The sequence below is a fragment of the Mytilus californianus genome, unplaced genomic scaffold (assembly GCF_021869535.1).
Source record: "Mytilus californianus isolate M0D057914Y unplaced genomic scaffold, xbMytCali1.0.p SCAF_12, whole genome shotgun sequence".
NCBI lineage: Eukaryota > Metazoa > Mollusca > Bivalvia > Mytilida > Mytilidae > Mytilus > Mytilus californianus.
Genome location: NW_026262604.1, coordinates 55,054,011 through 55,198,189, shown reverse-complemented (window position 1 = coordinate 55,198,189; position 144,179 = coordinate 55,054,011). Strand labels below are relative to the sequence as shown.

Sequence of the window (144,179 nt, the reverse complement as noted above, 5' to 3'; positions counted from 1 at the left end):
TGTCATCATCATTATACGACGGACGTCTTAAGAGTATTTTCTTTTTATTCCTGTTCTATATAATCTAAGCCTAGTATGCGTTTAGTGTTTTTTGCTGGGCATATACTGATTTTTGTCATGGATGGATACCTAATAATTATGCATTTTTTTTATATTATACAAGCCGATGGAAAAATTTAACTTTGTTGAAAATTTAAATCCGTTGTTAACCTATACCAACGAAATCCATGAAAATTGTTACCCCACAAATAAAAATGTCTCCACAGCACATTGATTGTTATGTGTCATTGGTGGACAGATAGATGTCTTACTGTCATTCATATCCCATCATCTTAATTCTATATTGTTTGGGTGTTTGACAATATACGCAATGATTATAAATAACCGCTTAAGATATAATATGTAACTTTCTGTCAAGACTCAGATTATGTTTTAAGTAATTAGCTGCACCGAGAAATGTCCTACGTTGTATGGTAGCCTATGTCGAAATCGTTATTTGTTGATTAGATGTTGCCTCTGAGAAATACTGATTGAAGCGTAGGTGGTGATATAATCAATAATATTCTTCGTTTTTACTGATATCTCTATAGCTGCTAAAGAAAAAAAAACATTAATGTTATTGCGCGACATGGATAAACTCGAGCTATTCCGTGGGCTTTAAACTATAAATCTAATTGTATTGATTATACTTATGACAAACAAGAAGATGATAATTTCCATTATAGATGAATAACCTCATACCAAATAAGTAGAAGAAATGGTGTAAAATTATAAAGGAGTAGGTCCGGTAAGGGCTGATTTTGGCCTCAAAATTCAGGTTCATCTGATGAAAGATTTTTGACACTTTTTAAACACTTAAGTGTCTACTTCAGTCGATTCAATTAGTTTATGTGAAAGATTTGAACTGATTTAGTCATTAAAGACGCTCAAATTCAAGCTTAAATATGAAAAATCTATCAAATATGCCATAATATGTCACTTTTCAGATGGTTTTTGTCATAAATGAAAGTGGCCGCATCCGTGTTCATTCTCAACCTTTATATATGTTATGTATTATCATCAAATACAAGTTACATTTAAATATTAAGAATGAACACAAATGCGGCCACTTCCATTTCAGACGGAAACCGTCTAAAAATTAACCAAAATGCTAAAATTTCGAAGATTTCAGTAATTTAGCATGACTTAATGATGCAAGTACCCGATACATGTGCATTGTATTGTCAAAAACAGCCCATATTTATGTAACAGAAGTATTCTTCTTTCCAATAAATAGCTAAAAATTTACATTTTAACAATTTTGTAAAACTGCTATATTTTGGGGCCAAAAAGGGGTCTTACTGGGCCTACTCCTTTGGACAACAGTGAATTAAAAAACAAACAATTATAAACTATCTTTTCTTTTCAAACGAACGCTTCACTTTAAGGTTAGCAGTATAGAATGATTTATATCAAAGGAACAAACCGACTTCTATATCAATGCTTAAATATTTATACATGTTATAGTCCAAATTGTTCATGTCGCAAATTAGAAAATGAAACAATTGAAATTATGTTTTAGGACAGTGAGATTGAATTATGTTACTTTAACTGAACCTTGAGTATTTTGAAATGGCATAATATTCCATTCACCATTCACCTTTATTTTATGTTATACTTCATCAGCATTTAATGAATATGTTATTACTGTGATATTTATTCATATCTGATGTTGTGTTTTAAACTGTAAGAACATTCAGTCGTAACTGTATTTGCTTTTATCTGTACACATGTGTAAGGTCAGGTAGTAATTGTGGGGTGAAGAATAAAACAAATTGCAACCTCAGAGGCCTTAGCATAAATCTAAATAACTCTATAATAAATGATAATGAGTTAGTTAATCTACTATCGCAGACTACAATAAACTATTAAAGAAAGTATTTAACAACAAAAAATAGTAGATAGATTATGAAGCTACAAATTAATGGGGGACATATAATTACATACATTTAAAGGAATTAAATATAGGGAACAGTAATGTACCCACTTATTGTCACGTTAACCAATTATGTCTGTTTGGGTTGCTCACGCAATTTTATCAATATGGCGTAACTAAAAACAACTGTCATACAGATGGTAGGTTTAGCTAGCTATTAAACCATGTGTAATCCAACCTTTGTTCGGAACGTGCAACGTAGTCAGGAATATGATAGTTGTTTTCCAGTCGTTGCGTTGGTTGATATAGTCGAGCGTTTGGTTTTGTCATGTTTTGTGGATTTCCTCTTTTTGAATTTACTTTAGAACTCGGTATTTGTGTTAATACATACTTTACCGAGGTTTTGATCTCATAAATGGATTAAAAAAAAATCGAGGTAACAAATAAACACCGATGGAATCGTATGAACTCTTAAAGGAACAAGACAAGGTAAGTGTCTCCTGTTATGTACGCATCACCCATCGTGCGATACAAACGATACAAAACGATTCAAACCATCTTAGGAGACATTCTCACCAAATAAGAGTCACACGATATGTGTTACGATATTTGTCACTTCGGAACGGCCAACTGTTGATAATTGCATACTTTAAATCCTGCTTTAGAACATGTAGAATGGTTCATTCTGCTTACCTCACCGGGTTTTGTCAATTTGTTCGTCTATTTATCATTTAAGTCATTGTATGTTGTCTGACTTTTATTTATTGTGTTTGATTGTCACTTGATATATGTTTTTTTCTCTATTTCTAAAACGCATTAGATGCCTTTTTGAACATACAAATAAATATGCATGTCATCTAGATAATTTCCCGAAGAACATTTATGGATTGCAAAATTAACCAGCAATAAAGTTTTGATTGGCCCCTTTTGTATTTGTTGTTTATTTCGTACAAATATATTTCCCTATGATACTCGGAGACGAATACCGGTACATGTCGTAGATTTGTCATATATCTAGAGATTTAAAATAAAAACAAAGTGCAGTATGTACATAGTAAGTATTATCATCCTTTACGACTGACAAAAACACCTTGTCTACAAGGTATTTCATCTACATGCCAGCATACAGCATATGCAGAGATACAATCCTGGACGAAACAGACGAAGAGAAGAATAACTCGACTACCCTTAAGCTTTATTCTATAAATATAAAAATAATGTAGTATGATTGCCAATGAGACGACTCTCCACCAGAAACATAACAATGTGGAAGTTAACAACTATATCTTACAGTACGGCCTTTAACAATGAGCAAACCTCGTACCGCATTTAGCTATACAATGCCCCAAAATGACAAATGTAAAACAATGTAAACGAGAAGGCTAAGTATATTTCGCCGGTTGGTTGATGGAGCTAGCCACAATACGGTTGGAGCCTCAACCCTCAACGATGTCACAGAAAAACGGGTCAGAATCACGATAGTGATAGGCAAAATTTCAGACCTAACATAGTTGGTCCTAATTTCATAGTAGAAACAATGTATATTTAATCTGTAGGTACCCCATTTCAACATTAAAATCAATGTCATCACAATGTGTTTAAAGTTAAGCATATGTATGCTTATTTTTAAACAAGTAGGATGTCCACATGACTAACAGTGTCAATTACCAATCCATTATGGAAATTAATGTGACACAAGTAAACTATAAACGAACTATTGATATATATTATCAAACTGATGCAAAAGTAGTTATTTATATGCATGTTTTGTGTTCAATTTATTTCGGAAACGTTAACATAGTTATTCCGGTAACGCGTAGGTGTTTCCACTGAAAGGCATTATTCTAATTAAATCATGAAAAGAAATTAATGGTCCATTTCACAGGATCTTGATATGTTTACAAAGAAATCGAAATATCCGGACGGATGTTAATTTTATATTTATCTGCTGAGATTTCAGGTCAAGATATGGAAACCATAGTCTTAATTCGCAGCAGTCACGAAACTAAGCATTGCAGTCTATTATTAGAAAACAGAGGTTAATGCATAATTGTATGTTATTATAGTACATGTAAAACATTTTCCTTTGGAAAAGTTAATTCAATATATATAAGACATAGTTCAGGGTTTTACTTCAATTGATAATATTGTACTTGGTAAAATTTACTTTTGTCCCTTTACTGTAAAAATCGACAGATTTTTAATGTTGTTAAAATATGCATTGTTTTGGAAAAAAATTATTTTACCTTCGAAGCACATTGTAAGCTGTTAAAGCTAATAAAGTTCCCATTTTAGTTATGTATATTGTTTGACAATCGAGCTACGCATCCGCAGTGTACACGGACAAGCCGACTCTAATGAACAAAATGTGATGTAAGGTACAATAATAAAGCAATCCAATCATTCTTTCCCTCTGTAAAAAGAAAAATAACAAAAATACTGAACTCCAAGGAAAATTCAAAACGGAAAGTCCCTTATCAAATGGCAAAAATCAAAAGTTCAAACGACTGGAAAACAACTGTTATAGTCCTGACTTGATTCAGGCATTTCCTTATGTAGAACTGTTTTGTTTTCTAAATCGTACATACTATATATTACTTTTTATTTCTAGATGTTCCATTTTTGTTTTACATTATATAAATATCAATGCATCAATGCTATATCTTACTACAACAATTGTGTTTCTGACCTTGTTAACTCACATTATGTGACACTTTCGTTTGCAATATCAATATCAATATAATGCAAATTTGGTTATTTTTTTTTTCTACAGTTGTTGTTAGAAAAAACAATATCAGCCCTTAAACGGTGCACATGAGATATTGGATATAGTTTGTTTTAAACGTTTGAATATAATGTAATATTGCCTAAACCTTATTATGAATTGATACATAAGAATTAAATAATAATAATATTATTCGTATACACGAGTACGTCAGAGTTAACAGTTGGTAATATAAATATAATTATGAATTGATACATAAGTATTCAATAATAATGATATCTATTCGAATACACGAGTACGTCGGAGTTAACAGTTGATAATATAAATATATTGAGTTAATGCATGTATTTTACGAAATCAATCAGCTAAGAAGATGTGATGTCATCAGTTCTAAAATACCGATCTGAACGCTTTAGAGAAGTAGTTTTTACAAGACGTGTAAACGTAGTTTGTTTGGGCTTTTTTAAGAATTAAAACTACTTCTCAAAATGTTCTTGTTTGGTTAAAGCGTTGATGGTTTTTATATACAAAATGTGCTTCGGACCACGCTTTACGATTTCTATAAAGCCACAACAAAGAAGTATCTAATTCCTATAATCACATTTCTAAATCAAATCTTGAATATAAAAAGTACAAGTTAAATCAAGCTTTTGTTTGTTTTGTTTGACATATCCCTACGCATTGAAATAACGTTGTCATGAACCGCACGTACATTTACGGATGTGCATAGTTCATAGATAAAACATCAAAATGAGATCGGCTCACTTGAAAATGAGTCCTTCGACTAAATTTTCTGCTCCTCAGCAAAATCCCCTTTTTCATTTGGTTGTTTGAATATTTCGCTATTAGCAGTCAGTTTGGTTCATTTTTTTTCAAATCAAAATAAGCTAAAGAAAAAAGACATTGCTTATGTACTACTGGCTTGCAAGTCAAAAATTCAATTCTTTATAACCCGTATTCGTGCAACCTTTAAAACTGACCTTTAGTGGAGATAGTGCGTCTATGTTCATGGAGCTGGTGAATCCACTTGGAATAAAATGCTTATTTTGCTTATTGTTTCATTTGTTATCTTCCTGAATATGCATGCATTCATCTTTTGCATTAGTATATCTGAATTCAATTTTCTCATGTTATTTATATTTGGTTTGGGCGCTTTGTGGATTGATAAAATCTTTTACTTTGTTTGTCTCTTTTGTTCATTTTCTTCTAATTATATAAGATTACGATATGTTGATAAAATATATAAAATTTCTGAAGATTGTGTTCTGAATCGATTTTCGCAGCTTTAATTTACATTTAATAAATTAATCTCGACTTTGTTTCTTACTAATATGAACATTGACATTATTGCGACTTTTTAATTGAAAATAAGATGGAACAAAACACGTTTAGCTTTGCAATGTCGTTTGTCTTCTCTATTTAACAAAATATACTTTTCGTTTTACATGGTATACATTTAACATGTTTTATGTAGTAGATATTGAATAATTACTCAATACGAAGAAGTTCTAAAGGTTAAATCATGAAAAGAACACAATCCGATTAAGAGCAAATATCTGAAAATATCAAGGGAACAGAACATAAATCGCTTTCAAAACGAATTTTTAGCTACAAGATATTGATTTAAAATATAACTCCCCCAGACTTCACCGTGCAAAACATTGTTTTTTCATTGGAAAAAGGTCAACGGGAAATAAAACGAAATATTATGAAAGTGTACTCAATTGGACGGACGCAGAAATTAAAGTTTTGCTATTAACTTCTAGACCCTAGTATATCAAAATAGAATACAGGAATTATTGACATTGTAGATCAAGTTAATTTTTTTTGGATCAATAAACATAGATGTATCAATTTCCCTATCAAATTTTGTTTGTCAAAGAGAAACAAAAATTAAACGATCGTATTAATTAACAGCAGGCACTGTAAGCACTATTTTATAGTGTCGGTTATAAAGTTTTGGCTACAGCTGCATTCCGTTCTGTTATACATTCCATACACCTCTAGCAGCTTAGATCGGTCAGATTTTGACATGTTTAGTACTTGAACTTAATTAAAATCGTTGTTATAGCTATTAGCTGGGCTCTCTATAAAACAATATTTGGCTACTGCAATAACTGATGAAAGTGTTGTAATGAGCTAACATTCCACCTTCCACATTTTAACATTCTACATTCCACATTTTAACATTCCACCTTCCACAGTTAAACATTCCACCTTCTACATTTTAACATTCCACCTTCTACAGTTTAACATTCCAACTTCCACAGTTTAACATTCCACCTTCCATAGTTTAAACCTGGTATTGAAAAAGAGGGGAAGACACAACAGGGAAATCAACAGCTACAAGTCAAATATGAATGGAAAGCAAAATGGTAAAATGGACAAAGGCGAACAAACAAGCAACAGAACTCTACATAGATAATTAAAGAGTGGGAAACACAAAGCCAAATTAAAAACCGGGGGTAATTGATCTGCGGTTCTTCGGAACGGTAAGTAGTTCTTGTTCCTATATCTATGGCACCTGCCATGTTGCCCTTGATAATGATGATAAGTATTAATCACACTTGAGGATACCTTCACCTTCATTTAATATCTGAGTAATTATTCATTTCTGGAGTTCCAATATACTACAGGTATGATTCAGTGTTAAGTTACACCAGTTTTCTATGTTGTGTTTTGTGTACTGTTGTATACTGCCTTTCAAAACGCTTTATAATTCAGTTGCCCTAGGAAAAGGCTTTCATAAATATAGTAAAGTCAACAAGATTAAACAATTAATATCCAGAAACACGGAAAACCATTGGATGGTTGGCCAATGGTAGTCTTGTTAAGATCGTTACACAATTAAGTCCGACATACATATATTATACCTACACCTAATCCTTAGTGAAACATAACATGCAACAAATCACTCAACAAATGATAGATTAATGAAAGTGGTTCGATATGTGTTCCATTTTTTTTTTATAAAATGTTAAAGGTACTTGAAGGCATATTTTATTTCAAACAACATAACTATCAAAAGATGATATTGTATATGTGCGCGATATTAAATACGTAGTAGGTAGCGTCAAAGTCATACAATATTTCATACAAAAAGATGCATATGTTGTAATAACTTGTTATTGGCTCACTTTTATTATAAAACACGTGGGCAAATCTTTGTTATAAACAAAAATCATTTTTTTTTATCCGAATATTCAGGAAAAGTACTGCCTTTGAATTATCGTCTTTCTATTCAGTGACTTTACCTGACACCTATCATTAGAAATTCGGCAATCGCACAACGCAAGTGCGAAGGAAAATACCGTCATCGAAGCAAAATGAAAAAAAATTTGAAGGAAGATCGTTTTAACCGATTCTGAAAAAAAATACATCGGATCATTTAACAACTGTAATGACAAAGTTTAATTAACAAATGAGATCGCATTGGGAAAAAAGACAACAAATACATATCGCATTATTATCTCATGTATCATACATGCATGTGCCCATCTCGAAGTCCAATATGCTGTGTTGTTTTTGGTAAATGTCATATTTATTAGCAGTCAAAGTTTTCATCCAATCACCAAATGAAATATATGTTTGCAAACAAAACGGAGGACTTAGTTCAGTTTAAACCAAGAGCTAAAACTTAAAACACACAAAACTTTTATCGTATTTATCTGAACGATTCCTCAGGATTAGTTGGGATTTTATTGTATAACTTTTTGTAAGAGTACATTCGTCTAAATATATTCTATTTATTTTTGAAAATTTCATTTCTGCTTTTATAGCGTCTCAAAATGATTAATCAAAATCAATCTGAAATCGATAATATAGATTTTTTAAATCACTTTACTACATTTATTTTTTTTATGAAAATTGTCGGTGTGTAGGGGAATAACATCCCTTTGAATCATTAACCTAACTAATATTCTTGTCTATAGACTAAATTCTTATGTAAACGATTGATAATTGCTTCAGTACATGTATCAGTATACATTTGTATATGTAACGTTTGAAACAGAGTTGACGTCAACATATAACGTGCGAGAAGACACCTAAGAGAGAAAAAAATACATCTCCGTTTAAAAGCCTTTTCTGCAAAACACAAAGATATACGAAACACCATTTAATTAATTGTGATATAACCTAAAAGTACACTGTATCCTAGTTTGATTTACGACAATGAAGGTTATTATGATACTCGAAATTTGCTTTCATACAATGATAACACTAAAGTACATACAGATATATAATATATTCATTGCATTTTACTGTATGGTTCCTCAGGAAACAGTATGTGTTGGGTTATTTTTATATTTTACTTACAAATGAGTAATAGTTCATTCTTCTAAATAAAATGTGTATAAATATACTGTAATAATTGAATAGGTTTTGGAAATTTAAAATAGTTTTTATAGCGCCAGTGTAAAAAATACATTCAAACCGCAAAATGATTGGAAGAACAAAATCTGTACTATACTATAGCTTTTTTTAAAGAAGTGGTCGAATCATTTTATCCATTATCTTATACGTTATCTCGGATTACTAATCCATATTGTCGGTTTAATAAATCGTTATTTCGGTCCGTAATATCGGATTACTTATCCATAGTATCGGTTCGGTCATCTGTAATCTTCTTTTAACCATCCATTATCTCGGAATAATGATCCATTAATATGGTTTTCTAATCCGTTATCTCAGAATACTAATTCGTTATCTCCAAAACAGATACAGACAATCCTCCTTTAATCAGAGATATATAATAAGCCGTCATGAAAAGACCTTTCGAATGACCTCTTGTTTATCCCTTGGGAAGTGCACCCCGCTATATCGTAAATTGTACTTGAAAAAAATATATTCATATACGCATATATCTAGGTTATCTATGAAATAAATCAATGAGTCCCATGTTTGTCTAAATATTTGTATTGTTTCAGTATTTTACAATGCGTCTTTTGCACAATTTTTACAGTATTTTTTATATGTCTTGGCCAGATTTGATTTATAATTTGTTATTAAAACATCATAGCAGTTGTTATAAAAATGTGAGTAACCATATGAAAAAAATAAAAGGGCTAGAATGGGTTTTTTTGTTTTCAAACTATTTTGGGACTTTTGTCTAACCTCCGGGCTTCTTAGACCAAATCCTGGCTGATTGGATCAACATTCTGGATTCATTTTGCGTTAAATTGAAGAATTCCGTATGACCCGAATTAGGGTTGGCTCGACATTATCGAGTTGTGCTATAATGAAAATTTCGATAGACATTTTTTCGCCAAAATATGATTTACGAATTCATTCATAAACTTACATGTATGACGTTTTGTTTTTATAAATAAACCTTAACAATTTTCGTATCTAGTTGGCGAAATACTTACATCACCTATGTAGAGTTTTATAAAAAATTGTTTTTTCCTGAAACTATAATTTACGAAGACATGTGAAAGATTAACATTAAATCTCCATTGATAATCCTTTTCGTCTAAATACTAGAAAACAACAGCTTTGAGTTGATTTACTTCAATGAATTGAAATAAACTTAATGCATTTATGGTCCGGTTTAATCTAATGAGCTTTGAAATCACCCAAAAGTACACTGTATCCTAGTTTCATCTGGCGACAAGGAAGTTAATTATAAAGCGCAGGATTTGGTTGCAGACGATAATGGCACTAAAGTACATATTGCAATGATTAAATCCCACGCGCGTTTCTAGAATAAGTATTCATGACAAAATTTGAGATAAAGATCATTTCCTGGATGTAGATAAATACTCGATCATATTTCCTAGCAAAAAGAATTCCCAAGGTCGTAATCTTATCTTTAAGTAAACAATGTGAATACAAATATTAGTCTTCATACTAACATTTTATTGTATAAAGAATAAAGGGCGAAGTTATACAAGGGACATTCAAAACTCATGTCTAAGAGAAACTGACAATGCCATGTCAAAAAAACTAAAAACGACGAAAAGAAAGACAAGCTAGTACATATAAACTTAATAAAAGCAACAGTAGTATACCGCTTTTTAATAGTCACAAATCGATTAAGCAAAAACAAATCCGAGTAACGAACTAAAACCAAGGGAAACAAATCAACTGTAAGAAGAAAACAATGGAACAAATGATACACTGAACTGCAACAAAAACAAATGCCAACATACATAGAAACGGACTAGTTGATAACAAATGCCATATTCCTGACTTGGTACAGGACATTTTAAGAAATAAACGTTTATATAGCAATGTTAAAAAATATCGCTAAGATGACAACACTACGTGACAGGAATACAGTACAAACAAACGTTTGAAGACTCAGCACAGAGACTTGAATCAATACATTATATAATAGTACATTACAACATGTAACCGCAGAATAACAACGGACATCTCCCATCAATTAACGACAGCACAAGATTGAAAAACACAACTTCCATCAAAAACTGGCGCTGATCTTATTTGATCCGGAATGGTAAACAAATACTGCTCCAAACTAATAAGAAACTTGGCTGTCAAAGGAGAAGGTATGATAGGCCTTTTTTTTTAAATAAAAACGTATTACAAAATACCAAATAACATTCTCATAAATATTAAGTCTTATAGATATCAGTATTCATAGTTTTGAATTCTGATTGACATAGTTGCATTACCTAATATATTTAATTTAGTGCAAAACTACAAAACCAAACGATCGAAATAGACTCATTTTGAGATCGGGTTATTAACATGTTTAAATATGAGAAAATACTCATCCCAAATAGATATTTGTGTACAAAATGTATTTCATAAACAACTCAATGTGTGTACATTATCTCTTTGAAGGTGAAGCCTTTGCTCGTATCTTTTTCGTTCGAAAATTATGTGAAGAACTACAATGTCTGTCAAAATATGGCAATTTCAAAACGATTATGTTGTCTTTGTGACATCACACGTGACCTTTCTGCACTAATGTGTCCATTATTAATTAACCAATTAATTTATCAATAAAATGCAAACAATTTTGAAAGTCTTGAATAATATTGATATTATCATACTTTCAGTGGCGAAATCAAGGTTCTTATCGTATCTCCTTCTTTTTTGGTTTGAGTGTTTCTAATGAAGGTAAGTCCAGAAAATCACCCCCAACGAACATGTGTACCCATGAACTGTTAATGTCATTGTCCAAATCTTAATCGGTAGAAGGTTTCTAGCAAGTTGTCAATTATTGCTTAAAGATAAAAACAATCTGTACTTTTGTATCTTTCACATAGCAAAAATACAACAACAGATAACTATTGGATAAAAAAGAGGCTATTGGGATTATAAGATGGGTTGGGAATTCAATTAGATAATTTGGTTTGCAATATAAATCGATCAGTACAATTTTGACATTCAAATTATAGAAATGGATGTCATGGTGGATATAAAAAAAAATGTAAATCCGAACACGAGATGAAACATAAAAAAAAACTGATCGATGCATATGTTGATTGATGATTGCATCAGAATTTTGTTTTGATATAAACAATCGATATTACGTAACTCTACGGTACATACAAACACCAATAAATCATTTTCTTTTATAGTACTACATTGATGAAATCTTGTATGCCATTTTGTTTTTGATTTATATGAGCATTCTCTTTCAGGGTGATATCTTTCGGTTATTTATTACATATTTAATAATGTTTCCTCAAAGAATTTGAACAGGATGAAAAATTGTTAATCAGCCGCTTGATTACTTCCGCCTACAGCTTGGTCCTTATTCGTGAGGCCATACAGGATTATATAAATTTAATTTCATTGTGTAAACATATCCATGCTATGAGCATAACATATTTTTAGTTTTCAACAAGTAATGGAAATTCTTCATTGTATGTAATAAATGAAATTAGTAATTTTAATCGGTTTATGGCTTAACAATAAAATAAACGAAGTGAAGAGGAATGTTAGGCTCACTAACATATACAATTTGCTCTCTAGTAGAAATTATATAAAATTTACTTTCATTCTTACATATAAATGTCCCTCTCGGTGAAGTAGTATGAAGGATCGAGTGATATTTAATTTGCTTGAATAAGATAAATTGATTAATAGTTGTCCGCTTGACGCTTTGTGGGTAATATTTAGTTTAAATTTTGGACAAAACCTAAAAAAAAAAGAAAGCAATCGCCGTGAAGTTTGGAAAGTTGGTCGACATTGATAAAAGACAGTAAATTTGACTGTCACTCAAAAATGAGAGTATGTTAGAATAGAGGAAAACTTTTTGCCTTTAAACAGACCACATTTGGACCCTTCAAAGAGTTTTAAGTACTAGGGTATAAGTGTTGATTTTTCTGTCCTATCTACCACTTTACCACATAATTTCATCAAGAACAAAATCACATACCTTAAAAGGGCATTTCAAAAGTCGGAATATGAATAAATGTGTTCAAACACTTTAAAGTCATTGTTTTAGTAACGACAAACTAAAGAACTATGACAGATTGACCTGCTTTGATATGATAACTGCACTGGAATTTTTACATGCTAATTGTTTTTTTCGCTATGGAGATTCCGTACATTACCAAGTTATCGGAATTTCAATGTGGACTAACTGTGCACCACTTATTGCGGACCTGTTTCTGTATTATTACGAATCACAATGTATGTCTACAATCAAATAAAGACCCATCGAAACAACATCTGATACAAACCATTTGTATATTAGGATGATATTTAGCTCTCAATAATGATGACTTCAGTATGTACACACAAGTATCCTATTGAATGTACTTTAAACAAAGCTAATACTATCAATGAACACTGCCCTTTCCTGTCTCTTAATATCTTTATCTCTAACGAGAAGCTTAATACCAACATTTGCGATAAAAGAGATGATTTTAGATTTCCTAATTTTAGATGGTGATATTCTACACAATGTACAAAATATCGTCATTCACCACAAAAGCTAACCAAACATCTAAACAGACTTATTCAAAAACTTGTCAATCCGTTTACTAAATTTCATCATCGGTACAAGGACATAATTCGAGATTATACATGTTGTAAATCAACGTGTAGACATCTTATACCTTCAGGTATTTCAAATTCATCTTTTATGGTAATATTCTATACAATGCACAAAATATCGCCATTCACCACAAAGGGTAACCAAACATTTAAACAGATTTATTCTTAAGGGCTATAGTTACGGTAATGTTGCCAAGTCATTAAAAATGGCATTTTGGAATTAATATTGATTAATATTGATAGGTATAGGGTAAGGGTTGAGATCTAACAAAACATGATTAACCCCGCCGCATGTTTGCGCCTGTTCGAGGTCAAGAACCTCTAGAAGACCCATTGGTTGCCTAGGGCTGTATTCTGCTCTTTGGTCGGGCTGTTGTCTCTTTGACACATTCCACGTTTCTATTTTCTATTCTATGTTCTTTAACGTGCAAACAGCCACCATACACGAGGCCTCAAATTAAACGTCCTGATTCCAATCGATCGAGACTGCGTATTTAAACATCAACTAGCTGAACGGACACCACTAAAACGTATAAGTTCTACTGCCGGAGGGAAGAAGTCCGCGATGATCATATCTAGGAAATCATATCATTAAAGCAAATATTTACATAGACCAAGGATTATGTCAATTAACTCCCTGTTTGGTAAAGAAAAACAATCAGCTTAAAGAAAATTGTGTTTAATCAATAAGTGTATAAATGAAAAGGTTAATCCCTGTTTTTAAATGTATATTGGGGGTCATACTTAGTTTCTTTATATATCGTTTAACAGTTTATAATATATGTATGTATAGAGAATATCAAATGCTTTTTCAATATCAAACCAGTATCAACTCGAGACACCAATATAATCACAAGAGCTCTCTCTACTCGAGGGATTATATAGGTTGAGGGTTGATATAATGTGTGATATTGAAAAATTCATATCATGTACACTTTGTTACATACCTCAAATAGATGGGTTTTTTTTCACGCGATATGACTTAATACATATAAGGGGTTTGATAAAGCCTTTGCGACCGTGACTGATATCGATGAAGTGACGTTATACAGAGTAGGGATGTGATAAAGCCTTTGCAATCGTGACTGATATAAATATCATCACGAATAACTGGTACAACACGATTGCCATTATCGTTTAACATATACAATTCACCTGAATTTTCTACTAAGTATATCATAAACATCAGTATTTCATACTTTATAAGCACAATGCATATGTTTACTTCCAACATTATTGCATGTTTTAATTGATATTGTATGTTTCATTGTAAATTTGTACTTAGTTTTTAGGGATTGACGTGTTTTTAGAGAATACAATATCTACTATCTATACCGCAGTCTCGTAAAATTCAGAAAATGCATAAATCCTGATCAGTTATTCCTCACCAACATACATGTAAATGTGTTGATGTAAAGGACACTTGTAACACATAATGATAACTTCTGTTTCTCAATATAACAAACAAGTCATGAGCCTCTTATTCAGTGGTTGCCGTTCGATGCTGTATCGTATATCTCCTTGTCGTTCATTGTTTTTTTTAAAATCAGGCCGTTGTAACGAAACGCTGACTCCTAACTCAGCCATAATATAATATTATGTGACTCCGTTAATTGTTAAATGACCCCTTCAATTGTATTTTTTCTTTTGTTATTTAATAATTATAACATCGTGCAACGGAGTTAACTGAGATATGTATTTATATATAACCAAGAACATTTATATTATTGGTTAGATGTTAACAAATATTAAATGATGTAAAATAATGCATATGGAATATTAAAGGTTAGATCATTCAGTTGGGTTTGTGTTTTGATTCTAATGTTGATGTAACGAATCACTTCACAACATTAAAAAGTGCCGGGACCCGGGATATTAACAAAGAAATTGAATTGAAACAAGCAAGATGACTTCTGTTGTAAGTTACTTGAAAGGTGTCAGAACAAGATTCCGTAATAGTCTTAAAACCAAAATGCAAGTAGGACGTGATATTCATATTTTGGAATTTCCACCTTCTCAACCACAGGATTATGTGTTAAAATCGTCAAGACGCATTGAAAAATTGAAGGTATATGTGAACAAATTAGAAATTCAAAGTGCGAAATTTGCATGTTCGTTTGAAGATGAACAAACAGTTTTAGTGGAAAATATTGTTCAAAGGGATTGCCAGTTGTGTTCTGATGCTACGGATTGTTACTTGGAACTGGAACAGTACAATGAAAGGTTAGTGGATATTATCAAAAGTTAAAGTAGTGAAAATTATGAAAAGATTAATCCTATGCAAATTATTGAACTTCAACAATAAATGAATAAAATTGTCGTGACCCAACTGAAACAACAAAAAGAAATGTTTGAAAGTCAACAAAAGAAAGAAAAAGACGAATCTAATGTTAAATTACCAAAAAATGATATTATTCATTCAATAGAGATAAAACAAAATGGAACGAATTTTGGGATTCGCTTGAAAGCACAATTGAAAAGAACAAACAACTTTCAAAAATAGAGAAATTCAATTATTTGAAGAGTAAATTAAGTGGAGATGCTAAACATGCCATATCTGGTTTATCTTTATCAAATGAAAATTCGGACGTAGCAGTAGGAATTCTTAAAGATAGATTTGGCAATGTTCAAGATGTGGTCGATTTATACTATAGTAAAATGATATATTTGCAACCTGCCACAAACAAAACGTCTTCATTAAGGAGTTTCTTAGATAAGGTTAATAGACATTTACGCATGTACTTAAACTAGATGTTAACCAGGATATATTTGTATCCATGGTTAAGTCTAAATTACCGGCGCCGATCCTCCTTCAACTAGAAATCCAAAAAGGAGCAACAGAAAAATGGACGGTTATGAGATTATGTGAAAGATTACGAGATTATGTTGTAGCAAGAAAGAAATCTGATAAAACAGAAACAGAAAAGGATCATTCAAACTCACAAGGGAGTTTTAATGGATCATTCAATTCCTACAAGCCATGGCAGAATAAGAATGGAAAACAAAACGTAAATTTTAGAGGTGGAACACAAAATAGAAATATAAATTCAGCGAAAGCCTTAGTCACTCCGACGGAACAAAAATGTTAGTTATTTCGATAAGTGTAGATATTGCCAGAAGCAACATTGGAGTGACGAATGCCAAAAATTTAAGAGTGTTGAAGATAGAAAGCGTCAGTTAAAAGGCTGTTGCTTTAAATGCTTGAGATATGGTCACAAATCCATTGATTGTAAGAAAGGAAAAATATGTGTTCATTGTGGAGAAAAGAATTCGCATCACCGGAGTTTATGCCCAAAGAAATTCAAAATGAAAATGACAAGTGTACATGTATCAGATGAAAACAGTTATAATTCTATCGAAGAAATAAGAAGACAGGAAGAATTTTCTGTAAATACGGAAAGTAATGAAGACCCTACAGAGAATATGTTAGTTTCATCAAGTGAAATGGTACTTATGCAAACGGCAAAAACAGATGTGTTCAATCCAAAGAATATGTATAAGATGGAGATAAGAATTTTGTTTGACTCGGGATCACAGAGAACTTATATTTCCCAAAATCTTGCAACAAAGCTGAAACTGAAAAGAGACAAAGACGAAGAAATAAAACTTGTTACATTTGGAAGTGAGAAACCTAAAATTGTGAAAACATCATCGACGAATCTTTCAATCAAATTAAATAATGGGAAGAATTTCAATCTTGTAGCGAACATTGTGCTAGGGATAAGTGGATGTGTACACAGGAAAAGTCTAGATGCTTCAGTAATGGAACATTTAAAACACTTTGTGAAAGAAGTCGAACTTGCAGATGAATTGCCATTTGAGAATGAACCATCTTCTATTGAACTTAATTTGATTCTTTCGAACAAAGTAGAAATTCAACCAGGATTATATCTTCTAGCTTCAAAATTGGGATTGATTGTAACTGGTAGGACTCGTGAAACATATGAGGAGAAATCAGAGACTAGTTTACCTATCCTTTCCAACACTAGCTCGTTCGAAATATCGGACATTGAAAACCAAGATCAGTCGATTGTTGCCCAAGCAGGTATATGCGATTTATGGAACCTTGAGTTGATAGGGATTACTGAAAATATGGAGGCATCTAGTGACAAGAAAGCCATGGAATATTTCAAAGAAACTTTAAATTCAAAAAAGGAAGATACTATGTTAAATGGCCATGGAAGGAAAATACGCCGGACAATCTTGAACTAGGTCTTGGTAGACTGAAGTCATGTGTAACACGAACGAGAAAGAAACCTGACCTGTTAACAAAGTATGACATTATCATACAGGATCAGATACAAAAAGGTATTGTTGAAGAAGTGAATGAGATTAAGACCGATGGAAGAAAACATTATATTCCCAATCATGCAGTGATAACTCCACAAAAATCAACAACCAAAGTGAGAATAGTATACGATGCATCGGCAAAAATTAACAAAGAAATGCCAAGTTTGAATGAATGTTTATACCGATGTCCCGTTCTTCTGAACAATTTATGTGGAATATTCATGAGATTCAGAGTACATAAGATTGCTATGGTCGCTGACAGAGAGAAAGCGTTCCTACAAGTAGGATAACAAGAAGATGATAGAGATGTTACACGATTCATGTGGCTGAAAGATTGTGATAATATATATGTAGAGAAAAAAAAATACAGGAATACAGATTCTGTAGTGTGCCATTCGGTGTAATTTCCAGTCCATCTCTATTGGCAGCAACAATAGAACATCACGTTGATATGTATAACATGTATAATACACCAATAGCAGATAAAATCAAGAATAATATATATGTAGATAATCTCATTTCGGGATGTGAATCAGTTCAAGAAGCATTGCAATTCTATTCTGAGGCAAAACATATATTTAAGGAAGCGGCAATGAAGTTAAGGGAATGGATATCAAACAGTAGTTCTATAAATGAGTTGTTGCTAGGCAATGATAAGACCGATGTGTTACAAGTTATTGTTCTCGGTCATATCTGGAATATCGAGGATGATAAAGTAGCAGTGAAATCTTCAAAATTTACAGTTTGTCCAGGAAAGATAACTAAACGTAGAACGTTAATAGAACTAACAGAAATATTTGATCCCATTAGATTGTTTTCTCCTATCATCATTAGTGGGAACATGTTTTTACAAGATCAATGGTAAAGAAATTTGCAATGGGACGATGAACTTTCTACAGAAGACCTTTTAAAATAAATTAACATCAGTAATGAGCTGAAACGAGTCTCTGAAGTTTTCATTCCAAGATGTGTGTATTTGCATTCAGACTCAAATGATAAAAAGCAAACTTCTGTGTTCCTGTGATGCATCTGCCAGAGCTTATTCAGCAGCGGTGTATTTACATCAAACCTGTGAACAATCTTCTAGAAGTGATCTCATCTTTTTGAAGTCAAGACTAGCACCAGTGAAGGAGACGAGTATTCCCAGACTACAGCTTATGGCCGTCTTGGATTGGTGTTAGGAGCTTAATATTTGTGAAAAGTGATTTAAATGTACCATTGAGAAAATGTACTTATGGAGTGATTCTCAGTGCGTTCTCAAGTGGATTTCTACTAAGAAATAACTAAATGTGTTCGTACTAAATAGAATAGCTGAAATCAAAGCTTTTACGTGTTTAGTTACACGAGCAATACATTTAGAGGTTATCAGTGACATGACTACAGAGGAATTCTTATATGCATTTCGAAGGTTTATCTCAGTAAGAGGTACCCCGAGTACAATAATAAGTGATAATGCAACTCAATTCAAATTCGGAAGTGAAACATTAAAGTTAGTATGGAAGCATGTGATAAAAAGTGAAGATGTTCAAAATTTCACCATGAATAATGGAATATGTTGGAAATTCATAACAGAATTAGCTCCCTGGATGGGAGGCTTTTATGAAAGGTTAGTCGGAGTTGTGAAACGTTCTCTTAGAAAATCTTTAAATAAAAGACTCATAAATGATGTACCAATGAGAACTATTATCAAGGAATTGGAAGCTGTTGTAAATTCTAGACCACTGATTTACGTAAGAGAGGACATCAATTCTAAAATAACGTTGACACCAAGTCATTGTTAACGGTAAATCCAACCACTGGGATACCAGATGTTGATTTTGATCTTAACCATCCAGATTATTCACCTTTAGAAAGTTCAAAGGAGAAGTTATTAAAAGCTTGGAAAAAAAGACAGAAACTCTTAGATTCATTCTGGAGTTCATGGAGAAACGAATACTTACTTAGTTTAAGAGAAAGAACGCAAACAAAGTTAAAGAGTTGCAGAGTCCAGTCATCATTTCTACCACAAATTGGAGATGTTGTGCTTATAAAAGACAATTTACCCAGATCAACATGGAGAATGGGAAGAATAGTGAAACTTATATCAAGTAATGATGGTGAAATTAGGAGTGCAAAAGTACAGGTGTCTACTGGACAAATATTAGGAAGACTATTGAATCTTCTTTATCCTCTAGAATTGGATTGTCATACTGAAAAAAAGGAAGTTAAGAAAGTTGACAAAGATTCAGTTTCAAGTGCTAGTCCTAAACGATTAACTGCAGAAATTGCAAGGCAGAAAATCAAATCGATATTACAGAAATAAGTACTTCATTCAGATATGGTGGACAACCAAGGTGATTCGATTAGTTCAGATATGGTAGACAACCAAGGTGATTCGATTAGTTCAGATATGGTAGACAACCAAGGTGATTCGATTAGTTCAGATATGGTAGACAACCAAGATGATTCAATTAGTTCAGATATGGTAGACAACCAAGATGATTCAATTAGTTCAGATATGGTAGACAACCAAGATGATTCAATTAGTTCAGATATGGTAGACAACCAAGATGATTCAATTAGTTCAGGAATAGTTGACAACCAAGAAGAAAATGATGGTATTGTCATCATTAGTGATGATGAAGAAAACAAAGAAACCAGAATAGAACACTTTATTGGGACGACCAAACAACAGACTGTAATTTAAACTTTTAAAAGAACCATAAACACTGTAAATGGATGTGAATATGTAATGAATAATTACTTTATATGTGACTATTTTGAAGAAATGATTGAGGAATTTTCTTTGGTGGGGAGTGTTACGAAATGCTGACTCCTAACTCCGTTATAATATAATATAATTTGACTCCGTTAATTGTTAAATGACTACTTCAATTGTATTTTTTCTTTTGTTATTTAATCATTATAAAATCGTGCAACGGAGTTAACGAAGATATATATTTATATATAACTAAGAACATTTATATTATTGTTTAGATGTTAACAGATCTTAAATGATGTAAAATAATGCATATGGAATAGTAAAGGATAGATCATTCAATTGGGTTTGTGTTTTTATTCTAATGTTGGTGTAACGAATCACTTCACAACAACCGTTGGTTTTTACGTTGGAATTGTTTTATATCATGTCATGCAACACTATAAAGTGTAGATTTTCATCATTAGGAAACGCTATACGGAGACCTTTAATTGCATACGTCTACGTCATTTGGACTCTGGTGGATAGTTGTCTCATTGGCAAATATATAATATATATTCAGGAGGATTATATGATGATGTCATTTATCTGCCTAATACTAGCCCGACATATTGTATCTAGTCGGATTTTTTTTTCGTACTAACTTAGAAGGTAAACAATATATACTTTTTTGTGTTTTTGCTTTTGGAAGGGAAGGAGGGATCTCCTCAGTTTCACCACGATGTATATGTGAATATAATGTATTGGTTGAAAGTCGCTGGAGTAGTCCTCATTAAAACACTGAACTACATTAAAAATGACATATAAAGGTAAGCAAATGATATTTAAATGTACACACGTTTTCACAACCTGTACATTGACCCAAAATTAGTGAATGAAAGATAATTTGAGGGAAGTGTAACCTGTTGGAGAGTAGTATAGGGCAAAATCGGTTTTCAAAATTAGTAGTATACAATATGTGCAAATGATGTGATAAAAATAGCAGGTGTTTTTTAATGAAAAGATAATAGGAGGCATGTGTTACCAGTGGCCAGAGGGTAAGATCCGTTTAAGTAGTTATTTAACATATATGTAAATGATGTCATAAAAATCACATTTTTTTAATGAAAAAAAAGGACGTTTTACATGTTGGAGAGTGGGAGAGGGCAAAATCCGTTTATGAAGTTACATTAAATATTTCTTAGTGATGTCATTATGCTGTTAAAATCGGCATGTAAAATTCTGATTACATTATTTGTATGATGCTTTGTTTATTTAAATACGAATTTCAACCTTTGTTACAATACTGAAAGCATATGACTCATCTGCCAATACATGATACTCATTTCCAGTTGCAAGCTAATGTTTTCCGCCCTACCCAAACTTTGTACCTAAATTGGTGAATTTTGTTACAGAACGGGTGGGTGGACTCGAAATTTAAACTTTATGAGGTAAGTATTGTTGCTCAAAAACTATGAAGACAATGAGTTCTGTTATTGAAAGATTTTATTATTTGACAACCCTGTTGTTGAGTTATAAACTAATGAATATTGGTAGCGTAGCCCGCTAAACGGGTCAAAACAATGGTAGTAGAGCTTGCTACACGGTCAAAACAATGGTAGTGTAGCTCGCTACACGATCAAAACAATGGTAGCGTATCTCGCTAAACGGTCAGAACAATGGTAGTGTAGCTCGCTACACGGTCAAAACAATAGTAGTGTAGCTCGCTAAACGGTCGAAACAATGGTAGTAGAGCTTGCTACACGGTCAAAACAATGGTAGTGTAGCTCGCTTAACGGACAAAACAATGGTAATAGAGCTTGCTACACGGTCAAAACAATGGTAGTGTAGCTCGTTAAACGGTCAAAGAAATGGTAGCGTAGCTCGCTACACGGGCAAAGCAATGGTAGCATAGCTCGCTGAACGGTCAAAACAATGGTAGAAGAGCTTGCTACACGGTTAAAACAATGGTAGTGTAGCTCGCTAAACGGTCAAAACAATGGTAGTAGAGCTTGCTACACGGTCAAAACAATGGTAGTGTAGCTCGCTACACGGTAAAAGCAATGGTAGCGTTAATCGCTACACGGTCAATGCATATGAGGAGAAATCAGAGACTAGTTTACCTATCCTTTCCAACACTAGCTCGTTCGAAATATCGGACATTGAAAACCAAGATCAGTCGATTGTTGCCCAAGCAGGTATATGCGATTTATGGAACCTTGAGTTGATAGGGATTACTGAAAATATGGAGGCATCTAGTGACAAGAAAGCCATGGAATATTTCAAAGAAACTTTAAATTCAAAAAAGGAAGATACTATGTTAAATGGCCATGGAAGGAAAATACGCCGGACAATCTTGAACTAGGTCTTGGTAGACTGAAGTCATGTGTAACACGAACGAGAAAGAAACCTGACCTGTTAACAAAGTATGACATTATCATACAGGATCAGATACAAAAAGGTATTGTTGAAGAAGTGAATGAGATTAAGACCGATGGAAGAAAACATTATATTCCCAATCATGCAGTGATAACTCCACAAAAATCAACAACCAAAGTGAGAATAGTATACGATGCATCGGCAAAAATTAACAAAGAAATGCCAAGTTTGAATGAATGTTTATACCGATGTCCCGTTCTTCTGAACAATTTATGTGGAATATTCATGAGATTCAGAGTACATAAGATTGCTATGGTCGCTGACAGAGAGAAAGCGTTCCTACAAGTAGGATAACAAGAAGATGATAGAGATGTTACACGATTCATGTGGCTGAAAGATTGTGATAATATATATGTAGAGAAAAAAAAATACAGGAATACAGATTCTGTAGTGTGCCATTCGGTGTAATTTCCAGTCCATCTCTATTGGCAGCAACAATAGAACATCACGTTGATATGTATAACATGTATAATACACCAATAGCAGATAAAATCAAGAATAATATATATGTAGATAATCTCATTTCGGGATGTGAATCAGTTCAAGAAGCATTGCAATTCTATTCTGAGGCAAAACATATATTTAAGGAAGCGGCAATGAAGTTAAGGGAATGGATATCAAACAGTAGTTCTATAAATGAGTTGTTGCTAGGCAATGATAAGACCGATGTGTTACAAGTTATTGTTCTCGGTCATATCTGGAATATCGAGGATGATAAAGTAGCAGTGAAATCTTCAAAATTTACAGTTTGTCCAGGAAAGATAACTAAACGTAGAACGTTAATAGAACTAACAGAAATATTTGATCCCATTAGATTGTTTTCTCCTATCATCATTAGTGGGAACATGTTTTTACAAGATCAATGGTAAAGAAATTTGCAATGGGACGATGAACTTTCTACAGAAGACCTTTTAAAATAAATTAACATCAGTAATGAGCTGAAACGAGTCTCTGAAGTTTTCATTCCAAGATGTGTGTATTTGCATTCAGACTCAAATGATAAAAAGCAAACTTCTGTGTTCCTGTGATGCATCTGCCAGAGCTTATTCAGCAGCGGTGTATTTACATCAAACCTGTGAACAATCTTCTAGAAGTGATCTCATCTTTTTGAAGTCAAGACTAGCACCAGTGAAGGAGACGAGTATTCCCAGACTACAGCTTATGGCCGTCTTGGATTGGTGTTAGGAGCTTAATATTTGTGAAAAGTGATTTAAATGTACCATTGAGAAAATGTACTTATGGAGTGATTCTCAGTGCGTTCTCAAGTGGATTTCTACTAAGAAATAACTAAATGTGTTCGTACTAAATAGAATAGCTGAAATCAAAGCTTTTACGTGTTTAGTTACACGAGCAATACATTTAGAGGTTATCAGTGACATGACTACAGAGGAATTCTTATATGCATTTCGAAGGTTTATCTCAGTAAGAGGTACCCCGAGTACAATAATAAGTGATAATGCAACTCAATTCAAATTCGGAAGTGAAACATTAAAGTTAGTATGGAAGCATGTGATAAAAAGTGAAGATGTTCAAAATTTCACCATGAATAATGGAATATGTTGGAAATTCATAACAGAATTAGCTCCCTGGATGGGAGGCTTTTATGAAAGGTTAGTCGGAGTTGTGAAACGTTCTCTTAGAAAATCTTTAAATAAAAGACTCATAAATGATGTACCAATGAGAACTATTATCAAGGAATTGGAAGCTGTTGTAAATTCTAGACCACTGATTTACGTAAGAGAGGACATCAATTCTAAAATAACGTTGACACCAAGTCATTGTTAACGGTAAATCCAACCACTGGGATACCAGATGTTGATTTTGATCTTAACCATCCAGATTATTCACCTTTAGAAAGTTCAAAGGAGAAGTTATTAAAAGCTTGGAAAAAAAGACAGAAACTCTTAGATTCATTCTGGAGTTCATGGAGAAACGAATACTTACTTAGTTTAAGAGAAAGAACGCAAACAAAGTTAAAGAGTTGCAGAGTCCAGTCATCATTTCTACCACAAATTGGAGATGTTGTGCTTATAAAAGACAATTTACCCAGATCAACATGGAGAATGGGAAGAATAGTGAAACTTATATCAAGTAATGATGGTGAAATTAGGAGTGCAAAAGTACAGGTGTCTACTGGACAAATATTAGGAAGACTATTGAATCTTCTTTATCCTCTAGAATTGGATTGTCATACTGAAAAAAAGGAAGTTAAGAAGTTGACAAAGATTCAGTTTCAAGTGCTAGTCCTAAACGATTAACTGCAGAAATTGCAAGGCAGAAAATCAAATCGATATTACAGAAATAAGTACTTCATTCAGATATGGTGGACAACCAAGGTGATTCGATTAGTTCAGATATGGTAGACAACCAAGGTGATTCGATTAGTTCAGATATGGTAGACAACCAAGGTGATTCGATTAGTTCAGATATGGTAGACAACCAAGATGATTCAATTAGTTCAGATATGGTAGACAACCAAGATGATTCAATTAGTTCAGATATGGTAGACAACCAAGATGATTCAATTAGTTCAGATATGGTAGACAACCAAGATGATTCAATTAGTTCAGGAATAGTTGACAACCAAAAAGAAAATGATGGTATTGTCATCATTAGTGATGATGAAGAAAACAAAGAAACCAGAATAGAACACTTTATTGGGACGACCAAACAACAGACTGTAATTTAAACTTTTAAAAGAACCATAAACACTGTAAATGGATGTGAATATGTAATGAATAATGACTTTATATGTGACTATTTTGAAGAAATGATTGAGGAATTTTCTTTGGTGGGGAGTGTTACGAAATGCTGACTCCTAACTCCGTTATAATATAATATAATTTGACTCCGTTAATTGTTAAATGACTACTTCAATTGTATTTTTTCTTTTGTTATTTAATCATTATAAAATCGTGCAACGGAGTTAACGAAGATATATATTTATATATAACTAAGAACATTTATATTATTGTTTAGATGTTAACAGATCTTAAATGATGTAAAATAATGCATATGGAATAGTATAGGATAGATCATTCAATTGGGTTTGTGTTTTTATTCTAATGTTGGTGTAACGAATCACTTCACAACAACCGTTGGTTTTTACGTTGGAATTGTTTTATATCATGTCATGCAACACTATAAAGTGTAGATTTTCATCATTAGGAAACGCTATACGGAGACCTTTAATTGCATACGTCTACGTCATTTGGACTCTGGTGGATAGTTGTCTCATTGGCAAATATATAATATATATTCAGGAGGATTATATGATGATGTCATTTATCTGCCTAATACCAGCCCGACATATTGTATCTAGTCGGATTTTTTTTTCGTACTAACTTAGAAGGTAAACAATATATACTTTTTTGTGTTTTTGTTTTTGGAAGGGAAGGAGGAATCTCCTCAGTTTCACCACGATGTATATGTGAATATAATGTATTGGTTGAAAGTCGCTGGAGTAGTCCTCATTAAAACACTGAACTACATTAAAAATGACATATAAAGGTAAGCAAATGATATTTAAATGTACACACGTTTTCACAACCTGTACATTGACCCAAAATTAGTGAATGAAAGATAATTTGAGGGAAGTGTAACCTGTTGGAGAGTAGTATAGGGCAAAATCGGTTTTCAAAATTAGTAATATACAATATGTGCAAATGATGTGATAAAAATAGCAGGTGTTTTTTAATGAAAAGATAATAGGAGGCATGTGTTACCAGTGGCCAGAGGGTAAGATCCGTTTAAGTAGTTATTTAACATATATGTAAATGATGTCATAAAAATCACATTTTTTTAATGAAAAAAAAAGGACGTGTTACATGTTGGAGAGTGGGAGAGGGCAAAATCCGTTTATGAAGTTACATTACATATTTCTTAGTGATGTCATTATGCTGTTATAATCGGCATGTAAAATTCTGATTACATTATTTGTATGATGCTTTGTTTATTTAAATACGAATTTCAACCTTTGTTACAATACTGAAAGCATATGACTCATCTGCCAATACATGATACTCATTTCCAGTTGCAAGCTAATGTTTTCCGCCCTACCCAAACTTTGTACCTAAATTGGTGAATTTTGTTACAGAACGGGTGGGTGGACTCGAAATTTAAACTTTATGAGGTAAGTATTGTTGCTCAAAAACTATGAAGACAATGAATTATGTTATTGAAAGATTTTATTATTTAACAACCCTATTGTTGAGTTATAAACTAATGAATATTGGTAGCGTAGCCCGCTGAAAGGGTCAAAACAATGGTAGTAGAGCTTGCCACACGGTCAAAACAATGGTAGTGTAGCTCGCTACACGATCAAAACAATGGTAGCGTATCTCGCTAAACGGTCAGAACAATGGTAGTGTAGCTCGCTACACGGTCAAAACAATAGTAGTGTACCTCGCTAAACGGTCAAAACAATGGTAGTAGAGCTTGCTACACGGTCAAAACAATGGTAGTGTAGCTCGCTTAACGGCCAAAACAATGGTAATAGAGCTTGCTACACGGTCAAAACAATGGTAGTGTAGCTCGTTAAACGGTCAAAGAAATGGTAGCGTAGCTCGCTACACGGGCAAAGCAATGGTAGCATAGCTCGCTAAACGGTCAAAACAATGGTAGAAGAGCTTGCTACACGGTTAAAACAATGGTAGTGTAGCTCGCTAAACGGTCAAAACAATGGTAGTAGAGCTTGCTACACGGTCAAAACAATGGTAGTGTAGCTCGCTACACGGTAAAAGCAATGGTAGCGTTAATCGCTACACGGTCAATGCAATGATAGCGTAGCTCGCTACACGGTCAAAGCAATGGTAGCGTAGCTCGCTACACGGTCAAAGCAATGGTAGCGTAGCTCGCTACACGGTCAAAGCATTGGTAGTGTAGCTCGCTACACGGTCAAAACAATGGTAGCGTAGCTCCCTAAACGGTCAAAACAATGGTAGTAGAGCTTGCTACACGGTCAAAACATTGGTAGTGTAGCTCGCTTAACGGTCAAAACAATGGTAGTAGAGCTTGCTACACGGTCAAAACAATGGTAGCGTAGCTCGCTAAACGATTAAAACAATGGTAGTACAGCTTGCTACACGGTCAAAACAATGGTAGTGTAGCTCGCTACAATCAAAGCAATGGTAGTGTAGCTCGCTACACGGTCAAAACAATGGTAGTGGTGCTCCCTTAGCGGTCAAAACTGTGGTAGTAGAGCTTGCTACACGGTCATAACAATGGTAAAGTAGCTCGCTAAACGGTCAAAACAATGATAGTAGAGCTTGCTACACGGTCAAAACAATGGTAGTGTAGCTCGCTACACGGTAAAAGCAATGGTAGCGTTAATCGCTACACGGTCAATGCAATGATATCGTAGCTCGCTACACGGTCAAAGCAATGGTAGCGTAGCTCGCTACACGGTCAAAGCAATGGTAGCGTAGCTCGCTACACGATCAAAGCACTGGTAGCGTAGCTCGCTACATGGTCAAAACAATGGTAGCGTAGCTCCCTAAACGGTCAAAACAATGGTAGTAGAGCTTGGTACACGGTCAAAACAATGGTAGTGTAGCTCGCTTAACGGTCAAAACAATGGTAGTAGAGCTTGCTACACGGTCAAAACAATGGTAGCGTAGCTCGCTAAACGTTTAAAACAATGGTAGTACAGCTTGCTACACGGTCAAAACAATGGTAGTGTAGCTCGCTACAATCAAAGCAATGGTAGTGTAGCTCGCTACACGGTCAAAACAATGGTAGTGTTGCTCCCTTAGCGGTCAAAACTGTGGTAGTAGAGCTTGCTACACGGTCATAACAATGGTAAAGTAGCTCGCTAAACGGTCAAAACAATTGTATTAGAGCTTGCTACACGGTCAAAACAATGGTAGTGTAGCTCACGAAACAGTCAAAGCAATGGTAACGTAGCTAGCTACACGGTCAAAGCAATGTTAGCGTAACTCGCTAAACGGTCAAAACAATGGTAGTAGAGCTTGCTACACGGTCAAAACAATGGAAGTGTAGCTCGCTAAACGGTCAAAACAATTGTAGTAGAGCTTGCTACACGGTCAAAACAATGGTAGTGTAGCTCGCTACACGGTCAAAGCAATGGTAGCGTAGCTCGCTACATGGTCAAAGCAATGGTAGCGTACTCGCTACATGGTCAAAGCAATGGAAGCGTAGCTCTCTACACAATCAAAGCAATGGTAGCGTAGCTCGCTACACGGTCAAAGCAATGGTAGCGTAGCTCGCTACACGGTCAAAGCAATGGTAGCGTAGCTCGCTACACGGTCAAAACAATGGTGACGTAGCTCGCTACACGGTTAAAGCAATGGTAGCGTTGCTCGCTACACGGTCAAAGCAATGGTAGAAGAGCTTGCTACACGGTTAAAACAATGGTAGTGTAGCTCGCTAAACGGTCAAAACAATGGTAGTAGAGCTTGCTACACGGTCAAAACAATGGTAGTGTAGCTCGCTACACGGTAAAAGCAATGGTAGCGTTAATCGCTACACGGTCAATGCAATGATAGCGTAGCTCGCTACACGGTCAAAGCAATGGTAGTGTAGCTCGCTACACGGTCAAAGCAATGGTAGCGTAGCTCGCTACACGGTCAAAGCATTGGTAGCGTAGCTCGCTACACGGTCAAAACAATGGTAGCGTAGCTCCCTAAACGGTCAAAACAATTGTAGTAGAGCTTGCTACACGGTCAAAACAATGGTAGTGTAGCTCGCTTAACGGTCAAAACAATGGTAGTAGAGCTTGCTACACGGTCAAAACAATGGTAGCGTAGCTCGCTAAACGGTTAAAACAATGGTAATACAGCTTGCTACACGGTCAAAACAATGGTAGTGTAGCTCGCTACAATCAAAGCAATGGTAGTGTAGCTCGCTACACGGTCAAAACAATGGTAGTGTTGCTCCCTTAGCGGTCAAAACTGTGGTAGTAGAGCTTGCTACACGGTTATAACAATGGTAAAATAGCTCGCTAAACGGTCAAAACAATGGTAGTAGAGCTTGCTACACGGTCAAAACAATGGTAGTGTAGCTCGCTACACGGTAAAAGCAATGGTAGCGTTAATCGCTACACGGTCAATGCAATGATAGCGTAGCTCGCTACACGGTCAAAGCAATGGTAGCGTAGCTCGCTACACGGTCAAAGCAATGGTAGCGTAGCTCGCTACACGGTCAAAGCACTGGTAGCGTAGCTCGCTACATGGTCAAAACAATGGTAGTGTAGCTCCCTAAACGGTCAAAACAATGGTAGTAGAGCTTGCTACACGGTCAAAACAATGGTAGTGTAGCTCGCTTAACGGTCAAAACAATGGTAGTAGAGCTTGCTACACGGTCAAAACAATGGTAGCGTAGCTCGCTAAACGTTTAAAACAATGGTAGTACAGCTTGCTACACGGTCAAAACAATGGTAGTGTAGCTCGCTACAATCAAAGCAATGGTAGTGTAGCTCGCTACACGGTCAAAACAATGGTAGTGTTGCTCCCTTAGCGGTCAAAACTGTGGTAGTAGAGCTTGCTACACGGTCATAACAATGGTAAAGTAGCTCGCTAAACGGTCAAAACAATTGTATTAGAGCTTGCTACACGGTCAAAACAATGGTAGTGTAGCTCACGAAACGATCAAAGCAATGGTAGCGTAGCTAGCTACACGGTCAAAGCAATGTTAGCGTAACTCGCTAAACGGTCAAAACAATGGTAGTAGAGCTTGCTACACGGTCAAAACAATGGTAGTGTAGCTCGCTAAACGGTCAAAACAATTGTAGTAGAGCTTGCTACACGGTCAAAACAATGGTAGAGTAGCTCGCTACACGGTCAAAGCAATGGTAGCGTAGCTCGCTACATGGTCAAAGCATTGGTACCGTACTCGCTACATGGTCAAAGCAATGGAAGCGTAGCTCTCTACACGGTCAAAGCAATGGTAGCGTAGCTCGCTACACGGTCAAAGCAATGGTAGCGTAGCTCGCTACACGGTCAAAGCAATGGTAGCGTAGCTCGCTACACGGTCAAAACAATGGTGACGTAGCTCGCTACACGGTTAAAGCAATGGTAGCGTTGCTCGCTACACGGTCAAAGCAATGGTAACGTAGCTCGCTACACGGTCAAAGCAATGGTAGCGTAGCTCGCTACACGGTCAAAACAATGGTAGCGTAGCTCCTTACACGGTCAAAGCAATGGTAGCGTGGCTCGCTACATGGTCAAAGCAATGGTAGCGAAGCTCGCTACACGGTCAAAGCAATGATAGCGTAGCTCGCTAAACGGTCAAAACAATGGTAGTAGAGCTCGCTACATGGTAAAAGCAATGGTATCGTAGCTCGCTACACGGCCAAAGAATGGTAGCGTAGCTCGCTACACGGTCAAAGCAATGGTAGCGTAGCTCGCTACAGGGTCAAAGCAATGGTAGCGTAGCTCGCTAAACGGTCAAAACAATGGTACTAGAGCTCGCTACATGGTCAAAGCAATAGTAGCGTAGCTCGCTACACGGTCAAGGCAATGGTAGCGTAGCTCGCTACACGGTCAAAGCAATGGTAGCGTAGCTCGCTACACGGTCAAAGCAATGGTAGCGTAGCTCGCTACACGGTCAAAGCAATGGTAGCGTAGCTCGCTAAACGGTCAAAACAATGGAAGTAGAGCTCGCTACACGGTCAAAACAATGGTAGCGTAGCTCGCTAAACGGTCAAAGCAATAGAAGCGTAACTCGCTACACGGTCAAAGCAATGGTAGCGTAGCTCGCTACAGGGTCAAAGCAATGGTAGTGTAGCTCGCTAAACGGTCAAAACAATGGTACTAGAGCTCGCTACATGGTCAAAGCAATAGTAGCGTAGCTCGCTACACGGTCAAAGCAATGGTAACGTAGCTCGCTACACGGTCAAAGCAATGGTAGCGTAGCTTGCTACACGGTCAAAGCAATGGTAGCGTAGCTCGCTAAACGGTCAAAACAATGGAAGTAGAGCTCGCTACACGGTCAAAACAATGGTAGCGTAGCTCGCTAAACGGTCAAAGCAATGGAAGCGTAACTCGCTACACGGTCAAAGCAATGGTAGCGTAGCTCGCTACAGGGTCAAAGCAATGGTAGCGTAGGTCGCTAAACGGTCAAAACAATGGTACTAGAGCTCGCTACATGGTCAAAGCAATAGTAGCGTAGCTCGCTACACGGTCAAGGCAATGGTAGCGTAGCTCGCTACACGGTCAAAGCAATGGTAGCGTAGCTCGCTACACGGTCAAAGCAATGGGAGCGTAGCTCGCTACACGGTCAAATCAATGGTAGCGTAGCTCGCTAAACGGTCAAAACAATGGTAGTAGAGCTCGCTACACGGTCAAAACAATGGTAGCGTAGCTCGCTAAACGGTCAAAGCAATGGAAGCGTAACTCGCTACACGGTCAAAGCAATGGTAGCGTAGCTCGCTACACGGTCAAAGCAATGGAAGCGTAGCTCGCTACACGGTCAAAGCAATGGTAGTGTAGCTCGCTACACGGTCAAAGCAATGGTAGCGTAGCTCGCTACCCGGTCAAAGCAATGGTAGCGTAGCTCGCTACACGGTCAAAGCAATGGTAGCGTGGCTCGCTACACGGTCAAAGCAATGGAAGCGTAGCAGGCAAAACAGTCAAAGGACTGGTTTAAGCTGTTAACCAAGAAACTCATTAGCACTGACATAATTAGTACATGTACAACAGATAACGATATTGATTTACAGTATTATATGAATGTTATTTCATTGTGTTAACATATCTATGCTATGAGCATAAGATATAATTAGATTTCAACAATTAATTGAAGTTCTTCATCGTATGCAAAAATTAAAATTAGTAATTTCAATCGGTTAAGGATTTAAAGATAAGATAATTCTAAATGAAGAGGCTTGTAAGGGCTCATTTCGGTGCAGTGTGTTGTCCAACTACAATATAACGTACATGTGCTCTAAGCAACTCCCTTTCAATATAAACAATGCAACATATACAATTTGCTGTGCAGTCGAAAATAAAATTAATTTACTTTCGTTCTCTTTGTTGATACCCCTTTCAATAACGTAGTCGGAGACAAAAGAGGGACTATTTTCATGTTTTTTGCTTGAAAAGGATAAATGTATTGATTTCCGTTCGCTTAACACCTAGTAGTTAATACTTCAACCATATTTTGAACGATATCTAACAAAAAAAAAATTCAGAAGGTTTGAAAAGTGGTTCGACAGGGATGAAGGACAACAACTGCGACTGTCAATAGCAAATGAAGTCACGTTAGAGGGCTGACTGTTTGACTTGCAACAAGCCACTTATGGACCTTTCAAAGAGTTAATATACTAGGGTATATCCTTTAACGTGCAAAGAGTCATACAATAGGCCTCGGATTAAACTTCCACATTCCAATCGTACAAACCTGCGTTTTTATACATCACACTTATCTAAACGGATGCATCTCTTTAGTATATGATCTACTGCCGAAGGGAAGAAGTACGCAATGATCATATCTAGGAAATTATATCCTCGGAGCAAATATTTACATAGACCAGGTAAACCAAGCATTATGCTAAATAACTCACTGTTTGTTAATGAAAAACAATCAACAATTAACAAGCAACTTAATTGTTATGTTAAACGAAAAATACAAGTCACTTTGTAAGTAAGTTAGCATATAATCTATTAAAAAGGAGTTGCTATGTTTTTTTTCTTGTTTCATGACATTTTTATCGCTGAAAGGCTGATTACGTTTCAACAATTTTTTACGATCTTTTCAGAATAATTGTTTTCTCTCTTTCGTCTGGCAATACATTTTTTCTTCTTCAAAACCTGAGAATCAGGAAAAATAATATAGCCCTCTACCTTTTTTTATAGAACGTGACTGTTTCCCTGAAGAAAATAGCATCATAGACGCACGGAGGAAAGCATTGTTTCTGCCTAAAACATTTTAAAAGTATTAAAGATAGAAATTTGTACTTTTAAACCCAATTAGCAACAACACACGGATTAAATGTGTAAGTACTCTGTAGTTTGCATTTAAATCAGGAAACATAATGACCTGACGCAGGTCATTATTTTATGCCTCGAAGCACATTACATTGCAACTTGGTACCGTGTTGTTTCTTCAAAAGTATGAACTGTCATTTTAAAAGGAAATATCTCTATATAGGAGTATATTATTTCATACTTCATTTTACATTCAAACACTGCAGTTTAACTTATTTTTCAGAGATTAAGGTCCTATATATCTATACTGCAGTCTCGAAAAATGCAATTATTAAGACAATGCATAAATTCTGATTAGCATTTCCTCACCAACATACTAATGCATAGTGATGAGGTAAAGAACACTTGCAACAAGTATTGCTAACTTCTGTTTCTCAATCTAACAAACAAGTCATCACGAATAACTGGTACAGCACGATTGCCATTATCGTATAATACATACAATTCACCTATATTTACTACTATGTTTATCATAAACATCAGTATTTCATACTTCATAAGCACACTGCATTTGTTTACCTTCAACATTAATGCATTTTTTAATTGATATTGTATGTTTCTTTGTAAATGTATACTTAGTTTTCAAGGAATAACATGTTTTAGAGAATAAAATATCTATATATCTATACCGCAGTCTCGAAAAATTCAATTATTAAGAAAATGCATAAATTCTGATTAGTATTTCCTCACCAACATACTTATACATAGTGATGAGGTAAAGAACACTTGCAACAAGTAATGCTAACTTCTGTTTTTCAATATAACAAACAAATCATGAGCCTCTTATTCAACGGTTGTCGTTCGTTGCTGACTGGTTTATCTGTTTTTTGTTCATTTTTTTTTAAATTAGGCTGTTGGTGTTTTGGTTTGAATTGTTTCACCTTATGTCATGTAACCCGAATAATTCAGTCGTTAAATTCCACTGCTCTACGATGGCTACATTAACGCCTGAATGCCTTGTCAATAAAAAATCGTCAAATAATCATTCGGAATTAGCTCGGGATTTACCCATCTCGATAACATTGAGCTATTAGCTGATTGGCTCTCTCTCACAGAGAGCACCAATCAAAATCCTGGATTCGTGACGCGTTTTTATTGTATAAGGAATTCAGGCCCTCGCGAGTGGGAGAGTCGATCACGGGGAGGGACTGAATTATTCGGGTTATATGTCATGCGACATTTTACAATATGGATTTTTCTTATTGTTGAAAACTTTACGGCGACCTATAATTCCATAGTTTACATCTCCGTCATTTGGACTCTGGTGGATAGTTGTATCATAGGCCAATATATCATGTGTATTAGGGACGATGAAATGATAATGACTTATACCCGGCTTAGTGTATTTCTCGATTTTAATTGGCGAATGGTCGTCGTTAAAAAAAAACGCAATCCTGGGTGTTACTAACCCATATACCCGGACGTTGCTACCCATTACCCTGGGGAACCCATTACACTGGGGAACGTCACGAGCGTTTCTAGACAATGTCCATAATGAAAATTGCAAAGCGTTTTGCTTCCCACAGTGAGGATGAAATTCTTAACAGAAGGTCTAAAAACATTGTGTCATCAACAGAAAAAGCAAGCAAAAGGACTGGTAATTTACTACGCGAATATCTTTCTGAGATAAACAAAGACACACACTTTGAACAGTATAGTCCTGATCGGCTAAATGAAACATTTTTATTTCGACGCCCGTAAAGCTGATGGGGAAATGTATGAAGTAAACTCAATTGATTCATTCCGGTACTCTCTGAATAGTTAACTTAAGGCTCCTCATTTTTAAGGGAATTTAACATTATTAAGCATGAAGACTTTAGGATGTTTGCTACTCTGTTTCAAAATAACAAGCTTTTTAAAACACTGTTATCAATTGATAGTATATAAATAAAGGAACTAAAAAAGCAGACAAAAATTAAGGGTCCGTGTGCTTGTTTTCGAGATATAAGCAATAGAAAATTTGGCGGGAAATAATTCTCTCTAGACTTTTCTTACATTTAACATTGGCACCCTTTTTCTTTCAAGAAATATGAAAAAATAACAAGGATTTTATAGCATTTTCAAATATGGCTATTTAAACTATGTGTAATAAAATTATGAAAAGAAAATTAGGGGTAAGCGGGCAAAATTTTTATTGTCACTAACATGGATAAAACTAGAGGATTCCGAATATCTGACAAAAAGTCAAAAACAAGAGTAGCAAACATCCTTAAATGAATCAAATCATGTGTTTAAAACAGAATTCAAATCCAACGGAAAAGGAGCCACACACCATTTTTCAATAATTTCGGAAATTGACAGAACAAAATTGTATTTGTTAGCTTTAATGCAACCAAGCTCTCCTACTGGTTTATTTTATAAAGTGCAATTTGATATAACAATGTACTTCTTCAGACGCGGGGCTAAAAATATTGATAAGATGGCAAAAGTCACTTTTATCGTAAAAACAGACCAAAAACAATAACACCAGACCGACATATTGTTTCTAGTCGGTTTTATTTTAGATTACTAACTTAGAAGGCTAACAGTTTATACTTTTTAAATATACAATTATTTATGTACAATATATGTCCCGACTCTTTTTTCTGTTTAAGTAGTCATATAAAATGTTTACAAATGATGTGATAAAAATCACATGTTTAATGAAAAGAAAGTATGTGTTACCTGTTGGAGAGTGGGAGATGGCAAATTCCGTTTAGGTAGTTATATTAAATATTTCTTAGTGATCTGATAAAATCATTCCTAATGCGGTAAAAATCGGCATGTGTAATCCTGATTACAGTATTTGTATGTTTGGTGCATATTGTTATGGGACGGTTGGTTGTGTTTCGAAATTAAAAGGTTAAAAAAAACTATGAAGACTATGAATTATGTTATCGATATAGTTTAATATCTGCCAACCCTGGTGTCGAGTTACAAACTAATTTATTTTTGTAGCGAAGCTCTCTATACGGTCTAAACAAAGGTAGTGAAGCTCTCTATACGGTCTAAACAAAGGTAGTGAAGCTCTCTATACGGTCTAAACAAAGGTAGTGAAGCAAGCAAAACAGTCAAGACACAAATTAATATGGCAATCTAGTAACTCATTAGAACTGACATTATTAGTACATTAAGAACAGAAAACGATATTGATTTACAGTTTTATGTGAATTTGGTTTGATTATGTAAACATGTCCATGCTATGAGCAAAAAATATAATTAGATTTCAACAATCAATTGAAATTCTTCATCGTATGTAAAAGATGAAATTAGTAATTTCAATCGGTTAAGGATTCTATGATAAAATACTACTAAGTGAAGTGGTTTGTAAGGCTCATTTTGGTGAAAAGTGTTGTCCAGTTTTAATCTAACGTGCATGTGCTTTAAACGACTCTTTTTCAATATAAATAAACAGTGCAACATATACAATTTGCTCTTTATCAGAAAATATGAATAATTTACTCTATCCATGCAAACGTCCCTCTCAGTGAAGCAGTTGCCGAGAACGGACCGACTGATCATTTATTTGCTTGCATAAGATTAATTAATTGATTCTTGTTTGCTTAACGCCTATTGATTAATATTTCTTGAATCGTTTGGAGGAAATCAAACCAAAAACATTCGGGAGGTGCATGTACATAAATGCCGGAAAGGGATTTCGACTGTCACTGGTAAATAAGAGTATGTTTGAGAGGGCAGACTTTTCGTTTTGCAACAGGTAACCTACGGACCCTTCAAAGAGTCGATACAATGGTATGTTATTTTACGTGCAAAGTGTCAGCATACACGAAGCTTCGGATTGAACATCCTCCTTCCAACCGGACAAGACTTCATATTTATTATAATACATCCATCTAAGCTAAACGGACGACCCTCTTTAGTATAGATTCTACAGAAGGAGGAGGGAAGACCGCGATGGTCATATCTAGGAAATTAATGCAAATATTTACATCGATCAAGTATTATGGCAATTAATCTCGCTGTTTGGTAATGACAAACATTCAGCGTTAAAGAAATTAGTGTTATGAAAAGTATATCAATAAAAGGATTAGCGATCCTTGTAAATGTATAATGTCATACTTAATTTCTTCATATGTCGTTTTAACAGTTCATTACACATGTATATACACCATTATGTCATGCTTAATTTTGCATAAGCACACTGCATTTGTTAACCTTTAACTCTATTGTATTTTTTTTTATATTGATATTGTTTATTTCTCTGTAAACTTGTACTTAGTATTTAGAGAATAAAGTATCTTTTTATTTATACCGCAGTCTCGTAAATGAAAGTAAGGTTCAATAAATTAGAAAATTTCATAACTCCTGACAGTTATTCCTCATCAACATTCATGTAAATAGTGTTGATGTGAAAAACTTTTGTAGAAAATAATGCCAACTGCTGTTTCGCAAAACAACATAGAAGCCAGAAACTAGTTATTCGGTGGTTGTTAGTGATTGCTGTCTGGTATATCTGTTTATCGTGTATTGTGTAGTCATAACTCAGGACGTTGATTTTTGGGTTTATTTTGTTGAATTTCAACATTATGTCGTGGTGACTATACGGTTTTTTTCTTCTCAATGTTAAAGGCCATACGGCGACCTGTAAATGCTTACATCTTTGTTATTTGGACGAATTGGATGATTATCTTATCGTCAACCATACACATCTTCTTATTGTTAAATCTTTTGATATAAGAGTGATTGTTTGATGGACGTCTAACGCACGGAGCCAATACATCACATATATTTGGGACGATTTTATGAAAATGTCACATGTCTTGCTTTATACCAGACCGAAATATTTGTGGGAGTATTGGAGAGGGCAAGATCCGTTTAAGTAGTTATATGAAATACTTCCAAATGATGTGATAATATCATTCCTCGCGCGGTTATATTTGCCATGTGCAGTACTGATTATATTAATTGTATGTTGCCTTCTTGATTTTAATACAATGTGTCGACCAATACGACAATACTATTTCCCGATATTTTAATTGTTTCAAATGTTGACTGAACTTTAACATTTTCGTTACACATTTGGCCAATACTTCTGAACCGAATGTATTCGTATTTGGTCAGCAGCTCACAAGTTGCAACGTGTGTTCTATTTCTGGATATGTCAGACAACTACCTCATGTTTTTCAATGCTTTGAAAGACGAGTCGGAATATGTTCAGCTCGACAACGCGTGCATTCTTGATAAATGTTTATCGTATGTTTGCACAGTTGTTCTAACAGTATCACACGTTACAGCATTCGATGTAAGTCCGTTGATTAAAGTCTGAACTGTATCATATTTAAAACCACGTCTTTTGTTTTCGTGACAACGGATTTATACTAGACTTATATGTAACATATGTTACCCGCTATTAGAAACTGTATTCTAGTTCAATTTAATTATTCATCATTATTAATAACCATCATACACATTCTGAAATTGAAAACTACTTCCGTCTACAGCTAAGTCCTCATTCTCGAGGCCGTACAGGATTATATAAATTTCAATGTCATTGTGTAATCATACCCATGCTATGAGCATAACATATAACTAGATTTCAACAATTAATTGAAATTCTTTATTTTATGTAAAAAAGTAACTGGCAATTTTAATCGGATGAAGTTTAGAGATTTTAAAGGCTCGTTGTTGTTCAACGTCTGTTTAGCTCCATATGCTCTTAACGAATTTCATTTAATATCAACAATGCATTTTTGGCTGTAGTAGAAATTATATATAATTTACGTCGGAATCCGTCATTCCATACACTCCGAGTGAAATAGTTGCAGATAAATGGCCAGCTGATCTTTTATCTGCTTGGATAGAATAATTGATTGATTGTTGTTGCTTAACGCCTAGTTTTTTTTATTTTAGTGCATATTTTTGAAATCATTAAACCAAGGAAAACATTCAAGAGGTTTTAAAAAAGTTGGTAGACAGTGATGAAAGACTGGCGTTCCTGATGTCACTGAAAAATGAGGGTATGTTGGATAGGGGTAGATTTTGTCCTTACAGCAGGTTACCTTAGGACCCCACAAAGAGTTGATACAAGGGTATGTTCTTTAACGTTCAAAAATCCACTGTTCACGAACTTTCGGATTGAACTCCCTCATTCCAATCGGACGAGAATGCGTCTTTATACATCCCATTAATATAAACGAACTCCTCTCTTTAGTATAGGTTTTACTGCCGGAGGCGAGAAGTCCGCGATGATCATATCTTCAAAACAAATATTTACATAGACCAAGTATTATGTCAATTAACTCACTGTTTGGTAATGAAAAAGAATCAGCTTTAAGAAAATTGAGTTTAATCGATAAGTGTATAAATAAAAAGGTTAGTCCCTCCTTGTAAATGTATATTGTCATACTTAGTTTCTTAATACGTTTTCTAACAGTTTAATATACATTTATGTATGGAGAATATCATATGCTTTTTTCAATATCACACCAGTATCAACTCGAGACACCAATATAATCACGGGAGCTATCTCTACTCGGAAAGATTATACTGGTCGAGGGTTGATATAATGTGTGATATTGAAAAAAGTCATATCATATACACTTTGTTATATACCCCAAGTAGATGTTGTTGTTTTTTCATGCGACATGACGTAATACATATAAGGGGTTTGATAAAGCCTTTGCGACCGTGACTGATATCGTTGACGTCATACAGAGTAGGAATGTGATAAAGCCTTTGCAATCGTGACTGATATTGATACCATCACGAATAACTGGTACAGCACGATTGCCATTATCGTATAACACATACAATTCACCTGTATTTTCTACTAAGTTTATCATAAACATCATTATTTCATACTTCATTAGCACCTTCAACATTATTGCATTTTTTAATTGATATTGTATGTTTCTTTGTAAATGCCTACTTAGTTTTTAAGGAATAACATGTTTTAGAGAATAAAATATCTATCTATCTATACCGCAGTCTCGTAAGATTCGATTAGTAAGAAAATGAATAAATCCTGATCAGTTATTCCTCACCAACATACATGCACATAGTGTTGATGTAAAGAACACTTGCAACACATAATAGATATAAGAAGATGTTGTATGAGTGCCAATGAGACAACTCTCCATCCAAGTCACAATTTGTAAAAGTAAACCATTATAGGTCAAAGTACGTCCTTCAACACTGAGCCTTGGCTCACAACGAACAGTAAGCTTCTGTTTTTCAATAAAACAAACAAGTCATGAGCCTATCATTCAGTTGTCGTTTGTTGCTGTCTGGTAATTCGGTTTTTCGTTCATTTTTTTTTTTTAATCAGGCCGTTGTTTTTTGTTTTTTTGTTTTTTTGTTTGAGGGGCGGGGGTCTCTTTACCACGACTGTGCATGAAGATTTAATTTATTGGTTGATATTTGGTGGAGTAAATTCACTGAAAAACAGAGTATTCAAAGAAAATTACATATAGAGGTCAGCATAGACTAAAGACTTTTTACGATATACACGCTTTCAAACCATATGACAGCCTGTACATTGACCCATGTCTAAACAAAATTTGAATGATATGATAATTTGAGACATGTGTTATCTGTGGGAATGTGGGATAGGGAAACATCCGTTCAAGTAGTTATAAAAAATACTTCCAAACGATGTGCTAAAACTCACAATGTTTTAATGAAAAGATAATATGAAGCAGATGTTATCTGTGGAGGAGTGGGAGGGGGCAGAATTCGTTTAAGTAGTTATTTAAGATTTCCATATGATCTGATAAAAATCACAATTTTTAAAGAAAGATAATATTAGGCATGTGGTACCTATCGCAGATGGCAAAATACATTCAAGTTGTTATACAAAGTATTTTCAAATAATGTGATAAAAATTACATCTTTTTATGTTTTTTAATGAAAAGATAATGAAGCATGTGTTACCTTTGGGAGAGGAAAAGATACGTTTAGTAGTTATATTGGATATTTCCAAATGATGTGATAAAATCATATGTTTTAATGAAATATAATATGAGGCACGTTTTACTTATGGGAGAGTAGGAGAGGGAAAATTCTGTTTCAGTAGTTATATAAATTATTTCCAAATGATATGATAAAATCATTCTTCATGCGGTTATATTAGCCATGTGCAATACTGATTACATCAATTGTATGCCACCTTGTTGATATGAACAGCTGATTCAACTGCCTAAACAGGACACTGACGTAAATTGGTGCATATGATACCTGTTTCATCATATTTTGCAATTTTATTCTCCAATTTTTAATAACATGAAACAAGTTAAATATATGTTTCGTATTTTGTTACGATTTATAACGGACAAATTATACAGCCGTTCCATGTGAAAGTTGATGATAAAAATAAACTTCTGTCAACAAAAATTTAAAAAACGCAGACTATCGTTCGTCCAACAAATACAGTTGTTCGATTTTTTCAGAAACTTTTAAAGGCAAAAAATTCATGTTTTGTCAACACCTTGACAATGATGAGTTATGCACATTCGGATCTGTTAGATTGATACTTCTTATTTGCCAATCTATAATTGATTGTTTCAAATATTGAATGAACATTTTCGTCACACATTTCGCAAATACTTCTGTACTGAATGAATTTATATTTGGTCAGCAGCTCTGAAGTTGCAACGTGTGTTTTATTTTTGGATCGGTCAGATAATTACCTCATGTTTTCCAGTACTTTGAAAAACGAGGTGGGATATGCTCAGCACGACAATGCGTCCATTTTTGTTAAATATTAATCGTATGTTTGCACAGCTATTCACACATTGATCACAAGTTACAACATGCGACATCAGTCAGTGGATTAAAGTCTGAACTGTTGACGTATCACATTGAACACCGCGATTTTTTTCGTGACATCGGACAGATTTATTCTAGATTTGTTTTTTACAATCCTGGTACAATTATGCAATAATTCACCATTATTGAGATATTTAGAAACTGATCTTTATAAAATATATTTATATGTAGAAATTATCGTATGTTTTTACAATGTGTTGATAAACATAAATATTTTCAAATTTGAAACTCTTGTAGGAACTTCTAATTTTTCAAAACCGTTATAGACTTTTTATGGTTACAATACACACGTTATTTGGTGAACAAATATGTTCTGACTATTCTATTAAGGTTCCTTTAGGTCATATACCTCTAATGTTGATACGTATTTATACTTCCTGGCTTTCAAATGTTTAGGTTTGAAAGTTCCTGGTGAAGGTGAATCAAGAAATGCAATTTCTATGGACGAAATTTATAAAATGTAATGTTCCTTCATTATTAATCCTAGATAATTAATCCAAGAAGTCAAGTATTAACAAAACTCAACGAGTATCCGAACAACACATTAATTTACGAATAGCGTAGCGAATGCCAAAATAGTCCCTGATTTTCGGTCACACGCATTATGCTATAATTACAGAAAAGCAGGAATATATGTTCAATAATTGGTAAATTATTCATGTTAAAAGATTGTAACGAAACATATATTTTCTTGATCAAAACCGTTATTATTGTTTTAAAAGTTTTGTCAAGATAATTTTAATTCGATTTGATATTGTAAACAGATATACTTTAAAAAGGTAAGAATATTATTTTTTAATAATGACGACATTCGTTGTTTTCTTTCTACATACATAATTACTCAAACTAGTAGTGACGAACCTCTCAGGTGGTTGTTTGTCTTCTTGTACATCTTTATTTATCTTTGTTGTCTTGTCCAACAGTGGGTTTGCTGTTGATGGAAGAACTCTGATAGTCTCCGTATGTTTAACTCCTGATGAAATCGACTGTTTGATCATAACCAATGATTTTTTTTTCAAATCATCTCTTCTGTTGAAAAATTTCTTAGTTACACATGTCTTTGATACTTCATTTAACAGAATCTGTAGTTACATGTATGCTCTATTCTTGTGCTCTTTACGTTTCTGCATGAATTAAGATAACTCTGACAGCATACACATGACCTAATCAATCTTTTAAAAAAATGTGTAGCCCAAATTCTACGAATCCCACGATAAATAATTTTATATTCGGTTCTTTTTTTCCAATGTTTCAGATTATATTCCCTGAAATATGCATTTTAGCTATATAAGATATAAATAACAATATGAAGAATCACTTTAAGGAAACAATATAAATCTGACAATTCAGTGTAATGCATGATGAATTGGATAGAAATCGTGCCAATATCAACCACCAACTGAAATTCGATGGCTTGACAAAATTTGTTATATGTGTATTTTATGTTATATTGCGATAAGCAAAACAAGTTTAAGTTGAAAACAACAAACAAATAACCAAATAAGACGACAAAATGGAAATGCTCAATAAAGACAAAAATAATGAATGTACTACATTCATAGGATAATTTCTTCGTGTTTTATAGTTACAATCTTTTTTTTTGTGATAACGGGGTCGTTGATGATGCAACTGACTTTTATTATAGTGGTTGACAACTGAAAACGATAGCCTCTAAATGATTGGCTTATATTTTACAATAAAACATCTCCTCCGCGTTTATATTAGGTTTTGTATTTTCAAATATGTTTGCCTCGACCATTACCGAAGAGACATTATTTGTCGAAATGCGCATCTGGTGCTGTAAAGATGGTACCGTTAATGCTGTTACAATGCAAGAACTATTTTCTGATAAAACAATATCAATAAGGTATTTATTGCTTCAAATGTTTGCTGGAATTACGCAGACATACAGGCTGGATTTAGTATTTGATAAATGACTTCTATTTTTTTTTGTCAATTTTTCAGCTCTCTAAATAATTTACCATCCGTTTAACAAGAGAACCATGAATATACTGAATTGCACATGTATCACCGTTCTACATGTCAATGTTCAACCCATGTTTAAAATCTTCTAGTGAAAGAAAACATGATGTTCCGGAGGTCAACTACTACTTAAAATAGCACTCTAGTTTTCTGAAAACCTTTCGTAAATATAATTTATATCACATCTACCCTTAAATTCTTATGCAAATTGATGGACAAGTAAATTTGAATTCAAAATGGTTCAAATATGCTTCTCATTAAGCAACAGTTTATTCCTGTGAATTTATTTCTATTTCTAGATAACAACATCTTCAAAAGCACTTTGGTTGGTCAGAGTAAGGCTACTTTTACATATGTTCAAGTGTGATTGATTGAATTTGTGATGTGACACCTACATCATGTATGTTTGGGATTGTGGTTAGTTTTCCATCAAAGTATTTGGTTTTATACGTTGTTGTTTTGTAACATTTCCGAGTTTGTTAAGCATATAATCTTCTTCAGAACTTTAGGCAAAGGGACATATATATATATATATATATCACGGTTGAAATAAATCTGATGATGAAATGAATGTACTTCTGTAAAAAGGATGTAATAATGAATATTGGAATACAGACGGATGTTTGAAAATGTCAAGCGGGCACACTGACCTTGTCAGTGCAATGATGCATAAATCCCTTTTGTCATTAAAACATCTGAGTGATGTCAGAAATCAGCGTATATTAAATTATTTTTCTGGTAAAATAAATTATACGAAGTAAAATTATTGTAGGAACTGAGTGCTGTGATTGAACACGTAGTGTGTAAAATTTATTTTGTACAACATTTTAAAAAACATTAAACTCTCATCATAAAATGCTATTAAAAGCCTTTTATTTTTTTTATTAACAAATAACATTGACGCCTACTAATGAAACATCAAATGGCAGCATGCGATTTAAAATCCTTTAATTCTCTAATTTGTAAATTAAATAATTAACTATGTCTGCGAAATATGAATATTTATAAAAACATAAAAATGACAAAAAAGTGAGTACCGTTGTAAAGTGACCACAGTGCTTGTCCTAGTTTATATTCATGTTTGCCTGAAAAGTCCGAATCGCCTGAAATAAAACTACCGACCGTGTACAACAACATCTTGTTTAAATCAGCATCTAGTCAATAAAAATTCTAGAATTGTTCCTCTAGTCCATTATTTAACTTTGGCGAGCCAGTATATACAGTGAGGAAAACATAATGGACTATTTATTGATTTAAACACCAGAGTTTGTCTGCTTTGTGTGCTGGCCTGATGATAGTTAACCTAATAATATTTCACCTGACATCTATATATTTGTGTTCTGTTACATTTTAAATGTTTAAAAATATTTTGCGACTTTGAAAGAAGTAAATATGATTCTTATATCATTTCTAGACAATCGTCTGCAGCTGTTATCCAACGACATGAGGGTCTGGATGGGGATTACATAATAGAGAATAATGGACAAAAATAGACAAAATTAGAGAATACCGGGCAAACAATACAAAAGAATGGAGACAAACAGTTAAAAAAATAAAGATTAGAGAATAATTGGATGCCAAAATATGAGGACTAGAGAATAATAAGAAAAAACAAATATAGGATAGATAAAAAATTGCCTTTAATATTCAAGTGTACAAAAATAAAAATATCCCCATCCAGACTCTCATGATATTATCAAGATCGATTTAATGTTGCAAAATCAAATCTGAGTTTTCACTTACGTCTTTGAAAGAAACGCCTTATAATAAAACCAACTGTTAGTTAATGTATTATGAAAAAAATGCTCGCCTACATCAAAACACATTATAACATTTTCTTCCACTTACATGCCTTATTGGTGGTGTTAGTCTTGTATTATGCTTATTATACTAGATATTTGGAAACTATTTACATCCACTTGTACAAAATGCGCACAACTGTACTGTTTATATGCAATTTCAACATAATGTTCTGTAGTGCTATCTTTTTTTCTGTGTTAAACGCTTGCAATGTTTAGGACCAAACCAGTTTGTGAGGGTATTTTTTCAGTTTTTTAATTCTCTAATTCTGAATTGCACTCGCGATGGGATATTTACGAATGTATCATAAAAGCAATATAAGCGGGGAAAAAACCTCCACGCAAAAATTTGTTATTATAAAGTATTAAAATCACAGTATGAGGCCGATAATTTTTATATAGAATGATGATTTAGAGCCTTTAACTTAATATCTTCTCAGTCTTTTATTATGCACGATTTTTTTAAATAGCATATAAATATTAGCATTATTTCAAATGTCAATAGAGATATTTGAACTTTCAATACACACACGCATGATGCTTAAATTACTATATACGGCATTATTTTATATTTTATTACTGTTATAAAACACAAATATGAAGCCATTAACGAAATAGATCTTTGAAACTATTTCGATTTTCAAAAAGACATGTTCAGTTTTATCATAATAAGGTTGATCACTGTAAAACCCAAATAATGTCTAAGGTAATAAGACCAGTTCAAAATGAAGAAATTTGTTTTATCTTTTTTATACAGAGTAAACTTCCCAAGATAGTTTAACCTTGTCACAAGATCAGGTGCCTGTCTCAAGTAAAGAACTCTTTGAGCGGTTGGCTTTCTAGAATATCCTTTCATTTTCCGATCTTTTTTTTTTGTTGGCTCTACAGTAATTTTGCTGTTGATTGAGTATAGGTGATAGCCTCTGTTGATATCATCCTATATTTATATTTGTGTAAGATTTGTAATAATTATGTTGTATTGACGTACACCCTATCAACAATAAATTCATCATTCTTTATCTCGTTGTTTTCTGCATTCATAAGTTTCAGGGTGTTGAAATTTGTAATTTTCAAAGAAAAATACTGCCTCTAACATGGGAAACTGGTTTCCGGTACATTACAGCATCTCCTAACTGAAAGGCAATGGAACCAGATGAAATATTTGTTTTTTGGACTTCTTTCATAATGTTGTTTAAGCACACAAATTTCAATTAAATCTTACGACCCCCCTTGTAGACTGTTTTGCATGATTGTATGGTAGACTGGGCGTTTTCCTTAGATACTGTTAAACGATGCATACATTTATTGCCAATATTAAACGTACGAAAATAATAAGATAAATTGATTTGCTGAATTGTCATCAGAATGTTAGATTAATAAAGGAACTTTCTCTTCCTTCTCTATCATTTTCTTCGTTTTGATATAGTCAACTATATCTCGATAGAAATACGCTGTTTGATCAAGTAGCAGTAAGAGGTTGTGTATTTAAGATTCATCTTTTCAGCATTCAAATCCCTTCACTATAATTTATTTTGCTCTGTCTAGTCTTAGTCTAGTAAGGCTACTGGATCTTGATTAGTGTCACGTTAACAAATTATGTCTGTTAGACTTACCCACTCATCGTAGTCAAATATAACGGAACTATATACAACTGTCATACAATGGTAAGTTTAGCAAGCTATGAAACCAGGTCAAACCTACCATTTTGATCGGAAAATGCCTGAATCAAGTCAAATACCGCTAAAATGACAACATTACGTGACAAGAATACAGTATAAATAAACGTAAGAACACTCAGGACAGAGAAACACATAAGTAAATAATATAATAGTACATTACAACATGTAAACCACAGAATAACAATGGACACCTTATTCTTTATCTTTATCTTACTATTATCTTATGTTTATGTCTGATTCAAAGGTATAGTACTTCTTTATCTCTGAAAAATACTTAAATATATACTTTTAGTTAAGTACCATGTAGTATATATTTTAATTCTTTAGAAAAAAACGCTTATACTCAATTTCAATAAGTCAGCCTCTTGACGTCAAATTGTGTGCAATTGTTTTTTTTTTTTTAACTATGATAAATAAAAAAACCTAATAAAGATTCCTGTTTAGTTTTAAACTCTATCTTCACAAGTGAGTGCGTCAGATATCTTTTTTAACGATAGTACTTGTTTTAATACAGATTTCTAGTTTCAGTACATAATTGATTACCTGTGAAACTCAACGTACTCTCACATGTACCATGCGAAATACTTAATCATTAACATCTTCATCAAAGACAGTCTTATTATTATATAGAAGCATAAAATCTGTTACAATGTCGTTATCGGAGATCAAATCACTTTATCGTCTTGGATGTGTCCAGTTAAACCTTTTCATTAATGTAACTTGTTTTTATTCCTTAGAATATAAAGTATTACTTACAGTACAAATACAATCTCTATATGGGTATGGATGGGGTTTACAGAATATAGAATAATGGGCAAAAAATGTAGAATAAAGGGTAAACAATACAGAATAGCAACAAATAGGCCAAAAAATAAAGCATTAAGCATTATTCGGTGTTAAATATGAGGAATAAAGAATAATGGGCAATAAAAGATAAAGGAGAAAAATTGGCTGCAAAAAAAGGATCCAAATCCTGGTGATATTACTGAGATCAACTTATACGTATATTGAAATCTGAGTATACACTTACATAACTTAATGTATCATTAGCAATAAGTGTTAATTGACAATTATGTTTATTATACTATTTATTTTGAAGCCTTTTAGATCCACTTTGTGAGAATGTATAAAAGATAATATACAAAAGATGATCAACTGTACTGTGTCCTTGCAGTTCCAAGGGAACATTCTTTAGCGGTATTTTTTTCCCGAAGTTTAGATTTCGAAATTTGTAGTTTGTGAGGTTTTTTGATTTTTTCTTTTCCCTGATTCTGAATTAGATAAAAGATAACAATCACGCTATGAAATATTTGCAAATAAATTTTAATCGAAACAGGAAAGGAAATAAACCCCTCGCAATCATTGAAATTTCAGTGTAAGACAGCTATTGTTTATATTGCCTTATGATGATGACATCATTTTTTTATTATCTTAGGAATTGTTATACTTAATATCTTCTCAATCTATTATTGTGCTCGTTTTTTTAAATTTCATATAATTATTTGTATTTCTTCAAATGTCACTAGAGTTATTGGAACTTTCAATACCCACACGCATAATGCTAAAATTGCAATAAAAGGCATCAATATATATTTTAAAACAGATATAAAATACACAAATTAAGGCATTAACGAAATAAAACTTTTCTCAGCCGACGTCGTTGAGATTATTTCGATTATCTATAAAGACATGTTCAGTTTATTATAATATGATATTGTATAATCTATATAACTGCATAATGTAATAAGACTATTAAAATCCCTTCAATTCTTGTTCCTCAGGTTTTAGTTTTCTGTGTACTTTTTGTGGACTGTCATTTAAGTTCATACTGTACAACTAGCCTGTCATCAGTGGGGTTGTGAGTTTGAACCACATAGAAAACAGGATCGTTTGACTGCAATCTTAATTGACAAGGCCGCCAAGATATAGCAAATAGTGCTGAAAGTGATGTTATTCTTTATGGCCATACTCTATGCTATTGGCTGTTTTTCATATGCTTTTTTCATGCTTTCCTTGTTATCTTCTGTCTCTCTTTTCAAGTGTCTAGGTGTCATTCTTTACTAGTTACAAAACATAAATATATGGAAATATAAAATGGAAAAATGGGACAAATCTATAGGCAATCAATAATGGAAGGTGCACAAAATTGATTACACATAAAGAATATCAACTTTTCCAAATCTCACTTATCCTAAATCACCACCCATCCCACCCCCCTCCCCCCTCACGACCGACTTTGATAAAAATTGCTATAATGAATTACGTAGAAAAAAGTTATTAATGTATAGTGTAATATGACAAAAAAGAACACCTGCGTTAGAATCGATACCATGCCAAGTCCTCTATAGCACTGTGATTGTGTGATGCACAGTTTTCGATGCCGTTAAGATTGGAAAATATTAGGAATTTCTTCCAACTGATCAAATCATTGCACGTGGTTTCCACATTTTAAAAAATTATGAAAGAAAAGAGCTGAACGATACCAAAAGGTCAAAGAAAAAGATGACGACACCATGGCAAAACACGACAAAAAGGCAACAATTAGTATAAAAACAATACACCAAAAACTGAAAGACTTGCCAGCACGAACCCTACCAAAAACATGAGGATGGTCACAAATACTCCGAAAGGGTCAGCAGATCCTCGTCCACATATGTCATTTGCTATGTTAATCATGGTAAGTACAAATGGAAGGTCATGAAGAATCTCAATTCATTCAGTGACACAAATAACTAAGTTCCCAATAAAGGCAACGTGTAAGAAAAGTTCAAATATATCTATAATAAAGGATGTACGTCTTCAATCTATGTACGATTAATGTTCCAAGATTGTATATTGTTGACGAAAAACTGTTAAAGTAACGGATCACACTCATCAGATACCTGTTGATGGATATCGGACGGACGATAGGACACAATTACAGCATGTACAGAATCAAGCGGTTGCTACACCGGTTTACATCTCTTGCGACGCAGGTAAAGACACGTGATATTCTAAAATATGTTCACTGGTTATCGTTGGTTGATGTGGTTCATAAGTGTTTCTCGTTTCTCGTTTCTTATATAGATTTGACCGTTGGTTTTCCTGTTTGAATTGTTTTACATTAGTCATTTTAGGGCACTTTATAGCTTGCTATTCGGTGTGAGCCAAGGATCCGTGTTGAAGGCCGTACTTTGACCTATAATTGTTTACTTTTTACACATTGCGACTTTGATAGAGAGTTGTCTCATTGGCACTCATACTACATCTTTTTATTTCTATTTAGTATCTCAATTTTACCAATCAAAAAGATCGAGGCTATTCATCTCTACAATTTATTTCCAATTATCTATACCATTACATGTACACGCTCTGGTTCCCATACAATGCGTATTAGTTCACTTAGATTTTTTTATTGACAACATATTTGTTACGTTTGGAGGACGCGTTTTTCAACAGACTGTCGGAATTCCAATGGGAACCAATTGTGCCCCTCTTCTTGCCGACTTATTTCTTTATTATTATGAGGCTGACTTCATACAGGAACTTCTTAGGAAGAAAGATAAAAAGTTAGCAATATCCTTTAACTTTACGTTCCGCTATATAGATGATGTTCTCTCACTAGATAATACAAAATTTGGTGACTATGTTGAACGAATCTATCCCATCGAACTAGAGATAAAGGATACTACAGATACAGTTAAGTCTGCCTCATATCTTGACTTACATCTAGAAATTGACAATGAGGGTCGGTTAAAAAAAAAACTTTATGATTTTAGCTTCCCAATTGTGAACTTTCCATTTCTATGTAGCAACATTCTAGCAGCGCCTGCATACGGAGTATATATCTCCCAATTGATACGATATTTCCGGGCTTGTTTTTCCTATCATGATTTCCTTGATAGAGGATTGCTGCTCACAAGGAAGCTATTATACCAAGAGTTCCAAATGGTGAAGTTGAAATCATCCCTTCGTAAATTTTACGGACGCCATCACGAGTTAGTTGACCGTTATGGAATAACCGTTTCACAGTTGATATCGGATATGGTCCTTATGTCGTAACTACAATACCCTTCCCTTTTCACGAATTTGAACTACCGAATTAGACTATTTACCGGATTTGTAATAACATAAGCAACACGACTGGTGCAGGATCTGATAACCCTTCCGGAGCACCTGAGATCATCTCCAGTTTTTGGTGGGATTCGCGTTGCTTAGTCTTTAGTTTATATGTTCTATTATTTGTCTGTTTATCTTTTTATTTTTGGCCATGGCGTTGTCAGTTTGTTTTCGATCTATGAGTTTGACTGTCCCTCTGGTATCTTTCGTCCCTCTTTTACCCTCAAAAGATGTTGAAAATTATATAAGGTAATAGAATTAAATCATTCATGTCAAGTAAAATTGAAAATTGATTAGTCTTCATATCGTGTTTATTTTTAATACTATGTTTTTTTCATTTAATTTTTCTTTCATTTTCAAAGGTTTTAGCTATAGGTAGAATACATGGATTCCACATATGAATTCAAAACATCGAATTCGTTTTATTATCCTGTTGTTGATACATATAGGAAATTTGTAAACTGTTGAAGGAATAATCATTAGCACATATACTGTTGCTTACAACCGACCAGATGCACGTATCATGCATTAGCCTAGAATTACCGAATTAGATGTCTTCAGAAATTGATAAAATGTAGCTGTCAAAACAAATAATTGGTGAACACAGGCAGTTTATTAGAGGCTGCATATTCCGCTTGAATAATACAGACATCACAAAGGTTTATCTGGATCTTTTAGAAATTCATTGTTCATCCTCCACAATTATGACAGTTATGATTTGGATAATCCGATTTGACATGATATTTATTCATATTTGTATATCATCTTAATGTTAACTATTTATGAAGTCCTCCCACATGCACCACCTGAAGTGTTATCTCATAAAAACGTTACGTAGAATTTCATTAGCATTTCGTCTCAAACAGTTGTCATCGCCAGTCTCTTGGAGGGTTCGAAGTTTCGTCCACGCTTTCGAGTGTTGGTGATACTGGATTCGATTCCGCGCTGGGTAACTCTGTTGATTAATAACTGATAAAAGCTTTTTTTCCGCTAAGGGCGTAAGAATAAAAGACAAAAACTGGTATTATCAGATGGACTGTGCTTGTTTTAAAATTCACCCGTCAAATTTGCCCTTTAATATAATTATTCGTTCTCTTATTACCAATTTCCATTTATTAATTCCTTCATATATATTGTTGATGCTGTTTATAACATGTTGATCGTTTGAAACACAACACAAGATATAAACCTTCGATTATCACAACAGGCAAACAAAACTACCCTTCCCTTCTCCAGATAAAGCCACTATTCCGATCAAACCAATTTACGCATTATTTATTCGTCCGATCTCAAATGTACATGAACATAAAGGAACCAGATCATTTCGTGTACTTCAACCGGGTCATTACACTGCTGTAAAATGCGAGGCTTCTATACGGCGAATGGCCTTTATGCTATATATTTTAGCATTCAAAAATATATTATTGTAATGAGATTAATTTAGAAGCTCCCGAAGACATTGTCTAAAAGTTTTTGTTTATCAGGTACTAGCACAAGTACATTAATTCAGTATAAACCGATTATTTTGATCTTTAAATTATCAGAAAAGTCTGAACATAAACAACTTTTTCATTTAAGTCTAGTTTCTAGTTTTTTGTAATTTTTCAGATATTTTCCTGTTGTTAATTTGTAACTGTTGCTTACAACCGACCAGATGCACGTATCATGCATTAGCCTAGAATTACCGAATTAGATGTCTTCAGAAATTGATAAAATGTAGCTGTCAAAACAAATAATTGGTGAACACAGGCAGTTTATTAGAGGCTGCATATTCCGCTTGAATAATACAGACATCACAAAGGTTTATCTGGATCTTTTAGAAATTCATTGTTCATCCTCCACAATTATGACAGTTATGATTTGGATAATCCGATTTGACATGATATTTATTCATATTTGTATATCATCTTAATGTTAACTATTTATGAAGTCCTCCCACATGCACCACCTGAAGTGTTATCTCATAAAAACGTTACGTAGAATTTCATTAGCATTTCGTCTCAAACAGTTGTCATCGCCAGTCTCTTGGAGGGTTCGAAGTTTCGTCCACGCTTTCGAGTGTTGGTGATACTGGATTCGATTCCGCGCTGGGTAACTCTGTTGATTAATAACTGATAAAAGCTTTTTTTCCGCTAAGGGCGTAAGAATAAAAGACAAAAACTGGTATTATCAGATGGACTGTGCTTGTTTTAAAATTCACCCGTCAAATTTGCCCTTTAATATAATTATTCGTTCTCTTATTACCAATTTCCATTTATTAATTCCTTCATATATATTGTTGATGCTGTTTATAACATGTTGATCGTTTGAAACACAACACAAGATATAAACCTTCGATTATCACAACAGGCAAACAAAACTACCCTTCCCTTCTCCAGATAAAGCCACTATTCCGATCAAACCAATTTACGCATTATTTATTCGTCCGATCTCAAATGTACATGAACATAAAGGAACCAGATCATTTCGTGTACTTCAACCGGGTCATTACACTGCTGTAAAATGCGAGGCTTCTATACGGCGAATGGCCTTTATGCTATATATTTTAGCATTCAAAAATATATTATTGTAATGAGATTAATTTAGAAGCTCCCGAAGACATTGTCTAAAAGTTTTTGTTTATCAGGTACTAGCACAAGTACATTAATTCAGTATAAACCGATTATTTTGATCTTTAAATTATCAGAAAAGTCTGAACATAAACAACTTTTTCATTTAAGTCTAGTTTCTAGTTTTTTGTAATTTTTCAGATATTTTCCTGTTGTTAATTTGTAACTGTTCATACATTTGGCTTATTATGATTCACATGTTTTTCTAGTTGTAATTTCAGATCTGTTTCGAAAGTTCCTATGAGTCAATCAAAAATTGTTTAGCAGCTTTTTAAGACAATTCAGTACTTTATTGATGTGTATAGATAAATAACGACTACTGACAAGTTTATAAAAAAAGAATACGCAGTGGATAATAACAGCATAGGTACTATTTTTTTGTGCATTTTGACAAATAATGTCTCTTCAGTGATGCTTAAGGTCAAAATACTGAAAGTCATTAACCTTATACGGTACGTCCGAAAATGGACTTAAAACCTTAATCTTACTTTTAAATTTATTTTCAGTCTTTTAATTCGTATGGCGATTGAAATGACATCTTAAAATTAAATTCAATTTATTATTGGGTGTGTCGACAGGCAAGTGTCTCATGCTATCCCATCACAATTGACAACATTTAAACATGACTCAATAATTCGTTGTTCGGTTGGCTTTTTTTTTATTATTATATCAAAATGGTCCCTTCAGTTCAAAATTGGTTTAGTAGACAGTGTCGTTACCTGTAATTCATATATTCATAACCTGTATCACTGAAGGCAGTTCAAAACGATTCATCTTATATTATTATATGAACACAAGTACAGCAAAGCAAATTTGACAAGGGATTTTCAATTCAGATTTCTAGTTTCAATATATAATTGATTACCCGTGCAACTCAACCTAGCAACATGTACCAAGCGAAACACTTTATCATAAACATTTTCATTAAAGACAGTCTCATTTTCATCTGGAATCATAAAAACTGCAATCATGTCATTATTGGAGATCAAACCACCAGATCATGATAACTGTATCTGTCAGGCAGATCATTATTTCCATAAACCTTAATATATAATTTATGATGAATGGGTATGAATGGGGTTTACAGAATAGAGAATTATGGGCAAAAGGTGCAGAATAAAGGGCAAAACAGTTAAGAAAAGAGAAAAATACAAAATACTGGGGTGCAAAAATACAAATAATATAGAGTAATGAGAAGCAAAAATATAAAGATTAGAAAATACTGGGGTGCAAAAATATAAAGAATAGAGAATAATGGGCAAAAAATATAAAGCATAGAGAACAATGACCTAATCATTAAGAATATAGAAATGAAGTACCTTAGATCCAGACCCTCCTCTATGTGACATATACGTGACCGAAAGATCGTATCAAACATGGTGTATGCATTTAACACAAAATAATGGTGAACATACAATTTACACTCAATCTGTATATCAATTCAATTATCTTTTCTCAACATTATATTGATGCAATGATGTAGATGTACGTTAGCTTTAACCAGTTATAACCCAATTTGATTATTTAAACCTATTTAGAGATATATTTAGCGAAATATAGGATTGATAATGCAAATCTATTTATCGTAGAAATTCAGGAAACATTTTTAAAAAGCATTTGTTTGAATCAATAGTAACATATTTTGGTCAAGAAATTTTCAAAAACGAATAAATTGCTCGACTGATCTCCTGCAAGGTACTAAATCAATTATGTACTAGAATACAAGATAAGCTGATATACAAAACTTGTTGCCTTTCCCATTCTTAATTCCGACTTTAAGTATATTTCTGAAAATTGAAAACTTGTTTGCACCACATACGAATTGATATGGCGTATTATATCTTAAACGAGTCATCATAATTATTTATGCATTTGGACAATGATACTCTACAGTCATGTCAATATACGAGTGCTGCACGATTACATTTTTAAACATGTTTTTTTTGTCAGATATATATATATATGCTTTTCATGATGTTTAGGTAAATCTGAATTTGAGCGATGCCTTAAAATGTATAAAATACCAAGGTGACAACCACAAACCATCAGTCGGATAAATACAGACACCCAACATGTAAACAACTTGACAAGTGAAAAACAGATGTCTTCGAATCTTTACACAGAAAACTAAAGATAGAACAACGTGAACCTATAGAACGTCACAGCTGTCTTATGTGGAACTCTGATATTACGTTATGTTGTTTTATTATTACGTGATGATATTTTGTCTTTACATAATATAGTTTTGACATTACATAATGATGTTTTGATATAACTCAATATGGAATAGTAATTACTTAATGATATTTCGATATTACACGATATGGTTTCGTATTGACTTGATAAAGTTTTGTCATTACTTAATATGGTTTTGTCATTACTCGATGTAGCTTCACCATTATTTAATGTGTTTGTGTCATTAGGCAATGTGGTTTTAACATAACTTGATGTGTATGTGACTTAACGTAATGTAGTTGTTTCATTACATGATGTGGTTTTGTTATTTCTTAATGATGATTTGCCAATTCTTTATATGGCTTTAACATTACGTAATGATGTTTCAAAATTTAACGATTATACACTACATGATGTGTTTGTTTCAGTATTTGATGGGTCCTGTCATTCTTTGATGTGGGTATCACATTACTTGATAAGGTAAAACCACGTGACCAATTCGGAAAAAAACTAGTTTTATTTTTAAATAGATTTCCATGTTTTATGTGCCTTAGATGAGTGTGGCCATCCATCAAGTTAGAGTTCAAATTAAAGTTCGGATTACTGTTCGAGTTAAACTTTGAGTTAGTCTTCGATTTCGAGTTAGAATTCAAGCCATCATTAAAATTAAAGTTCTAGTAAGCATTGAGTTCCGAGTTGAACTTCGAGTTTGAGTCACATTTAAAGGTAGAGTTCGAGTTACAATTCGACTTCAACTTTAAATTTGAGGCACCTTTTGAGGTAGAGTTCGAGTTAGACTCGAATTTGAGTCTCATTTAGATTAAGATTTCGAGTTGAAATTCGAGTTATCTAATATGAGTTCGTATTTAAATTTTCTATCGTGGATCAAGGGCTTTTGCTCGGGCTTCCGAAAAGAGGGCTAAGTGATATGCGTACAAAAGATAAACAATGTTACAGTATACAAAACACAACATAGAAATTGAACTAAAGTTAGATGTGGTGTGATTGCCAATGAGACAACTATCCACCAGAGATTAAATGCAGTGGATGTAAGCAATCATAGGCAACCGTACAGCCTACAACACACCGTTATAGTCGGCTACAAAAGGCCACCACGTGAAAATGTAAAACAATTCAAACGAGAAAACTAACGGTCTAACTTATAACTAAACAATCTACGAAAAACAAATATGACACACATGAAACAACGACAACCATTGAACAACAGACACCTGACTTGGAGCAGGCACATAAGGAAAGTGCACGTGGCGGAGTTTAACATGTATGTGAGCGCTAAACCCTAACCTAACCTCGGACTGTAGTGTAACAGCACAACATAAGAAAAAAATGTAAAAAACAGTTTCAATTGGCTTAACTCAATAGATCGGTATGACTGGGTAATATAAATCCATCGGGGATATTCTCGGGTGCTCCTAAAGGGTAAGCAGATTTTGTTCAACGTGTGGCACCCGTCGTGTTATTCGTGAAAGTACAAACCCAGTGATTTGGTTTAATTTGGTAGTTCACATTCGAGGAAAAGATGACGGGATTGTGGTTACGACAACTGGAACATATCCGTCGTCATCTGTGAAACAGATATTCCAAAAAGTTTGTGTTTTCAATTAGTGCGAGGTACATGTATATCAGAAAATGCAATTTATAAAAAATAAAAGATTGATATTCGGAGAATTCTTATTTTATAGAATTGATGCTTTGTCGCTTAGTCCGATCCCCCCCATTTCCCTGTAACTTTAGTATGAGTTGATTTAAAGTGTCTCATTTGTTGACAATAAAGTACAAGTCTTTTGATTTGTGTCGAGCCTGCGACATTAATGTAGCGGCAGTGAGACACAACAAACCTATATTCCGTCGTCGGTAGTGGCGTCGGTGTCTTCATCATTTAGATCGTTAGGTTTCTCGTTTAAATGGTTTTTACATTTTTCATTTTGGGACCATTTATAGCTTACTATGTGGTATGGGTTTTGCTCATTGTTGAAGACCATACAGTCACATATAGTTGTTAACTTCTACGTCATTTGGTATGTGGTTGAGAGTTGTCTCATTGGCAATCATACCACATTTTCTTATTTTTATATAAGGTTTACTTTTGCATTAAATATTACCGAATTAAACTGTTTTGGCATGACAAATTTGTAAACCTCCATGAATTGTTATAAAACTTGTATATGAGTTATTCTTCAAGATCAAGATAAAGCATCTACAGAAAAATATTTTTTTTTTTACCGATTAATTTACAGTCAACATTACGCTTTTACACTGACAACAGCAATATCAGGCAAGACACAGGGTTCCGTGGAATCTTTTACGAATTTATTATAATACTGCTTCCATTTGAGAACTAAGGAAAAAAACGGCAGGACCAAGTGGTTTGGGAATATCCCCCTTATGTCCGAAATACTGTTGATTTTTTCTTATTTTTGTCTGCTGTTCCCCTTTTTCATACCAAATAACTCTGAACAACATCTCGAACTTTAATTTGAACTTTAACTCTATGGATAGCGATACTGATCCAAAGCACATTAAACAAACGACATATGGAAATAGGTTTAAAAATAGAACATTTTTTTTTCCGAAATGGTCACGTGGTTTTACTTCATCAAGTAATGTGATAACCACATCAAAGAATGACAGGACCACATCAAGTACTGAAACAAACACATCATGTAGTGTATAATCGTTAAATTTTGAAACATCAGTACGTAATGTTAAAGCCATATAAAGAATTTGCAAATCATCATTACGAAATAACAAAACCACATCATGTAATGAAACAACTACATTACGTTAAGTCACATATAAATCAAGTAATGTTAAAACCACATTACCTAATGACACAACCACATTAAATAATGGTGAAACCACATCGAGTAATGACAAAACCATATTAAGTAATGACAAAACTATATCAAGTCAATACGAAACCATATCGTGTAATATCGAAATATCATTAAGTAATGACTATTCCAAATTGAGTTATATCAAAACATCATTATGTAATGTCAAATCCATATTATGTAAAGACAAAATATCATCCAGTAATAATAAAACAACATAACGTAATATCAGAGTTCCACATAAGACAGCTGTGGTGTTCCATATGAACCTCTTATACTTAAAGATTTCGAAGTCTATTCTATTTCTTTTAAAGGTTCAATTTTGCACATACTTGTTGCATTGATACATTTGAATAATTATGCAAGTACTCGAGTGTGTTTACAATTTATATCCCGATTTAAATCAAAAGTAATACAAAATACCTAGTTTTCCATGGATGGGCTCTCTTCGATACTTTGATTTTTCTTATATAAGGGAAGCATATAAAAACATTGTGTTACTAAACAAAAACGGAGAAAAGTATCAAGGGAAAATCACAAACTTATAGTCAAAAATAAGACAAAGACTAAGAACGAAAGAAATGTAACATACAATAGCCCAATGTTTGTTTTGAAAGCATTACAATAAAGGGAAAGCTAAAAATCATTGGAAGATTTTATGATGATCAGAAGACGTCTAAAAACCTACAATTTATTTTATTCTTTGCAGTTTGAAATATTATATATCACATGCATATCTGGTATCGGCTGTTTGTTGGTGGAACAAATTTTAAATGAAGGTGGCCGGAATTTATATGGGGATATTTATCAGAAAGGGTGTTAATTAAAAGACACAAGCCTATATATGTGACAAAAACCCCTTACATTGTAGGTAAAGTACTCATTACAGTCATAAAAAGGTTAATGTTAAATGACGCCCACTTTTTTCTTCTGTTGCTATGTTACTTCAATTTACAATCAAGTAATTATCATGCATCGAATACATAGACCAATTGAGTCAATCTTAAAAGAAACTCTTAAACTGGAAATTAAACTCTTGATGATGATAATGATAGTTTCAAGTGAAAAACCAATAATTTACCAATCATGGTATATTTTTTCTTGGTCAGGGACATCCCTTGACACAACATGTTGTCAGCATGCAGTCAATTCAATGTAAAACATTTACTGGTGCTCTTAGTTTCAGGCATTGTCTTCTTTTTCCTGCATTTTTTTTAGTTATCACCCCTCTTGAAAGATATCATTATCTTAGTGTTAAACATTGGCTCCCCTTTCATGTACTTTCGTGAGTTGCCTTCCTTATTTAACGATATCATTATCTTCGTGTTAAAAGTTTTCTCCCCTTTCATGTACTTTCATGAGTTGTAGCCCCTCTTGAAAGATATCATTATCTTAGTTTAAGCATTAGTTCCCCTGTCATGTACATCTGTGAGCTGTTTTCCCTATTGAACGATATCATTATCGTAGTTTAAGAAGTTGTCTCCCCTTTCATGTACTTACTTGAGTTGTCACTCCTCTTGAAATATATCATTATCTTAGTTTTAAATACTGTGAACCCTTTCATGTACTTTCCTTTCGTGAGTTTTTTTCCCCCTTTTGAACGATATCATTATCTTAGTTTTAAAAGTTGCCTCCCCTTTCGAGTTCTTTCGTTAGTTGTTTACCCTCTTTAAAGATATCAGTTAATTATTTATGATTCATATTTATTCGTAAAGTTTCGGCTAATTACAATTGTCAACAATTGGAATGGCAATTTCAAACATATATGTTAGTGGAATATTTTTCAAATTACAAAAACTTCCATTTAACTTGAATAAGGAAAAAAACATAAAAGACAAGTTTAAAAGGAGAAGATAAAATCATGAAAAATGTCTGAATCATATACTAGTATGTGGCCATTAAATCAACTGAACAATCGTTACTTGAATAATTTATTTCAGTCATAGAGTCAAATAAAAAATCAATTTTAGTAATATAACTGTTGGAATCATAATGTCATTGGAAAACCGCCATTATTTACATCATAACTAAATGATAAGTATTAATTTTACATGATAAGATAGAAGGTATACTTGATAGTTAAAAAAATAAATGTTATTTCTAATATATTTATGTACGTCTAACACAGAAAAAGAAAAAGGTAATTAAAAATAAAACAATACAAAAATATAACAGATTTTCAGAAAGGGGTGATGGCAAAGAAATGTGTCCTGTCCCTAAGTACCTGTTGAAAAATCGGAATGAAATTATTATAAAATTCACTTTGTATAAATTTAAACCATTTCTTAAACAAAGTTTTGCAGATTAAAGTTATCATTCTGTAACGCCAACATATTTTTCACTTTGGCTCTAAATCTCCTAGTGCCATTTGCAAATGAGATCAGCGAGACAGTTCTCCTTTTTTAACATATGTCAGTTGTCTGTCAAATTAATCATATCTCCAAATCCGATTAATTAGAAAGGATACAATGAATAAGGGAATCGTGGGTATACGTCAATGAGACAGCAACTACATAAGAAAGGCTGGTTTTCTCCCTTGCAACATATACGGGTATCAGAGCTAAACAGATACAGGACATGGAACTAGTCTTTTACATAAAATAGAAGAAACCGTCCAGAAGGCAACATATCATCAATTGACAAGTGTCCAGAAAAAAGGGTTACTCTCTAAATCGCCCAAGGTTAGCATTTCTCAAGATGAATTTCCGTTTCACCTGCCTATGGGATATACATTTCCCATTTCATTCGGTATTAAAGAGCTTGCAGCTGCTACTCAGACTTTATAAAACGTCACCAGTGTCTGAGCAGAAAGTTGATGAACCAGGGTTATGTCATAGAGCGTCTCGTTCTTTTTCTAAAACGTTCATCGGAAGATACCAAGACCTTGTTGATAAATATTCCGTATCAACTTCACAAATAATACATGATGGTCTTGAAGTATAGATTCTAGGTACTGACGTTGTTTATCATCTTAATAACGTGTTATGGTGTTCTTTTTATTTGTCCTTGTATATTTTTAATCTTTACTGTTTAGTCCATTTTTGGTATAAACTTTTGGCGTGACTGGGTATTTATACATCCCACCATTGTGTTATAGTGCAATGGTCAGTTTTGTATTCTTGTCTTTCATTTTTGCTTATGTACTTTGTCTATAGACATGATAGAGTGTCTATATGCCATTTTGTTTTTCTTGAAACTGTTTTTAAAGTGATTACGATTATAACACAATGTTGACTGCTGTATCCCATTTTTTGACATTTTTACCTATTATGTGTGTTTGTTTTGCTCACATATTGTTGTCAATATAATGGAATTATAAATAACTGTCATACAAGTGAGAGGTTTAATTGGCTATAAAACCTGTATCAAGTCAGGAATATGACAGTTGTTTTCAATTTTTTGTGTGTGTTTGAGCTTTTAATTTTGCCATTTTATAAAGGACTTTCCGTTTTGAATTTTCATTGGAGTTCGGTATTTTTGTTATTTTACTTTTTTAATACACCTGTTTTCGGCTCTTGCAATGCAGGTAAAGTCACGTGATACACTAAAACATGGTTAATATCTTAATTACACCAATATCTAGAGTATACAACAGTTATAGTTAAAAAGATTTAAGCGATTCATCTGCACAATTTATTCCAAAGTTAACAATACGGTTACATGAACATGCTTTTGTTTCCATACGAAATGTATTTTGAAATCCTCATAAAATGTTGAAAATGATACAAAATAAGAAAGTTAAATCATTCATGTAAAGTAATATTGATAAGTCGTCATATCGTGTTTGTTGTGAATACTATGGTCTTTTTTCCATTTTTTTTTTTTTAATTTTTAAATGTTGTAGATATAGGTAGAATACATTGGAAGGAGAAATCATTATTTTTAAACATTTGCACACATACTGCCGCGTACAACTGACAAAATGCACGTATCATGCATTAGTCTAGAATTACCAAATGGCATGACTTCAAAAATTGATAAAATGTAACTGTCAAAACAAATAATTAGTATACACAGACAATTTGTTAAAGGGTACATATTTTTATGTAAATAATTCAGACATCACAAAGGTTTATCTTTTAGACATTCATTGTTCATCCTCAAAAATTAAGACAGTTATGATTTGTATAATCCCAATTCACATATTTGTATATCATCAAAATGTTAACTATTTATGAATTCCTCTCACATGCACCACCTGAAGTGTTATCTCACAAAATAAAGGTAACTATTTAGAATCTCATTAGCATTTCGGCTCAAACAGTTGTCATCGCCAGCTGTCTACATATACGCTCCTGGAGGGTTCGAAGTTCCATGCACGCTTTCGAGTAATGGTGGTATTGGATTCGAACCGCCGTTGGGTAACTCTGTTGAATAAAAACTAATAAAAGCTGAAGTTCAGTGGTTGTCGTTTGTTGATGTGGTTCATAAGTGTTTCTCGTTTCTCGTTTTTTTATATAGATTTTCCGTTATTTTTCCTGTTTGAATTGTTTTACACTAGTCATTTTTGGGCCCTTTATAGCTTGCTATTCGGTGTGAGCCTAGGCTCTGTGTTGAAGGCCGTACTTTGGTCTATAATGGTTTACTTTTACAAATTGTGACTTGGATGGAGAGTTGTCTCATTGGCACTCATACCACATCTGCTGATATCTATGAACACAGAGGAGCAAGAACATTCCGTGTACTTCCACCGGGACATTATAACTGCTGTTAAATGCAAGGATTCTATACACCGGGTGACCTTTATGCGATTTATGTTATCATTACAGAATATGTCATTGTAATGGTAATGAAGGCATGGTTGAAAGGTGTTTGTTTGTTAGGTACTAGCACAAGTACATAAATTCAGTATAAAACGATTATTTTGATCTTTACATTATCACAAAAGTCTGAACATAAAAAACTTTTACATTTATGTGTAGTTTCTGGTTTTAGTTATTTTTCAGATATTTTCCTGTTGTAATTTTGGTACTGTTCATACATTTGGCTTAAAGTCAATCCTGTACCTTTCAGTAGTTTTTCAGACAATTCAGTATGTTGTTATTTTGTACAGATAAATAACAACTACTGAACAGACTGAGCGTAGTTTGAAGGATTTTAATTAACTGCAAGTAGATTGTCTGAACATTACTAAAATTACAGGAGTGGATAAATCAACACAACAGTAGTTTACCGATGTCCGGATCACATAAATCGACTTACAGATACAAATCAAGGTAACAAGGTTACCAACAAATACTTAGGGAATCGCATGAACTCCAACAAGAGCCACTGGTAAATAAATTTTAGTATGAAACGGTCATTTTGATCTTAACATCATCTGAAATGTCGGAACAGAAATACGTTAAGATTCACATGTTTTTCTTGTTGTAATTTCATAACTGTTTCGATAGTTCCTATGAATCAATCCAGTATTGTTTGGTAGCTTTTCTGACAATTCAGTTCTTTGTTGATTTGTATAGGGAAAAAAATACTGAATAGTCTGAACAGTCTGAAAATAGAATAAGTAGTGGCTAATAACGTCATCGGTACCAATTGTATTGTGCATTTTGACAAATAATGTCTCTTCATTGATGCTTGAGGTCAAACTATTGACAGTCCTTAACCTAATAAAATACGTCCGAAAATGGATTTAAAACCTGAATATTACTTATTGGTTTTTTTCAGTCTTATAGGTCGTAAGGAGATCAAAACGACAATTTCAATTGAAAGTCAATTTATTATTGGGTGTGTCGACAGGGTAAGCGTGTCAAAATTGACAGAACGACTGAACATGACTAAATGATTTGTTGTACCTGTTTTTTTATATTTATATCAAAATGGTCCTTTCCGTTAAAAATTGGTTTAGTAGACAGTGTCGTTATATGTATTACTGAAGGCAGTTCAATTCGATTCATCTTAGATTATAATATAAACACAAATACAGCAAAGCAAATTTGAAAAGGGATTTTTTATTTCAAATTTCCAGTTTCAATATATAATTGATTACCCGTGCAACTCAACGTAGCAAGATGTTCTACGCGAAATAGTTTATCATAAATAATTTCATAAAAGACAGTCTCATTTTCATCTAGAATCATAAAGACTGCAATAATGTCATTATTTGAGATCAAACCACCAGATTATGATAGCTATGTCTGTCAGGCAGATCATTATTTCCATAAAACTCAACAAATAATTGAAAACAAACATATCAATTATTGAAACTTGCTTTTATTCCTTAGAATATAAGTACTTCTTACATGTTCAAATGTAAACGTGTTCAAATGTACTGTATTCATCTGCATTCTCTATGAAGGTATGGATGGTGTTTGCAGAATAAAAATTATGGGCAAAAGGTGCAGAATAAATATTTCAATTTGTCTTTTTGTTTGGAATTGGGAATACTTGTGTAAAGTGTAGAAAAGTCAAATGTTTTAATACTATTGAAAGAGTCTCAGATTGTATGTACTCTAAAAGATCTTTGGATTTTTTTAGTATTCACATCTGATTCACGCCGCCTCCAGAATAAGTAGTTTCACAATAAGTTTGAAGCCCGGCTTTGATTGCTGATAAAATTGATGTTAATAATTTAGAAAGAGGTTTCGTGGAGCATTTGGAAAACCCAGCAATATAACGTTGTTTGTAAGGACACTTATGTAATTTAGGTATCCAATACAGTGATAGAAGATCCAGTTCTTCATCTTTGGTTGCAATTCCAAAGGAACATAGAACAGACCTATGATTATCCAGGATTTCCTCTTTGGTAAGTGTCATTATAACCTGTTATATAGTACTCCAATGTCACGTTCAATGTACGAGTTCTATACGATTACTTTTTTAAACATATTTGCTTTTGTCAGATAGATATATGTTTTTCTTAATGTTTGGGTAAATCTAAACAGGAGCGATGTTTAAAAATGTACAAAATACCAAGCTGATAACCACAAACCATCAGTCCAATGAATACAGACAACCTAAAGGTTAACAAATTAACAAGTGAAAAACAGATGTATACGAATCTTTACACAGAGAACTAAAGATAGAACAACTTAAAACCTTTATGACTATCATAAGTCATAATTTTGAAGTCTATTAAAGCGATACAAAATTCCTAGGTTTCCACAAATGAGTTCTCTTCAATTTTTAGATATTTCTGATATAAGGGAAGCATATAAAAACATTGTGTTACGAAACAAAAACGGAGACTATATCATGGCCAATCAAAAACTTATAGTCGCAAAAAATTAGACAAAAACCAAGGAAAGAAATGTAAAATACAATAGCCCAATGAGTGTCTGGAAAGCATTAAATCGAAAGCAAAGCTAAAATTCATAAGTAGTTGTGATGTTGATCAAAATACGGCTAAAAACTACAATTTATTTTGTTTCTATACAATTTAAAATTGTATGTATTACATGCACACCTGGCTTCGTGTTAATGGAACAAATTCAAAGGCAGGTGGCCAGAATCTAGATGGAGTTCATTATCAGAAAGGGTATTAATTAGAAAAAAGACTATTTTATATGTTCTAAAAATCCTCTTACGTTGTAGGAAAAGTACTTATTACAGTCACACAAAGGTTAATTATAAATAATGCCCACCTCTTTATTTCTATGTAACTTTAGTTTACAATCAAGTAATTATTATGGTTCGAATACATAGATCAGTTGAGTCGATCTAATACAACCCTACAACTGGAAACTAAACGCTTGATGATAATGATAGCTTCAAGCGTATATTAACTAACAATTTATCATCCATTGTATAATTTACTTTGGTCAGAAAATACCCTTGACACAGTTTGTTGTCAAAACATGCAGTCATTACAATGTTTAACATTTACAAAATATAGTGTTCACAGTTTCAGACGTGTTCTCCCTTTTTTGTGCACTTTCATGAATTGTGGCTACTCTTGAAAGGTATCCTTAACTTAGTTTAAGACGTTGTGTCCCCTTTCGTGTACTTTCGTGAGTTGTCTCCCTTCTTTCAAGTTTATGATTCATATATATATTCGTAATGTTTCGGCTATGAAACCATTTATGTCAATTTAAAAACATATGTCTTAGTGGAATATTTTCCAATAAACAAAAACTTTCATTTAACTTGAATAAAAACGATTCTAAAAAGGGGAAGATAACATTTTTAAAATTGTCAGAATCATAAAAAAAATATATATAATTGCAGCCATTGATTAAGTGAACAATCGTTACTTGCATAATTTGATTTAGTCAAACAGTCAACTAAAAAGTCCATGTTAGCCATAAAACTGTTGGAATCATAAAAGAATAAAAGGCAAAACATATAAAGAATAGAGAAAAATAGACCAAAAAATATAGAATAGAGAATAATAGGCAAAAAGATAAACAGAGAAAAAAATGGCTTAAAAAAATAAGTGAATACGGAAATTCCCATGCAGACCCTTATATAGGGAAACCCCTATGTATTAAACAAACGTTTAGAAAAATAAATTACGCTGCGTCATTAAATGAATAACAAAAACAAAGATGAAAGCACCATGTTATGAACAGTTTGATACTTAGAAACATGTCTTAAGATCCATACTAGGTACGGCAGCCATTGATGTGACAAATAATAAATCTGCAAAATTTATGGTCGCAATTTTTAAAAGCGATATCATAAAACTTAATTACAATTAATTGTGTCAACTTAATATACATATCCGGTCATAATAAAAAGAGTTTGATTCTTTTTTTTCATTTTTTTTTTTTGTGTTTTTTTTTTTTTTTTTGCATATTCGTTGGTTATCATAACTTTATTGCATATTGCTTTATCCATTTGTAAAATATTATCGCAGGATTAGTCATAAAATAAATGTTTAACACGTCAGTATCAATTGCGTTCATATATATACATTGATTTTTAAGTGGTACTTAATATATCTGTAGAAGCTGTTATTCAATATAATCGGTAAAACAGTAAAGATTAAATCATGTTATCACGAGTTGATTTCAAAGTAATAATTATGTAACGCCTACAAACTATCTTTGACGCATCATCACTGAAGAAAAGTATGCAGCTCTGAAGATAACATCAGCGAAAACAGATTTACTAAATATATTCTGAGTTTATGTTATTTCCACTCATGGACATTTAACCCTTATGTTTGAATAAGTAGAAGATAATGAACACGCTTGTGCTATATACCCCAAACTAGACAACGTTTGGAGTGGAACAGGTAAAATTGACCATAAATGAATTTCCATAAGGGGACCGGTCACCCTCAACCCCACCCCCACCCCCTAAATCCGCCTCTGTCAATAATATATGGTCAAATTGCATTAAACGGATAATTTTCTTTTCAAACATTCTGAATTTCCCTTCTGCAGCATCTTAAACTAGAAATAAAAATCAAAAACAAATGTATTTATCTGTTTATCTGAAATGTTGTTAGAAATTCTAAGAAAAGATATACATTGCACGCAAAACCGATGGTTTTGTTTTCTAAAAATCCTATCTCCAAGATAAATCGATAAATTTCTCTTTGAAAATTAATTATAATCAAATGAAGGGAGATGTGTGGTAAATGTCGACAAGACAGGATCCACATACAAGCTATAAGACATATAGAGATCAGCATACCGTCTTGAACAATAGACAGATTTATCGCTATTTTACGAAATTTTCGTTTGATCTTACTGACTGATAATTTCCTTTCTCAGCAGAGTAGAGTGATATGAAAAATTATCGCTAGAAACTAAGGGCGCATGTGCCGTCGTCAACGAAATTAACAACGTCGTCAAAGGTAAAATAGCGATAAACAGATTATCATTGGTCATCTCAACTCGATTGCTTTTCTCACTTTCGCCGTACCGGCTCAAGCGAGAAAATCAATATCGTTGAGATCACCAACGATAATCTATAAGTATATACACTATGTCAAACTCGAAATCGTTCCTGGTCTATGTATTTGGACGATAAATTCCCCTTTAGTACACATACATGTATATCATAAAGTAACCGACTTCACATTAAATGTATATATAAACCATTTAGTAATACACATTGATAAATGAGTATTTTAAGATAATTTGAAAAACGGGAATAAAATATCATATGAGGCATATTTTGTATTTACCAAGAGTTTAGAGCAATGTATGAAGTTGATTTTGGTTTCATAATGGAACACTTGAAACTTGAAACATTTATTTTTCTACTATGTGAATATAAACAATAATGATAACAATAACATATATACAAAACGGGTAGGATATTCGATCCTCTGATACTAAATAACAAGCTTTTTAAAAGACTGTTATAAATTGGTAGTATATATTACTAAATAATGGAACTTAAAAAGTAGAAAAAAAGACAGGTCCGTATTCTTATTTTTGAGCTATAATCAATTGAAAATTTGGCGGGAAATGATACTCTCTAGATTTTTCATACATTGAACATTGGCACCTTTTTTCTTACAAAAACAATGAAAAAATAACAAGGATTTTATTAAATTTTCAAAAATGGCTTTTAAACTATATGTAATTAAATGATGAAAAGAAAAGTAGGGGTTAAGAGGTAACTATTTTATTGGCACTACACGGATAAAACTAAAGAATTTCGAATATCTGACAAAAAGTCAAGAACAAGTGTAGTGAACATCCTTAAATGAATGAAATGGCATGGTTTAATATGCAGTATGGTATAACGTACCTGTATTATGGAATAAACAGTAGAAGGCAAACCTAGCTAACAGTCAGACAACATTCAATGTATAACAGACAAAACAAGTTTACAAAAAATTGATAAGTATATTACATTACATGTATGTTTCATTATAATACGTTATTTTGATTGGCTAACAGCAATCTCGCGTCATTCTGAAATTAACCTTCATTTCATAATGAAATGTAACATTCATGACGACACGAGCTTCCACAATAAAGTGCACAGGTAAATAAAAGAAAAACTTGAAAGAAATCGTGTTTTCATGATCCTAGCAAAAAATGTAATTATAAGTATTGAATGCTTCTTTTAGTAATTTTATAGGGTTGTAAAAGCGTTGACCGTGCGCACATTTTTTAGAATAAAGCGCTTCATACAAAATGTACTTCGGTCAACGCTTTTACACCCCAACAAATTTACAAAAAGAAGCATTCAATTCTTAAATTACAATCGATCATAAGGTCACGTTATCGTGATGGCTAAAATTAGGCTACAGAATCAATGATACGTCAGTGTCCTGTTACACGGGGATACAAGTTGCTTTTATATTTGGGCAAAAATCTTATTAATAATATGCATTACTACGCAACATGCAATTTATCTTTCAGAAAAGAACATTATACTTGTTTATGTGCAGCAAGTTTAATGCAACTTTTTATGTTTATCTAATCAGGAAATTCCATATTGTTGACAATGTCTTAATTATATTTAAATTTTATTTAAAAAGTGGTACAATGCAGTTCGGTAAATCCACCCACATAAGGCTTTGATCGTATGTATTTCTGCTTAATTATATACAAATGTATGTCTTAGATATTTAAAACAAATTATATAGCCTTTTATAGCTTGCTATTCGGTATGGGTTTGCTCATTTTTGAAGGCCGTACGTTGACCTATAGTTGATAACTTCATGAGCAGACAACCTCGCGTCAAAATAACCAAAATACATCTTAAAGACAATTAACTAAAGACACCATGAACTTGAACTTAGGTTCATTTATACAGTTGTTGTTATCTATGTTATGTCAAAGCGGATACAATAGTGTAACTACAACAATTTATCTATGAAGCTGCTATTTGGTTTTTAGAATCGGCATTTTTCTTTGAAGTTAAGCTGACCGCCCCTTTCTTCGATTATCATATCTTAATAGGAATGGTCAAAATCTTGTGAGAAAAATACTTTTTTTTCAAATTAGTTTCAAGTTTTCTCTGCCTTAAGAATCCGTTGGTATGTAATTTGATCAGAACTCTTTGAACGACCTTTCGCTGAATATTGACCTTCGCTACTTCATTTTAACAATAATAGTCCAGAAACAATTCAGACGAAAAGGATTGAAAAAAACAGAAAAAAAGATAAACAGACAAAAATAGTCCAGAAAAAATTCAGACGAAAAATATCTAGGGGATATCAAATGCATACGTCGAAAACAAACTGACAATACCATTGCAAAATACGACCATCTGTTTAATTTTTAATATTTCTTAAAAAATTTAAGATTAGGTCGTTTAGGTTTTTGTTCGTTTACGTGCGGTCTTCTTGATAAATTCAACTAATATGTTTCTATCGGTAGAAGTTCTATTTGAATTTGCTTAGTGACTTCAATTCAAAAGTGTTACTATGTTCTGCCTATCTATCGGTTCTGTAAATATGTTTTTCTTAACCTCTCTAAACTAGCTGCTATCTGTCTACATGTAAGGAGGATTGGCGTTTTCAAATGCCATATACAGCCATATATATAAATCAAGGTTGTTATATGAGGGACACTTCAAACTAATTTTACGCAACATTAAAGCAAGCTGTTCTCATGTTCTATTTGAAAAAGGAACTAACTTTATATTGTAATTCTGTTTTTTTTTCTCTATTTTTATTTTTTTATTTTTGAACATAAAAAAAGATTGAATACTTGGTTTCTGATTTCATCTTTAGTTATCAGAAAATAATTGGTTTTCTTTTCCCAAAATTTATTTCGAATCGTCATTTCAACCTACTTTTTTTTTCTTTTTTTTTTTCGCTGAATTTTCTTTTCTTTTTTTTTATATATCCTGCTGCTATAAAGGGTGTTTAATGAATTTAATTATTTCCCTTTGTTTAATTTAACGTTTGAATAAACGATTGCAAACGATTCGCATCAAAACGATTAAAGGTTCCTTGAAATATCTTTTTATTGCAGATTATATGTTGTATTATTTGAATAATCAATTCAATTGTTTGTTTGTTTCCTTTCAATCAAAACGCAAAGCATACTATGACGTCTGTCAAACAGCATTATTGATCACTGGAGCGTTTGTTATAACAACATTTACACCATATTTAACAAACTTCTAATGGATCACTGCTTTTACAGAATCCAGTCTTGATTCCAAAGTGTTATCAACACTCTACAACAGACCGATCGATGCAATCAGAATAAATACAATTCGGTTCCCTCTGACCTTTTCCTAACTGTCACCATTGAATTAGCAGCATCTCATCATGGTAAAATTGTTAAATTTTGTCCAATCAAATATTAGAAAACTCTGATATCCATGGAAACGGTCTGCGCAAATGAATCTATATTAGGTTTTACAGATTTAATCGTACAGTTAGTTATTAGTTTAGTTGAGATAAAGAAACGCTAGAATATTATATTTTTGATAAGAGCGCGAGATTATTGTATTGGAATTATAAGACCATTGACAAAACAAAATTAAGAAACTGTCGAACGTACGAAGGAGAACAAGTTGAGAAAAACAAATACTTTTAAAGTTAAAAAAGAAATTAACAGCTATGAAAATCAGTTTGGAATCCTTGTGTGTACTTGTGTTTGTCTGTGTGGTTACAGTTCTATCAGCACCCGCCAAAAAGAATGTTGGTGAGTATTATATATTAGTCTGCATCTTTATATTTATACATCTCAAGTTGTCGTGAAATTTTATATCTTAGCTAATTTTGAATCATTTGAGATTTATCGAAGTAGTATAGGTATGCTGCAGCCTTTGTGTGCCCTTGAAATACTTTCTGTTTGTATTAAATTGTAAATGTTCGTCCTGAATATTAATGAAATATATGTCACTTGATAATAAGCAAGCATCAATGTTAAGTAAGAATGTTTTCTATTTTGGACATATGTCGTCGCACATGTGTCCATGTACGGGTAACAGTTACCTTTAATTCGCAATACTAAAGTGCGGGATAGTCTTTTAACAAAAAAAAACATTACAGATTTTTAAAAACATGAAAACTTGAAATTACGATCTAATATGAAAGAAATACTCATATCACTGGATATTTTGTGGTAGGAACCTTTTATTTTTTTAATCTACAAGATATTAAATACTGTGAAGTTTAACTCTCTGATTTCTTCGAATTATTACAGAATGTAGACAATAAATACAGTTTTTTGTTCGTTTAATTTCTTTTCGTGTTAACAATTGATGATACAAACTCAATTAGATGGGTAAAAGTAAAGCAGTGATAGAAAAAAGGAGTAAATAAATACATTACATAGTTAATCAAGGTCCATGAAATTCATAGAAATCTGAATTTGTTTTATACAACATCGCAAGAACCGATCGTATATGTACCTTATGTAATGAATGTATTAGTGACGAATATCATTATTTATATGTATGTAATAATACTACTTTTACTGAACTTCGAAAGAAATATATACCGAAATATTATACAATATACCCATCTGTACTGAAAATGCAAAAGATGCTATCGTTATGTCACTGTCAGTTATTGCATAATTTATCTTTATCCTGCAATCGACTTCTCTACTATACTAATACAGGTGTACAGATATCACTAAGCGATATACGTATACTAGACGGATACAGTCTCCTGGTATCCTGCTTCTGTTGCGAGCGAACGATTATGTCAAATTAATGTTTACGTTACAGGTCAATTTGGGGTCCTCATCGCGGTCCGCGTTTAAGTCATGTCGATTTCTTTAAAAAAAAATTCAACGATTGGCTGGAAAAAAATGTACAAAATTCATTGCAGGATAAAGACAATAACTGTACAGTGTCTTTAAATATCAGTTGTATTTGTACTCGGCTCGAAACAGGCGTAATAGCTCGCTGAAGCTCGCATTACACCTGTTTCTTAGCCTCGTACAAATACAGCTGATATTTAAAGACACTATACAGTTATTGTCTATATATTTATCAAGAAACTATCATTTAGTAAGATGCATGTATCTTACAAGTTTTATGATCTTTAGAATGCACACTTTTGTTATTAGTTTCCTGTCTATTCTGTCATTTATTGTATTTCATTTGTAATTTGTCCTCATGTAACACATATTTTGTGTCTGAGTGTAAATAAAGAATTTGAATTTGAATTCACGGTTTTGAATTCATAACAGAAAATTAAGTACATCCAAAAATCTCCATTTCTCATATTCGGTATGCAAAGATCATTTGATAAGATGAAATGCACTGAAAACATGTGTTTAACTTCACCGATGACATAAGTTTGGTTTTACACTTGTAATTTTTGGGGCCCTTTATAGCTTGCTCTTCGGTGTGAGCCAAGGCCCCGTGTTGAAGACCGTACTTTGACCTATAATGGTTTACTTTTATAAATTTTGACTTGGATGGAGAGTTGTCTCATTGGCACTCATACCACATCTTGTTATATCTATATACCGGTATTATGCAAATTCCTGCTACACACACTTTACAAATCCAAATTCATAGCAAAGGAACATCGGTTATATATTTTTCTCTGTCTTCCTCTTTTTATTTCTTTAAATTGTTCTTGATCTTAAAGACATTGACTTTAACCTTTAACAAAGATCAGATACATATTTACAAATAAACTACCTCAACCCATCCCATTTTTTTTTACTTAAAGCCGGATATTACTCTGAAAGACGACAGTACACATAACTTTCTGCATTCTATGTTTATTTTGTCGTGTATCTCTTTATTATTAAGACATCTATTAAATCGAAAACTTGAACATCTCCCATTCAACATGCAATTTGAATGTTGTGGTTTGTTAACTGCTGTTTGCCTGTAGGTCGTTTTTCATTTTTTGCCATGGGATTGTCAGTTCGTTTTCGACTTTTGAATTTGACTATCCCTTTGGTAACTTTCGCCTCCCTGTACTATTTCCGTAGCACAATTCTTATCATACTCTAAATTTTAAATGAATGTATTAATTAAATGTGCTCAAAATGTCAAATGAGTAAGCATTTTTAATCATTTTCATTAGTAATCTATATATATAATTTTTTTTTATCTTTTACGTGATATGAATATTTATATTTATATTATTATTATTATACTTGTATTCGATTTAATCAGATTTGTCAATGAAAGTGAAAAATATTAATTAATTTTGAATATTTCAGTTTTGAACGGTTAACGGCCGTTTCATTTGACACGATAGAATAATTAATTGGGGTATGGCAGATGTTTCTTTACATGTAATATCCGTTAATACGACTGTTGATGACGCTTCTCGGTTATCAATACCTGACAGATTAATTATTCATGGAAATATAATACAAGTATTACTTTTCTGTTAATTGATGCGATTTGTAATAAAATTTCAAATTTATTGTTAATCTTATCGATAATATGTTGCAAAATGTCATATTTTTCAGATCAATTTTTCCTTAAGAGTATTCCAATAGGATATGAACTCTTACATTAATAACGCCTTGTAAAAAACCTATTAAATTGTTTGGTTTCTATAATATAAAATGTGTTATAAATGCATTGTTATAACATCATAACATCATTAAAGGTATCAATTGTATTGCACCAAATGCTCATTTCAACATTTAATATTTAAGTGCCAGTCTTTGTAAGAATCAGGCAATTTTGAAAAAAATCAAAACATGGCCGAAAAAAACCCATCGACCTAACTACCCTATTTTTAAGGTACCCTCTTCCTGAGTTAGAAATGGTAGGTCTTTTGTTTCTGTGTGTCTGGTAATTCGAGAAAAATCTAGATAAATTTTGGTTAGAAAGATAGGAAATTACGGAGTTATCTCCCCTTAATTGTTAATTTATAGTGCATTTCAACCAAATTATATCTTGAGTTACCAGAACAGGAAAAGGAAACGAATGTTATATTCATGCACCATTATACATTTTGAACATAAATTAATGTAAAGCTGAGTGGGTTTTTGTTTGGCATGTTTTCACCACTGCCTGATTCTTAGGCATATTGGCACTTAATACAAACGTTGGAGGGCTGATAAAGAATAAAAAAAAGATTAAAGTAAAACCAATCACGGACTGCGGATTCGAGCTTTGCATGAGAGGGATACATTCCTTAGTTTTCGAAATTTTATAACCGAAATTTTATATCAAACAATATTTGTATATATATATATGCCAGAACTGATGTACTGACTACTTGCAGCTTGTAGTAGTAACGTTAACGGTACCTATGTTGCTGCATAAGTGATTAAATCAAAAGACTCATTTGTTTTTTGTTACAATATATCCTTTGTTGAATTTTGTTGTTGTTGATGTTGATGTTGACATTCAGAATTGAAAATGCATGTATTTGGAGTTTAGTATGACGTCCATTATCACTGAACTAGTATATATATTTGTTTAGGGGCCAGCTGAAGGACGCCTCCGGGTGCGGGAGTTTCTCGCTGCATTGCAGACCCATTAGTGGCCTTCGGCTGTTGTCTGCTTATGGTCGGGTTGTTGTCTCTTTGACATATTCCCCATTTCCATTCTCAATTTTATATAGCATAATCACGATATGAGGTTGGTACTATCAGAACTATTACACATATATATATATATATATATATATATATAATTAAACAAATAAAATCATATCCTATTTATAAATTCAATAGTATATGGAGTGTCGTAGTCAGGGCTAAAGTGAGTGCACAAGTTACTTAATCTTACAAATGAAAAACTAGTTTAAAGAGGAGCATAAATATCGTTGTCATCCTTTAAGTTAGAATTATGGAAATATTAGGGAGATTTAGAGTAATTTGCGAATAAGACAACTATATATATCCAACAATGGTCTTTAATCTTTGTTTCAAACAAATAGAGGGAGCGTTTTTGCAATTTCTTTTGTCGATGTGCAACATTTTAAGGCAAATTTGATTTTTCAAATAGGAATCGGTTTTTAAAAAAGCGACACATATAGCATATATTTATCTATACATTAAAAAGCAATGGATGCTATACCCTGAAAGAAGACAATACAAATAAAGCTAACCTTATCTTAAGTATTTTTTGGGGACTTTGAACTTTTTTTTAATACGAGCAATGAACGGGCTCGTTTATTTTGAAACATTTTGCTCGACACCTTCCAGTCGAAATTTTGCAACATTATTTGTTCCCAGCTGTCCTACTCAGTCACATTCATTTATCTTTGTTATTCGCGCAAATCACCGTCTTCCTGCCACCTGATAACTGGTAATGACTGTTTGTCAGGTGGCGGTTAATTCAGAACAGGTGCTTTGCACAAAATAATGTTGCATTTACCCTTATTTTAGTTCAACACATTATTTGTTTCATAATCTCAAGTTAAGGCAATAATGTAAAACAACAGACTACATGAATTGATTTATCAAACAGTTCCTCAGGATCTAAACATTCATAAAAGTTTTAAAGGTGAAGGGATTTGTTGTGTGGGGATTGTAGACCATCCATTTATACTTTGGATTTGTGGCGACATCGTTGAATATAAAAATAGGTTATACTGAACATGATCAAAAAAGTATGGTTAAATAATAATTAACATCAAAACAGTTCTCAGTGTAAATCAACGAGGAAATTTCTGTATTTCAATATTTGATATATATTTTTCATAAATTTATGAATTCTCAAAAAAATTTTGGACAAATTTAACGTATAAAATCATAAACTGATGCACAACAATGCACTGCATATGCATGTCCCTGACTAAAGATTTACGCTAACCATTTAAACAAGAAGGCAGTATTTTGTTTTTAAGGTTGAGGTACGAGTATACATATGTTCATGGTTTACCTACATGTACATTCAGCATAATGATATCCCTATTTAACCGGTGTATTTTGTCAAAGACTTATGTATTATAATATTTCTCTGATTTTCTTAAACTGCCTAACACTTCAAAATATGAAAAATGTAATGTGAAATCTAAAACTGAAGATGAATCATAGAGGACTATAAGTCAAAAGATCACCGATATTGCTTGACTAAAGCAATGACCACGTTGTCAGATTATATAATGTCACGTGAGTCGTGTTTACGATTGAAAGGTTTCGTTGGAATTAACAGAAAATCGAAACATTTATTATAATTAATTAAACAGAAAACATAAAACAATATGTTGTATCCGACTCTGTATCTGACATGTGATCAATTATCGCGTTATATATAGTCACGTGATTTATTTATTAATAATTGATATAGTGTCTGTATTCGTATTAGCCTCATCCTTAATTTCTGTCTAAAAAAATGTTTCAATTTTTATGTGATTACTTTTTGTTAACCTTGAGTTAGTCCATGAACGAGATAAAAAGAAGAGTTGGGCTCTAAAAAAACAAGTTTAAAACATTAGATGTTTCGGTTTGTCTGTCCAAGTCCAAGGTATAGAATCTCATTAGTTGCTTTGTCATATCTTAATGAACTTGTCCTTTGGTTACTGTTAGTATATGTATACATATTCTGTTTGAAACTAAAGTATGGCCGAGCAAAAACATACCGTGGGATCTGTAATGTCTTTTGTTGTATCTGTCACATACTTAAGTCTTGTAATAATTTCAAACACAGCCATGAACTAACATACTACCTATTAATAATCACAATTTTATTCATTTATTGTGTTAAATTTCCATTTAAAGTGGAATTATATGTCTTTATCGATATGTCACGGAAACGTTTGAAAGCTACATAGAAAATAAACAATACCTTTGTTTAAAGTTGACACGGAACAACGGAAACTGATCAGAAATCAAATAAAAATCTCCGTATTTCTCAGTGTCAAGAATCCATAATTAAATAAGGCTGTTTGAACTTCAACCATTACTGTTTTCCAGGGTTTTTTTTTTATTTAATCTAAAACCCTGCGAATGCCATTCACCTTTTGACCGATAAGACCTCAAGCTAACATCATAATCCAGTTTTAAAATCATTTGTTTTATGATTTTTACCTTTAATTGATACTGTTACATCCATAAATAAAATATTTATATAAAAAGAATAACTCTTTCACAAATTCTATGTGTCCGAAGCTCTTTTCTTGATTAACCTTCAACAAAGCCAAATATTTGAAAGGCAGGGGCGTATAAATGTTTAAAAGAGAGGGTGTACAAAAATAAGACAGCAATATAACGATACAAATAAATACTGGATGTGACTGAATTTTCTGTGAATCTGTTTGTAATCTTTGTTCTGGAGTCATTAATTATGTTGCTTGATGAAAATACTGCAATTTATGCCTTTAGTTTTATCATTTGAATAGTTTTACATTTTGTCATGTCGGTGCCTTTTAAATAATACATGAATGAAGGACCCCTATCAAGACCCTCTTACAATGACGTTAAATATTCAATTGCCATAAAAACGTTGTTCATTGGTCATATAAAGGAGATCAGCAATATGCAGCAACCAGAGATAACACGTTGTTATTTTTATCATATTGAAAAGATTGCCATTTAAAATACAACAATCTCGCGTAATACCGGCCGTGCAAGAACCTCATGGGTAGTCAAGGTCGTTTACCCCCCCACCGCCCATCTTCCATCAATCAATCTCGCGTCGCTTTTTTAACATTAATATACAATGTTAGTCCAGAGAAATGGCGTATGATGAGGATTTAATGAAATTACAATTGAAATTCGGTAAGAAATCTTTGAGTAAGATGATACTGTAAGTCTAGACAGACACAAGTCACTTGACACTCCGTGATTTAACACATCACATATTTCAGGGTCTGGATGGGGTTTACAGAAAAGAGAATAATGGACAAAAAGTGCAGAATAAAGGTCTAAAAAAATAAAGAACACAGGAAAATAGTAAAAAAAAGAAAGAATAAAGAATAATGGGTTGCTGAAATACACAGCACAGCATAGAGAATACTTGGCAAAATAAATAAAGAATAGAAAATATTGATCTAAAACATTAAAGAATAAAGTAATGCGGGACCACTCCATCCAGACCCTCAGATTTGTAGGATTGATTTCTTGGAAATAACTTAATAATCATTGGAACATCGCACATCTAATAATTACATTTGTACGGAATAATCTAATTTCTGTGACAAATTTGGTTTAAAATAGATTCAGTATTCTATCGTAACGGTTGCCATATTGGTTAAGATTTATTCTTTCTTCAAACTTTTACGGGAACGTCTGTGATGTACATTAACGGCGAGCAAATAGCAATGATGTGTATTGGTTAAGATATATTCCTTCTACAAACCTTTACGGGAACGTCTGTGGTGCACAGAAATGGCGGACAAATAGCTCTAATGTGTAATGGTTAAGATCTGTTCTACAAAATTTAAGAGTATTCATTAGTATTTCATAACAATTCTAATCGAAATTATCGCTCGTTGCGACCTAGTTCGTGTGAACTGACGTAGTTTTAAACCACCATCAATCAATCAATCAAAATTTTCATTAAAGATATTTATATTCAATGTATTTGAAGGAATTTTCCCGCTAACTGCATCGACATCTTTATACTTAGTGTATGACACTTTATAAATTCCTAACATACAGGAAGGTGGAGTGACCGGAGAAAGCCACCGACCTTCGGTAGGAAAATCGTATTTATGAGTCAGGCGTATTGTGGGTGATATCATTATTCATGAACCAAAGTAAAAATCTATAGTTATGCCATTGCTCGAACATCCTTTAAGATATCAAGCAATCACAATGTTTTGGTGAACGCTTTTTAAGATATGGCTCAGAATACGTAATATTCTAAAACTGTGAACTAATAAAGAATTTCTTGGTTACAATAAAAAGTAAGCCCTAGCTGATCACCATGGCGATGACATTTACATGCTTTATTTAATCATTTACACAATGGTTCCTGCAGCTTCTTTTTTTTAAAACCTTATTGTATTTCAGTTCTGTAGCACCAATGAGTTAACAAGATCTGGTAAAAAAAATCTATCTCAATTCCATGCTTGTCACGTAGCGAAGCAGCAGTTATTCAGTAGGTGTACTTATTGCTAATCTTACAGAATATCGATATAAAGAGAATAACTAATGACTGTATAAAACGCGGGGGCGATGCTTCTAGCGGATTCCGTCTTTTATGATCTGGGTTGTCTTTAATTCATCAAGATCTAAAAACCGTTTTTTTTGTGTCTGTCTGAATGTCATTTTCGTGACAGTTGTGGCATTATAAAGATAAGATGCTTCATTGTTAAAACGTATATAAAATGCACGATGCTATTGTCAATAAGTACGGAAGATCAACAAACATATAAAGTATGAATAAAAATAGATTATGTCTGATCTTACAGGCGAAGTTCACTTGAAGCTAGAGTCTCTAGTGTTGTCTGATCTTAGAGGAGGAATTCGCTTGAAACTAGAGTCTCTAGTGTTGTTCCGTCAAAACGAAAAACCATAGAGTATTAAGCTGTAGTTACCCTTAACTTGCAGCCCTGAAGTGCTCGATTTTGATTGAAAAATCGCGTGATTTTGCGATATTTTCTGGATATGTGTACCGATTGTCCGGCATGATACAATGTACATTTTGTATTCAGCGACATTTTTTTTTTTTTTCAAAAGCGTTCAATAAGACGTTTAGCAATTGGTTTGTTACAATACCTAAAGTATATAGTGAACAAAATATAAAATGTCACCGTGTTAAAATTAAACCTTTTTTCACTACCATATTGTTTACAGAAATCTTTAATTTGCCTTATCAATTATGTATGGTTCAAGGATTCATTAATTCAAGGATAGAATTGATCAAATAGGATGTTAATTAATTACTTGCTACAAAATACAATTAGTGGCAACAGCATCATATTCTTCACTGTCACACTATTATTAACTTTATCGATACAAAATAACGTGAGCAATTACAACTTCAACTATGTCCTGATCGGTGATTTTTTTTAAATATTTTTTTTTATTCCATATAGACTATTCTTTATCTCACGTGATTCCTACGGGAGTCTGTTCATTGGCGATACATCATGGAATGTGAAATGGGAAATCTGTCAAAAGTATTTTATGTATAGATGGCGCTTTACAACTGTTTCAACATTGTATTCCCATCACCTGCAGATGTTTTTCGATTAAATATACTTTGTAAGGTTACACTTGGAAATATAATACAATTTCTCCAGAATCTATGAAGGAAGAAACAATTTTCTCGAAAGAACTTCCGCTAGAAAATCTCTTGAGTAAAATTCGTAGGAAGATAAGCGTCAATAAAACATCACGTGATCTGTATCCACGATTATGAATGATGTGTGCAGTCATTCATTCAAAATCTTGATATTGACATTTTGTTTTAAAAAGTCGTCTTTTATATTTGTTTATTTACTTTAAATGTTTCTAAACGGTCTATTTTAATTCTTTTTTCTTCTTTCTTGTATACTGTCGTCCTGAACAAGCACGACATATTTGCCACTGGACGTTAAAAAGACAACATTCAAAAATGTTTCTTATAATGATCTATTGATGTTGAAACTTACTGTTTATTTTTCGTCTATTTTGTCGTTATGTTGTTAATGTTTTTTCTGACAACGTGTTGACCTTCATTCGATTTGTTGTTTGTTTTTTGTTTTCTTTACGTTTTTTTTTTTTTTTTTTTTTTATTGCTTTCATTGTTATGTCGATAAACATTGATTTCTATCTGTTCTATTCTAATTGTTATTAATATATATAAATATCTCAAATTGAAGATGCAATTTTAGGAAAAAACAGTTTTCTTGCATTCTGCTTTACGGTTTTTTACTCAATTTTACATTCTGTTTTTAATTTCAGGTTCTGTCCAAAAGCCATCATCATCTTCATCTTCATCGGTAAGTATACATAATCACTGTATAGCTATTACTGGCAATCATTCATCATCGCCTTATTTTTATATCATAACATTTTAGCAACTTTGAATGTAAAGACTAGAAAGATAATTCAGTATGGGAATTTCGAAATTAAGTATCCGATTTCTGAAATTCGAGATTTGAAATTTGAAATTCAGTATCTAAAACTAATAATCGAAGTTTAGTCTTTGATACACTACAGAGAGTTCGTTTTCGTAGGAAGTAAATAAAAGTGATTTTTTTTTTGCTATCCTTTCTGGATTAACTTGTGACGTTCGGACCAAAGAAAGTTGTCGGTTATAACTTACTTTCTATTAACTTGGACGTGAACACATGATGCGCATGTACCTATATCGTCATATTGAATTATGAGCTACATTATGTGAAAACATACGTCATCTTCTATATTTTTTAATCAATTTAGATTCAACAGCAAGAAAAAGAACTTGAAAAACTGGCAAGATTAGCAGGTAAAATTATCAATTGATGCTGTTTTCTTATAACTTTTTTTCTGCTTATCCTTCCGGAGCACCTGATATCAACCCGGCTTTGATCAATCTCGTGTTGCACAGTCTTTAATTTTCTATATTGTGTTTTGTAGACTGTTGTTTGTATTTTGGTCGTTTTCGTTTTTGCCATGGAGTTGTCAGTTTGTCCTTTGGTCGTTTTCGCTTTTGCCATGGCATTGTGAGTTTGTCTTTTGGTCGTTTTCGCTTTTGCCATGACGTTGTGAGTTTGTCTTTTGGTCGTTTTCGCTTTTGCTATGGCCTCGTCAGTTTGTCTTTTGGTCGTTTTCGCTTTTGCAATGGCGTTGTAAGTTTGTCTTTTTGTCGTTTTTGCTTTTGCTATGGCGTTGTAAGTTTGTCTTATGGTCGTTTTCGCTTTTGCCATGGCTTAGTTAGTTTGTCATCTACGTATGAATTTGAATATTCTTTTGGTATCTTCCGCCTTTCTTTTCAAACATCTATATGTCTTGTATTTTTAACCTTTTGTAACAATAGAAGTGAGTATCTAGGACACCCTTTATCAGGTCATTGATATCTAACTTTTTTTCTCCACGAATAACTGTGTTCAATGTTGTTTTCCCTTGTATCGTCATTTAAGCAATACAAAACATTCAAACTGTGCCCATTTTGTTTTAATTAATTAAATCATTACCATGTTTGTTGGAAAGAGTTATTTTCATTAGTAGGAATATATATTTGTTGTTAAAGAAAAATGTTACATTTCAAAGAAAAGCATTAAGAACCCGTTATAAATCTAAAAAATGCGCATCATTGACAAATTCCAATGAAGTACATTTTTTTCATCATTCTTATTTTCTCATTTGTTATTTCAAAATCAACTGCGCATCAATTTCAAAACGAAGATATAAATAATAAAGTTTCCCTTTAAAAGAAACAATGAATTATTGCTTATCGCATCAAAAGTGATGGAATTTCCTAACAAAACAAATGAGATAAAAACCCTTTACCGACAGAAATTTTGATTTAACAGATGAGCCAATAACTAATCAGAGAATTTTCCTTTCCATTAACTCCGTTAATAAACGGATGTCATAAATTTGATCTTATCTATGAACAAAAGTTCATGTCATAAAACAATTTGATTGCTGTTTCCTACTATGATGTCAGCCATTTACGTTCGATAAGTCAGATATAAAATAATCGGAATGAAGACGTGATTTACTTCACTTGTCTCTAGAAGGTCATGCACTAACGTCTGAATTCGTCGAATCAGAATCGAACTGACTTATTGGTAATGTGCACTATTCAAACCCCAAAAATTAAAAAAAAAACAGGCCATGCCATTGGTTGAATTTCACTTGTTTTTGACGTTTTAAACCAATTGGTGTTCCCATTTGAAATTTTACCCAGAATACATCAGAATCCAGAATTGGGTACGAGTCATTTCCCGTTTCCGGAAAAACAATACAATAACAAGCTACGCAAAGAAGTAGATATAAAATATTATTATACTTCATGTCAAATTGAAAGATTTTGATTGGTTAATACGAGGGAGATAATTTACTCTATCTGATGGCAAATACTCTATTAGCCTTCACACAGACGCTTGAATAATTATGCGCTTTATCAAATACATTACATATATGTTATGTACAAGACGAAATAGTTTACTTGCTTCTGTATTCCATAACTTCTGCCAATCTAGGCACACCTCCAGAGTCGTGTCTATTTGTAAATGTTTTAATTTTTAACAAGTAAAGTGAACAAAATTTTAAAAGCATGGGTGTATAACGCACACTCTTAAAGTAGAACAACATCATTTTCACTGAAACTAAATATTTATTGCTGTTTACAATTATATGTTATTAGCATACCTAAACATTCATATATATCTGAATAAATTAGATACAGAACTAGTAATCAAAATCGCAAGTCAATGACCAGCTGTAAGAACTTATAAAAACCACACTCCACAAAAACATATTGACAACTAAACACTGAACAGCTAGTTTAAAATTTCAGAAAAGTTCATCTTAATATATGTACAAAAATTGATATTCCAAGTCTAAGACATCCATTTTATATCAATCAATATCTAAAAATACCACATTTTCAATACTAAATCAACAACCACATGCACACATATTACCTTAAATTAGGATGGAACGACGCAGTCCACAGCTTTTTAGAAAGCTCAAACTTGTTTTACTTTAAATTTGAAATTTGATAGACAGTAACAGAACATTCAGTGTAATAAATTAAATAACACATAGCTGAGAGGATGATAAGTAAGTAGGTAAGTAAAAGTTTATTTGGATTCGGCATATTTGACAAAGATATTAAACACAAGCTCTAATGAGCTTTTCACCGATTATAAAAACATATACAAAAACAAATAAAACAAGGCATGCAGCATACAAATAAATAGTAATAAAACAGCACCTCATTACCTCTAGCATATACATGTATCTTGCTAACACTAAAACATATATATGAAGCACTACGACAGGAACAATTTTAAAAATTTGCAGCTAAAAAATTTCAGTAAATAATGATAGAGTTTCATTTTTTAAATATTGAATTCAAACATTGTTTAAGCTATTCAGGAGTTAAGCTTTAACTTAAATTGTATAAAGAAAACGTCACTGATTCTGCAGTTACGTCTTTTGTATACTATTCTTTGCGAAAATTAAGCCTTTCGATCTGATAACCCTCGGCTTTTGTCTGTCTATTGATGACATAAAATCCACCAGTAAAGCAAGTTAATTTAGACGTTATTCTCCCGTGGTCGTAGATTATTCTCCCATGGTCGTAGATTAATCTGTAGAACATTCATAATTGTCAATCCTTAGCGGTGATATATGGCTTCGATAACATTGTCTAGAAGTCAATGACACCGACCACGTGACACCGACCCGGGAGACAATTTATATCAGGAACAGAATCCGTTTCAACAAGCATAAAAAAACCCGTCTATCTTACGTCAGACTCAACATTTAATTTCAATGGTCTTTATAAGATTTACTTTTATTTTAAAATTGGTATTTGCTACTGCCCTGCTAAGCACATGGCTTTAGTACGGAAAAAACTGATCGGTTAGCTTCTCCGACAAGCATAAAAAATTATGACTTTTAGAATGAGAAAAGATTGGTTTGCTAGCTTCTCGGCCAGGCATGTGGCTTTTATTACAAGAGAAGACTGATCGCAAGTCAGGAGAATATGAATGAGTAGGGTATTTATGTTATCACCCAAATCTGCGCTTCTCCTCCGGCAATCATGCTGCATGTACATTCTAGTACGAGAAAAAACAAATCGCAAGGAGTCATAATAATATGAGTATTTTAAAATCTTCCCGCGGACTGTTACCTTGTGAGCTATATGTAGCATGTTAACAATCACATTCAACGTGTCGGTCTAGTAATAAGCAGGGTAAACTAATACCACACTCCCGTGTAATCATCTTAAAATGTCTGCCTTATTTGCGGTTGAGTGCTATAAAATCTCAAACCTTTTGTGTTTGAAGCATCCAATAAAATAATTGATATAATAAGCAATTCATGTAGGTCCTGTGCTGTCGTTAAAGGGAGATGTCCGTTGTTATTCTGTGGTTTACATGTTGTAATGTACTATTATATTATTTATTTATGCATTTCTCTGTGCTGAGTGTTCTTGCGTTTGTTTGTACTGTAATCTGGCACATAGTGTTGTCATTTTAGCGATATTTTTAAACATTGCCATATAAGCGGGAGGTTTGGCTAGTCATAAAACCAGGTTCAACCCACCATTTTTTTCTTAAAATGTCCTCTACCAAGTCAGGAATATTGCAGTTGCTATCAAATAGTTCGCTTCTGTGTATGGTCGCGTTTGTTTTTGTTGCAGTTCAGTGTTTCTGTTGTTCCGTTGTTTTTCTCTAATAGTTGATGTGTTTCCCTCGGTTTTAGTTTGTAACCCGGATTTGTTTTCTCTTAGTCGATTTATGACTTTTGAACAGCGGTATACTACAATTGCCTTTATTTACTACTAGAAGATGCCCGCGAAATCGCGGTACAATTGGGAAAGTGATGAAACAAAGAGTGTCAAGGGTGCCTGTGTTTACACATAAAAAGGGGGAGGGGTCCAGATGTCGGGTGCCTGTGTTTACACATAAAAAGGTGGGAGGATCACTACACTTCGACACGTTCAATGCCCATTTCATTTTTGGACAGTTCTGCAACTGAGTAAAAAGGGTGGATGTCGTTTAATTTAGCAAAATGATGCACTTACAATACAATACAGCATCCTTATATGCCTAACTGTCCTATTTTCTATCATTTCTTCTTAGTTTCACTTGGATTTCGCGGGCAGTATGTCGACTGAGCATGCAAGAAAGCGTATAAGACGCGGACCGATAACGGTGTTCGAATTTGGATATTTCCTCAAAAATTGGCGTTTTCTGTGGAAAAAAGATTGTTTTAAAGAAAAATTTAGGAAGTACAAAACACTACATTTATACGTCATATCACAAGTATTTCCGACTTTGTATGGTTTCAGAGGAGTTGCGGCTCAATGAAATCGTTCGCTTCCTTTAGTAGTAGAGATAAGACAAATACGTTACTAACATCATGGAGATATATTATATTTCGCTGAATTTTTTGCACTAATGAGACAGAGGTCCTTCTTTTTTATTTTGCAAAACACAGTATAATTGATTGTCTTTTAACTTTTAAGAATTTCTACAGAATCATCACTTTCTTATATTCTTATTGATAAAACTAGAATTTATCAAGAAACCAAGGATCCCACTTTTACAGGCTGAGTTGATTATTTAGTGGATTTTGCTATGCTGTATGGGGCCCTTTAGGTCATATGACGACTAAAAAATTCAAATATCTATACATCCTTGGATTTTAAATGTTTGGTTTGAGCGTTGCCGGTGAATTTATGTAAAAAAAAAGCACTTCGGACACAACAAATATATAAAGTGTTATTTGCATCATCTGATAAAATGTCAAACATTATGTTTCATTTTACGTCGACCATTGTTTGCAGTAATGTTGAACCAAACTTTAAAATTTTGACATTTAATCAATAATTTGTGTTATCTGTGTGGATTAATATTAACTATGAGCATGTATTCTATTTTCATCAACTTTATCTTCTCAATATTTACACTACAATTAATCGCTCTTAACTTGTTTTCCCCTCACATTATTGTTGTCATATATTTGATTTGCTGATTTTAAGATGAATCAATCAAATCATATATATTGTACAATTAATTATTTATGATTTATAATGAATTAAAGAAGAACAATTTGTTATAGTGTAGGAGTTTTTGTAGATGTTTCTCATTAAATGAACAATAAAGGTTTCGGCCCACGATACAATCATGAAATTCACAATTTATATTTCATAAGGAATTTAAGAAGAGCAATTTGTTACATTGTAGGAGTTCTTGTAGATGTCTATCATTAAACGTACAATACAGTGCTCCAGCCCACGATACACTTATCAAATTTCCAATTTATAATTAATGCTGAATTTAAGACGAACCATGTAGGAGTTATTGTGGATGTTTTTCATTTAATGTATCACAATATAAAAATAAGAAGATTTGGTATGATTGCAAATGAGTCACCTCTCCCCCAGAGAACAAATGACGTAGAAGTTAACAACTACATGTATAGGTCACCGAACGGCCTTCAACAATTAGCAAAACCAAGTTTATAGCACAATTATGTTGTGTTGACAACATCTTACTTATGACAACATGGTAGTACCATAGATATAATGGTTATAGTAGTATTAACATCACAGTTCTTCACACTATCGGTGTTCTAATGGGGTTAGTACCTAATGGTAACTACAATAGTCGGCAGTATGTTTTGTGTTGTTAACTTGGATTGATGATAATGAAAGGATCAGCTTATGAGGGTCTGGGCGGGGTTTACAGAATAGAGAATAAAGGACAAAAAGAGCAGAATAAAAGGCTGAGAAAATAGGCCAAAAAATTAAACAACAGAGAAAATAGGCAATACAATAAAAGAAAACAAAACAAAGGGTTGCTAAAATATACAGAATAGAGAAGAAAGGGCAAAATAAATAAAGTATAAATAAGAGGGACCCTCAACCAGACCCTTACTTATTGTAATAGGTTTACATATGGGACCCTCAACCAGACCCTTACTTATTGTAATAGATTTACATCTGCTATCAGATGATTGACCAAAATGTCATCCGCTAAACATTTATTCCAAAATAGCATCCGTTAACGCAGGTTATACAGTTTGCATAATTCCTTTAGAGTAGAGAGTCATACTGTGTGATTTGATCTGAAAGACGGAGAAGCGGCACACAAAACCAGGTCTCCTCGTTTAGTATTTCTCAACTTTATTTTTTTATAAGCTTTTAAATTTCTTTCTTTTTTTAATCTTCTGTTCTTCTGTCATTACTGGTTTCGGGCTGCAGACAATTGTGCGTTCATACACAATAAAAAACTTTTTGACATACTTGTATTTAACATTGGCGAATTGGTCTTTTGGTTTTCTTGGGTCGCTAGGTTGGTGTTTCTTGACGTATATAAAAATCTCTTTATTCAAAGAAATTTTTGTTTTGCGAATCCCCATGCATCGTAATTGTGGAACAGTTTAAACTTGTGTAATATAATGATATGTGGCTTAAATTCTACTCTAAAACTTAGGACAAAGATAATGTTTTTTTTTTTCTCTCTCTCTCTCTTTGTTTTATGTCCGCTTTCTGTTAGATTTGTATCGTAAGAGACAAAAACAATAATATTTAAGTAAATTAAATCTAGAAAAAATAAGATTTATATTTTAGTCATATGAGCGTCAAACTATATGCCTATAGAGGTGATATTGGGTTTATCTTTGTGTTTGTTTTTATACTGGCTGACTGGTAGATCTAAAAATTCAAATTGACACAAAAATATTTTGAAAAAACAATCACGACCTCACATTGAAGTACTGAATATGACAACCAATAGAAACGTAGAAAAATCGATGATAAATATCTTCTAACGCTGCGGGAAGAAAGAGTAGTTTCAATTTCCTTCCCAGTGCAAATTACTTTTAGAGATAAATTGACGATAAAAAATCTAATAAAAACAGAGGCTTCCCGAAAGAAAATAAGTTGAATAATTCAATAAGCGTTAATTTCCGGGTTAACATCCTCCGAACGGTTAAATCTAAACAACAATAGTCTGTAAGCTGTCGTTAAGTTATTATGGTCCAACAATGGAGAACGTATTGGCCATTTTACTAATCGGGGATTCAAGGACAGGTTACTAAAATCCTTTCTGCATCATGTGGACAATACTAAAATCACGTCTGCATCATGTTGGTAATACTGAAATCATGTGCATCATGTTGGCAATACTACAATCATGTCTGCATCATGTGAGCAATATACTAAAATCATGTCTACATCATGTGGACAATACTAAAATCATGTCTACATCATGTGGACAATACTAAAATCATGTCTACATCATGTGGACAATACTAAAATCATGTCTACATCATGTGGACAATACTAAAATCATGTCTACATCATGTGGACAATACTAAAATCGTGTCTGCATCATGGTGGCAATCTATAGGCTTTATTCCGGAAAAAAAGTCTTATGCTAAGCTAATCGATATCATGCGTTATAACTTTTGTTGTTATCTTCTTTTTGTAATCTTTGGATTACGAGTAGAATATTTTCTTCGTTGCATGGTTAACCAGAGATAGTTATAATCACTTAAACTAGTATAAATAGGTTATTCCATGGTAAGCTTCGAAAGTTTCATTAACGCCATCATGTTTTGTAAGACCAGAATATCGGTTGCCACTATTGGAACAGAAACTTTTTTACCTTCTCAGCACAGGAGGTCAACCACGGTTTTTAGGGTGTTCGTGTTGCGTGTGTATTATATTTTTCTCTCTGTGTAATGATCCGTCAACTATTGTTTGTAAATGTAACTTTACGTGTTTTTATGACGATTTCTGTCCCTGTTTGTCTTTGATTTTTTAATTTTTGTATTCCCCTTTCCTTGTTTTCATATTATTTTTATGATACCAATACTGTAAATTCAGAAATTATTGCGTTCATTTATTATTGCGATTTTGTCATTTTAGTTTAAAATGCGATTTTAATTTTTGTGATATTGACAAAAATCCTGTTTAATTCATATAAAACATTTCAAAATGCGAGTTTAAATTATTGCGATTATAACCCAGTCGCATTTTTCGCAATAATAAAAACATCGCAATAATTTCTGAATTTACAGTACTTAATTCTTATTTTAGTTTCAACATATTTTATTTTCTAAATATCAGCAAAATGGATGAGACATAAGCAAATCATACTTATGAAGTCTTCCCCATAAATACAATACAAGTATATATACAATTATTCTTATATAGTGTATGGTTGTTGTTTCCGATCACGTAAGCATATAATTGGTAATTGAGATGTTGACGTTATGTACGCAGAACGTACACGCTGAATGCGTATTCCAGTTCAATCTCAATAAGCAGGGAATATGATGTAAACAAAATCAACATAACAAACTGACATTCTGAAAATGACGGAGATGTACGTCACTGGCCTTATCACTATTCAATTAGTAAAGACTACACAAGTTCGTCTGTTAAAATAAAGCAGTGAATTCTCTATTGACGTGATTAGTGAAAAAATATGGACAAACAATTTCCTGTATATTCAAATATAGAAAAAAGTATTATATATGTTTCTACGTAATTATATAAGGTGAATGTCTTTTTTTGCTGTCAAAAATACGTGAATGGTATTATTTTTAGTCTTTTGATGTTCAGATCAGCAGGTGTTTGAGAAATTACATCATTTAACACCGAATGAAAACAGATTCTCTCTTTGGTTATTAGAAAACCATTATGTTTGATCTAATGTTATACAATCATATATTCCATTGTTGTTTTGATTTAAATTTTCTTTCTGTGAATATGCCATTCTGTATACCTTTGTTCATACAAGTTGTGCCTGCCTATTTGTTTCAATAAATAAAATTCATTATAAAAAAAAAAATTTACACTGCGTTTAAAAATACAACTAAAAGATTACCGTCTAATAACAGATCAAAATACCTTACAACCAGATGATACACCCCACTCCCTTGAATGAGGAGATAGGAAGACTATCTTTTCTTCGAACTCAATAATAATAATAAAAAACAACAGCAACAAAAAAAAAAAAACGAAACAATTCACGCAAAGTGAACGGGAAATCAAGCTCTTGAGATCAATAAAATCTCTCGATTAAATGCATGTATCTATGGACAACAGAAATTCGTTATTGTGTAGTGATAAGAGTACAACCACACAGTAGTTTACGATCAGAAAATGAAATATCAATGGTATTTTTAACGGTGCAACAAGTGCATTCCACTAGACGTGAAGGAAATTTCACAATAGAAGTCAAAAATTGTTTTATAATGATCAATGTTGTTTCGTTGTGTATATTGGAGAAGTTAAAATAATGAATTCTGTCGTCTTTGTATCTACATCTACGGGTTATCTACATGCTGTAGATATAAAGACAAGTAACAGGATGATTATTTGAGTCGTTGGGTTAATGTCTCATTGCCTTATACCTCACATCTCCTTTCCTTCATACATGTATCAGAAATCAAATGAGTCTCTTTTTTCTTCCCTTTATTTTTATCAACCACAGTCGAAAATGCCTTACTGCATGTACTCCGGCTTTGAATTACTTTAAGTATCTGTCATGTTGGTTGTCTTTAGTTTTGGGGTTTTATGTGGCTCGGTGCTACTTATGTGATTTTTTAAATTAAACTCAGTAATGTCACAGCTCTTTGTTAAATATATCATAAAATCATCAATAACACGAGTTGATTTTTTTTCTGTTCTTTTCGTATGCAAGTTTTGTACTCAAATTTATTCTATCTCAAAATAAGGAGTTTGCCAATAAAACAACTATAACCAGCGAAGACAAATGGACAAGTATAAGTGTTCGTTGTTCTTTCGATGTGCTGACCTGGAATTAACCGTGTTTAACCCCGCCAGCCACATTCTGTATGTGTCTGTCCCCAGTCAGGATCCTGTAATTCAGTGGTTGTAGTTTACTGCTGTATATCATTTTTTTTCAAACTTCTACGTCATATGGTCTATGGTTGAGAGTTGTCTCATTGACAATCATACCACATCTTCTTGTTTGTATATAGGTAAAACAAATTATAAAGAAATTGGCATTAAAGGAACTATTTTGGTATCAGTATCAATCTTTCGTTTTAGCCCAGAGATTATCACAAAGCATTGGTGTGCAGAAACAGAAATCTTTTCACTACAGTAATTTAAATGGAAAAGAAAACAGTGAATCGCAAACAGAGGAAAAAGGTAAAATAAATTATATGCAAATGTGTGTTTTTACAAGAATTCTAATGAGAAACCTAATACGTGCATGGCTATGATAAAATCCGGTTTTTTTTTTAAATGGCGTCATTATTGAAAATCACTTTAGATTTAATTGTGTATAGTCATAACACCATAAAGTAGTAGATGACAGTCGAAAACACCTAAACTACAATTATATAAGTATAGAAATGTAATGTGAAACAAATATGTGCTTTTGTCAGAATTCTAATGAGAAACCTTCTAGATAATATGTGGCTATGATAAAGACTATTTATTTTTTTGAAAAATGCCGCCATTATTTATAATCGATAATTTATAATCATAAAACATAAAGTTTGAAGATGACAATCTAAACAAAATGTACAAAAGTTTAGAAATGTTTTGTGAAAAAAAAAACAAGACTCTCCTTTTCTACCATGTTTTGAAGTGATTATGCTCTAGTAAGACCAATGTGTCTGGATTAGTCAAATTAACATTGACAACAGCTTTCCAATTTCCTCACTTTTGATTACAAAGGAAACAAGTATGGAAATATCAGTTTCAAATTACAGCTATTTCATTTTTCAACATCCTTTTTGGATTTTATTTTCCAAATCAGTTACTTTAAAATTATGCTTCCTTCCTTTAAGGGTAAAACATCCGTCACTCTGGATGTTGAATTTCTAATTACTCACTGATTGTAAGTCTAATTATTCATACTCAATGGGGAGTAAAACAGTTTTTTTGTTGTTTTTCTTTATTATTATTATGTAAACACTTTATTATAATAAAGCGGGTATAAATCTAATGGTCGAAGTGGATCTATATGTGACAATACCTATATCAAAAATTTGAAATCCTTGTAGGGGTTCATACTGCAAAATTGCGATATTAAAAAAATTACAACGTTAAAATATGGAGAAAAAATATTAAAATAGGTAGTAAATGTGAGAAATGTCACATGTATACATGTAAATAATAGTATTAGAAGAACGTTGAATATTTATTTCTTTATACTACTTATTTCTAATGCAATTTCAGAGGCGGATCCAGCCGAGTTCCCAACCCAGAATAAAGGGGGGGGGGGGTTTCTAACTATTTGTCCCCATTCAAATGCATTGATCGTCAAAAAAGGGGGGTTCCAACCCCCGGAACCCCCCCCCCCCCCCCTCTGGATCCGCCACTGAATTTGTATGCAAAATTTTTTCGTTCATTGGCTAAAGTCTAATCTACCGTCAAATCCATCGGGTTTTTTAGCGTCGCCAGTAAAACTGCATTTGCGACCATCAAATCGCCAATTGACGGCGGTAACTTTTCAACCACATTACTGTTATTCCTTAATTATTTTATAGTTGTAAATCCAGACACTGGTGACCTTGTCAGTGACATCAAACAAGATACAAAACAAGATGGCGACGTGATTACGGAAACAAAAATAAAAATTCCATCAGAACACATAGAAAAGTCATTTTTAGAGACACAACCAGAAAACCTTGGAAGAGTTCCTTTAGAAGTAAGTTTTTTTTTTATCACGTCTTGTTTTCTTCAACCTTTCACGAATACCATTGATAGACTAAGTGAGACATCAATCAAAAATTGCATCAAATATACGACTTTCTTGAAACTCATATCCGGAGACCCAAATTTGATTTCATTATTACACAATTAACAATTGAATACGAAATGTTTCCCCCTGTTGGTACGTATTCATGTATAAGTACTGGTTCGCTGCAGTGCAGAGCAATGGTGCGTAGTACATAGAAAACAATGTGTTATTTTAATTAACAAACATAATCAAAGTTTGATTACAAGTATTTTGGATGGCTAAAGGCCGTCAATAATTTCGATGCTTATTAGACTAAATATCATCTTTAAATCAACAGGAAATATAACCCGTTAATCGTTGAGTCAATACTCTACATTTGGCTTCATTGGCGAGAAACAGTTCGACAAGAGAACTAACCTGGCTGCTTCACATTATATAATTTTAGAGTAAAATTCATGATTCCGAAATTGAGTATCTGGCAAGTGGTATGCAGATAGATTCGCAATGATGTTTATTTTACTAAACATGAAATCAATACAGTGAATGGAATGTCAATTCATACAATATAAGAGGGTCTGGATGGGGTCCTTCATTTTTGTATTATTTAATTTTGTAGACCATTTTTCTCTATTATTTATATTTTTTGTCCATTATTCTCTGTTCTTTATTTTTTAGCACTTCATTATTCACTATTCTTTATTTTTTGTTCCATTTTTCTCTATTCTTTATATTTTTTGCCCATTATTCTGTATTCTGTGAACCACCATCCACACCCTCATATAACATATAATGGCACTTTTCCCATAAACTACAAACATTTGTGGGTGTTGCATTGATAAACATATGAGATAACATTATTGGATTTTTGTGTGAAGATCAAAATAGCAAAAGGAATTAATTAATTGATTTCTTGTTTTATTCAAACTCAATTTGAAGCTGTAAAGACTGAAAATAGCAATTGTAAATAAATTACTAATTTTGCATTTGTTAAACAATGAATTTAACCTATTTAATGGGCGATAGATCCAAAACAGGAAATATCTATAGCATCAAACCTGTTTGTTGTTCGACACAGTTTCCATCAAAGGTCAGAAAGGAAGCAATCATTTTTTTTTATTTACTCCAAATAAAAACGTAATAAATGTTTCATTTTTAACCCCGCCACATTCTGTACGTACCTGTCCCAAGTTAGGAGTCTAATTCAGTGGTTGTTGTTTGTTTTTTAATACATAATGTTTTTTTCGTTTAATGTTTTGTACACAAATCGAGCCGTAAGTTTTCTCGTTTGAATTGTATTACATTTGTCATGTCAGGGCCTTTTATAGCCTGCTATGCGGTATGAGTTTTGCTCATTGTTGAAAACTTCTACTTCATTTGGTCTCCGGTGGATAGTTGCCTTATTGACAATCTTATCACATCTCTTAATTTTTGCATTGTTAGCAGCATGATATTTTGTTTTGGTTCTTTAGTTGTCACAAACAGGACGGAAATAGTTGAAGTCGCGATTTTGTTACAATATAAAAGTAAGAAGATGTGGTATGATTGCCAATGAGACAACTCTCCACAAGAGACCAAATGACACAGAAATTAACAACTATAAGTCACCGTACAGCCTTCAACAATGAGCAAAACCCATACCGCAATGTTCATTTGCAGAATTACAGATTTTGTTAATTTGAAAATCTTTTGGTGGTAATCCATGTTTATATTTTAAGTATGAAGACGATTCAGATACCCAAATGGTCATCATTTTTAGAGTAATATAGGTTCTGTTGAAAACAGGGCAAACATGTATTATGAATAATTGATTTCTTAAAAACAGACGTAGGTTTGTTTGGTGGATGGTTCTTTAAGTCCAGTAACAAATATTTCAGGCATATTCAGAAGCAGTAAATGAAAAATAAATAAATACTTTGTGCGTTGCATATTTAAACAAAATAGAAGAGACTAATGAAAAAATCATAAACTAAAGATTGAGTCCAAGTTATTTTTATTTGTCTGTTCCAAAATAACACTGTATAGATTAGTTGCGTTCGAAGCGCTTTTCTAGATTTACTATCATCAGGAATACTCAAAGTTTAAACACAATAGAAAGTCAAGAATGTTTTAATATTTTGCTAAATGGTAGAGGAAAAAAACACGAATTTAACTATTAAAAACTAGTATTTTTAAAAGTTTTTTTTCAATTACTTTGACTATCTCACCCAAATAAATAACAGACTGGTTATATTCCACAACTCAATGAGTTGTAATCAGATTACTTCCCTATTGAGTAGTTGAGAGACATACTTGATAGCCAGTGGTCAAGTAGTTGGGAGAGACATGATAGCCAGTGATCAAGTAGGCGAGAGAGACAGGATAGCAAGTGGTCAAGAAGTTGAGAAAGAAAGGATAGCCAGTGGTCAAGAAGTTGAAAGAGACAGGATAGCCAGCAGTCAAGTAGTTGAGAGACATAATTGATAGCCAGTGTTCAAGTAGTTGGGAGAGACAGGATAGCCAGTGATCAAGTAGGCGAGAGAGACGGGATAGCAAGTGGTCAAGAAGTTGAGAGAGAAAGGATAGCCAGTGGTCAAGAAGTTAAAAGAGACAGGATAGCCAGCGGTCAAGTAGTTGGGAGAGACAGAATACCCAGTGGTCAAGTAGCAGAGAGACATATTTGATAGCCAGTGGTCAAGTAGTTCAGAGAGACAGGATAGATAGTGGTCAAGTAGTTGAGGGAGACAGGATAGCAAGTGGCCAAGAAGTTGAGAGACATATTTGATAGCCAGTGGTCAAGCAGTTGAGAGAGAAAGGATACCTATTGGTCAAAACCTGCGGAAATGTTTTTGACACTATAGTAATTGAAAAACTTTCAGTATTAAATCGCTATCCTTTAATAGAAACAGAATTTATATGGTGTTACGGTGAAATGTATCAAAAAGTAAATTATAATTAATATCTAATAATTTGTCAATAATTGATTTGAAATATCAAGATTTTTAATTGAACATTCACGTTTTGGTCAATAAACTTCCCTAAACTAAGTTATTTGTACAAACTATTTTATTCATGAAAGTTAAGCGTCAGACCAAAAAAATACAAATTATACCAAGTTTGTCAAGTATGTGTTTTTTAATCGTGAAGTAGTGATTTCAAAGTGCCATTTAGATACCAAAAGAAGCACTTTAAATTAAGAAATATAAAACTAATGGCAGAAACTGTTTCCGGAAACCGTCCATCGATCGAAGTTGAAATTACAATTGACAACCGTAGCGGAAATCAAGCCAGCATACGTAGGAGTCGAGAGATTTTAGAATCAGCTTCATGCGTCATCACCATTAATAAAATTCTACTTGGTGCTATGAATAGATATATTAACGATGCTTGTTCAAACTAAAATCAGATTGCTTTCTATCGTAGAGTCACTATACTGGAATAAGTAAGCTATAATGTGACATTTTCCCGCAATGCCTTTTTATTTATTTCAAATTACACTATTAAAAACATTAATTAAGATTATTTTCAAAGAATAAACGAATTTCATAGCGGAAATTAATCAATGCAGAAACACGCATAGAAGTTCTTTAATGTCTAACACTGGTAATGTAAGGATATAAGGTAAATGAACGATATTACTTTTATCAAACGACTGTAGTTAAGCAAAGGTCATAAAACGGATAATTATTGACAGATAGTTTGCAGTTAAAGAGACATTTTACAAATGTATACGGTGTTAATAAATGATAAACTTGAATAAGTACATGTGTTTTTATTGCTATTTTGTTCAAGTCAAGATGTCAAATTTGGTTTCAAATATGATACGAATACGATTCTGGTACTGCATTAGTAGGCTTTCCTTTTCAATGAATATCTTAATTTACTGCAATTCTTGTTTTTGTATAGTTCGCGTTGCTCGTCCTGTATTGTTTTGAGAATATTTAATGAATTTTGTTATGATTGTCAACGTTGTCTCGCCATCGTTTTGTGGTTCCTGTACATTGATGTCCATGAACTTTATAACAACTGTCAAGCATTCGTTCGAAGTCCTGAAAGAATATTTTAAATTAGTGCTATCTTTCTATATTTTATCTTAGAATTTTATCAATTAGTTGTTTTCATTGTATCTTTTAATCACACAAAATTAGGTTTTCCATGCAAAATCTGTACAACATCTGATAATTTTTCACAACCTGTAAGGTAAAAAAAAAAGCCTGTGATCCATACTTTTTATTTCATTTTTGAAAAATAAGTGATTTTGGCAAATTATTAAAAAAATCTATCAATTTTAATTTGGAAACCATCCCCCATCCCATCTAACTTAACTAAACAAAAATCATAAACAAATAAGTGTTTGACTTGTAAACATACGTCAAATCGATATACGACAACGTCCCCATTTATTATAAACTTTACGACAACGTCCCCATTTATTATAAACCAAAACTTCAGTTGATGTTCTCAAATTAAGAAACACCTCAAATATTGAACAAAACTTAAATTTGAGAGCTACATGTACTTTATATTATTCTTAATAATTAACCAAGTTTTAGCTTGGTATTCGTCCCATATGGTAACAACAAACCCCGCCCCCTTTTACAGCTAAAATACTCATGTGGGTATGAGTGATACATTTGTAACTTGTTTTGTAAGAAGAGAAATTGAAAATAGTATACAGTAAACATTTTTATGTGGATTTTGTTATTTCAGAAAGAAGACTACAGCGAAGCATTTCAGTTTACTCCTGTTGAAGTTGCTAAATACTTATACCAAACGGGCAATTTCCAAGAACTAAACCAAGCTTTGTCGGATCTAGTTAATGCATCTATTGTAAGTATTTTCGTATTAATCTTTTTTTCTGTCGAGTTCTTACTTGTTTATTTGTAGAAAAGCATGCGTGTTTTGATAATTTTATTTGTTTTAGTTATACTTAGTGATCACCTACCAATGTTTCTGGATATTGAGGACAGATTCTAAAAACAACAACAAAAGAAATAAACTTGATCTTGTGTATGTTGCAGTTTTGAAATTGAATTCTCCCTTGGCTGCTAAATAGGCTTACATGCAAAACAGCTGATCTTTAAAAAGAAAGATTTTGAAAAATCTTATATAGAAGCATATGTTCATGTACATATCATGTATGTAGTGATGTGATACTGCGATTTAATGGAAGAAGAGAAACAAGCCACGAGGATTAAAATATTATGAAACCTTGAAGTCAAAACTACCTTTTTCTACTTTCTGTGTGCTGTTTTCCCCAATTTGCACCACTTAAAGTAAACAAGATGTCCTTCCACTTTCCTGTTTTGATGTCCCCAAAAAGATGCATCATATTTTTATGCATTTATAAAGATGTTTCAATTTAGCATACATTTTTAATCAAACAGAAAACATTGAGTCCAGAAAAAAAAATCGGAAGATGTTTTGATATGCACCAGAAAGAGCTGTAATTGTAATACCAGACTGGTACCTGAAGATCAGACTGGTACTTGAACATCAGACTGGTCCTTGAATATTAAACTGGTACTTGAACATCAGACTGGTACTTGAACAACCCCTCTTTTATGAATAACACTATCACATCTTGTTTTTCCAGGAATATTGTTCACTATACAGTGCATATTTGTAATTAAACCAAACCGTATTATCGTGAAATAAATTAGCGCGTACTAAAAACAAACTAAACCTACCATGTAACAACAGGTATTATAAATAAGGAATAATTGTCAAAATAGATCACAATATATTTGCAGTAAACCCGATTTTTCCCTGATTGTAAAGCCATAAAAAAAGAATTATATATTTTCCAACATTTTTAGAGGAACTTCTATTCTATGACACATGCATAGTGATGTCAACACAAATGTTAACCACATCCGCCTGGTAATGTCAATTCATATGCTAGCTTTATGCACCTGGTAATGTCAACTCATATGTTAACTACCTGCGCCTGGTAATGTCAATTCATATGTTAGCTACATGCGCTTGGTATTGTCAACTCATATGTTAGCTACTTGCGCCTGGTAATGTCAACTCATATGTTAGCTACATGCGCCTGGTAATGTCAACTCATATGTTAGCTACTTGCGCCTGGTAAAGTCAACTCTTATGTTGACTACCGGTGCCTGCTAATGTCAACTCATATTGTAAATACGTGTGCATTTTAATGTCAACTACATTTGCATTTATGTAAAATTTCAAAACAAAAAGAAATTGACGTCTTTATTTTTTATTTATATTATTTGTTGCATACAATCAATTACATATGGTTTTAATTTTTTTTTCTGCATCATATCTGAAAGCACACTTCATTTAAGATAAAATTTAAACATGCATCTATTCTAACCAATAAACGCAAAATTCAATGATAACCCTATCATAGCAAATTTCAATTTAAATGAAGTTTACCCACAATGCCATTGGGATTGGATGTATCTAATTTCCCTTTAGATTGTGAAATTAAATCTTGATCAGAAAGTGTTTCATTTCAGCATTCCGGAAATTGAAGTTGTTGTATTGTCTTTTATTGACTATACAATTTTAAATAAGACCAATCAAAGTTCTTCTAATTAAATGCTACTGCGTTTTCTGGTTCAATTATGTCCTACTTTTTCATTCAAGGAGTTCTCCCTTAGGTCGTAAATTTTATATCCGGTCTATGAATGGAAGTTTGATTTCTGATCAGAATTAACCGGATACATGATAGATTACTTTCAAAGTATTAAATTTGTAAAACGTATTTCCGACCAAAATGATGAATGGATTCGACAATCTGTAACCATATTTAGCTCAGTTAGCAACAAGAAAAAATGATTTATTCTCTCGTGACGTTTTCCCGTTAAAATTATCATTCAGTTATTCTAACATAATTACATCGAAGGATTGGCTCCGGCTTTTATACAACAGTTAAGATCTATATATGGAACGTCTTGTTTAATTTGTGGTTTTATCTAATTGTAGTTGTCATGTCTGACGGGGTAACCAGTAACCAAGAAACACATTTTTACTTGACATATATTAGCTCACAAACCTAAAATGAATAAATAAAGTTATAGGTTAAACATGAAAGTAAAACTTGGGGCCTCAGTGCACGAGGCAGCTAGGTACTAGTACTTCATTTTCAGGAATCACTAGTCTTTGTTGTCAACTCTGAGGTTGTGAGTTCGAATCCCGCTCGTTGTGAGGTGTGTTTGATCCCACAGAATCACAGGCACTAGTCTTTGTTGTCAACTCTGAGGTTGTGAGTTCGAATCCCGCTCGTTGTATGGTGTGTTTGGTCCCACAGAATCACAGGCACTAGTCTCTGAAAAAAAATATTTCTATATAAAGTTGAGAATGGAAACGGGGAATGTGTCAAAGAGGCAACAACTCGACCAAATAGCAGAAAACAGCCGAAGGCCGCCAATGGGTCTTCAACAAAGCGAGAAAATCCAGCACCCGGGGTAGGGCCTCATCTGGCCCCTAAACAAAAATGTGTACTAGTTCAATGAAAATGAACGTCGCACTAAACTCCATAACATATAAATGAATTAAAATTTAAAAAAACATACACGACTAACAAAGGCCAGAGGCTCCTAACTTGGGACAATCGCAAAAATGCGGCGGGGTTAAAATGTTTTGTGAGATCTCAACCCTCCCCTATACCTCTAGCTAATGCAGAATAAACAAACACACTGCAATACTCACAGTAAAACTCAGTTTAAAAGAAGTCCGAGTCCGATGTCAGAATAGGTAGCAAAAGAAACTAAGCAAAATGACAATGATACATAAATTAACAAGGGACTACTAGCAATTACTGACATGTATACCTTAATATAACACAAGATATTAACTCGCATTTTTTTTAAATGTCACCCGGTTGCAAACTTCTGTTATATTTCGATTTCTCGGTTGTCTACCCCACTAAAACTTGTTATGCCGTAAATCTAAATTGATTTATCTACACAATGGTGTATAACACGTCTACCTATGTTGTCGGAATCATTCGTAGCAGGCCTTCCCAAGTATGTCAACCGTAATTATTTCGTCTTCCCACAGCCGATTGGAAATATAAGACTCGCAGTAATTGGTTAATTATAATTGTCCCTTTTGTATCTTTCCCCTCTCTTATATATACATGTATCTTGGTTTCCCGTTGGTCAAAATTTATTGCAAAAAAAAATGTTTCTTGGAGTCATCTCATTTTATATGTAAAGGCCAAAGAGAGTCTGAGTGACATTGATGGAATGGAAAAATTTGAGTCTAAAAAGAAACTCGTAACTCATAATTAGAAATACCTCAAATAACACTTGTTAGATTTTTTTTTCAAGAAATTTTACAAATTTACTATCTGGATGATAATTTCTATTCTGACAAAAACTAACAGGTTGTTTGGAAATAGTTTTTATAATTTATAATTCACTGCGAGTCTTATATTTCCAATCGGCTGTGGGAAATAATTACGGTTGACATACTTGGGGAGGCCTGCTACGAATGATTCCGACAATAAAGGTATGCGTCTTATACACCATTGTGTAGATAAATCAATTCAAATTTACGGCATAACAAGTCTTAGTGGGATAGACAACCGAGAAATCGAAATATAACGGAAGTTCGGGACCGGGTGACATTTTTCAAAAATGCGAGTTAAGTACCTTGTGTTATATGAAGTAAGGTATATAGAATTTTTTTTCAGAGACAAGCGCCTGTGATCTGAATTGACAATGATTGCTTAATTTTGTCTAAGGTCGTTAGTTCTCCCCGGGTACTCCGGCTTCCTCCACAGTTCCGAACGGCCGCTATGATATAGCCAAGGTCGCTGAAAATGGGGTTAAACATTAACAAACAAATGTTAGATGAGACAAACACAGTGTGACTTAACAAGGCAATAAATCCTAAAATAACTTAAAATGTTATTAAACTTTTTTTTTATAAATTATGAATGATTTAGAGTTGCCTTAATGTATAAACACCTGTCCATTGTTGAAGATGTCTTTGGGTAATTGTTTTCGTCGGGTTGCTGTCTAATGGACGTATAACCCACATCAGCGTTTATTGATATAAGAGCTTTGGTATACGGTATTACATGAAAAGCCAATGTCGTGTAATAAATTGGTTAGTATTTCCAGTATGGTGATTACTGGCTGCGAGCACGGTATGGCTGTGTCGTTTTCACAGATGCCGAATATGGAAGAACATGGTTTTATTTGTCAAAAAAATATATCTTTGTCAAATGTCTGCAAAGTTTTAAGTATACCCTTTATGTACTGATAATTCTCTCTTCAAGCAAGGGAATAGATTGTATATTGATACTTTAATAATATTCTATATCTGACTTCAAGGATCGTTTGCGATGTAATTTGATACCGTGCTTCGTTTAACCTGTAGTAAATTTGAGATGGTAATTCCACAAGGATTCTATATACGGACAATATTATTAATATTGGAGCCTATTCCACAGTTTGTTAAGCCATATTGTTGATTAGCTTTTCTCTCTAATGAGTTTACTGCATATAATTGTTTTCATTAAATTGAAAGGGGCATTAGCTACGAGATATAAACAAAAAAAATGTGATTCGTTTTGTTCAATCATTATTGAAAGTGAAATAGTGAAATAATAATTCGCTTTTAACAGCCAATTTGGTTCAGTTTTGTCAAATTAAGCATAAAAACATCGCTAATGAATTGTTCACTTTCAAATGAATAATTCGACCTCATTGAATCCGTATTCATGTGAACTTTAATTTATCCCTATAGCTAGAGATGGGTTACACATGAACTAGGCGTGTTCAGTTATTAAATGGAAAAGAATGTAAACACTGAAAGTGAAACAAGGGTAAACCATTCGGTTGACATGGTTCGATTTAGAAAAACTCATTCTCATACAGGTAAAAACGATTATTAACATATTTTTTTAACCTATAATATGAAATCAAGCAGATCTAGGAAAATCCAATTGCACGAGTCCGCAATCTATTTATATCTATGTTTATGTTTATATCGGGGCATGTGACCGTCGGCAGTCTTCAGATGTCACCTCGATGGTTAATTAGATGGCGTATAGACTAAATAGCCCAAATTTCTTCTGTAAAATGAATATTTATCATTTTTTAATATAAGATTCGAAATCAGCGTTTGGATGAAGTATAATGGAAATGATTTATCTTTTCGGTTACAGTATCTTCATCCGTTGATAATATAAAATTCGAAGTTAAATAATCTAAGTCAATATTTCTCTTAGCGAACTGATTCTTGGGGAGCTTGTAATATAAGGAAATGTTACGTGTTGGCTATCTATAAATATTTCGTCCCTTAAGATGCTACTTCGTCAGCTTGAACTATCAATGTCAAATTATGTGTTGATAGGGCGCTTTTTATAAATTTGTGAGCTTGATTCATCAATATTTTAATAGGTCGCTTTACGTAAATTTGTGGACTTTCTGGCAATATCACAATTGATTTCTCAATTTTATTCAGTAAGAATTTTCCTGTGAACTAGATATACTTGGTGACTTGACAATTAAAAAAAAAATCGGTAACGGTTTGGTTTAGTATACATATATATATAACCGTTAACCGACATTACGATAGCTAGCCACATACAACTCACGTTGTGGATACATTTTCAATTTCCGGTTTCTGCTTGCTCACATGTCTTGTTCTAAAGGTAAAACAAATAGAATTGTGAAAAAAATAAATGATATGAGCCCTTCTAAATTTTGGAACAGAGAACGATTATTAAAAGTAAATTTATTTTCAGATGACAGAAAAACAAGCCATTGAATACAAAGACAACGTTAGATCTGTATACAACAAACTTGTCCAGACATCAATGCTTTCTGATTCTAATGAGGTAAATAGTATTATAAAAAAATAGAGATTGTTTGTTTATTTGCCTTTTTGGTGAAGTTAAACGCCACTTTTAGTGCCATCTCTACATCATGACGGTGAGTTTTGATTGGTGGAGAAAGGCGGAATATAGGGATAGAACCAACGACATTTGGTGGGAAACTGGAAGTCCTTGTCAATTAAGATAAGAGTGGTACAAACCTCGGCACGAGCAGGTTTCGAACTCATATCCACATGCATGTTGGCTTTATTAGAAAACGATATCATTTTTAGAAGCACAGAAATAGTGTCTCAATATTATCTTTCTAGAGCACATCAGATATCTGATCATTAGTTTTTATAAGACGCACTGCATCAATACTGCTACATTATGAGTGTCTGCACAATAGAAAATAATTGGCAAAAATAGAGAATAAAAAGCAAAAGAGATTAAAGCGTTGAGAAAAACAGGCAATACAAATAAAGGGTAGGTAATATTAAGGGTGCTTAAATATAAAAAATGGGGATATATAAATAAAGAATAGAGAAAAATTACCTTTATATTTAAAGAAAGTAAACATGAATAACCCCTATCCATACTTTCAATTATGATACTGTTAATTTTTCGTAGGTTCCTTTATACAACACTGGGTACGAATCACCAGACAACATGCTTCCAACCGAGGTACTACCTGCTTACAATTATTACAACGAATTACTGCCTTACGGAAGTGCTGACACACAAAATATGCTCCCTGAAGTTGATGAAGGAAATGGAATCAGTGACCTTGTTAACACACTGATGGATGAATGGCTGACTAGAACTGTATTGACAGGTATTGTTCATTAATACAAGATAGCAAACTGTCGTGACCTTTCCTTGGCATTTGACGTGACACAAACATGATCAGATTATAATGAATTATAACGACATCTGTAGAGATGACCAATTGTCCGACCTTTTATAAGGTTGCAGAACTATTAAAAAACCCAACATTTTTCCTAAAACTCATTTGGACATAACACATTTCAATCTTCTGAGAGCGACACTATAGATTCGTTGTAAATTCTGAATGTTATCTGATAAAAGGCACACATACACACGGTTACACACACATGCATATGCACAATATCAGACTTTTTATTCTTTTCAATAACTGACCTTTTAATAATTATGACGTATTCTTTCAGGAGACAGAGACGCTGAGACCATGTTGAGTGAGATCTGGGACAGTGTTTCACAAGATGACAACCCTGATGATCTTGGACAAATGAGAGATATATTAGGTAGGCTACGAAAGCACTGTATGGACTGCAGGCAACAGAACCACAGTATAATATATGAGGGCTGGGTTGAGGTTTACACAATGGATAACAATGAGCATAAAAAAATAAAGTAAATAAAGAATAAGGACAAAAAATAAAACAATTAGATAAAGAAAAGGGAAACATTTGGTGCTAGAATATAAAGAATAACGTATAATGGGATGCTTAAATAGAATTTGGCGTTCATTGTTGATGGCAGATCTTTGATTGTTTCTGTTTAAACTATTCACAACTTTGATACGGGATACCTGTCTTTTGTTGAAGATTGTAGGTTGTCCTCTAGATTCTTTTGGTTAATTGTTGTTGTTGTGTTGCTGTCTCATTGGCATGTACTCCATTATTCATTTTATTCAATTTTGTAAGGTGTATAGGTAATGATATGAAAATAAGAGAATGTGGTATAATATATTGTATTAATAGATTGTTTCTGAGCTCCAGGGTACATGTACATGACCAAGAAGTAAACATTGATGTTATTGTAGATACATAGTACAATATACATATTAGTATGTTAAAATATTCAAAGTACGATATCAGTGTATAATGTATTCTCAACAAAGACATTTTTGAAAAGGTTACTGAATATATATCCTCTTTGTATCAGCTTTTTCTATAATTTAGTAAAAATATGAAATAAATATCCTGCTTCATACATATATATATTTTTGATTCGACAGTTGACATATTCACTAGCGAAATCATCGAGGGACTGACATCAGATGTCCAAGGAGAATTGCCGTACTATGCTGACTTGTTGACAAATGAAACAGAAGACCAACAAATGAAAGGTGCAGACACAAATGAAAGTACTGAAGAAAAACAAAATGGCGAGGATAATAAAACAGAAAACTCGAAGGAAGAAACAGAAGACATAGGTATGTCTGAGAATAAATATTTTATTTTGTTTTTCTTTACAAACATAACTAATTGATATTTTATAGTGTGTCTTTCTATGTTGTAATGTTACACTACTATTTCTGGTTAAGGTGAAGGTTTGTGCCTGTTAAAACGTTTAAACCCGCTGCATTTGTTTGTACCTGTCCTAAGTCAGGAATCTTTTTCAGCGGTTGTCGTTTGTTGATGTGGTTCTTAAGTGTTTCTCGTTTCTCGTTTTTATATAGATTAGACCGTTGGTTTTCCTGTTTGAATTGTTTTTACACTAGTCATTTTGGGGCCCTTTATAGCTTGCTGTTCGGTGTGAGCTAAGGCTCTGTGTTGAAGGCCGTACTTTGACCTATAATTGTTTACTTTTTACACATTGTGACTTGGATGGAGAGTTGTCTCATTGGCACTCATACCACATTTTATTTCTAGCAGGGTAGTAATATACAATTAAATAAAGAGATGTGGTATGATTGCCAATGAGACGACTATCCAACAAACTTAAAATGAAGTGGATGTAAGCAGTTATAGGCAACCGTACGGCCTTAAACAATGATAAAACCCCATACTGTATGAGAAAACAGTAAGTCAGTTACTATATCTAAACTAAAACAAAACAAAAATGAATTGAAGAATTGTTTGGGCAATGTTAGACCTAGAAATTATAAAACAAAAACATTCACCGTCACTAACCAACAAAAATCACATTGGCAAATGTCATCAGCAGACAACACTTAGGGGACGATGACCAGTAGTAAAATTATTACATAGCATAAATCTTGTATATTAATTCTTTTTGTATATCTTAATTTGGCATTGCTATCATGTATTGTTCGTTTAAGTTGTGACACAGATTTTTTTCTTTCTAAAAATGATAATCAATTACTCTAAACCAATTTTATGATTTGATAATAATTATGAGGAATATTATTTTTTTGATTTTAGATGTCAACAAGGCAGAATTGAAACCGGAGGAAGACTTGAAACACTTAAAGATGTAAACTTCTGCCAATATCTGTGGGGCCATTTTTTAACAAGCTTGTTACAAGCATTTCATTTTCGATTATCGAGTGCTGCCTACAGTATCTGAAGTAAATTTCGTTAATACATTGGATATTTATATTGGCCTTTGGCAGCTCATAATATGGGAAAACTGATTGTGACAACACAATTAAATTTAAGTAACGAAAATAACAGAACTCTCCGTGTTTGATTTTATTTATTATATTTTGTTAATATTGATCCAAGCGATAGGCAGTTTTCGAGTTTCTGTTGCTCCTTAAATATGCGCTTTTATGGCGTCATTCAGATATTCTGTTACCTAGGAATGGCTTATTTGAATTTGAATTTGATTTGCATAATCATTATATGATTATAAATTTTTAAAGGTATATATGCTGTATGATACAATATTTATTCAAAATGACACCAATTATGAAGATTCAATAAGTCCAAATGTCCAAAACAAATTGACGTCCATTCAATCCAGAAAGCTAACAGAACTGCAGAAAACTCGAAAAGTGCTCATTATTTCATAATATTATAGCGTAGATTTTACTCTTGCAAACATCAGTGTTAAATAAAAGTTCCTCTACGTTGAATCAACATAGAGATTACTATTTCCTACATGTTTGGAAGGAAAATCATTCTGTTAAGAATGCGAAAATTACAACAGAATTTGTTCATATTAAATGAACATTCTGTCGGTTGTCTTTATGTGTATTTGCAATTCCACGTAACACACATAGTGTTTTTACTATGTACAGTGTATGTCATGTCCTTGTCGATTGTCTCGATTTTATATACTGATCTAAATTCCCTGTTCATGAATTAAGAAATTAATAAGAAACTAAGATTCCTTCAGGCAAAGTTGCCCTTACATAAATTTGGCTATTCTGTTTACGTCCTTTTAGGTCATAATTCGCCCTTTCAGAATCTAATGCATTCAGGGTAATATTTTTAAAAGCGTACACAAAAACGTTTGGGATTGGCTTAAAAACGTTCGAAACAATGGCAATTGAACCAATTTAGATTCTGAAAAAGCGAGTTATTATCTCATAACTTTGCTGTGTATTTACGTAAACCTCCCTGGCTTTGACATGTTTTGGTTTGAGCGTTTCTAATGAAGGTAAGAAAGGCGCTTCAGAGGCGTTTCAGAGGCGCAAAATTTATAAAGTGTTTATTTCACTTTTAATTTTTCATCTGATGAAAAATATTTTTTTCTTACGTGTTTTAATGTGCTGCAATCCACATGGTCATCTATGGATAAGTGAGTGCTATCTATTATATGATTGTTATTCTATTGCCTAATCTATGCTGCTTCTTAGATAAAGAATACATGTGTATATGATTTCAAAATCAGCCGGGTAATGGAGAGCAATATTCAATTATATTATCTTATACCGACCTGATATGATTTTACCAAGAGCACTTAAAGTCGTAAGCTTTATGATACTGATTCACATTACTTTAGACTGTATTATTTCTACAGTAATGTTATATTGTCTGATTTGTTTATTATTTTGCTGACCTAGGTAACCATTTGAAAATTACCTCCCTCTAGTAAAGAAAATAGTAAAATAGAAGAGTTTACATAAAAAATAAAATGAGAGTCCAAAATAAAATAGTCTGTTTGTTGCGTTTCACTTAAAACTTTTTTTTTATTATTATTATGAAAATGCAAAAAGAAGACTTAAATAACACACTGTTATTATTTGACTAAGAACATTTATCTAACTTTGATTTTTGGTTGTAAATTACTATGAAAAACAATTTTCAATTTTATGTTACCTTTGTGGAATCGAAAAAAAACATTGCATATATCTGTTATGAAAATCTATGTGCTTATGCTATTAATATTTAAAATATCCCTCTTTAAACATAATTATCGGGATTTTTCTGATTTTTGTTTTTGAATTTTTTTATTTGGTACCTAATAATTCGTGGATTGTTTGTCCTCCACACATAATGTTTAAAAATAAAACATTATGAAACTCAGTATATTTTGTTTGAATGTGTTGAGTGGCTGTGTTATATACACATGACCAGCAAAGATGTATATATGAGGGTCTGGATGGGGTGTTCTTAAAAAAGAATTTAAAAAAGATAACAATAGATAATTATGTAGTGCTAAATCATAATGAATAAGAAATAACGAAAAAAAATCCAGAATATAGAAAAATAGCCTAAAAGTAGAGAACACAGAAATGAAGACCTCCCCCAAATATCAGACCCTCAAACACTCAAATATTTGTACGTGTTTCTACAAACTTCGTAAGTTCTATGAATATTCGTATCCTTTTTCCTTCTTCATTTTGTTTGTTGTTCATTCATAAAAAGAAGACAATTGTATGGTTAGTACTGGTGTAGAAGGAATAGATTTGGGGATGTTTTTTTAACATTCATGACTAGTTTCTAGTTGAATTTGTACAATTTAAACTTATTTGTAACTGATTTGTCAATTTATTAAAACAAAAGTTTTTCCTACTAGTTAGGCAGGAATGCGTTAAACACTTAAGTATTTAGTTCATCAATGAGCAACTTACTATGTCACGTGTCATGTTTGTCTTTCAAACAAACAAAATGGCGTAGGATGACTTTTGACATTTGGGGTATCAAAGAAAACACGGGATTTCTAGTACAACTTGAGAAATTTTCTTATCTGTATATCTGCAGTCCGATAACAGTATTTTGCATAAATGACAATTTTCGCTGGTCGAAGTTTTTGTTTGGCTATGTGCTTTTGATAAAACACTATTAAAAGTTTTCGTTTGTGTAGGTCAAGATAATCGTGCATAATGGTAAGTAGAAATATGTTAATCCTATGAACATCTTTGTTACATTATTACAGAAAATATCTTAAAGCAACGATTTGGATTAGTTTTATTTGGATTGAAATTGTTTTCTTTCTACAATCTTACTAATTCTGTACAATGATGTCGGAAAGTAATGCAAATTCATAATTATCTTATTACATCAGATAAAATCGCATAAAATAGCAACAATAAGGTTCCAACGCCATTAGGCAAAGTTGAATTTAGACAATTCGGCTATTTTAGTTCGTTTTGGTCATATAGTTTTTTATGAGTCTAAAACTTCATGGGCTTTCAAATATTTTGGTGTGAGCGTTCCCGAGGAAGGGAATCAAGAGAAGCGCTTCGGACGCACGAAATTAGTTAATTGTTTTGGTTGCTTTTTTTTTCTTTAACATGACAAAAAAGATTGCAATCTGTTATAGTTGATGATATACTTTATGTGATTTGTATTGAAATTTATTTTTTTCCATTTTTCTGTAAGAAAAGTACGAAAAATAACTGTCCATTCTATTACTCGTTGCATAGTCTGTATAATAAGAGTGTTTTTTACTGCATGATTTCCTTTAGACTATACCCGGGTGTTCATTCAAAGTACAGATACACTTAATTTACATTCTAAAACTATTATTATTTAATAAAAAAGCATATGTTAAGATTTGAATATGTTAGACTATTTCATTGTGTTTACAAATATCTTTATTCTACTCACATTTTATTGATATATGTTGTGTCTAGAGCTTGCAGAAAAATCTTTCAATATGTTCCGATCTCGAGGTCCTCGTGTAGTTTCATAGGGAAAAAAAGCTTGTTTTTAACATTTTTTTATCACATTTCAAAATAGTTCATTTTCATTCTATTACGTCAAAGCAGGCCTCATTTTGTAAATCACATTAGTTAGTGAGTACAAACAAAATTGTTCATGAAGTGACAAAAATACATGTTATACAATATAAAATTTACATTATGACAATTTCGATTCAGAAACAAGCAACATTATAATATTATTGGTCGTTAGATAACAAATAACATTATAATACTATCGATCTTTAGATTACAAATAACATTATACTATTATCGATCTTTAGATGACAAGCAACGTTTTACTGTTATCGGTATTCAAAACACAATCAACGTTATACTGTTACATTCTGTAGATAACAAACAACACCAAACTGTTATCGGTAATTAGATAACAATTAAGCAACATAATACTGTTATCGGAATGTAGATAAACATAAAACTATTGTGATGTGTATATATTCTAAAGTTGTTATTTTTATATGTTGAATGAAAGATATATGAGAGAAGTTATTGTTAAATAAAGTTAATAAAACATTATTTCATAGTTTCATTTTTGCAGAACTTACTAAATTGAGGACTTTGTCGCTAGATCCGGAAAAAATTGTTTCATGAAAGCGTTTTTGTTGTGCGCGAAAACAACCGTTTTTACACTCCTTCCAAAGCATTTGTGTCGAGCTTACATGATAAATGTTATTCAAGAAACGCAACGCTGAAATCAAGCCATAAAATAAAAAAAGATGTGGTATGATTGCCAATGAGACAACTCTCCACTAGAAAACACATGACGAAAACGTGAACAACTAAGTCACGGTACGGCCTTCAACAATGAGCAAAACCCATACCAAATAGTAAGTTATAAAAGGCCCCGAAATGACAAATGTAAAACTGTTCAAACGAGAAAAACTAATTGATGTACCAAACAATAAACGGAAAACAAATATGATATACAACAACAAACGACAACCACTGAATTACAGTAGTATTCCAGCCGAAAGTAATGTAATGATGTAATATGTTATCTTAAAAATAAAAAGATAATTATAGTGTTTAAAAAGATAGATAGGATAACTAGCAGACGAATGTAGGTTGTCTGCACTGATCAAATAGCCTTATTTATAGAAATGTAGTTATTGCAGGGGTGGGGTGGGGGATGATAAGATATGCATACAAAGACATTTCTTATAAGGCAATTATTCAATAAAATATTCAGGGATTGTCACAGTAAAGCGGCACAAAGAAAAAACAATGATCATGTGAACGATTAAATACATAACAAATAAACTTCTTTTATATGTTTGTTACTGTCAATACATGACCCCAACAAACAAACAAAAATATTACTCTGCTAAACGCATCCAAGTCTATCAGCACCATTCAGTAAAATCAAGTTATATTCCTGAAAAAGAGAGGCGAAAGATTGAAACTCGTAGTCAGGCAAACCGAGAACGCCATGGCAAAAACGAAAAAGGACCAAGAGACACCATCAACAGTATAGAAAACTAAAGACCAGCGAAACCAGCTTAACGGTGACAATAATGTGATCCAATTCTTAAAATTGAAGTGGCTGTTAGAAATTGAAAACAGAGCAGACAATATTTTCCATAATTTCCAGACATGATTTTGAAATCCATGTAACAATATATTATTGTCATACACGATATCAAAATATGGACTCTGACATCATACCAGTTATTTAACTAATGTTTAAACAGAAATCAGATAACAAATTAGCTAATCGTAACAAAGACAAGATAACACTATACTGTGGTGAAAGGAATGGTCATGTTTTTTTTTTATAAATATAATAAGAAGAAGATGTGTTATAATTGACAGCTATCCACCAGTAACAAAATGACGCAGATTAAAGCAACTATTATATGTCACCGATCGGTCTTAACAATGAACAAAGCCCATTCCGTATAGTTATAATACAAAAGCCCCGACATGAAAAAATTAAAAAAGCAATTCAAACTAGAAAACTAACGGACTGATTTATATACAAAACAATAAACGAAAAACAAATATGATAAACATCAAACAACGATGCAATTGAATTACAGGCTTCTGACTTGGGACAGGTTTGTATATAATGAGGCTTGGTTAAAATGGTTTCAAGCGTCCAATAACCCACCCCTAAAAAAAAAAAAAAAATAAAAAAAACAACATACGAAGAAACTGTAAAAGTCACTTGAAGTAAACTCATAAAGTAGGTGCCGAACCCTTCCCTAACCTGGGACAGTGGTGTAACAGCACAGCATACCAAAAAACTAAAAACGATTGAAGTATAATCATAAAAAAAAACAATTAGTACTAATACAATTTTCACAACTGTAATAAAAGGAGAAATATCTGCTATTGCACGACTGCAAGGGAAAAATGGATGTCTGTGTCATTAAAAACAGACGTAAGAACCCTCAAATGAGATGGGACGTGGTTTGGTATTTATACATCCCGAACAGCCAAACGAGGATATCACACTACAGTAGTAGCTATAACCAATAATGCAAACTTATAACTTAAAATTTTCTACCCCAGGAATACATAAGCTGTATTTGGCAAAACCTTTCGGAGTTTTGGGTCCGCAATGTTCTTCAACTTCGTACTTGATTTATCTTTTTTAATTTTTTTTTTATTCGAGCGTCACCGCCGAGACTTTTGAAGACAAAACGCGCGGCTGGCGTGCCAAATTTTAATCGCGGCATCTTTGATGAGTTTGCTTATAACATTTTAAATCAAGTAAATAATTGAACAACTTATATTGTTTTGTAACACAGACAGACAGAAAAACAATACAATCAGAATTAAAACTGAAAAACAACAATTATGAATCCCGACGCAAAACACAAGTGTTTTTCAAAATCTCAAACATTCATATTTTGAAAAGAAAAAAACACAATGTTTTCATTTAACACTGAATACAAAGAAAAACAAAACTTCAGTATTAGACAGTCATACTCTCAAAATTAAACTAAAAACTACAAAATGCAGTCAATGAATTAGAGTACTGTTACAGATCAAACAAAGCCTTTACATGACAAAAATATAAAGATAAAGTCGGTATTACATTGTACCACACCCTATTACCAGTTATCGAAATAAAGGGTTACATTGATCACAATATCCAGTACACGATCTATAATCCATTGTACTGCAATCGGAATAGCAGACAAAAATCTACACAAAAGCAAGTATTAGATATAGTTTTCTCATATGTGAGTGGCGTCAGCTCCGATTATATGAGACGACTATATCCAGTTTAAAAAAACATTAATTTAGTGTGTTCTAATTGTTGTAATAAGTATCTCAGGGATTGTATGGATTTTATAGGATTTCAAATTGTTTTCTTTGATATGGTTTTCAGACAAAGAACAGCAAGTTTTATGTAAAATAGATAAATCTGTTACTTAAATACACGTATTTTGAATTGCAACCAGGAACACAGATTCTATTGTATCTGCTGTAATAGCTGGTTACAGGGTGTGATTACGTGTTTATCCATTCTAAACAACTTTTGGTATTTAAAAGTCCAAAGTCAACACTTATAAATAATATATTTCGGTCACACTGAACAATTATCACCAATAAACTGTTTGAGATCATATGGTCCTTCACGGACACTTTTGTGTATTTCGTTTAAGCCACGTGTGACGTACTTATGAATCTGAAATGATCTTTGCACGCACGGGAACATCGAATCATTTATGACACATATATATTTCGTGACGTACTTATGAATCTTAAATGATCATTGCACGCACGGGAACATCGAATCATTTATGACACATATATTCCAGAAATATATGCAGGTGATATCGAAAGATTGGGTGATTTTCCAAATATACAATCATCGCGTCATTCATAAATTTTGATGTGAAAAGGTCCATTTTTTTTATAATTAAAATCTATTTTCTGAAGATGAGACAGAAATGGTGTTTTGTACTGTTTTTAATCTCTAGCTCTTGTGGTAAAAATCAATGAAAAGCAATCAGACAAACAAGGATTATTTATAGGAACGACATAATTAATACCGAAATACACCTGACTCATTGCATTTCAATATAATGTTTTATACTGGAAATTAGGTGGCATACATGTATCTTTGATATTTTATCATTCCTTTATTCACAACTTTCTTTATATTTAGACGATTCAGAGCTTGATTAATTGCACAAGCATATGTCTATTGTTGAAGGCAGTGTTTGCTGTTAAGTTTGTGTTTACCCCTACGTTTCCTTTTATATATGTGTGTAGGGGGAGGTAACCCCTACGTTTCCCTTTATATATGTGTATAGGGGAGGTAACCCCTACGTTTCCTTTTATATATGTGTGTAGGGGAGGTAACCCCTACGTTTCCCTTTATATATGTGTATAGGGGAGGTAACCCCTACGTTTCCCTGTATATATGTGTGTAGGGGGAGGTCACCCCTACGTTTCCTTTTATATATGTGTGTAGGGGGAGGTAACCCCTACGTTTCCTTATATATATATATATGAATAGGGGGAGGTAACCCCTACGTTTCCTTTTATATATGTGTGTAGGGGGAGATAACCACTACGGGTTTTTTTTATATATGTGTGTAGGGGAGGTAACTCCTACGTTTCCTTTAATATATGTGTGTAGAGGGAGGTAACTCCCACGTTTCCTTTTATATATGTGTGTAGGGGGAGGTAGTTGGGTGAGTGGTTGTGAGTCTATGTCTTATATGTACAATAGATTTTCTGAAAGGGTACACTAAATTCTTTTTATATATTATATTGCTATATTCGGAATAACATTCAATTTATCTGATTTTAAGTACAAATATTTCAGATATGATGTTTATTTTCCCTTTCTCTTCTGTATACCAAATACAATAAAATAAACAAAGTTTCTCAAAATGTCATTGATATATAAATTTAAGGTTGCCCCTACCCCATGCCCCTATATTTTTAACATTTGATAAAACTGCCCAAACATTATGTCAAGATAACATTGCCCTATAAAGAGAAATATTCGGTTTACATGAGGTTGAGATTTGAACCCGCTCGTGGCAAGGTGTGTTCGACTTCTATAATTATGGCTATGATTGCCAGTTTTCCTGTCGGAGGTCTATGGTTCACTCCGGCTGCCAACAACAATAAAAACTGGGCGCCATAAAGTAGCTAAGAGTTTTTAAAATTACATTAAACACCAGCTGATATTTCCTTTCATTCATATATAACAACATCATGCATGTAATGGTGTAACTATGTATAACTATACATTTTGATTTAAATCATTTAATCCTTTGAACCAGATAATTTTCTTCAGATATTTCAAAGATAATCTTTAGAAGAAAATTGACATTTGTAAATTATGCATAGAATCGATTAATCCGAGGAATGCAATTTTCGTTGAAATCATTAACTTTAAAAATCTCATTTATTATACATGTCAACATTGTTGGTAAAGGTTACGTCTCTGTGGGATTGATAATAAGAAGATATTTGTAATTTATTCCTCTATAAGGTTTAAGTATAAAGGGTAATCCGATGGCTTATTTAAGGAAACTTCAGACAGATGATATCAAACAGTTTAAAGTACTAATGAATAAATCTTTGGCATTTAATTTACAGTATAAAGTAAGGTAATGTGGTATGATTGCCAATGAGACAAGATCTATATTTTTTCATCATTTGATAGACATTTTTTTTATTGTTCTGAAGATGCGTGAAATATTTGCAACTGAACATTAAGCAACCAACAATCTTTCAATCAAAAGATTTTCATGTTTTGCTATATTAACTTTATCTATTCTCGTAAAGTTATGCGATATGTTATAAAACATCTTCAATAGAGTTTAAGCTTGTTCAGGTTTACCTTACCTCACCTATCCTCTTCATGCCGGTCGGCAAAATTTCCTCTAGGTCTTTCTCGTTTAACTTCACCGGGTTGTTATTTGTGGCGTTCATCCGCATTACTTTTGTTTTAGATGTGTTTATCTTTAGTCCTATTTTGCTTGCATTTTCTTGAAGTTTACTTGTTTTCAGCTGTATATGTTGGAATTTGGAAGATAGTAGTGTCGTCAGCAAAATCAAGGTCTTCTAGTTTGGTGGTAAATTTCCATCTAATTCCTGTTTCATGATCTTTAATTGTTTGCTTCATGACATGGTCAATGGCTAACAGAAATAAGAAGCCAGACATCACACATCCTTGTTTTACTCCTGCTTTTACTTTAAACCATTCCGGTTGTATTCCTTCGTCTATGACTGCACACTCAAATGAATCGTAAAAGAGTTTTATAACTGTGATGAGTTTGTCTGGGATGTGGTAAACTTTTAAGATAGACCATAAGCTTTCCCTGTGGATGGAATCAAACGCCTTTTCAAAGTCTACAAAGTTGATGTATAAAGGAGCATTCCATTCAGAGCATTGTTCTATGATGTTTCTTAAAGTGAAGAGTTATTCGGTAGTGCTTTCCCCCTTCTGAAGCCAGCTTGTTCTTGTCTTAGCTCTTCATCTATTCCTGTGGATGATGATTTTTGTGAATACCTTGCTTAGCACAGAAAGTAGTGTTATGCCTCTGTAGTTATCGCAACATGTTCGATCTCCTTTCTTAACTATTTTAACAATATGAACTTTACTCCACTCCTTTGGTATTTCAACTCCAATCCATATCATATTGTAAAGCTTAAGCAAATATTTAGTGGTTGTTATTGTATCTGCTTTTAGTATCTCAGCTGTTATGCCATCTATGCCTCCTGACTTCCCATTTTTCAATCTTTTCAGTTTATTTATAATTTCCTCTTTCCTAATTGGACTAGTATCTATCTCTCTTTCCTCGATTTCATAGTTTAAATTGATGTCAAATGGTATTTCCTGTTCAGGTCTGTTCAAGACTTCTTGAAAGTTTTCTTTCCATCTTTTAAGTTTTTCGTCATGGTTACATAAAAAATGTCCAGACGTGTCTTTGATGACTTGAAGTGGTTTCTGTTTTTCATTACAAATTGTTCTTGTAACTTTATATACTGTTTTCATCATACCATTGTTTGCTGCTTTTTCTGCTTCTTCCATTAAGTTGTCTGTCCATTGCCTTTTGTCATTTCTCATACTTTTCTTAACCTCCTTGTCTTTGTCACTATACTTGGCATTTAATCTGTTCTTTACTGGTTCTGATCTACTGTTGTTAGTTTTTTCCTTTAGTTGTCTTCTCTCATCTACAAGTTTCCATGACTCATTGGAGATCCAAGGCTTATGCCCACGCTCTTTGAAACCTATGGTATTAGTTGCTGTTTCTTTATAGCATTTTGTTATTCCGTCCCAGAATGTTTCTATGTCATCTAGTTCGTCTAAGAGTTGGAACTTGTTCTTAAGCTCAATTGAAATTAAAATTTTTTTCTTACTTCTGGACGTTGTAGTTTGGTGGTATCGAATCTCTTCCTTGTAGTATCTGTTACTATTTTGTGTGTTTTATTCTTAATTTGCAATTGAGGAGTTTGTGATCGCTGCCAATGTCTGCTCCTCTCATTGCCCTTGTGTCCATTATTGAAGTTCTGTGTTGTCTAGTAACTAGGATATGGTCTATTTGATTTTCTGTTTTCTTGTTTGGTGATATCAAATGTTACTTTGTGTTTGTCTTCATGTGGAAAGATTGTGCCAGTAATGACTAAGTTGTTCCTTTGACAAATATCAAGGAGGTTTTCTCCATGTTCATTCCTTCTTCCTATTCCTTGCCTTCCCATGATGTTCTCATGACCTTCATTGTTCATCCCAACCTTTGCATTAAAGTCTCCCATTACTAAGAGGATGTCATGTTTAGGTTTTCCTACTATGACTCTTTCTAGCTGTTCTATGAAGCTTTCTTTTGTTTCGTCTGTAGCATCGTTGGTCGATGCATATAGAGTGATGATACTAATTTTAAGGGTTGTGTGTGGAATCTGGCATACATTAATCTCTGAGTGATTGGCTTCCATTCAATCAGTGCCTTTTTTGCTCGGTGTGACAGCATCATTCCAACTCCTGCCTGATCTAATCAATCATTCTTGCCTGAGTATAATAAAACTTTACCAGTTTGAAGTGTGAGCTTTCCACTGTCTAGTCATCTGACTTCGTGTAAGGCTAGTATTTCTATATTGTATTTGTCCATTTCCCTCTCCACTTCTGCAGTTTTACCAACGGCATACATAGTTCTTACATTCCAACTGCCTAAAAGTATATTTTCTTTTAGTGTACACAAGGGTGTCAGCTTGTGGACTTCCCGAGGGCTTTCATCCACCAGCGTCATGTTCCTCAGACCATGTTGTACAGCAGAGGTGTTTTCCTCACGCTGATTTCTTAATGTATCTGGGGTTTCCGTAATCATCAATGTTTTACTCTGCCTGGTGATTAGCCATACGAGAAACCTACCACCTGTAGGATGGAGTTTTGTTGTCTAGGTTTTCCTTACCATAGACGATTGCCTACCATGGCTGACGAACTCCATCTTCCCGACTTTTCTTTCTGGGTCTGCTCCCATAGCCTTTGATTTTCCCAAATCTAACCACAAGGCAGTGGTATTATTTACCTATAGCTGGGGCAAAGTTGTTGAGTGCAAGGGCATGTCCACAGGTCGGTGGGCCTACACACTGCATCTCTGGGGCCCTTGCTTCTCCGAGATCCTCTACAGTAATGCCTAGGATGCTGGATCCTAGTTACCATGTGCTGTCACGAGGAAGCATTGTAGAAGTCTTGAATAGTGTAGAGGCAAAGTACTGGCAGAAAGACTTACGCACTCGGCTTTCTTTTCACCTGCAAAGCAGGCTAGCCAGCGGTGATAAAAAGCCTATGGCTCTAACCACACTAGACGCATACACAATCCTGTAGTACAGACAACCAGCACTTAAGCTTGTTCAGGTTATAAAAGTTTAAAAATCTTGAGCAACATAAAATGTGGCGTTCTTAATATTTTTATGGAACATTTTACCCTTCTTGACCACACTTTTACCCTTCTTGACCACACTTTTACCCTTCTTGACCACACTTTACCCTTCTTGACCACATACTACCCTTCTTGACCACACTTTTACCCTTCTTGACCACACTTTTATTTAGATACTAGTATGAAGTATGACAAATAAAGGATTCCTTTTACATTCGCGTATTCTTCAAAACAAATTTACGGAGCAGACGAAAATTTTGAAAATTTTAAATTGAGAGTAGTTGAATAATATTCCAATCTTTTTCTTGTAAAAAAACAGAGACAAAAGATACCAAAGGGGATAATAAAAAACTTAACTCGAAGAAAAAGAGATAAAACCATGACCAAAAAGAAAAGAAAAAAATATAAATAATTTAAATTTAAATTAGATTTCGTCTTTGAAGTCTCTATACAGAACCAAATACTCGAGAGTAAACTACATCTTATTGTAAAAAGTTTGGCGTAGGTTCAGTGATAAGTACGTGTCGATGGGACAACAACACACAAAAACCCATTTGGCACACCTCGCAAGATCTTACGTTAGATGTAGGGTAGCGGAATCCGCCTGGGTTTGTCGATTGACAAAAAAATCATATCAAAGCCATATAACACGAGAAAAGACGGACTTAGGTCATGAAGGTACTGTAAAAGGTACGAACAAAAAGCATAAAGACTTTCTTATTTTCTATCACTTTTTCTAACAAGGTTTCCAATAGTAACACTTTCAAGAACATTACATACATGTACCAAATAAACTCTACATTACACAACATACACATTTATAAATTTCGATTCATCCTGATAAGCCGTTTTTTTTTCTGTTTTTTTTTTTATTGTTGATACAGTTGCCGGTGAAATCACAATTAAATCTGTAAAAGTCTATAAAAAGATAATCTTTATATGACAAAATGTGCACCGGCACGTATATGATTAGCCTACATTATGTTTTATCTGCCATTAATGTTCTCCCAGGAGACAGCCGCCTACACAGAAATGTTCTTCTATATTGAATGTAATTAAACATCAAGTATCTAACCCAGACGGAAAAGTAATATAAAGGTATCACAGATTAAATCCAATCAATGTTAACGTGGAATTGTAAGAGCTTCTAAAATAAGCTGAATGATTAAGCATCTCTTGTGTCAGTCAATTTAAATTTAGTTTCATCACTTTACAGTAAAGTTGAAATTGTTCCAAAGTTCATTGTTATATTTCTTCCACAAAAGTAGTTTAGTGTGTAAATGTCGTCTGCGGAATGTAAATGAATGGTATGCAATTATTGGTACAAAAGTTCAATTTCCGAACTATAAGGTCTATTAAAATCCCCGAAACATAAATTTGGAACGCACTTCGTTTTTGTTATTTGTTTAACTGACATCATGTACATTGTTTTAAGTCTACATACAAAATCTGGAAGGTTGAACATGTATAGTTAAATTTACGGTCTGTTCAAAACAGTGTTTGGTTTAGAATTTATCTTATACAATTATCACCCATCGAACGTGAATATATTTCTTGACTAACATTAACATAACTAATGTGAAAATGCCAGTAGAGCTGGGTGGTACAATTGTGGCACAATACATTCGGAAAGAAGAGAGGGCATATCATGTGTGGTCGAATGCATTTGGTACTATGTAAAATTTCAAAGCACAGTGAAAATGAATGGATTACTTTCATTGTGTAATATAAAGGTATCATTATTCCTTTGAAAGTTAGTTAAAATATTATAACGTATAGTAATCATTTATATGTTCATTTTTAAGTTGTTTTATTCCTTTCTATGATCTCTGAGTATAAATGTGACTGTATTCTATATATGTTTACCTCTTGTTTTACATATGTATATTACAGAGTGTTTTTAAATAAAACATCGGTCACATCGATTTAGCCTAATATATACAGCTGTTAATCATGTAGATACTAGATCATACCAGAGAGGACTAATAGTCCAGATTCAGCAATATCAATACAGTGGTAGTACCATGTGAATGATGTCAAGGACTAATATCAATACAGTGGTAGTACCGTGTGAACCATGTCAAGGACTAATATCAATACAGTGGTAGTACCGTGTGAACGATGTCAAATGAACTCAAAAGGACTAATATCAGTACAGTGGTAGCACCGTGTGAACGATGTCAAATGAACTCAAAAGGACTAATATCAGTACAGTGGTAGCACCGTGTGAACGATTTCAAATGAACTCAAAAGAACTAATATCAGTACAGTGGTAGCACCGTGTGAACGATGTCAAACGAACTCAAAAGGACTAATATCAGTACAGTGGTAGCACCGTGAGAACGATGTCAAATGAACTCAAAAGGACTAATATCAGTACAGTGGTAGCACCATGTGAACGATGTCAAATGAACTCAAAAGAACTAATATCAGTACAGTGGTAGTACCGTGTGAATGATGTCAAATTGACTCAAAAGGACTAATATCAATCAGGTCGTGCAGGTCTATCTTTAATTTCATTTTGTACTACGCGCGATATTGGTGTCACGTTTGGTAACGTCATATGATAACATCAAATGCCCGGGTCCTCCACCATTCTATTGTGACAAATGTTATCGTAGCGTGAAACCTTAGCTATCGTAGAGACGTATGCCACAATAAAGGGGGAAACAAACTCACAATTAATTGTAGAAAGGCCGGAATCAGCAACAAGAAAATCTAGAATACAATAAGTGTTCGAATTGTTTAATACAGAATAAAGTAAAGACATAACAATATTAGATAATATTTAATACATTGTTTTTTCAAAGTAGTTGTAAATTGAAAACATTAATAAAAATGAAACATACATTTTTAATTAGTCTTAATATAATAAAACAGTTATAATCATGATAATAATAACAGTACTTATGATCTAAAACTTTCCTTAATATAAAATTAACTATTTTAACTATTATAAATTATTTTAAAGATAAATAGTTTATTTGAAATTATTTCAAACTTACCCAGAATATAATAAGTGTTTTCGAATTGAACACAAATTGTAAACCTAGGCTTTTATAGACTTGATTGTAATTACTGATTATCAAATTATCTTTGATGTCTTGACCACTACTGATAGAATTTCAAAGTATGGACATAACAAACAGATGCCTGCGGTAATTGTTTAATTATTATTAATCTCATTTGTGTACTATATTCGATTATCAAATAAACAGAAAAATAATTAACTTTGACCATGTCGCATCTGAAATTTGACCCAGAATACATTATTAGATTTTCCTTATGATAGAAATTGTCATAAATTCATTTATCTTTAACTTGTAGTGACTACGAAATTATATAACCGTTACAGTCTTTGTGGAATTGAGCAACTCAATTTCCATCTTTAATAACAGCATATTGATACCAATAATCTATAATAATATCAGAAATAGTTAGATGGATAGTTTACAACATAGTTTGTCCGAAAGTTATGTCAAATCTACTTATATAACTTAAAGCATCAAGAATCTATACCAAATATTTATAAATTGAACATTAACAATAAAAAACACAATTTTACACTATGTACTATTGACGTGTTGTAATATTGCCTTCCAGTGTAGCCTGTTTATACATTTAATTGTTTTCTGTGAATAAAAGAGGATATGGGTATTCACCATGTGTAGAAAAGGCATGTTCTAATGATATAAACACTAAATTTGGTTTTTTTTGTCCGAATAATTTGCTATATATATATTTCAACCAAATTAAATTGTTTAAAAATGTTAAAAAGGTTCACATCAGGAGAAAGTAAATTTAATAGAAGAAAAAATTATGACCAAATAAACGAATATATTTCAGACAATTCTGCGTCTTTCAACACATGTATTGTGAAAATCCAACCATAAATACCTTCAAAAAATATATTAATATATAAATATACTTTATTTAAAAACACGTAGTTTTACATGAAATATGTAGCAAACCATTGTAGATGGTCATACACTGACCGATTTAATTGTGTCTGTGAAAGCCATATATAATAGAAAATATCTGATCACTGGAGTATGCAAATGGAATATAGTCAATAGAAATACGAATACGAATACGAAAGTTTTATTTTTGGGGTTCTCATATAAAAATACACACATAAGCTCTTGAGAGCTTTTTACCGAATATAAATAACATATACATAACATTAAAACAGAGAGTATGCAGATAAGATATATGAGCAGCATATATGTCAATGCATTGATACAGCACAGGTATATAGAAATACATGCAAAGAACTACTAAACTACACATCTAATTGTATTCCTCTTGTATAAAGTACACACCAACAATGGTTAAACTATAATATAGTCATTAAGAAACTGTACGTCAAATTTGACCTTAGATGGATTTGGTTATGTTTTAGGTCCTTTTTGGTCATACAGCTCTTCAACTGTTTCGGTTCTAATACAAGATTCAAGATTCGGTAGTTTATTTAAGTCTCGCCTCATACATAACATCTATATTATATACAGTAAAATACATTCCAGATTAGGAAAAAAACAAGAATAAACAAGGTACAATGGATGTGCCAGAGACTATATTCATGATATTATAAAAATATATACATTTACACAAATTATAAAACACATATTTTCATAAAATTCTAATATTTTTAGATACAAGTTATCTATGTACTATAGAATTTCTTTTTATTAAAATATTGTGGCAGGTTTTGGCAACAATATTAAAAATCATATTATTACTGAATAAAAATATAAATTTATCTTCATCAGCTTATTCCATAAAATCATTATTAAAAAGTGACACTACAGTGAACATATTTTGTCTTAAATCGTTATATAGAGGACATTTTAAAATCACATGATTTTCATCTTCTATTTCGTTAGTGCAGTTAAAACAGGTTCGTTCATTAACTTCTTTTCTTTAATACCGACCAGTTTCAATTTTTAAAGGTGCTACTCCATATATAAATTTTGATAAAGCACTACGATACCGCAGTGGTAAATTCTGTTCCAAATATGGTTCAATACAAAATGAAGACATAAAAAGCTTATATGTTCTTAACTTATAACCTTGACCATATGAAGCGACCCCTATACACAAGTCATTTTTATATTTATCAAGTTTTTTCTTCAATCTTTGAAATTGTATTTTTATCAAGTGTAAAATCATTTATATTACAGAATATTTCATAATCATAAAATTTCAACATATCCATTACATGATAACTCCAGTTTTTTATTCTATTGTTACCTTTTCTTACTGACCATTTACAAAGTTTATAATTCATTTTACTATGGTCCATTTTAACACATCTAGACCAGTGTCTAAAAATATTTGTCCACTGTTTAACACATGGTGGTTTCCAACCCATATCACCTATTACTGCATCATTGGGAGTATATTTTCCAACCCCCTAGTAAAATTTCATGGCTCGGTTCTGTATAGCATTGATGCATGAAAAGTCTCTAGTGCCCTAGATTGTCGAGCCATAATTTATGACTGACCATACCATAGAGTCAAAAAGTTTCGTGAAAATACTGTGTTGGAAACAACCACGGGCTTTACACTGTACAAATAATAAACCCAATTCTCTGCTTGCAGATTTTGCTACAGCCTTTGCCATTAATTGATAGTCCAAAAATTCAGTTAACAATAAACCTAGATATTGATAAGATGATACATATTCCATTGTGTCACCATTTAACAGAAATTCAAAATTTGCTCTATCCACTGATGGATTTCTAACATGCATGATCTTTGATTTATTGAAGTTTACCTTCAAACAATTTCGATTACACTATAAGCTTAAAACATCTAAAAGTTTGTGTAGATTATCAGTGTTATCAGCCATTAAGACAACATCATCAGCATATAGTAATATTGCTATTTTTCACCATCAATATCAATACCAATTTCCAGTGTATTAATATCACCAATAAGGTTGTTTATAAAAATATTAAACATAACAGATGACAAACCACATCCCTGTTTTAGACCGGTATTAACATAAAACCGTTCAGTCATGTTACCATTTAATCTTACACAGCATTCATCATTTGAATAAAGAGCTTTTAAGGCAAACATAAATTTTGTGCTTATACCCATATCTTCTAATTTGTTCAATAAAATTTACACTTTCTAGTTTCAATAATAGAGGTCAAGGTGCTGATACGATCTTTAGTGCTTCTTCCCTTAATGAAACCATTCTGTTCATCATTTAACATCTCTCTTTCAGCTAACCAGTCAACTAGTCTATTATTCAAAATACCACAAAAAAATTTGTATGCACATGGTGCAAGAGTAATACCTCTATAAGATAGAGATATCTCTATAAGATAGAGGATCTCTAGGTTCCGCAGTTGAACATTTAGGTACAGTGGAGATCACTTCTAACCTCTCATTAGAACTGACAGAATAATCTGCCATAGAACTGTTCTATGACAGATTATTCTGTCATAATCTGTCATAGAACTGTTCTAAACTGTCCTAGAACTGTTCTAAGTAGAACTGTCAGAATCAGTTCTAGGTAGAACTGACCAAATCAGTTCTAGGTAGATATGTCAGGATCAGTTCTAGGGTAGAACTGTCTAAAACTGTTCTAGGTAGAACTGTCCAAATCAGTTCTAACCGTAGAATTGTCAGCAGAACTGACTAAATCAGTTCTAAACGTAGAACTGTCAGCAGAACTGTCTAAAACTGTTCTAGCCTTAGAACTGACCAAACCTGTCAGGATTGTAGAACAGTTCTAAATGACTTCACTGCAGTTAGGGCATCTCACTGGTCACCATTCATGGTTATTATTATCGTTGATAAAGCCACATGCAAAATGCCTCTTGTCTAAGTTAACAGAATTTCAATGTATTTGAGACAGCGAATAGTTAATCTTCGCCAAAGAGGAAAATCGTATGTGAAGATTTCCATTATTTTATCCGACACAGAGGGAGTTGTGATATAAGTCTTTAAATTTTATCAACGTTTTCCGTGATGAAGTTTTCAAATTGTCGTGTTTCGTAAACAGTGATGAAGGTGGTGTTAAACTATTGTTTTTCGTGAACAGTTTTGTTGTATTTCCTGTGAACTGTGATCAGCTAATTTAACATTTCGTTAACTCTGATGATACATCCCTCTTCCCTACATTACCCCCTCACAGATAGTTTGGGTGGGATGGGGCTGAGATTACTATAACACATAGTATATTATTGTTATAGTAATCTCAGACCTGATAAAATAACTAAGGGTAGATTTCTTTCTAAACAAAACTCTGTAAACGTTGTGTGGCGTTTGTTATCGTGTTTTGAACTTTCAATTATGCATACACATGGTGTTGATAAACAGACTTATTACGCGGAAAATGACTAAGTATTGCAGAAGATGATTTAGACAAAGAGGATATCGCCCTCTTATCTGTTCTATGCATAGATAACTTCATTGACAGTTCATCATCTTCATCTGATGAAACATCATCTGGAGACAGTGATGATGAAGCTCTTTTATTAAAAACAGCTACTGCAATGATAGAGAGGCGGACAATACCTAAAATTGGATCATTTGTTGACATTGTTTTAAGCTATGACAATCAGGAATTTCGAAGAGATTTCAGGCTATCAAGTGGTACATATTCATTTCAACATATTAGAAAGAATAATTATTTCATAACATTTGATATTTCGCAATTTTTTGTTCAAATTATTCAGTTTTTTTACGTGCTATATGTAGCAGTAGGTACATTTGTGTTTTTTTGCATCTCAGGCTAACTTTTAACAGTATCTACTATTGACCATTGTGAAAAATGTCCATATGTTATGGTACTGGATATCAAATTTTATAATTGGCATGTATTGCTTTGTAGGCACTTTTCACAGACTTGTAGACCACCTTGCTGGAAAGGTACAACGACGAGAATATAAAGGAGGTAGACCGCAACTAACATTAGAGAAACAAATATTAATTGCATTGTGGTATTTTGCAAATACAGAGTGCTATAGGTCAATTGCAAGTCGTTTTGGTGTGAGTGATTCTACAGTGATGAAATCGGTAGACGGCATTGTGTCAGCGATGGTGAAGGATAAAAACAAACTCATACGTTGGCCAAAAGGAGATCAGTTACGCAGAAATGAAAATGGCTTCAGAGCATTTCAAGGTATATTTGTTCCAAATAACAACAGTATACTTAATATGTAAATGAAATAAGATTATTTATGCGAAATTATGCACAAAAATTCAATGGTTCTGTATAAACACATCCTTTTTATTCTTAGTGGTCTATGTACTTGGTCGTTGGTGATTTATGTAACCCATAACTTTTGCGAACTTTTGAATGGACCACGTATTTAAACAACTGGGTACTTGTTTCAATCCATACATGTCCGATTAATACCAAGGTAAGATTCCCTTTTCAACCAGTTTCTTTGATCTCAAATTGAAAAATATATTTAAAAGCAAGACTGCTTATTATATATGTTGATTTATTTTTTTGTTCTCAGGTATGCCAGGTGTGGTTGTTGCAATAGACGGAACCCATATTGCAATACCTGGTCCAAATCAACATCATGAAAATTACATTAACAGAAAAGGATTCCATAGTATTGTTGCCCAAGTAGTATGCGACCATGAGATGAAGTTTATGTCTGTTAATACTGGATGGCCGGGATCCGTTCATGATGCCCGTGTTTTCCGAAATTCTAAAATAGGGAAGCGGATTATAAATAAAACAATCTTGCCTGATGAGTTTCATTTGGTTGGGGATGCAGCATATCCTCTTCCTCAAAATCTGATGACACCATTTAAAGACTTTGGTACCTTGACCAGGGAACAGCAGCGTTACAATTTTGTTCAAAGTTCTACCCGAATGGTAGTAGAAAGATCCATAGGTCCGTTAAAGGGAAGATTTAGGAAATTGAAAATGTTGGATTGTACACTACCAAAATCAACAGATTCTGTTACTTTCTGTTGCATTTTACATAACACTTGCATCACAGAGGGAGACATATTAAATGATGAAGAAATAATAATGGACGATCATGTGAACAACGGACATGGACTACAAGGAATTGTAAAAAGTGGAAACCAGAAAAGAAATAATCGTGTTCAAAATTTATAAATACAATGACAAAATATTGATATTTTTTTATTAAATGTATGTTGATTATTAGTATCATATTACAATTCATTTTTTGTTTTGTAAAGCTTCTACCATTGCTCTTAGCAGGTCGGCCTTTTCTTTATGTCTTTTATCTTTCATTTCTTCTTTTTTTTGTTCTCTTTCTTCCAGTGCTTTTGTTTTTGCTTCTTCTGCTGTTTGTTTTTTTTCCCCCAATAATCGTCAAACAGACTTGCCAATTCATCAGAAGCTGTTGCGTACTTTTGTTTTTTTCTCTCGGGCTCCTTGTCTGGTTCTAGTCCATCATCTTCTAGTTCTGCAGCCGAATTTTCTTCTTCTTTATCATCATAAATTGCTGTCTCTGACACATTCAGGGGACGGACATTCGGTTTGTCACCCATGAGGTCATTCTTCTCCTCAAAGAATTCCCATTTCTTTCTACTGCCTCCTGATGTTTTGTTGTCATCTACCATTTTTTTAAATTTATTTTGAACATAATGAAACTTGTTTTTAACCTGCTTTTCGCTAAAAATGAAGCCCATTTCTTTAAGTTGGTCTGTTATGTCTATCCACACTTTGTTTCTTTTTTTACTACTTCCAACAAATTTGTCTTTCTTGCTGTCGTAAGTATGTATCAATGCCTTGACAGCATGTGGTGTCCATCCTTCCCTGCCTCCTCCTTGTCATCAGAAGTTATAATCTGACTATTTGAAGATGATGTTGATGTTGGGGTAAAAGTTAACGGAGAAGGAGTGGTCTAATTTTGTGTTTGCACACTCTCAGTTTTATTCCTCCCATTCATTTGGTTTTCTGAACCATACCTCGCTCATAAATTTCTTCTGTTGTTTGTATTCACAGGTCTTTGGTTCTGACTTATATCAATGTAGTCCCCTCTCATGAAATACCCTGCATATGATGGACAGTTGCTGGACTGGAACATGAAAGGTGAATCATAGTATTGATAACTGTAATTTCCATCAGATCTATAAAAAACAAATATTTCAAAGTAAACAACAGATATGTAAAAATGAGCATAGATATAAAAAAAGAAGATGTGGTATGATTGCCAATGAGACAAATCTCCACCAGAGACCAAATGACACATAAATTAACAACTATAGGTCACCGTACGGCCTTCAACAATGAGCAAAGCCCAAACCGCATAGTCGGCTATAAAAGGCCCCGAAATGACAATGTAAAACAATTCAAAAGAGAAAACTGACGGCCTAATTTACTAGTATATAAAAAATGAACGAAAAACAAATATGTAACATATATACAAACGACAACCACTGAATGACTGGCTCATGACTTGGGACAGGCACATACAAACAGAATGTGGCGGGGTTAAACATGTTAGCGGGATCCCAACCCTCCCCTAACCTGGGACAGTGGTATAACAGTACAACACAAGAACGAACTATAAAAATCAGAGCATGGCATGATAGAATTATTTCGATTCTTATTGGAATAATTTTAACTTTTGTACTTTGATGTGGACCTATAATACACGCTCGAAATGTAGCCATTTGATTTGAAGAACATGAGAACATGGAAAATCTACAGTTTAACATTAAAAAAAAACAGACACATTTAAGCGCACCGTGTATAAAATTGTGCGTTTCTTTAATAAAAGTTAAATAACAATTAAGGTTTTAGACCCCTTCTGTGGACATATGAATTACGACATTTTCAAGCTGCAATAGAATCAAAACAGCAAAAAAAAAATAATAAAAGAAACGGGCCATTTTGTACATGTACTGAAGGGAAACTTCGTGCAAAGCATAATTATTTATTGTTTTATTGCATTTAATAGACATTTGGATTTTTTTGTGGCAAATAAAACCAAGATATTGGTAGAAAATCCACACACTTGAATACAGAAATTTCCGTTATAAAATTGTAAACATAGATAACTCACTTGTTTTTCTACGATGTGCTAGTGTTTATGTTTTTTTTTAAATTTCACAATAATCTTTACAATACCAAAAACTTCATGAGGAATCATTAAAGTCGAGCGCGCCCTAAAAGGTGTACTTGAATTGCTCCATATTTATATTTGTTTTAACCAATATCTTAATTTATAAACTTGTTTTAAGGAAATAATTGCTAGCACTGCATGGAAAAATCCTCTATCTATCAAGCACCGAATTGCCAATATTTGAGAACAAGGGGAAAGGCTGTGTATTTTCTATAAAATTTCTATATGTTAAGCATTGAATCAACACATGGGTATACAATCATTTATGATAAAGACACAAGTACATTTGCAACTTCATTTCCTTCTTGACTTTCTGAAGACTGATGCTCTGTAAATATAGAATTTTTATATTGTTATTTTGCAAAAAATGGCAGTGATCTTCTTTTAAATCACTTTTGCGTGTTGTTTATATGTTCACAGAAACCACATGTTAATGAAAAATCAATAATAATATACATACCTCCTTTTCTGTTGACAGAATCCATCTTTGTATTAACCGCGGGGAAAAAACACGTACAGATCAAGGTTGAAGTTAGAAACAAATGTAGCGTTTGTACTAACAAACGATGAACGACAAACTGTAGACGCATCTTGAGCGAGTGCATAGTTTGTCAAAGTTTATGTAAACTTTGCAAACGTATGTTAGAAACAAATGATCAAAACATGTACGCGCTTAGCCGTTTGCATCGTTTATGTTAGAAAAAAATGCACCCTAACTCTACACAAGAAAGGGTTAAAAAATAAAATAATTATGAAGATTGTAAACAATCTGTGACCTCGATCAAAACGGTAACAAGCTTATTGTCAAAAAGCATGATCCATCCACAAAAAAACGTGTCACCCCTTTCCCGTCAGAATATCGCCAGTCGTTCATTATAAACTCTAAATAATGAAATTTGGTATTTTTTTTACCTGTCAGTACAAATATTTCATAAAATTATTTGTTTTGCCACTCTCCTCCATCGACATCCATCGTAACAAAATTTCCGCTATAAAAGCGACAGAGGAAACTGTTACGGACATTTTCCGTAACGAGAAATATTAAAACAATGCTGTGATGAGATTTTGTTAACATATATTATATTCTTTTGACTTATTTATATTTAAGACAAAGAGTTCTTAAAACTGTTCTATGGATAGAACTGACTAAATCAATTCTAGTCGTAGAACTGACCAAATCATTTCTAATCGTAGAACTGTTCTAGTCGTAGAACTGTCTCAAACTGTTCTAGGGTATAACTGTCAGGATCAGTACTAGATAGAACTGTCTAAATCAGTTTTAGGTAGAACTGACCAAACCAGTTCTAGGTTAGAACTGTCTAAAAGGTTTCAGGATGACAGTTCTACATACTGTCCTAGAACAGTTCTCCTAACAGATTTTGACAGATTTGATGAGAGCGATCTCCACTGTATGGGCGTAATTATACCTTTACTCCACATATCCGGAATTTTACCGTATTTAAAACTTAAATTAAACAAGTTTTGTATACGTCCTTGGCTTTCAAATATTCGGCTTTGACAAATACACAATGCGGAATAAGTAAAAAAATATGTTTTAAATAAGGGAAGGTTGTATAATGTCGACGTTACGCACGATGTTGATGACGTTTACTGATTTCATGTACTTGTGACCTAAAATCTGCTTTAAATAATAAAAATTCCGGAACGTTTAACTGTCCTTTTGTGTAGAAATCTACAAAATGCTTCTGAAAACTAAGTTTAAGGTGACTTATCGGTTTTTATTCAGTTTTGTCTATCAACTGTCAAAATATCATAGGTTTTTCGTGTAGACGGGTAACATATAAATGTTGTTCTCCTATTTTGGGGAACTCACATGTATAAAAATATAACAATGCTATACCATTTGGAAGAGGAAGGATAGGGATTTGGGACGACATTTATGCATGACGTAATAAAAGCCATTTTCGGATTGTCTGGACCTTAAAATAAGCCATTATTCGTTGTAGACACCAAGGAAAAATATTCGCCCCTTACGGCACCACTGTTGAGAATTCATCTATAGCGAGATTATATGTTATCAAATTGTGGATAGCGGATATCCTTATGTTAAACAAGTTTGGAAAATGCTTTGAAAGCAAAGAAACATAATGTATAGTCGATGGCTCTCTCCGGGTATTTCGGCTACCCCCCCCCCCCCCTACCCCCCCCCCCCCCCCCCGCCCCAAACCAACCAACCAACCAACTAACCAACCAATCAATCAATAAAAAATTGCACGCCACAATATAGTCAAGCCTGAGTAGTTGAAGTGGCGTTAAACACCAACGATCAATCAATCAGTTATCAACGATTTCCCGTTTAAGCTTGTGTCACAGCGCAAGTTGAGAGTACTTATATATATTTTTATATTCTTTCCATAGATATACAACTTTTTCAATTATTATGACCGGACAATTTGGACTGTGCAATGAAATTAGTTTTTAAACAACATTTTATGAATTCAATTGTTTTAATGTATATTCTTGTTTTGCATTTATTTTATTATTCTGAACTTTGTCGTAAATTTAGGCATAAGTGTTTTACACGGATTATGTGTCATAATCTTGGACACAGGATTTAAATTCATTTACTCTATTCATTTAATTATTTATTCTCTGTAACAGTTTAGACAATAATTTACTTATACGTGTCGGACATTAATTACTCTTCTAATCTATTGTTATTTCTATTTGGCATATGTTAATCTTCTTAATCCTTTAATTGCTTGTGCTTATATATATATTGTAATTGTTTGTATGTTACTTTACATTTGGTTTGGAGTTTGTTGTTCGGTCTTGCCGGACTGCTAAAATATAAGTTTAAGGAGCGAAATATTCCTTCTTGATTTCCATTTAGCCGGAACGCCATTTTACCCGGCTATATCTGTCCCAAGTAATAATATTTATTACTTTAAAAAGAGTTTTTTATTTATTATGTTACACCTCCATTTCCTATTTAAGCAATGGATGTTTTGCATTGATCTTTTTCCAGTTATGTAAACCTTGCAATTTCAAGAAAAAACGTAAGTAGGTTTTTTGTTATATTTAGTTTGCATGTGTAAGCATTTAATCTGGATTGTCTTTCATTAAATACTTGTAAGTTCGTGGTGAAAAAACTTGATTTTCAAACATATAAATTGAGAATTGTTACAAATCAATATTCTAATGGATCAGTTTTTTTTATTTGTACTCAGGTTTACTTTATACATGAAAGAGTTTGATATGAAATGACATTTACGTGTTACTATAGCATGTCAATGGTTACATATCTCTCTTTTTGATTTCCCTGCAAATGCATCTATTTGCTAAGTCATTTATAGAATAAAGTGATTTATTTCTAACACGATATATTTATATTCAAAAATTCCTATTAATATGTAACAATATACATGTAAATTTAATCTGATTATATGTTTCATTTCAAAATTCCAATGCAAATGCAAAATTTTATGTGTATTGAATAATTTCTTTTCACTACAGTTGTTCTATAGAAAAGTCGTTGCATGTCAAAGAATGTGATCACGACAACGGGTCAAATATCTTACAAAAGTTTGTACCAATACTTTGCAATTTGAATAAGAACCTGCAGTAACAAAAGGGCTGTTTACAAAACAAAACAGAAACAAGAAAAAAAAACGCTGAACAAATAATGATCACGTTTATCATAAAAGTAAACAGATATACTCAAAGATCGACAACTCTAACATTTACATAGAAACTTTAACTGACTGTATTACAGTTTGAATTAATAAGTTATAGGCATTAAAATTTTCTAGTTTTATCTGCAAAAATAAAAAAATTGTGTAGCATTTGCAAAGGTACAACGTATGTTCTCCCTTCTTGAACACTTAGTATCATTAAGGTTTAAATTCTTTGTTTTCCAAGATATAGTTTGGATGAAAACGGCCGCAGTAATAGACTATTTTCATATTACCGGCTTTTGACTCCGGATTATATAATTTGTCGACTGGCTACCTTGGATATAAATAAAATAAATAAACTTTATTTAGAGTCGGCAAGGTATACAAACAAAGACAAACATAAGCTCTAATGAGCTTTTAACCGACATACAAGACATTTATAACAATACAACACATAACAATACAACACATAATACACATGCAATAAATTACACAGCACAAAAGAAGCACTAAAAAGCATGATGGTAATAAGCAGAATATAAGCATAAGCTAGGTATTAAAGCTAAAAGCATATAAGTGTAAACTAGGCATAAAAGCTGGTAAAATGCATAGCATAAAATGTTTTAAAGAAAAAAGGGGGTATGATCTAAATGGTAAATAATTTTAGCATAATATATTAACTAAAAATCTGCACAAACTGTGCACTTACAGTCATTTCCATTCCATGACTTTAAAATATTTTTGAACTGACTAAAATTAGCAATTTTTCTAAAATCATCAGGTAGATCATTCCATAAAACAGCAGCTGTGTATTTAAAAGAGTTCTTACCATAGGTTGATGTTCGGACCCTAGGTATATCTACAATATTAGAATATCTAAAATTATATTTACAATCTTTCAATACAACTAAATCATGTAAACATGGTGGTTACAATTTATATAAAATTTTAAAACATTCAATAGCCATGTTACGCATACGTCTTATTTTCAGTGATGGACCCTTTGCTTGTAAAAGTAGTTCATCATATGAACTAGCATAGTCTTCATATATGAATCGTAAAGCCCTTTCCTGAATTTTTTCTAATTTAGTGGTGTTATTTTTGTTGCAAAAATGCCATGCCAAAGGACAAAAATTAAAATTAGATAAAATAAATGTGTGAAAAATGGTCAATTTATTTAATTTAGTAAGGTAGCAGCCAATGCGCTTTAAAACATTCAGTTGTTGAGATGCTTTACGACAAATATTTTTAATGTGGTGATTAAAATTAAGTTGGTAGTCAATATCAATACCTAAAAGTTTGACAATCTCATCACAGGATATTTTTGCTGACTGTATATTAAAAACAGGCTTTTTTGCAAATGTTTTATTTCCAACTGCAATGGCTTGGAATTTATCAGGATTTGCCTGCATACAATTAAATCTAAACCAGTCAATTAAAACAGCACTTTCTCTTTCAAGTGTACACAATAAATTTTCAAAATTGTTGTCAGCATATGACAGAGTATTATCATCAGCATAATTATACAGGGTACTATGTTCAATAAAATAGAATATGTCATTTATAAAAATATTAAATAATAGGGGTCCCAGGATTGAGCCTTGGGGTACCCCTTTCTGGATGTCAGCCCAACTGCTGAGTACTCCCTGAAGTTTCATTTGTTGCCTACGATCTGTAAGATAATTTTGAAGTAATTTCACTGATTTAGAAGAAAGACCGTAGGCAGATAATTTACTTTAAAGAATATCATGTGGTAGACAGTCAAAAGCTTTCGAAAGATCCATAAGTATAGCTGCCACATACATATTTTTATCCAAAGCTGTTTTCCAATCTTCAAGGAGTCTAAGCAAAGTTGTCTGACATCCATGACCTTTTCTGAATGCACATAAAAAAGCATGAAATATATTTTCAAAAAATTCAGTCAACTGGTCAGACATAACCATTTCATATACTTTTGAAATTGTTGGTAAAATGCTCACAGGTCTATAGTTCTTTTTATCCAGTGGATCGTTCTTTTTGTGTAATGGTACAACCTGAGCTTCTTTAAGTCTGTTTGGAAACTCAATGGATTCTATAGTGTTATTAATTAGTGTTGTTATGTGTTTGTTCAGTACTGGTGCACCAGCTCGTAATAGTTTCGATGATATCTGATCTACTCCAGTAGCTTTTTTTATATTGATCTTTTTCACCAGTTTGTCTACAGTGTCAACATGTATAGGTTTAAAATCAAACAGTTTATCATGTTGTATGTTAGATTTAATTTTTAAAATACTATGATGTGTTTTTTCTTCAAAAATAGTACCTTTGCCTATGTCATTGGCAACATTAACAAAAAAAGTATTAAAGTTGTCACAGACATCTTTAGTGTCGTTTAAAATTTTATTTTCATCCACAAGTACAATTTTTTGTTGGCTGCAGGTAGACTTTTTAGATAAAAATGGTTTGACTGTGCTGTAAAAGTGTTTTGATTTTTGTCCTCCAGCACATCTTTCTTGAAAATAAATGTTCACTGATTTTCTTTTTAATTTTGTAACCATATTTCTTTGTTTTCTATATGCTTCCCAAGTTTTGTTTGTTTTGTATTTTTTAAATTTTGTTCTCAGCATTTGTTTGTGAAAAATAACTTTTCTTAGTTCTCTGTTCATATATGGTACCGAGTTTTTTCGAGGGTATCTGTATTTCATTGGTGCATGACAATTTATCACATCAGAGACTTTAGTTTCAAAATCATTATATATCAAGTTTATATCATCTATACATTCATCTGAATCATGTAAAAAATTAATATTATCAAGATCATTAATATAATTATCAACATTAAACGTTTTAAAACTTCTATATTGTGTCTTGCTGTTTACACAATTAGGTGTATGACCTTTTATAAAAGTAGATATCATATGATGACAATCACTAACACCAGTGTTAAAATTTAGTGTTTTGAAACGAAAAGTTGTTCTATTTGTAAGAATAACATCTACAAGTGATGGTTCATACCCTTTCATATAGCATGTAGGTTTTTTCACTATATTTGACAGATAAAAAATGTCACATATATCCTCCAACAATTGTGATTTGTTTTTAACCATAAAATCATAGTTAAGATCACCAATAACCATATAATTTTCTATAAATTTGGAACCTTTATCTAATAGGCTATTTATGGAGTCATAAAAAATATTATTTGCCATTGATGGTGGACGATAAATAGCATAAATTAACCATTTAGTTTTATCAAGAGTAATCATGGTACCAAGTCAGCTAAAGAAGTAAAATCAAGCGTTCAATCGGTACAATTTTGGGGGAAAATTACCTGCTTAACATTTTTTTTCACTACAAAATCATCGGAAAACAATAAACTTTCCACTCAAATTACACCGATTATATGTTTGATTTTACTCATTTTGGTTGCTCTTACTTGACCGAGTACCATGATGTCCAAGGTAACCAGTCGACAAATTATATAATCCGGAGTCAAAAGTCGGTAGTATGAAAATAGTCTATTTTACCGTTGTATAGGCAAAAAGACTCACATTATCTGACTTTACTACTTCAAATAGTAATAAAAATAATTTAATTCAGGGGCGGATCCAGGATTTAAGAAAGGGTGGGCGTAGTATTAAAGTTTTTTTGGACCTTTTTTTGGCTAAAAAACATAAAATAAGTGTAAAATGCATTTTATAGTTAAAGTGTAGGGGTTGGACATTTTTGGTGCCGTATTCTCTCCATTATTTGTCTATAATAAAATGATTGGATGGATCCAAAGCTATTTACTAATTAATATATTTCATGTGGGATTTGTCAGTAAAAAATGGACATGGACAATTCTCGTTTGTTGTATGGTTAGTTAACATAACCTCACAGATTTCTTGTTGTTTCAGTGAAATTTACAATACGACCGACACGAAGAAAGACAAACAAGCAATTTTTATCCAAATGTTTGGTTGAAATGTTTCACCCAACAAGGGAAGTGAGGGGTTCCAAATCAACCAAAGGCTACGAATGAGTCGGAAGTGACATTGAAGTTGTGAATGACGGTCGACGCATGGTGACATATAGGCCACACCCAGCAGACAGGTTGCAGTCGGGCCTTAAAAAAAGTATTCAGTATATCAGTTCGGTGAAACAACAGACATTCCGGTCAGATATGCGATTCACATGCAACCCCCCTCCCCCCAAAAATAAAATTACACCCGTTTTTTATTCATCATGTTCATTTAATGCTAAATAATTCTGTTGAAAATATTTTTTTCTAATAGCAAAAAAGTGGACAAGATTATTGTTTTCAATCCAGATACGGCCAGAATTTTTGTTTAAGGCAAAAATCAGGGTCAGAATTTTTTCTCTAAAATATCTCAGACTGCCCCCTCAAATCAAATGGTCCGTACCTTAGACTTTAAATCTATATCTAGAGCTTACTGACTGGGGATCACTATTCAGCAATGTTATTAATGGGCTGGGGCGTGTGGGGTTAAACATGTTTTCGTAGATAAATAATATTGCTGTGGAACTTCTTTTTTTTTATGAGAGTGTAATAGAGTATTACTTTCTGTTGGGTGGAATTGTGAAATAGAAGTCAATACGTTCTTGCCCAATACTTTGTTGCTTTGAAGGCGTCATGCTAGTCATCCTCAGCCTAAGCAATGTGTTACTGTAATTTGAATTTCAAAATGACTGAGTTACGTTTTTTCCACCGTAGCGAATCACATGACTTTGACATAATCAATAATATATTACAGTAAATACGAGCGAAAAATATTTTTATAAGTAAAGAATTGTCGCATTAAATACACGGGAAATGGCAAAGTTCACGAAGTCTAGTCTGATTAATCATTTTACAAAAAAAAAAAAAAAAGGGAAAAAGGGAAAAAGGGCAAGCAAATTAGGGGCTTACGCCCTCTACGCCCCCTCTGGATCCGCCACTGTTTATCACTGTCATTCTCTATTATTAAACATTGTGCGCTTCCCATGATAAGGATAAATGAGTTCCTATTGTCCATTGTTTGACGTGATACTATACATATACTAATCTGTCTATCTGTCAGACTATCCATGATAGTTGATTGACTAACTGTCAATCAAAAACAAACAAAAGAAACAAGGTTGTGTCCAAAAAATCATAGAATTATGTATTATTTTAGGTGATCTTTAAAAAATGATTGACTTTCATAGTCATAGATATTTTTTTTAATGTATTTGTACTTTTGATCATTCATCAAAACAACAAATTTTGCCTCATCTACGCTTGTAAATTGATTTTGTTATACCCGATATGGGAACTTGAGCTTAGTGTGAGATGTCGTATAAAAATCCCCCGAGTCTAGCAAGAAAAGCTGAAACTAGCCCAAATAATTGTGATGTCTTGAAATGTTAAAAAATAAAATATATCGGTACAAGACGTCATACTTATTTGGAATAGATAAGATGTGAATATTTTTGATAAAAAAATACCACATATCTGTCATCAATATCAAGTTGACCAACAATCTTTCTGTTGTCATATTTTGACGTGCTTGGTGCCTATCTCATGATTCAATCCATTTCCAACTGAATGTTACAGTTTGTTCTTAGGTAAGGAAATAGTTGAGCGATCAAAAATATGTTTTACCGCTCTACATTATTTGAATAGCTTTCCCAACCCAGGAGCATGTAATCCAGTTGTTTTTGTTGATCGCTGTCTACCATATTTGTTTTTGTTTGCTGTTGTAGTATAAATGAAGTCATTGATTTTGCCTTTGGTCTCACGTTTTGTCTTACTCGGGCCTTTTATAACTTACTATACGGTATGGGTTTTCGTCATTTTTGAAACTCGTTTATGGTCAGTCTAATTGAAATACAGATCACGTGACCATGCTTCGATTACAAAGATGGACACAGGTTCTATAAGTATATCTACACCTTCATCAATAAGTATACTACACCAAAAACAAACATTTGAGGGATAATGCTTATATTTGTTTGCACTGAAATATTTAAAAGCTGTACGCGAAATACGATTTTTCATTCCATGTCGGATCTTATTTGAAATATTTTATTGGATGAATGGATGGATCAGGGGCGGGTCCAGGTGAGGGCGTAATGGGCGTACGCCCCACGTTTAAAATAAAAACAAAACAAAACTATAAAATATACATGCTCCAAGTCAGGAACCGTTACATTGGTGCATTTCACAATTATTTTATGTTTTTTCAAAAAAAAGTCCAACAATTATTTGTTTAATGACCAGTGGCTAACTAAATTCATATTCAGGACGAGAACATAGTAATATGATATGAATATATTATAAGACAGATTTGTAAAAGCAACTTTGCATGTTTCTGAATCCTAGAGTTTTATTTCTAGTGTATTATATTGTTATGTGATAATTTGTTAATAAATATTGTTTAAACTTGTAAAAACCCCTTCTTTGTACTCGACCGACACACTGGACCTGATTTTTAACGTGCAAGTTCACAAGGTAACAATCCTAATGCAGGAAGACATTTACCCTACAAACGACCTCTCGCACTAGCGACGAGCAGCAGATCACCGAGGCGGTAATATTTTATTGTTGTTAACGTGGCCGTGTCTTATTCTTTAATGTCCAAACAACAAGGACGTTATGATACATGTACGCATACAGTACCTGATTGGGTTATGGAATTAAGAAATGAATTTTGTGGATCAGATTGACCTTAGGTAAATAAACTGCCATTTATTTCTATGTAACGCTCGATTGTCTTGAATTCAATTGACCAGAGACGCTCGAGACAATATGCTTCGAACGCCGACGGCAGGAAAACTGACAATCCTTTTCATTCAAGATCGAAATCGACCGCATCTTACCACAAAAGGGGTTAGAACTCACAACCTCAGTGTTGACAGGCTAGTGGTCACTACAGATGAACTACTAAGACCATTCGGCCACTTAGGCCTCCTTCAATAACGAATAGTGATATAAAAATAAAAATGGCATAGGAGATAGGAGGTAAACATCAATGCAACATAGAGCCAACAAAATCGCTACATGACATCT

General features: G+C 32.9%; 1 protein-coding gene across 1 annotated transcript; it reads left to right on the top strand.

The window, feature by feature from the left end:
* Positions 1-73,137: 73,137 nt before the first annotated feature.
* LOC127722040 (uncharacterized) lies at positions 73,138-114,106 on the top strand. Its single transcript, XM_052228885.1, has 11 exons — positions 73,138-73,449; positions 83,524-83,561; positions 84,004-84,049; positions 94,319-94,420; positions 95,770-95,930; positions 100,650-100,769; positions 106,678-106,770; positions 107,377-107,581; positions 107,937-108,032; positions 108,749-108,946; positions 109,899-114,106. The coding sequence occupies exons 1-11, from the start codon at positions 73,365-73,367 to the stop codon at positions 109,952-109,954; spliced, it is 1,200 nt and encodes a 399-aa protein (XP_052084845.1). The 5' UTR covers positions 73,138-73,364; the 3' UTR covers positions 109,955-114,106.
* Positions 114,107-144,179: the final 30,073 nt, after the last annotated feature.

Coding starts and splice junctions, on each gene's coding strand:
- LOC127722040 (XM_052228885.1), top strand. CDS start 73,365: ATGAAAATCAGTTTGGAATCCTTGTGTGTACTTGTGTTTGTCTGTGTG. Junction 73,450..83,523: donor ACCCGCCAAAAAGAATGTTG/GTGAGTATTATA, acceptor TTTTAATTTCAG/GTTCTGTCCAAAAGCCATCA. Junction 94,421..95,769: donor ATCGCAAACAGAGGAAAAAG/GTAAAATAAATT, acceptor ATTATTTTATAG/TTGTAAATCCAGACACTGGT.